Raw genomic sequence first — 124331 nt, 5'->3', positions numbered from 1 at the left:
TGTGTGTTTTGACTGTTTGCATCATTTCATTATCAATTTGAAGATACATATCCATATCTGATTATTTTATTGATCTCTGCTTTGTGTATATCCTCTTTCATTACTTTATTCCATACCTCCTTTTCTTGTTATGGTGATTCAGGTACATTTAACAACGTTTATTAATGTCTGATCCTGTTGAATAATCCAGTGATAAGAGAAACAAAGTGTATTTTGTGTCAGGAGACCTCAGGGAGAAAACAAAAATCACTTTTGAATCAATCACATTTTTCTTTTTTCTATTACTTTTTGATGAATCTTAAATGTGAAATCCCAGATCGAATACAAAACAGCAATGGAACAAAAATCTCTGTGGGGTTGGGACTCAAATGAAATTCTACCAACTGTACTTCATTTAATCTTCTCTGATTTGTTTGTGGTTTGCAAATTTCCCTTATTTACAGCAACAGCTTCACTATTGTGACAAGGGATGTGTGTGTAGTTGACTGGGTGATTAAACATTGTCGCTTTTGCTTGTCGGCACCAAAATTACTATTACAGTGAAATTAATTACTGATATTTTTGTCTGAAATGCTGGGCATATAATGTGTCCACAATGTCGTGCAGCTTTGACACAACTCCACTAGCAGGTCTGTACCTCCGGTTAACAGCTACTTCCCTGATGCTGTAGCGCTCTACTTCCCTGAATGTAAACCAGCATGGGTGAAAGAGGACATCTCAACGTGCAGCATGGTTTGTCTGTGTTCTGATGCAGAAAATTGAGTTTGAGTTGTAACCAGAACAAGTATTTAGACGCTAACCTGCAAGGAGGACCTGAGGCTGGTGTTGCTAGATCTATTCAGCTTACAAACTTTGTTAGCCTGCAGACTCTGAGGTCCCTTTAGCTGTATTTGATAAATCATGCTCAGCTCTGACTGTTTTCTGGGTGTTTTCTTAGTCAGACTTTAACATCACCAGACTTTTATGAAAATGTTTAACTGTTGTTTTGTGGAATCAGTCCTGACCTTTAAGACCTTTGTTAGCTGGTACTGTTTACTTAACAAAAGAACAAAAAACGACTACAAGACTGCACCAGACTACGTCTCAGAGATGCTTTTAGTATATAAACCAGGTAGGTCTCTCAGATCCTCCGGCTCCTCTCTTTTAGCTGTTCCAAAGAGCAGAACTAAAACATTTGGTGATGCTGCTTTTAGCCACTACGCTCCCAAACTATGGAACAGCCTGCCGGAGGATCTGAGAGGCGCTGATAGAGATATTGAGTGAAGTTGTGTGTGAGAATTGCAGGCAAGACCTCGACTGAGCTTTCTCAGCTTTACAAGTGGAGGATTTCAAAGAAGGCTGAGTCCATCCTTGGAGACCCCAGCCACTCTCTGTCAGAGACGTTCAAGGTGCTTCTTTCCGGCTGCAGATACAGCCTGCCGAAATGCAGGACAAATCTTTTGTCACTGTTCCCAGTGATGCTCAGACGTTAATACAATTTGTTTTTAAGTGTTGTGTTTTCTTCTCGTATGAATGCTTGCTGCTAGCTGTACAACAAATTGCCCATTAAGAACAATAAGGATTACCTTGAACCTTGATAAGCAGAATGTTTATTTCCACTTAAAGGTGACATATCACGCTTTTTTCATCAATATATATTGGTCTAAGAGGTCCCCAAAACATGTCTTTAAGTTTATGCTCAAAAAAACACTTTGAAATCAGATTTTGGTCTGCCTGAAAATCCCTCTTCTTCAGTCCTCCTCAGAACACTCTGTTTTCTCTCTGACCACGCCCCCTCAGGAAGTGGATGTGCCTCGGCTGTCCAGCACGTTGATCTAATGTTTACATGTTGGCTGAATATACACGGCTGCTGTTACTTCAACCCTCTGAGTCTGATCCAGAATCTGATCCTGACGGAGAGGCACCTGTAGCAGGACCTTACTGAAGGATTGGTCACAGATTTAGTGTTTCTTGTTGTTTTATTTGTCAGTATGTCGACGTGTGTCTTGGTACACAGCTACAGCTATGAACATGTAGCTATGTGGCTATGCTAACTAGCGCTAGCACTTATCCATGATAAATAAAAATCATCCACTAGATGTTCAAATCTGCAGACGTGGGGAGTAAAACCGACCTTTGTGTTTATTAAGACAGCATACCACTAGCATGCCTCCCTCCTAAGCTCCTTGTTACCACACATTTGTGCAGGGAATGAAAAACGGAGAAGTTGAGTTGTATTTTATACAGTCTATGGGCTGAACAAGCTCTGAGCTCTGACTCCGTTACAGACCGGATATTGTTGTTACGTAACAAAAACACGGAAGTCTGAAACGGCTCGTTTCACACACATTTACAGAAAGGTGTAGAAATCAAAACAGGGGCAGAATGGATTTTTTTCATTCTAGGGGGGTTTGTAGACATGCCAGGGACACATATTTCAGGTAGAGAACCATTAAAAAGTCAATTTTGCATGATATGTCACCTTTAAATGACGGATGAGGAATGTAATCTTAAGAGTACTTTGTTAACTTTGTGTGCATAATTTTCTGCTGTTGTAAACATTTTTCAAAAGCTGTTTTCCGGTGTACTTCATACATTGTGAAGAAGTATGCAGCCACAAAAGTTACTTTATGAAATGTATTATTAGACTTCATGTTATTGTTCTGTAGGTTTTTAATGGAGCATGTTGAATCAAGCAGCAGGGGTGAACACAACAGATTTCAAACAAAAGCCTTCCACCTTTCACACATCATCCCCACAGAGCTAAGCTACATTATGCCGTCACTTTTCTGCCCATGTGTGCCTGTGGCTGCACTCAGGTCTGTCTAACACATGTTCTATAATGGCCAGCCTGGCCTACCTAATGGGTGTCTTTATTCTAACTTCATTGAAAGAGCTTTGTTCCTGAGAAACTACATTTGAATGTGCACAAAGCCATAAGAACATATATCACCAGACCGTGAAAGCCATCATTGTGTAGAACGTTAAACACAAATCAAATTGGCTTTATGTTTTCTATTTTCTTTTGGCTTACCTTAAAAAATGTGAATTTTACTTCTGATGACTTACACTAATCTTGACATCTTTGTCCTGACCACACTCTTGACGTGGCTCGAGAGATGACAATGTCCGTCAGCCTGTTGGTCTAAGCCATTCTCATTGCCTGTTTGTCAAGTCAGAGACAATTTGTCACACCCATTCTGTCTCTCGCACAGTCACAAGATCCCCATTGTCGTTTGTATAAGATAAACTGGGCTTTCAGTTAAATCCAATGTAAATTAATTAGCGTCAAATTGAGATACACAGAGCCAGCACTCCATCCGTCCAGTGCACACATGAAGATTGAGAGAGTCCGTGATGGGAGGACATTTGGGTTGATTGATGGGGTCCGACAACAAAGAAGTTTCAGCCTTGAGAAGAATCACATGTGCAACTAAAAGTCGGTGTTATTTCTGTTCACAGATGTTGCATAAAAATGCAGAATCTAGGTATAGAACGGGACTTTGGTATCAGAGGTCTGGTTTCAGTTTCTGATTCCAGTTGATGTCAGAGTAGTTTTGTCTTGCAGTACTACAGCTGGTTTCAGATCCATGCATGAAAAGGAGTCTGTGTTTGTTCATGTGGAGAGCAAAATTAGGCATACCCATCAGTGATTATCTAAAAACAATTCAGCTTTATTTAATCTCCATAATCAGATATCTGCACAACATTTTAGCTTACAATCTGCTCTAACTCAATCTGTCTCTTACTCAATGACTCCATTCTTGCTTGTCAGGTTGCTAGCTGGACTTTAAAAAACAGCAACACATAGAAAAGGAAGTGTTGACCTGAAGCCCTGTAATGCTAACCACTAGGGATGTTTTAGGGCCGTAATATTCTCAGCCATTTAAATAAAGAGTAAAATGATGTCAACCCAACTACTTTGGAGGTAAGAAAATATTCAGATAACAGTCAAAAATTAGCATTATTCCATTAACACGGCTAAATATGGGATCAAAGTCTGTGGGTAAACAAAGTCAAATTGGTTTGTTGAGTGTGGCTAACGTTAGCACTAGTGCCACAAGCCTTCAGTCCTCCGTGGAGGTTAGCATCCAAATGCCTGTGCTGGTGACACATTGCTCAGGTCGAGCGGTCATACGCCAGTTTAACCAAACAGCCTATGAACAACTGTATCTCCATTTTCTAGATCAAAATACTGACAAACCACACCACACTACGAGATCCCATCTGTCATCTGTGCTTGTTTACATCAGAGTAGTAGAGCGTTAAAGCATTATGACAACACCACGAAACCAGAGCTACTGCCCCAGCTAGAGGCAGCTTAAGGCTGATTTATACTTCTGCGTCTCCCCTACGCAGCAGGGGCTGACGCGGACATGAGCCCCACATACTTGTGCGTCGGTGTGTCCGTGTCGCGCAGCAATTCTCCGCCGAAACGCCTGAGGGCAGTGCGGTCTCTCTGATAGCCGGCCACCTGCTTCCGGTCCCGCTACGATCTCTGTTTACTTTTCCACAGAGTTTCAGAGCGTGTTATGTTAATCTACAGCTGATACATGTTGCTGTTTATCATACAGACATGATTACATGAAGAATAGAGAGGAGGAGATGAAATACACGGCCGATGTGCGGCCGATGTCCGGGATCCCGGAAATGTTGTAAATGCGGGAAAGACAAAGCCGCCGAGCGGACCAATCACAGAGCTTCCGGTCCGCGTCAGCTCTACGGGGAGTTACATTCTGGAGGAGGTGCACGTCAGCTACGTGCGTAGGCCTCTGCGTAGGTATGGGAGCTACGCGGCCCCCGGCGTAGGGTACGCCGTTGATTCAACGCAGAAGTATAAATCAGCCTTTAGACACAGCATATGATGGGCATTTCAAAGCTACACTAGAAGCCCCAAAGAGTTTTCAGGAGGTCTTTTATTTTTGACAATAGCTGGTTCTGAGAATGCATTCTTTAAACCATGATATTGGGGCGCCGTTGGTCTAGAGATCTAAGCACGTGCCCCATGTACAGAGGCTATAGTCTTTGTCGCAGAGGTTGCAGGTTCGATTTCAGCCTCAACCATTTACTGCATGTCCTTCCCAACTCTCTTCTCCCTGTCCTGCCTCTCTTCAGCTGTCCTGTCTATTAAAGGCAAAAATGCCCCCCAAAAAATAGAACTTTAAAATGAACCATGATGTTGTTGAGCCCAACATAATGAGCTGAAAGACACCAAACATGTTTCATAAAGCTAAAAGGTTATTTCTCTTTTTGATTTTATTCTTATTAAAGACCTCTCTGAACACATTAAAAACAAAAACATAAGATGTGAAAAATGTAATATAAAAACAAAAATATTTAGCAGCACAGCTTTAAAAACTGACTTTTCTGAAAGATTTTGCATATCAAAAACTGTATTTTTATCTCATAAGCCATTACATTTTTTTTAATGTTGAACAACAATGTTTATAAAACCAATTCTGACATGTATCACATATTTTAATGCATGCAAGAAGCCCTTCATTTCACATTATAAAATATGTAAGGTTCATAATGTCTTTATCTTGGGCTTGTGCAGCTATTTGAAAGAAAATATTTAACAGTTTTGCAGTCAGCCAGTTTTCTTTACAATTCATTCATTTCACATGACCTGCTGAGTTTTTTTTTTGTCAGAGCAGTGGGTGTGTCTTCAGTCTAAATGAGCTGTATTATGTTAATCCATTTACATACAGTACAATATGGCTATATCTCTTAATCTACCAATGCTCCATTTCTTTTATTTACATTGACCTTGGACGCCTTGCCATTCTTAACTGTGTAAACTTAAGCCAATACATCAGGCGCTCACTACACCCTATAGCCTAACAATTCATATTTACTCATTCAGTCATCTTATTTTGGAAAAAAAAAAGAAGCCAGGTCAGAGCTGCTTGATGGACTTGTTTTTGTACGTAGTCCAGCCCTGATTACTACGTGTATGTTTTTGCTGTATCATAAGCTGCTGGAGGGATATGTGTTGTACCTGGGTTGTGTATAAAAAGAGAAAGGGAATACTGACAACTCACGTCCACCTGCTGAGGACCAAGGAGCGGGTAAGTCTCTCAGCTGACAGTTTCATTTTGAAATCCTCCTTTTGAAGAATATTTTGTAGATATGAATGCATTTATTAGATGTGAAAACTATCTAGCACCTAAGAGGGGAAACAGCACCCTCTTCATAATGGTAGTTTTTCATTTGCTGCTTTGTTTTCTTGCATATTTCCCTCTGTTTTTAGTCTACTCAGCTGTCATTTAAGACAACAAAAACACTCTTTTGAATAAAGTCTGTGAAAACATCCTTTAAATTTGTCTAAATTATTCCTTTTCAGTAACATTTCTTAGTTCAACTCCTCTCTGAAAACATCCCTCTCTCCTCAGGACAATGTTTGCATTCTTGATTTGCATCTTGGCGCTGCATCAGGCGCAGTCTGCCTGTGTTCTGGTGAGTGATAGTTCTGAATAACTTTGAGTATTATAGGACGTATTCATACAAAATTCAATGCATTACACATGTTTATCATATGTTGGGAAGTATGGAAGTTTACCTTAGTTGAATACAGTATTTAAAGATCTAACACAGAGCTGCAATATAATTTGATTTTATTCAACTTTGTACATATTAGACAGCTTGTAACCAAATCTAGTATTATGCATTATAAGGTTAACTATGCAAAATCAATGATGAGTAGGTTTAACTTGATCCACCGCTAGTCTGATCTAAGACCGTGCAATTTATGAAAAGATAATAAGATGCACCTCTACTATCAATACAATTATTTAAGTACTGAGAATGACTGTTCATATACTGCATGCTGTTGATATAATCGCACTGGACATTGGTTCACTGAAGTACAACTAAATTTAAATTATGCACTATAATTCATGTTTAAGGGAGGAACATTTTATAGCATTGGTTTATTACAGAATTACTCTACTTTAATTGGTCATTTAGTTATTTTGTTTTTTTTTTTGGGGGGGGGGGGGGGGGGTCTTTTTGCCCTTATTTAATAGGACAGCTGAAGAAAGACAGGACATGTGGGGAGTAGAGAGCGGGGTAAGACATGCAGGAAATGGTCGCGGCCGGGAGTTGAACCGGCGACCTCTGCAACGAGGACTGTAGCCTCTGTATGTGGGGCGCTTAGACCCAGGTCATTTAGTACAAATCATTTTTATTCAACTTTCTGACTTTGAGGGTTTTATATTTAATTTTACTTTCAATGGTCATTGTTTATGACAAACTTTTTGCAACAATCCTTGCTAAAGTACCACAGGTGTTATAAAAATAAACACATTTAATTTATTATCATTATAATGCAAGCAATACTTCAAACTAACCAGCAATTTTTGCAGCATGAACAATTTCTAATGATTTAAAAGTATGACTAATTATCTTGTGTTACAAATTTTAGTTATGCTTTGTATCCTTTTTTCACCGCTAATGCTTGAAGTTGACTTTGGATAAGAACATGTTTAAGCTAGTGGTTGTGTTTCTATGATAGCCCAGGTGATTAAAAATAAGGAATGATAGGACTGTTTTCATTCCCATGTGATACTGACGAACGCTTCTCTTTCCAAACATTCTCCTCTGCATTCTTTGGTGTGTCCACAGCAAGGTAAGCTCTAATTTTAGCTCCTCTGGTTTGTTTGACTTTTCAGAACTACTGGGAATTTATGGTCCAGCATCAAGTTTTAGACCACACCGATAAGTCTCTCAATAAGCTGATGGGATTTGACTCAATCCTTTGGTGTTTGTTATTTTTCTAAATTGAGCCATCTCAGAGTAATTAAACCAGGATGTGTTTGTGAGTCATACTGATGTTATTAAGCTGCCAGAGTAAATATCACTCTTTATTATGTCTTTAATCTTTTGTTGACTCAGTGGTTTTATGTGTGCATGCATGTGTGTGTTTCTGTGTGTGTATTTGTGTGTGTGTGTGTGTGTGTGTGTGTGTGTGTGTGTGTGTGTGTGTGTGTGTGTGTGTGTGTGTGTGTGTGTGTGTGTGTAGACATTTGCACGGACAGCAAAGCAGTTCAGGATGAGATCGTTGAAATGCATAACGGCTACAGGAAAACTGTCCAGCCCCCTGCCGCAGACATGCTGAAGATGGTCAGTCCCATTTTACACCAGCACAATAATACACTCATTTAAACATATTTAAAATATACAATAATCCTTCTCCACCAAGTCTGTTCTATGAAATGTCATTATATTCTACACACTGTACCTTTAAATATTCAGCTATAACATCATCATTATGCTTGTGCAAATGTTTCACCTTAGGGTATATCTGTGATTTTCAGACATAGTTTTTGACTTGAAAGTGGCTTATTGCTGATGTTCTGATGGTTGCTAATACCTTTTTTAACTTAAAATATAGCCTGATGTCTCTGTGGTGTTCTCTGTCCCTTGTGTCAGAATCAGAAATACTTTATTTATCACGGGGAGGGAAATTCAGTCAGTTATATTATTTTATTCTTATCTATATCTTATTTTATTCCCTCTTTTTATTAATATTTTGACTTTTTCATGTAAGAGCATTCTGTAACAACTGAATTTCCCCCCGGGTAAAGTATTTCTGATTCTGATCCTGATTCTGATTCTGATTACAGAGCAAACAGCATGTAAGAAAGTCAAAATATTAATAGAAGAAGGAATAAAATAAGATATTAATAAAATAAAATAAAATAAATAAAAATTAAATTAAATTAAATTAAATTAAATTAAATTAAATTAAATTAAATTAAATTAAATTAAATAGAATAAAATAAAATAAAATAAAATAAAATAAAATAAAATAAAACAAAACAAAATTAAATTAAATTAAATTAAATCAAATTAAATGATTTCTGGCTGCTTATCAATCAGAGAGCGCTGTCATGTCAATTTTTTTTTAGATTACAATACCTGGAACAAAGCAGTGCGGCACAATAACAAGAGTTGAATATCCCACCATTAGTATGACATCACATGAAGATGACCGCCGTGAGATTATGGTCTGTTATTCTAAAGAAGTGATCTATCAATAGTTAAATCCGGTCAAAACTTAAATGTGTAAAACATGTATATTTTTAAATGCTATTGGAAATGTCAAAATAGTTTTACACTGTCACTTCTGTCAGTCCACGCTGGATATAATCCTGTATGCTCAATGTGTTCACATGTTCGAACGTTAGGTAAAGTCCCTTCTTTCCCTGAAATCAACATCCTCTTACGTCTTCAGTGTGGGAGGCCGAATCCAGCCATCCACACAAACACAATGTACGCTCTTAAAAAGTCCCATTCCACAAAGCATAAGGGTGATTTATTTCCTTTTCGAAAGGAGCTGCATACCTGATGGTGTGAGGTTTCTGTTTGAAAGCAAAAAGAAAATTGTCCTGTTTATATTGGAATTCCTTTTTGGCTTTCTGCCTCGAAGTGGAAGGCCACTTCAATCACAGCCTCCACATACTGTAAAGGCTGGAGTGGAACGTGTTATTATGGAGGACTCTATCAGAGATACTTTCTTATAAAACCACAATCTAGTGTTCAAAACCAGTTTCTGCCTGCATTGTGGGTGTCTGAAATGAAACTCTTGACTTCTTGAGGAATTTCTCTCTGCTTTCTTTCTTCCATTACAGAGCTACAGTGAGAAGCTGGCTGCCAGCTCTCAGGCCTGGGTTGACGAATGTAATGTGGCTCATGGACCACCCAGCACTCGCATGCTTGATGGTATTTTCTACCTTGTTTTCTCCTCCTTTAACTGAGAGTATAACATTCCCTTTAACCTCTTACTCCACATTCACCGGGAACTTCAATAATCCCTCAGAGATGAATCAAGCGTTACGGTTCACTGTGAACTGACTGACCTTATGACTGATGGTCACACTGAGCACCATCTTATCTCCAGTCATTCTTTTATTAACAAATTACACAGATTTGATATGTTATCATTTTAAAGATTATCATCAGCCTCTTAATGAACCCTGTTTTATCTAAATAAGTTCATCTAGAGGGACGTGGAGTTCAGGCTGTGTATTTGCAGACATCCATTAATCAGAGCTGTCATGTGTTTCCCCTCCATGGAGCAGGATATGAATTAGGGGAGAATCTCTTCTACTCAAACTCACCAGTCTCCTGGACCGAGGTTATCCTGGCCTGGCACAACGAGGCGCCACTTTACCAGTATCCTGAAAGCGCCAAAGTCTCTACTGGTCACTACGTACAGGTAACACTTAGCTGATGCCCTGGTAACATTGAGGTGTCTGCAGACATAGTTGTGTTTTCTTTAAATAAAAGTTGCAGGGGCGTGGGTGGCCTAGCGGTCTAAGCACCCCACATACAGAGGCTACAGTCCTCGTTGCAGGGGTCGCCAGTTTGATTCCTGGCTGGTCGACCATTTCCTGCTCTCTACTCCCCACATGTCCTGTCTCTTTTCAGCTTTCCTATCCCAAAAAAAAAAGAAAAAAAAAAAAAAAGTTGCAATGGAGGGAACGTAATTAGTCACACATCATATAGCAGTAATGACAGCAGGTGTTGGCTCCTTGACTATGTGAATGAGGCCTCGAGCTCAGCACACACACAGAGTACTGGAACCAAGCAGCAACCTCCAACCGCGAGGATTGAAGCCAATGCAGAAGTGTTAAAAACTGCAGTTCATCGAGGGTCCACTTGAGGCTGGCACCGGAAGTACCGGAAACCACATACACACCAATTCAAAAAAGACGATCTTTACAGCTGGAATAAACATGTTTACAGCCAAAAAGAGTGTAGTCTGGGTAGTTCATTTTTCGATCGGCACACACTGAGAACACTGTAGCTGTTGGCTAGGAGGTTCATAGCCCGCCTCTTTACATCACACTCGTTCGACAGACTTTAGTTTGAGTTCAACACTTCCAATATGGCACCCACCGCCGGCGATTGGCTTCAAAACAGCGCTTCAGAAACAGATGGGTGACGTCACGGATACTATGTCCTTTATTTATAAAATCTATGACTGGAACACAAGACATGAGACATTAGGCAAGAGACCAGTGGCAGTTCTGGAGAGGGGCCAGCAGGGGCCAGTGCCCCTGTAAAACTGAACCAGGACCCCCCTGTGCCCCCCCCTCCACACCAAAATAATATTATACAATAATAAAAGCTTGGGTATCGCGCCGATGTTACAGGCGGAACACATGCGTGTGGCACTTGGTTCCAGTCCCTTAGAGTGCTAAGGGACTCATGTTGAGTTTAAACAGCCAAACAGCTGCTGTCAGTCTGCATGTTGATGTAGTACACAGTAGTTTATATGTCTAGTATAAAGGGATGCACTGATGTTTTGCCAGTTTGTTCTTAGCCGGTCCTTGCCCTTCTCAGTCTCTTTTGTCAGGGTTGAATGTGTCCCTCTGACAACACCCTTGGCCCCAGCCTGGCCCCCCCAGTAAAATTAGTCTAGAACCGCCACTGCAAGAGACTACTAAATAAGACAGGAAGTAACAACCAGGATACTAAAGAAGAAAGAAAGGTACTTCATTGATTCAATTTTTTCACTCATGCTATTTTTGGACATGCTACACATACAGTTTTTTTTTGGTATATACATACAAATGCACACACATGCAGTGAACATGCTTAGGGAGAGATGTCAGAGTGAGGATACTGCCGTCAACCAGTGCACCCAGAGCAGTTGGGGGTTCTGTGCCTTGCTCAAGGGCACCTCAGCAGTGCCCAGGCAAGTGAACCAGCACCTCTCCAGCCACCAGTCCACTTGCCAAACTTCGTACATGCTGGGACTCGAGCCGGCGACCCTTCGGTTCCCAAGCCAAGTCCCTATGGACTGAGCTACTGCCGCCCCCAAGAAAAAAAAAAACAAACCTTACAAAAAAAAACTCATGACATATAACTCTTCTACACAATTACTATTGTGTCACTACTAGCATGTTTTAAAAAATATATACTTCTGGTATTTATCAGAAATACAAGAGAAGAATCTGAGTAATATTCTCACTTTCACTATATGTGTTTTAAGAACTGTTTAGAATGAGATCTGAAATCATGACAGTGTTTTGCATGACTATGTTTTCCTGTCACAAATGACAGAGTCACTCAAACACTTACCTTTTGTTCTTATTATCAGATTGTGTGGAACAGCTCCTACAAAGTCGGCTGTGGAGTTGCATTGTGCCCCAACAACATCTACTTCTACGCCTGCCAGTACAACAGAGCGTAAGTGATCCCCATAATGTACACACATAGGATTGTATGTTTGGGAGAGCATAACATTTGTTTCAAATGTAAACTGTCAAAGTGTGTATGTTCATAACACAGATAAGCTCTGAGCTGAATCCATTATCTTAAAAAAGGGTAAACTTTGTGATTTGTTTAACAGAGGAAACTTCCAGAATTGGCCGCCTTATAAGCCTGGATCCCCGTGTGACCTCTGTCCAAATGACTGTGAGGACAACCTCTGCAGTAAGTCACAGACTTTATTTCAACTACTCACTGTGGTTTCTTCTTAATCTATATAAATATAATTCTTTGTCTGTTTTTGTTTCAGCCAACCCGTGTCCTTACATTGATTATTTCCTCAACTGCCCAAGCATGAAAGCAAAGATTGGCTGCGGCCATAAACAGATGAAAGTCTCGTGTCCTGCTTCCTGCACATGCTTTGACAAAATCATCCCCATATATTAAATTCAAGCCCTTCAAATACTCTATCCAATATGTGTATAACACAAATCTTTTCTCTTAAAGTTTAATTCTAAAATATTAATAATCTCTAATCTACACCCAGCGGGAATCATCAGGGTTTGGAGATGTATTCCCTGTGTTGCAGGACCATGGAGGATATCATTCAGGGACACGTCTCCCTCTGAGCATTAGGAATTGCAGAGATGTTAGCAGAAATAAGAAATGCTATTTTAGTGCTTCCATGCATAAGATGATACAAATTGAAAATGTTGATCTTACACAATATCATACAATAAAGATTACATCAGAAAGAAAAGTGTGCAGACTGTACTTTCGTTATGGCTGATAATACAAGTTAAATATATATTTTTTTCCACATAACATGAACTCTACAGTGTTCAGTGACCACTATGGTTTTCATCACATAAAAAACCCCACAAATAATAATAAAGTTAGTCTTCTATTACAAATAAAAGAACAAACATTGAACATAAGGAGGGACCAGAGATATGTTATTACTTAATTTCCACTGTCAGCTACATATTCTGCATTACAGCATACATTTATATTTGTATGTCATTATATTTCTGTTTGCATAAAAATGTATGAAAGAAACAAAATACTGTAGTGTTCCGCTTATGGATGCTACGAGACAAAACTGGTCCGGTTTGCATGGGCCTTATTGTCAACTCAACACAGGCTACTGTGGGCCGTAGCCAACGCCAAACAACAACTCTGGTAACTTGCCTCTCTTCTATTCGTCACCTTTTCTCTGTCTCTCTCAACTCTCTCATACACACACACCTCCCGCCTCTCTTCTCACTCACCCAATCACAAGCATGCTATCCTGTACAGATCACTGTCATAGGTATCAGGAATGATTGACAGGCTTACAGCCTCTAACATAACACTGGTCTCACTTTAACACATTCACTGACATTAGCAAAAACTCAGTAACTCACATAACTTTAGTCTTTTACTTGAACATTCTGTAACTAAACATCATGGTAGCAAACACCAGAAACCCAAATCTGTTAGAATACAACTGGGTTTAGCTGGCTAGCTGACCAGATTCTGATACAAAGATATTTGGGTCATATATAAGAGGTTTTATTTGTAATAATTTTTAACATTTGAACAAAAAGCTGACACATTTACCCAGGTTGGTTGGAAACAAATTAGGACGCAGCTCATGTTAAATTCTCCATGCTCACCATGTCAGCTTTGCAAATTAATAACAAGTCTATAATGTGCTCACAGCTTATAGCGCTTCCATTGAGTGGCTGATAAAAGAAACTCATGCAAATGGCAGCAATATATCTAGTGAGAGTTAGGTGATGACTACAACAGGTGCTGTAGTATGTCGCTTATCGACTACTGCAGCAGGTAACAGTCGCTTCTGAATAATGCTGAAGTTGCTCATCAAATGTCAACAGACAGCTTATCAACTGATTTTGGGTGTTTCAATGCCTTTATGTTATCTATAAGTGACTGCACAGCCAAGACCTTTTTTTTCTGGAGCCCTGAGTGCACACCTCCATACCTCACCTCACCCAAAACATTAGATTCAAAGACATACTTTAAGAAACCTTCAGCATCATTTACTTGACGTCCGCTTACATTTGGAAAACTGTGATTTTGTACGCCTCAGATTGAATTAAATTTACTAACAACAAAATGACAATTTTGTTATATGTTGAATGACACAGGTGTCCATGCAGTATTGGTATCTTAAGAAACTTTTACCTGTCAAGCCTTAAATGTAATATCGGTACTCATAATTGTCACCTGACTTCTACATTTGTGTTTCAAACCTGAGGGGCTGGAGTTCTCACAAAAGATTTAACTCTAAACTGATTGGTTGCAAAAAAAATGATAAGGCAGGAACCAGAAAGAGCATTACAAAAAATGTTACTGCTCTTCTAAGTATTCTGATTCTTGTTTTAAATAAGAAAAGATCAGCCTCTCATGCTCCTGGAGAGCCTGCAAGGAATCTGGGACAGGCAATGAGGGGTCAAAAGCAGGTAATGCTTGTTGTATGGAGTTTGAAACTATACCACTTGATAATAAAATGTGGTTCATAGTATAAGTTTAACTGTATTTTTAGAGGAGATCATTAAAAGGATTCCAGGAAAATCTTCCCAGCAAATGAACCAATCACTCAATAACCTCTGCAGACCAGCAGATGGCTCTATTACACAACTCAGTGGACCTGCTTCTGTACCTCACAGTTTAGTTCAAGGCTGTGGTCTGAACTAGTGGCCTATGAATAAACTGCATTTAATCACGTAGAACAGTGTCACGCCTCATTACTCTCTCTCCTCTTTCTTTCTGTGGAGTTAAGCTATAGTATAAGGCCATATGAAGCACATAGCCTATCATGTACAGTATATGTGCTCTACATTTTATGTCTGATGTTACAAAGTTCTTTCTTCACTCCATGAACTGAAGCTTTGTGATGATTTTGTTTGGTCACGTAGGTAACCGTGGTTTTATTTTCAGGAACTGCGTGCAACATCAGAAGAGGCTGTTATTTACTGACTGCTATTACTTCATTGTTAAGGCCTGTTTGTTGTCACGGTTCACTGTCCTCATAAAAAGGAGGACCTCACACATAATGTGACTTTTAAAAAAAAGTCATGTGAGTCATTTTGGACGACTATGGCTGTCCTCAAGAGATACTCCAAATAGCTGACACCAGCATGAACAGGGTTAACAATACAGAGAAGAGAAGGAACCATTCCATTGCACAATTAGATAAAATAAGAAGCAAAATTATGTTTTAATGCATCCTTGGTCTGTTTTAAACCACCATCATCACTCTGTTTTAGATTGGTAGAGGTAAAAGTAAAAAATAGTAGACAGGAATAAACATCTTCTGGAACTCTCCCTTCACACAGCTGCAGCTCTGACTCACTTCACTCATTCAAAAACCACCTCAAGACCTTCCTGTTCAAAAAAAGCATACAACACATAACCTCTACTCCCTCCTCATATCTGTCTTGTTTTGTTTTATTTACTTTCTATTATATTTTATAGCACTTTATTTAGAGTATCTTTGAGTACCCAGAAAAGCGCTATATAAGTCCTATCAAATGTTGTTATTATTATTAAAGAAGATATGTTAAGTGGAGCCAGAGAGAGGAAATAAATGTGTGTTTGTGCGCATGTAGGCTACTTTATGCTATATGTTGTTAGTTTGTTTGTATTTAGACTTCTAGAATTCTAAAATGAAAGCCTCTACTTGATGACTTTTATGTTTTGTAAATGTAAGATACTTTCTTCTTGTCTTTTGTATTGTTTTTCTGTATTTTCTTGTCGACTGTTGTGTTGTTGTGTTTGCATGATGTCCCCTGCAGGGGTGTCAAGAGGTCTGAGCCAGCTTCGGGCTGCGACTCAACACAGAAAAGACTCAATGTGTGAGACTTAATCCTTGGGAAGATGTTCTGAGATGAATCAAATAATTAAAGGGTTAATTTCAGTTAAGATAAGATCAGTTGTGATTCTGTGTCCGGCGAAACAGTAAGACTCTGCAAGTTATGGACTTCAGAGCAGTGAAAGGGGGCTGATTATTTAGAATAATCCCTCCTAATTTAAACAAATAATAAGACCCAACACTGTTTACTTTGTATGTTAAGTTACATAAGTATACAGAGAGAGAGAGAGTAGATCAAACATAACTGGCTGCATATCAAATTTTAATGTTTGAAGTGTTTGCTGTATGTTTTTGTGGATTGTTACTGTTCTGGTTTTTGTTTTAACTCTGTAACGCACTTTGAATTGCTGTTTGTATGAATGATGCTTTATAAATAAACTTGCCTTGCCTTGTTTTGTGTTTCCTAACTTTGGTGCTTTATGCATTTTTTCATTGCTTTGTAACATTTATGTTGTGAGCTTTCAGCATGCTCTACTGCAACAAAATACACTTTTTTTTTTACTATTTTTATTATTTGAATCATTATTATCCAAACCATTGTTTTAACATGAATTTATTTATCTTATTTATTTCTTGTGTTCATCTGATCTTGTTAACTCTACCTTACTTTTAAATTTTCTTTCCACTCTTACTTATTTTATTAATTTCACTGTGTTGATTCTCTTTTATTTTTTAATCATGCCTTTTATAATTTTACCATTGCTGTTGTTTTCTGACTGTGGGGTCCCTGAGCAGCTCCTTCAGCAGCAGACTGAGACTCCCACCCTGCAGGACGGAGCGCAACCGCAGGTCCTTCATCCCATCTGCAATCAGACTGTTTAACACCAGCACTGCTGTGTCCCGTTAATCATCTGTTCTCATCTTTCATTCCACTACATGGAAGTTACTATGTGACTTGGCACATTCACAAATAACTACTGTATCCATCTGAATCGCACTGTTCTTCATACTGTGTATGTTTGTTTTTAAATAACATGGTGCAATTTTTAGCGTGCAATAACTTACCTTATCAATTTATCAGATAGAAGTGTGCATAGTGTGTATACATCTGTAATAGTTGCCATATTTTCTTTTCTTTTTACTTTATTTTCTTTTATTTTCTTTTATTATATTTGACCATTGTCATTGCTATTATTATTGTTATTATGTTTTTTAACTATGTTAGTACATTGTTGTATTCCCCTGTCCCGTGTTGTAAGCTGCTGTAACAACAGAATTTCCCCCAACAGAGGACAAATAAAGTATATCTTATCTCTCTTACTCTGTGAAGCACTTTGGGCTACATGTTTTGATGTATGAAAGGTGCTTTATAAATAAAGTTGAGTTGAGAATGAAAACACAAGTAGACTGTAAAAATACAGAGTGACCAAAACAGGACAATTTGCAATTCCTTTTAACAATTAAACCACAGTACACTAACTGTATCATGAACTTTGGTGCAGATATACAGGTGATTTTGGATGTTTTGCAAAATAAAATGATTATAAACACTCTTTTCGGTGAAAACAAGCCTAAACAGGTTTGATTGACACCCCAGCCTGTACTGCCAGCTGCGCGTTCACGAGACACAAACGACTTTTGTTCTATGGATAACTTCATTTTTTCATTGCTTTGTAACATTTGTGTTGTGAGCTTTCAGCATGCTCTCCTGCAACAAAATACACATTTTTTTTTCTATTTTTATTATTTGAATCATTATTATCTAAACCATTGTTTTAACATGTATTTATTTATCTTATTTATTTATTGTGTTTTTCTGATCTTGTTAACTCTACCTTACTTTTAACTTTTCTTTCCACTCTTACTTATTTGTGTTCATTCTCTTTTATTTTTTAAGTATTTCTTTTTAATCATGCCTTTTATAATTTTACCATTGCTGTTGTTTTCTGACTGTCTGTTACTCTGTGAAGCACTTTGGGCTACATGTTTTAATGTATGAAAGGTGCTATATAAATAAAGTTGAGTTGAGAATGAAAACACAAGTAGACTGTAAAAAGACAGAGTGACCAAAACAGGACCATTTGCAATTAAACCACAGTACACTAACTGTATAATGAACTTTGATGCAGATAAACAGGTGATTTTGTGCCTTTTATTTTGGTGAAAACAAGCCTAAACAGGTTTGATTGACACCCCAGCCTGTACTGCCAGCTGCGCGTTCACGAGACATAAACAACTTTTGTTCTATGGAAACGACTTCAGAGAGAGTGCAGTTAAATCAAGACGCACTTCTGAGCGTCACACCTAACGGCAAATCTCAGTTTAAGACTTAAAAAACTCAAACGGAAGAAACACTTTTACTGTCGACTTATTTTGAAGGCGGAGGGATTTTTACTTCTTTTGTTTGCACACCCGGCGAAAAGCAGGAGGAGATCCCCTGAATGGACTTTGTTTGAGTGGGCTGAGGAAACCAACTCCAGTCAGTCAGCTAGCTTACGAGTGAGTGGAGGCTAACGTTAGCTAACCACCTACCCTAGCTGTGTGCACGGCTCAGCAGCAGCAGCAGCAGACACCAGGAGAGGATAGACTGACTGCTCAGCTGCAGCCACAACTTCTCATGGAGAGACAAGGCAGCAGCTTTAAAGGCAAGTACTTGAAGCTACAGTGTATTTTTTTAAGGTTACCATGATTTTCCAGAGATTGATCAGAGAACTCAACATGCTTTTTTTGTTATTTAACTTAACGTGCTCGACAGGCTGGGTGTCACTACTGTAACATGCAGAATAATCTCAGGGGTTTACACAATTAATGCACTCAAATGTTAAAGTTAGTGATAATGCAACACAGCTTGTAGATATACAGGGAAGCGTTTTTCTCATGCTGCATTAGCCTTAACTGATTCTAAGTTAACATCCGCTGCAACGTGAAGCACTCCACGCCTCAGATTCATGCCTTCTTTGTATGCCTGTGCAACCTTTATTACATGCTACTATTAAAGCACATGCAGTTATTAATGTCTTAATACACATTTATGCTAAATCGATGTGGTTTCTCTTCACAGAGCACAATGCACGGAGCGAGCCCCTGTGTCTGTAGGAACCTGACAGATATGTGCACCGAGAGATGATATGGCAGAATTGCGTGTTACAACAAGGCGATAGGCCAGGCAGGAAATTGGAGTAAAGCTGAAACATAAAGGCTTTGCTACCCCAGCAGCTTGCCAGCTTGTGTGAGTGTGTGTGTGACTGTGACTGTGTGTGTGTGGTTGAAGTGCCTATGGCGGAGTTTGGGGAGAACGGCAGCCTGCCTCCATTGAATCTCGGGGATCCGGCCGTGCCCAGCGACGGAGCAGCAGGGAAGACGCATTGCGAAGTGTCGGTGTTGAATGGAGACTGTGGGATATCAGAGAATAACATGGTCGGATCGGGATCCCTGGTGTCACCTGGACAAGTCGGGGGGGAAACCGGCAACACTTCTGGAGGATCGGATGGGAAATCTGAAATACCACGCAGGAGCAGCATTATCAAGGTAAATACTGAAGTCTCTGTAGAGCAATTCGTTGTGCCTGAGCTAGCCTGCACATCCACACTTGCACATAGAGGGTTGGAAGTTAAATGCAAAAAGCCCTCTTAGTGTATTAATCTAATTTATAACAGCTTTTTATTAACCTCACAAAAGCATAACATGGTCAGGGTTCCCCATGTCCTGGAAAAACTGGGAAACCTGGAAAACAGTTGACCAGTTTTCCAGTACTGGAAAACACCTGGAAATTGGGAGAGCAAGTAAAATGTCCTGGAAAATCACAGATTGTCCTGGAAAATTATTCCAACAAAACACATCCCCATTCAACATTTGTGGCCATTTTTGTCTTTCAGATCTATTTAGGTCAATTTATGCACTGATCCTCTGATTATTATTATTATTATTATTTATTTATTTATTTATTTCAGTAAGGCAGCTTCCTGAGTCCTTTGCTGACTCTTTTGTTTTTGTCTTAGCTAATTTTATATTTTTTGAGAAAAGAGAAAGTTGAGATGAGAGTTGCCCATCATTGTTGCTTGGTTGCACTAATAAAGTGAAGTGCTGTACATCTGTGGTTGCATTATTCTATAATCAATTTGCCATAAATTTTAAGCATGTAAGAGATGATTTCATCCATAGCCATAGACTGCATGTCTTCAATGTAGACTTCCACTGAGAGGAACATATTAGACTATTTAGAAACTGAATTAGGAACTAAATTTAGACTGTCATACCAGCTTGATCATCACTGAAAATGTCCTTGAAATGTCCTGGAAAATGATATCTGGAAAAGAGTGGGAACCCTGATGGTTTCACATTTAAAAAAAATGATGGTTTTCATAAGAAAGGCCTGAGATGGGATCACATAAAGCACTGAATTTAAGTGAAGAAGATCATCTTTGATCCTGTATGGCAGTAAGCATATAGCTGTATGTGTTTGCCTGTGATAAGGTGATCTACATTGTTCTTTGAAAGGGGGATGGAGTGTCACAGATGCAGAACAGTACAGGGCTACATCCACAGAACAGCTCATGTTAAAAAGTTACCATTTGCACAACTCTACAAACAGAAACCCATGGTTGTAAGCTCTCAAGTCACTGTGGATGCTAGAAATGTATTCAAATGGTTTGAAAAATTACAAAATCAAGGTTGCACATGCATGAAAGTGGAGTGGAGAATGATTTGTTTGTGAGCAGACTGGACAATAAGTCAAATTATATTACATTTGGGTAGGAGGAGATGAAGTTGAGTCTGTTCAGTACATCTGCACATAATGTAGAATAATAGTGAAAGTGATTTCTTGTCAGAGAAGAGAGTGAAGCAGTGGGGAACATTTTGTTTGCTGACCTCCCATGTGCACAGATTATTTACAAACTCAAAGGTAGGATTGTTGTACGTACTGTTAGCCATTTAGTTAGGGTGTTAGAAGTTAAATGCAAAAAGCCCTTTTATTGCATTAATATAATTTATAGCTTTGTATTAACCTTCAAAAGCATAACATGGTTTCACATTTAAAAAATGATGGTTTTCATAAGAAAGGCCTGGGATGGAATCACATGAAGCACTGAATTTAAGTGCAGAAGAGAATCTTTGATCCTGAATGCCAGTAAGCATATAGCTGTATGTGTTTGCCTGTAAGAAGGTGATCTACATTGTTCTTAGAAAGGGGGATGGAGTGTTACAGATGCAGAAAAGTAGAGGGCTATAGCACCGAACAGTTCATGTCAAAAAGTTACCATATGCACAACTCTACAAAATAGGTACAAACAGAAACACATGGTTGTAAGCTCTCTAGTCACTGTGGACGCTAAAAATTTAAAAGGTTTGAAAAATTACAAAATCAAGGTTGCACATGCATGAAAGTGGAGTGGAGAATGCTTTGTTTGTGAGCAGACTGGACAATAAGTCAAATTATATTACATTTGGGTAGGAGGAGATGAAGATGAGTCTGTTCAGTACATCTGCACATAATGTAGAATAATAGTGAAAGTGATTTCTTGTCAGAGAAGAGAGTGAATTGTTGTGCGGACTTTGAGCCATATAGTTTTAGAATATTCACATAAGACTAAAGAGATGGAGGTTGATGATGGTGGCTCTAACTCATTAAAAAAAATACACTATATAGAAGTGTAATTTAATGTAAATCAGCCAATTTTAAATACATGTTATAGTTAAAAAGTTAAAATAAGATTGAAATGTACTCTTATAATTAGAGTAAAATTCAGAATATAAGTTTCACAGGTATAATAGAAGACCTAGTCTGTATTTGGGGGGCTCCTAGAGGGAAATAGATTTGAACTGTCTTCCAATAGACTTCCATTGAGTTTAGCAACATGAAGTTTCTGTGCAGATGTGTAACTCTTCCTAGTACCTTCTTCTTGCACTTTCAAATACATAAAAGCAAACAAAATGTGAACAAACTAAAAGGAAGACCTATCATCAGGCTTGCACAGTAGTCTGTTGTCAGAGGGAATTGTCAAATATTTGCTCTTCATTTTGGGCGCCTATTCAGCTCAGTTGGTAGTCCTGGTGTAGGCTAAAGTCCTTATCTCAGTGGTCATGTGGATGATTCACGGTCCTGGCATTAATTGGAACATGTCGTTCCCCTTTCTATTTACCTAACCCACATTCCCCGTCTCTGTCAAACTATTCTATCAAAATAAAAGCACTGGCTTCAATTCTCATGGCCTAGAGGTTGCAGCTTGGTCTGCACCAGGCAACTAGGGTAAAGAAGTTGGGATGTTTATGATTGGGCAAACATGAGTTGACAACGGTTGTGGTTTGGTTATAACCATACTATGAGTCTTTTTGGCCACAGGGCGTCATGGATGCACCAACGTAATATTTGGTGACAATAAAGTAACTTTCTGTGGCCAAAGGCGACCAGGCTGAGGTTAGAGTCAACTCAGAAGTTTATGAACTTAGTAAAACATCACAATCTTTATCTCTGTGCTGGAAAAGAAGACGGTTATCAGAAAGTCTCTGGAAAAGGAACTTATGCCAAAAATGGCTACAGATGGTGATCTGCACACTTCAGGGGAATACTTATCAATCATCAATCTTTAATTGTATAGCGCCAAATCACAACAAACGCTATCTCAAGACGCTTTTACAAACATTGCAACAGAGAGCCAAGACCAAGAGAGGATACGACTCAGTCTGATCACATTTTAATCCACCATGAGCATTGCACCTCGCAGTATTTAGCTAGTTACAGCGGCGAGGACAAACTTCCTTTAACAGGCAGAAACCTTGAGCAGAACCAGACTCATGTTAGACAGCCATCTGCTTCGACCAAGTTGGGGTTGGAAAGAGGAATAGAGGAGAGAGAGAGAGAGAGAGAGAGAGAGAGAGAGAGAGAGAGAGAGAGAGAGAGAGAGAGAGAGAGAGAGAGAGAGAGAGAGAGATGTCCGCCCGTATCAGCAGGAGGCCGTCTAAGGCAACTCAGAGGAACCTACGAGACAAGGGAGCTCAGGGACTCTAGAAAGGTCTATGGTTAGTAACTTTCAATGGGACAGGGAGAGTTAAAGTGAGTGATGGGGGTGAGATAGAATCCCAGTGTGTCAGTGCGCCAGTTGCCCTTGCAGTCCAGGCCTATAGCAGCATAACTAAGAGTTGGTCAAAGCCTGAGCCAGCTAATGAGAAAACAAACAATGCTTTTAACAAGTCTTAACCATTCGGCATTGGAGTTTGCATTTCAGGTTTCCCATCCCTTAGAAAGGGATGTTGGGAGTATTGCTTAAGGAGCATCAAAGATGATGACACTTCCTTCCGTTGCTTCAGTCTACTGTATGTTGAAACCCTCTGAGACTGTGTCTGTAGCTCGTGTCAGCAGCTCCAGTGCAAGCCTTTCTCTCTCTGCTGTATCTGTCATGATGTCAGCCAGAAGGAACAAGATAGAACATGGTAAAAGGGAGTTACTAGACAATACTGGACAATGCATTTATTATTCTTTATGTTATCGCATTGTCCTTCTCATTAACATTATTCAACCTCTGCAGAGCCCTTTTTTGATGATGTTTACATTTGTGTTTTTAGAGGTCAGTAAATTAGTAGTCAGAGTTTCGTTCCCTCTAGGGCCAGCTAGATTTAAAATGCATGAGCTGGTGTTAGGAATGTGTTGAGTAGCACTTTTCAAATGGCAGTGTCTGATGTGTTTGAGTGCATTTGGTGGCTTAATCTTTTATTACCATGCACACAATCCACCCATTATAAGGTCTGTGATTTGATGCATGACGTGAGATGTCTTTGCTCTGGGTGCATTCTCCAGTACAGCAGCAGAAGTGGGTTCAGCTGTGCATCATTTTTGCCAGTGGGTATTACAGGCAACACATTCTTGGCACCTTGCTGGTGCTGAACTTTGATGTGCCCTCTGCTTGAGGATTGATGGGGATAATATTGACATTTCTGCCTTGTAAAGTTCCAACTAATCTCTCACTACACAAGAAAACTGTCTCACTTCTCAGGCCATTAAAGTGCAATTTATTTCAGTATCCAACTCAGGATGTCCAATCCTGTAAGCTATCAGGTCTGGGAAAAGGAGTTGAAGCTTATTCAAATAAGCAAAGTGTCAATTTTGGACTCATTTTGAAGACATTTTGGATCCAAGACAAGACATACATTTAAAGATGAGAGTAAAGCGTCTTTATGTTACATGTTCCTGTCCAGATTTATGCCACTGTCCAATTTAGCGAGCTGGACCAGAGGTTTCTACATGGTGGTCCAGTGCCTGGGTAACCATGCAGACAAGACATCATTCTGAAATGCTCAATGATCTGAATTCAATGAGGTGCCGTATCCGACTGGACAATACAAGCCGTCATGACAAGGCATTAGAAATAAGGAATAGGCACAACAAGTCAGTTTGAAATGATTCTGTGGTTTCTTCTTAGCAACAGAGCACATGGTTGCATAAACATCCGGTGAGTCACAGCAGAAATGTTGACTTCCGATAAGTTGAAGCCAAAGTTAATGTCATGCCAAATTAGTATTGGAAAAACATGGTCTGTTACCAAGGTTCGGGTTGATGCAGGAAATGGAAGTTGTTAAAAATAGAAGAAAAAAATCTGCAATACACTCAGAAATGAATGCTGTTCATACAATTAGGGCTGGGTGATAATTCGATAAATATAATTATAGAGATCTAATTTTTCTCAACACAAATATGACGAATGTTCGATAAAGAGTCGATATAAATAAACCTGTTATTACACCCCAAACACTTGAAAGGGAGGGGCGCTAATGAGCATTAAACGTTAGTTGCCACCCAACATTAGATAGAAATAGAAGACGGCATTGAACAGCCAATCATGTTGCAGGGTGAGAGGTAGGCGGGGCTTAAAGACATTTAGAGCAGAATGTAAACACAGCTGAAACAAGCAACACTGAAGATTACTCAAAACCTACCAGTTCAAAGCAGAGTCGTAAATCTAACACTGAATCGACTCTGCATTAACTATTAACTTAACACACTTCATTAAATATACTTTAGGGATGTGGGCAAAGGAAGAGCACAGAGACAACTTCTGCTTTGAACATGTTTAATGTCCACTGCGACCGTCGTGAATAACCGTGATGCATTCACTGCACTGTGGGAAACAACATCAGTCTACCCGTAAACCATAATCTTAAAGGGGAGGGCACAACTCAAAACAATACTCTACTAAACTAATACACAGTTTACAATTTGATATATCTTTGTTGTAAATTTAACTCAAAGTAAATGCAACCTGAGAAAAATAAGAATCTACAAACTAAAACGTCCCAAAAAACTAATCTTACACAAAAAACCTGCTTCCTGTTAGCACCATCACAAATGATGGATTTAAGGAACTTATCAGAAAACTAAATCCAGATACAAGTTAACAATCTGTCTGGTTTCTTTAACTTTCACTCCAACAACCATTAGACAAAAGAAGAAGACGGCATAGAACAGCCAATCATGTCGCAGGGAAAGAGGTAGGCGGGGCTTAAAGATGTTTGGAGCAGAATGTAAACACAGCTGAAACGAGCGACAGCTGCACTGAAGAAAACTCAAAACCTACCAGCTTAAAGCAGAGTCGTCAGTCTGACACTGAGTCAACTCTGCTTTAACTATTAACTTAACACACTTCATTAAATATACTTTCAGGATGTGGGCAAAGGAAGAGCACAGAGACAACTTCTGCTGTGAACATGTTTAATGTCCATCGTGAATAACCGTGATGCATTCACTGCACTGTGGGAAACAACATCACTCTGTCGGCAACCCTTAGTAATCTTAAAGGGGAGAGCACAACTCAAAACAATACTCTATTTACTGATACACAGTAAATAATTAATATATCTTAAGTTAAATGCAAATAACCTCAACCTGAGAAAAATAAGAATCTACAAACTAAAACTTCCCAAAAAACTAATCTTACACAAAAGACCTGCTTCCTGTTAGCACCATCAGAAATGATGGATTTAAGAAGCTTATCAGAAAACTAAATCCAGATACAAGTTAACAAACTGTCTGGTTTCTTCAACTTTCACTCCACCCACCATTAGACAAAAGAAGAAGACGGCATAGAACAGCCAATCATGTCGCAGGGAAAGAGTCGTCAGTCTGACACTGAGTCAACTCTGCTTTAACTATTAACTTAACACACTTCATTAAATATACTTTCAGGATGTGGATAGGAAGAGCACGGAGAAAACTTCTGCTGTGAACATGTTTAATGTCCATCGTGAATAACCGTGATGCATTCACTGCACTGTGGGAAACAACATCACTCTGTCGGCAACCCTTAGTAATCTTAAAGGGGAGAGCACAACTCAAAAAAATACTCTACTAAACTGATACACTGTAAATGATTTGATTGTAAATTTAAATCAAATGATGCAAATAACCTCAACCTGAGAAAAATAAGAATCTACAAACTAAAACATCCCAAAAAACTCATCCTACATAAACGACCTGCTTCCCACAATTAGACAAAAGAAGAAGACGGCATAGAACAGCCAATCATGTCGCAGGGAAAGAGGTAGGCGGGGCTTACAGATGTTTGGAGCAGGAGGTAAACACAGCTGAAACAAGCGACAGTGGCACTGAAGAAATCTCAAAACCTACCAGCTTAAAGAAGAGTCGTTAGTCTGACACTGTGTTAACTCAGCTTTAATTATTAATTTAAGAGCTTATCAAAAATCTAAATACAGTTACAAGCTAACAAACTGCCTGGTTTCTTCAAATTTCACTCAGAAGCAAAAATCTGCCTTTAAATTTAAAGGAAATAATGATTTGATATTTATCATGATAATTATCAATATCGACTTCTATGGATTTTTTATCGTGTTAACATCTTTTTCAATATCGCCCAGCTCTATATAGAATGTCAAACCAGAATGTAAGTCTAAATACACAAGATTTTACTGATTTCTATCTGCCATACATCAACACTAGTTGAATAATTTGGAATCTCAGTGCACATAATCATTTTAATCTATAGTTGAACCTCCTGAAAGGGAACATATTATGTCATAATCCCTTATTTTCTGGTTGTGTAAAGGCAAAACTACATTTTCTTATCTGAAGCAAATCAAGTATTCAGCAAGCCGTGACCTTGTCTGCATGCCCATATTCTCTGGAAGGTATTCATTTTTGTTTTTGACAGCTATGAAAGATCGAATATTGCACTGATATGCTGGTTGTGCAGCGTTGGACGAGTGTAAACAAGGCAGTCAGTTTCACGCTGTCAGTCAGAACCCTCAGTTCTTGTTAGACTACTTCCCTGAAGTGATGGGAGGATGTGGTCGGGGCAACACGACCGCAGTCTCAAAGTAACAGCTGTTCTACTGAGGGTCTCACATTAACCTGCTGTAAAGGTTTAGGTTTGGTGGTATGGATGCGTTTGCATGCTTGTGTAGTGAAGCAAATGGCACGTCTAAACTGTCAAGTTGAGAGCTTTCTTTTAGAAATGGAAAGAATCTGTCTTAAAACAGTAAAGCTTGCAGTTCTCAGCTGACACATAAAGCCTTTTGTAGATCTTTCAATTGGATGTTTCCTGAATTCTAAACTGAAAGAAATACTCTACTCATAATCTACACTCATCGTCCCACTCATCTTTCCAAAGATGGCTAGTTTTCAAGTACCAATATATCCATGTAAGCTGCTGTAAGCCCTCTCACTGTCTATTTGTGTGCTCAGTGTATTTCAGGCTTTTGTTTTTTATAAAGAAATCACCAAATATGCCGCCTCACAATCACCCAAAATGAAACTCAGATGTTCTTTTACTTTGGCAAAGATTTTGTGGACGTGTCCAGAATACGGGTTACATCAGGAAACAGTATTATGTTGCAAGAGAGTTAAGAACATTATTAATGGCTGTTTTCTTACTTTGGAAACCATCTTTGACCACAACCTGTGACCACATCCTCTCCTCGAAAAATAAAACAACCAAACTATAACAGCTGCTTTTGTCCCCCAACCGTAACAGGGTAAAATACAAAATAGATGCTTGGTTGTGAGCTTTTTTGCCAACCTTCCTTTCAACAGATAAAGAATGTTGAAGTAATAACCTCCATTAGGGAGCCAGCATTTCCAGACCTAGTATTTTGTGACTGTTTTTTTGTTGTTGAAATTGAGACAGGAAGAAAATACTTCAAAATGAATGGTCTCCTACAGTCTCTTTAAAGGTAAAATGTAATTTTCTTCATAGTTGTACACAAGCGGCAACCTCCGCTCTCAAAATATGAAGCCCATGCGGAAGTGTTATAAATTGCAGTTCATCGAGCGGCTGCTTGAGGCTGGCTGCAGAAACTACGGAAACCACATAGACATCAATTCAAAATAGACAATATTTACAGCAGAAATAAACATGTTTAGAGCCTGGTTCAAAAAACGGCTTGGGTCTGAAGAGCTTATTTCTCTATCGGCACCAGACTGTAATGGACAGTGTCTCTCCGCCTTTTCCAAGTGTACGGTTTTGAAGCCAAAATACCCCGTTCCAGAAAGCAGCCAGAGTCTGCGCAGTAGGGAATTTATGTTTCCAGGGTAACAAGCTCCGCCCTACAGCGTACCGTCCCTGAGGTCCTACGGAGTTTCTCTCTACGGCAGCTGTCAATCAAAGTAAACCCGGATGTAAAACCACGTTTTTTAACCTCTGATAACTAACGAAAAAGAAACTACGGATGTGAGAAACGTTCGTACGACATGTATTTATTTTTTAAAGTTTGACCGCAGCCCCATTCAAATGAATCGGGTAGACAGTTTTTGACCTATACTGCAGCCAGCCACTAGGGGGAGCAGTTTTTGTGGCGGCCTCACTTCAAGCCAAGCGAGATTACGTCCATTTTATATACAGTCTATGATCGGCACACACTGTACGGGGGTTGAATTATTTTATAACCTATCAGTTCTGAAGATATTAAGATTATGAGTTTTGCCCAAATAAGGACATGACTGACTTGATTGACAGGCGGGAACACATAGCTGTTGGCGTGGAGGCTCAAAGCCCGCCTCTTTACCTCACACTAGCTTGACAGACGTTAGGTTGAGTTCATCATTTCCAATATGGCACCTGCCGACAATTGGCACGGATACTAAATTCATTATTTATACAGTCTATGGTTGTACATCATTATAAATCTGATATGAGATTCAGAGGCGAGTACAACCTGAATGCAATCTTAAAAGTTAAACAGCTGTGTATACTCAGGTTAAATAGTGACTGTGTGTTACAAAGGCACTCCTGCATGACTTGACTAATGGCTGAGGTGTTTATAAATTCATTTAAACTCAAGTAAATGATAACCATGTTGCATGTGGGTGGCCAGTGGCAGCAGCAATAATGAGCCTGTGGCCACACTCTTTTCCCACCCTACATCTCACCTCAGATCCTTTGCAACAGAGACAATCTCTCCATGCTTTGTTAAAAATACTTATTTCACAGTTTTGGTTGGAGGAGAAAACAATATGGTATTAGTTATGGTGGAGCAGCAGGACTGTGTGTTTCTATCGTCCCAGTTAGTCAGGCTCAGTGGAAATGTGTTCTGAGTTTCACAGATCAGTGCATGTCACTTGTTCAGAAAAAAAAGAGAGCATTATTTCTTAAGTCTAATTTGAGCTACACAAGCAGCAGGAAAAACAAAGATCACAGAGCACAGTCTTCTTACCAAGTATGACTCATAAGACTCATACTTGGGTGACATATTCAGTGGGTTGCAGAGGGGAACTCCAGTACCAGGGATGATGAGAGGAGACAGGTTGAAATTCATCATCATCCCTCTGTACCTCTGTAGGTGTGTGTTGGCAGTTTTGCAGTGAAGTCTTAGAAATATCATCAACCTCTCTGCGGCACATGCCTGCTGTTCCTATTTTAACCCTTTCTTTGTGTGGAAAGAAGTCTCTCATGTCATTTATGTGATTACTAAATTTCCATTTGATAAAGATTATTTAAGTTAAGTTTCATTTTTGGCAGTTGAGGCAGCACTATGTTATCAATGTACTTCAAACACTGTAAATGGTACACATATATGCAAGTCTTTAGAGTGCTTCATCTTGAGCAAATGTGGAAGGATGAAAGTAGAGCTGGGCGATATTGAAATAAAATATTTCATATCAGTTGATATAGATAATTATCATGATAAATATCAAATCACTATTTCATTTCAATTTATAGACAGATTTTTTTCTCCTGAATGAAAGTTGAAGAAACTGAGAAGCTTCTTGAATCCAAAATTTCTGACGGTGCTAACAGGAAGCAGGTCTTTTGTGTAAAATGAGATTTTTGTGAAGTTTTAGTTCGTAGATTCTTATTTTTCTCAGGTTGAGCTCATTTGCATAACTTGATTTAAATTTACAACAAAGATATACCAAATTTTATAATCTGTATCAGTTAAAAGAGTATTGTTTTCAGTTGTGCACTCCCCTTTAAGATGACTAAAGGCTGATTTATACTTCTGCGTTGAATCAACGGCGTACCCTATGCCAGGGGTCCACGTAGCTCCCGAACCTACGCCGTGGCCTACGCACGTAGCTGACGTGCACCTCCTCCAAAATGTAACTCCCCGTAGAGCCGACGCGGACCGCAAGCCCTGTGATTGGTCCGCTCGGCGGCTTTGTCTTTCCCGCATTTACAACACTTCCGGGATCCCGGACATCGGCCGCACATCGTCCGTGTATTTCATCTCCTCCTCTCTATTCTTCATGTAATCATGTCTGTATGATAAACAGCAACATGTATCAGCTGTAGATTAACATAACACGCTCTGAAACTCTGTGGAAAAGGAAACAGAGATCGTAGCGGGACCGGAAGCAGGCGGCCGGCTATCAGAGAGACCGCACTGCCCTCAGGCGTTTCGGCGGAGAATTGCTGCGCGACACGGACACACCGACGCACAAGTATGTGGGGCTCATGTCCGCGTCAGCCCCTGCTGCGTAGGGGAGACGCAGAAGAATAAATCAGCCTTAAGGGTTACAGGCAGAGTGATGTTGTTTCCCACAGTACAGTGAATGCATCACGTTAATTCAGTGTTCAGTTGTCCTACGGTTAAATTAAATGTGTTAGAAATGCACAGCAGAAGTTGTCTCTGTGCTCTTCCTTTACCTACATCCTGAAAGTTGACTTAATTAAGTGTATTAAAAAGTTAATAGTTAACGCAGAGTCAACTTAGTATCTGACTAACGACTCTGCTTTGAGATGGTAGGTTTTGAGTTTTCTTCAGTGTCGCTGTCGCTACTTTCAGCTGTGTTTACATTCAGCTCCGAACGTCTTTAAGCCCCGCCTGCCTCTCACCCTGCGACATGATTGCCTGTTTAATGCAGTCTTCTTCTGTCTAATGTTGGGTGGGTACCGTTTAAGGCTCATTAGCGTCCCCTTTCCTGTGGTTGTGGGGGTGTTACAGTTACAATTACATTGAGAAAAATTACATCATGATAAGTAGCGTTATCGAATTATCGCCCAGCCCTAGATGAAATACATAAAATAATGCTTTCAATATGCCTACTGTATATCTAGTACTTTGTAATATTAATGATGCAGCTTTCACTATGATTTGAAATAGCTCCAAAACGCTGACGCTAATAACTGTAGTAAAGACTACAGCACATTGGTCCATGCGAGCACCTCTCTTTAAATGGGTAAATGCAGTAAATTGCCTGTCCTACTTTGTACGACTTCCTGGAGGACTGGAGCAAGGTAAATGAATCAGGGGAGTTCAGTGTGAAACTGAATCTCTCCTGAACTGTGAAAAAGGCCTTGAGCAGGAGACCTAACGTTAACTCATTCACATAGAGCATCTATGTTTGAGTAAAGTCCTCTGAGTGATAGCGTTCAGCGTTGCCTTAATTCATTAATTCTGTCACTTAAGTAACTGCTTCTTCAGCGGACTCCTCTGCTATGATTCAGGCCATATCTGCACGCCACAGATTTTATGTTTAACTCAAACTCATCTCTTCTGTCCCCTGAGAGGGATTTCCTGGATGTCTGAGCAGTGCAGCTTGCATGTTTGAGTGTAATCCAGTTACCCAAACCAATGCCCCGGGCAGTTATAGGGGTAATTTATTACAGAGCTTTCAACAGCCATTCTTGACGTAGGGTCCTTTTACTGTCTCTTATTCACTCGTTGTGCCTTCATGTGTTTTAAGTATTCATTCATCTGCTCGGATGACGCTGATTGACACAAGTGCTGTTTGCCTCACCCTGTTATTTCAAGGGTAACTCAAATGACTTGACAGTAGTTCTGCCACATTAGTGGGAGTGGTGGTTCTAAACCTGAATGATCACTTGAATTCATATTTCCATACAATAAGCAATAAAGAAAAGAAATGAGGAACATATTTTAACATTGTGTTCAATATCTGCAATAACGATCCTTAGCCGTTATCACATATAGGACTACTCAGAGTGAAGGCTGAGAGTCTGTGAAGTGTTTTATTAAAATCACAGCTCTCATAGGAAATGAACTCAAATCTCTTTTGATATCGGATCAAGGAAGCTGTTTGCTTTTGGCCCTGAGTGCTGATCTTCACATTTTGTCATTTGACTTAAATATCAAGTGCTAATGAACACCATTTAGGCTTTAAGTATGTCAATACTTAAAGCAACAATGCTGTGAAGACTGCTGATCAGAAAACTGTGATCTGGAAGTTTTCTCAACCAAATAATTCAACAGTCTATCCAAAAATAACTGCTGGATTAATCAGTAATGAAAATCATTTTGGTTGCAGCCCTAGAAAGTTGAGCTAATTTCACCAGTCCTTAATCACTGCAGTTTGCCTTCTGTGGGTAGACTTTAAAAGCTCTACGACTCTTAGCACTAAAATGGTAACTGGCATGAATACAGTCTGATTTAACTGTAAGCTAAGAAGCATTAAGAACCCTCAGGTTATCAGGAACAAGTAGAGCTGGGCGATATTGAAAAATATGTAATCACTATAAAATATTTCATATCAGTCGATATCAAATCATTATTTCACTTCAAATTTAAAGGCAGATTTTTGCTCCTGAGTGAAAGTTGAAGAAACCAGACAGTTTGTTAGCTTGTATCTGGATTTAGTTTTCTGATAAGCCCTTAAAATAATAGTTAATGCTGAGTTAACACAGTGTCAGACGAACGACTCTGCTTTGAGCTGGTAGGTTTTAAGTTTTCTTCAAAACCTGTCGCTCGTTTCAGCTGTGTTTACATTCCCCTCCAAAGGTCTTTAAGCCCTGCCTTCATCTGACCCTGCGACATGATTGGCTGTTCAATGCCGTCTTCTTCTTTTGTCTAATGTTGGGTGGCAACTGGCGTTTAAGGCTCATTAGCGCCTCCTCCATTTCCAGTGTTTGGGGGTGTAATTACAGGTTTATTTATATCACATTTTTATCAAACAGTTGTCATATTTATATAGAGGAAAATATATCACGATAATTATCGTTATGGAATTATCGCCCAGCCCTAGGAACGAGTTTACTTGGGGTTCTTGGGACCAATACAGAGCAAGAGGGACAATCAGTTTTTATGTTCCCCACCTTTGGGACCAGACTGAATCCTTCTAAAACTCTCAGCTCATTTAAAGCATTGCTCAAAACACTTTTACTACCTCTTCTATCAAATAAGATACACAACTTCTTCTGAAATCTAACATCTTTATTTTTCTTTTGTAAAATAATAACACTTTTTTTTATCGTTGCTGCCAACTGTAGAGTTCCACACTTCTGAGAGCTTACATTTGAACAGCCTCTATGAGTAACAGTTTCCTGAACACACTAAATATTGGAGTATTTGTCAGGACTGTCCATGTAATTGTCAACCATGAGAAAGTATGAGTGTTTACATCATGTCTAACAGTGTTTACTTTAGTCTTCACTCGTTATTTGATCCTGAAACTTGTTGACTTTAAAACTTGAAACCTCCGTTTGATTGAATCACAAACGGGACCGCCAAGATGTAGTTTACACATCTCTGTCATTTTGTGGGAATTTGATCCTGAGAGTGGGCCATACAATAATGACTGACATGTTGACACATTTTATTAGATTGTAAGTGTTTACATACTCTTGTTATTGCTGTGTTTACGTCCCAGAGGGAACAGCCTGATGATTGAAATCCAATTGACCAGTTAGTTCTTATTCCAAGTGCCTCAACATTGTCTTGCATTGCTGTTCAACATTAAAAAGGCTCCAAGGATGAATCTGCTCAGCTGTTTTGCAATAATAACGATGCTGGCAGTGGAAAGTCTTATGAAATTGGCAGCTGATATCTTCATTGTACTCACAGAGCAGGCAGTTCGTTTGAAGCCTGCCAGGGCTCTGAAACTGTCTCATCATGGAGGCCTTATCAGATGCTGAGCTGAGCTGATGCCGCTCGCTCTCTCCTCAGTTAGTCTGAACTGTGACATGACAGTTTTGCTTGATCCTTTTCTGATTGAGGTCTGATCAGAATGTGAATAACATCATTTTTTAGCTTTTGCAGTGTTGACCTGATTGAACAATTCAGCGGTGCTTCCAAACTTCTACCCTGCACTGCTCACAAATACATGGATTAACAGTTCTCAATGATGTTTGTGTAGACTTGAGCTGATGGGGATCTGGATCTGGACTGTGTTAGTGTTCTCTCATGGTTAAACAAGCAGCAACCTCCGGTCTAAAAATATGAGTCCAATGTGGAAGTGCTAAAAACTGCAGTTCATGGAGGATCTGCTTGAGGCTGGCTCAGGAAATACCAGAAACCACATACACACCAATTCAAAAAAGCAGATCTTTACAGTAGAAATAAACATGTTTACAGCCTGGTACTAAACATGAGTGTAGTCTAGATAGCTCATTTCTCGATCGGCACACACTGTACGGGGGATGAATTTTTCATAATGAGGTAATTTCAAAGATATAAGGATTACGAGTCTTCCAATGAGAGGCACAGCTGACTTGATTGACAGGCAGGAACACTGTAGCTGTTGGCTAGGAGGCTCAAAGCCCGCCGACGATTGGCTTCAAAACAGCGCTTCAGAAACAGATGGGTGACGTCACGGATACTACATCCATTATTTAAACTGTCTATGGGTTAAACTGGGTACAATGTCAGTTATCTATCAATGGATCTAAAATGAAGGAAGAGGTGTTATCAGGCTGAACAGTTCATCTTACATGTTTATGTGCTTCCTTATTTTACTTTTAGAGAAGTGAGAAAGTTATGCTTCTGATATGAAGCAAATGTACTGTGTCTTACTCCAGTATCAACTACACTCATTTTTATGTATATAGCACCTTTCAAACATTCAAGCATGCAGCCCAAAGTGCTTCACAAAGGAACAGAAACAGAAAACAACAGCAAGAGATACAATGATACAAAGCTAAAGGAAGATAGAGGAATGTGGTATGAAATACTTTAGAAATAACAATGAAATAAAATCAATCAATTAAATAAAATAGAATAAATACAAGAACAATAAGATAAAATAATTAAAAAATGATGCAAAAACAATTGCCATAAAAGTAATAATGCAGTCAAGTGCCAAAAGGAAATCACTCCAAGTTAAAAGCCAGATTAAAAAGGTAAGTCTTCAGTTTACTTTTAAAAACACACATCTGTAACATTCAGTTACACTTCTGCTAACTTTGCCAGAGTTGATAACAGAGTTTTCTTTGCATGGCATAAAGATAATTTGGTATCTAATAGGCCAAAGTAATTTTTATAGCACCTTTAAAAACAACAAAAAGCAAAAATACCCATAAGAACAAAGCCTGGAAGAAGGTGCAACATATCTGTTTTTTGTTCTATTTTGAAAGAGTAAATGTACCCCACAAACACACAACAGTTTCACACTCAGTGTTTTTTTAAAGGTTGAGGATTGTTTGTGGAACTTATTAAATTCAATAGAGGAATTAGAAAAGGCCTGAAATACCAAAAGGTCAGCTGCAAAACTAAACTGTGATGTTTTTCAACTTTCTCTAATCAACAACAAAGGGTCAGATATAACAATCTGGCAGACTTTTTGTTATCCAGTTTTTAGAGAATACGTATTATGAAATAATAATAATACTACTTAGCCTTCTGCATTTGAGCTGCAGGCAGGAGAATCTTGTCATGGTGCAGCTAAATGGCAACTAAAGAAAGAGAAAAAAAATGCACCATTATAACCTTTTGTTGCCTTATCCAGAGGAAAGGAAAGAACAGGTCTGATTGTGCCAAATGGGAATGAAGTGTGATAACACATACGCCTCCCCTGTGTTTATCTCTAATATCACACCGACTCTGCATTCACTGCACTGGACAGTGGCCAAACACCCCAAGATGGTTATGTGGAAGATTATCTGATATATAGGTGTTCTGATTGCAGGCAGAGATGTTTCTCCTCCTAAAGGCCCAGTACACTATGCGGTCTGTGTGTGTGGTATACAACAGTTTAAACACATTTTTTTTAAGGTGGTGTTTTTTGTTTTTCTGCAGATATTACTCAGATTACACTTTGGGGAATGACGTTCTCACTGGGAAATAAGAAACAGTGCTGGTAATGATTACAAACTTGACTGTGCGTGACTTGTTGTGAAACATTCCTCTCAAGGTCCCATTGAATGTTTTATTCACACCAGCATTACACGCGTTATAAAAACAGGAGTGATGGGTTACATGATCATGGTGGAGTCTGGCTTGCGTGACAAACAAACGATCGGTACACAGTTAGAAGAAAAAATCAATCACTTTACTTTTGATTGCTGATATCTGTGTGGAAGAGATTGTGAATGGTTTAAAGAGATATATTTATCAGCATGTCCATCCATCCATCTTCCTCCGCTTATCCGGGTCCAGGTCGCGGGGGCAGCAGCCTCAGCAGGGAAGCCCAGACACTCCTCTCCCCGGCCACTTCCACCAGCTTTTCTGGGAGGATACCGAGGCGCTCCCAGGCCAGCTGAGAGACATAGTCCCGCCAGCGTGTCCTGGGCCTTCCCCGTGGCCTCCTCCCAGTCGGGCATGCCCGAAACACCTCCCCAGGGAGACGCCCGGTAGGCATCCTAACCAGATGCCCGAACCACCTCATCTGGCTCCTCTCGATCCGGAGGAGCAGCGGCTCTACTTTGAGCCTCTCCCGGATGTCCGAGCTCTGACCCTATCTCTAAGGCTGAGCCCAGACACCCTGCGGAGAAAGCTCATTTCGGCCGCTTGTATTCGCGATCTCGTTCTTTCGGTCACTACCCACAGCTCGTGACCATAGGTGAGGGTCGGAACGTAGATTGACCGGTAAATTGAGAGCTTTGCCTTCTGGCTCAGCTCTCTCTTCACCACGACAGACCGGTACAGCGCCTGCATCACTGCAGACGCCGCCCCGATCCGTCTGTCAATCTCCCGCTCCCTTTTCCCCTCACTCGTGAACTAGACCCCGAGATACTTAAACTCCTCCGCCTGGGGCAAAGACTCCCCTCCGACCCGGAGAGGGGAAGCCACCCTTTTCTGACTGAGCACCATGGCCTCAGACTTGGAGGTGCTGATCCCCATCCCCGCTGCATCATCTGCAAAGAGCAGAGACGGAATCCCAAGGCCACCGAACCGGAAACCCTCCTCCACTTGGCTGCGCCTAGAAATTCTGTCCATAAAAGTTATCAGCATGTAAGATAAGATAAGATAAGATAAGATATTACTTTATTGATCCCCCGGGGGGGAAATTCAGTTGTTGTGAACCAGACATCCTTTTCTCCTTATTAGAACTACGGTATATATTGTTATGTCTTTTTTTTCTTCACTATCAAAAATTAAGATAAGTTAAAAACAAGTTAAGAAATTTGTTAAGCCAGTACACAACCCATTAATTTCTCTGTGTGTTGACCTGCCTGTGCTCACATTCACTGTAAAGTTTGCTTTCTGTGTCAGATGATATTAAGAAAGCTCATGTAGACTCAGCTGCATGCTCTGCAACTTAATACAGCATCAGCACTGAGTAAAGGTACTTATTAGCATTAGTTAATTAACAAATGAATTTGTTATTGTAACTGTGGTTTAATGGCTCAATCGATGTTTGAGAGCATTAGAGACTCCCTCCCATCACCCGGAGCCAAAACACTGCACTAAGAAGTGATGATGTAAACTCTGGAACAGTTCCATAGAGAACATTTTGGAGGAAAATGGTGGTGAGCAATTATCCGAGGGCACCTCAGGCGATTTTTCTAGTTATTGGTTCATGTTCCTTTTTTTTGTTTAATTTTAAAGAAAAAACACTGTGGAAATTGTAACTTTATTCAATACTTGAAAGAAAGCTTTTATGGTTTCAGCGAATCATTTCGGTCTAATAAAATGAACCAGATGTGGTGTGATATTTTGTAGTCTTTCTAAACTGCATGCTCATTTTGCTGCATGCTCATGACACTTCTGCACAAGCGCCGGTGTTATGCAATGGATTGTTAGGTACTTAAAAGTCATGCAATCCAGTTGACTTATGAAGAAGATGGTTCTAAACCAAGCGGCAACCGCTCTCAAAACATAAAGCCCATGCAGAAGTGTTATAAACTGCAGTTCAATGAGCATCCACTTGAGGCTGGCTGCTGAAAAACCGGAAACCACATACACACCCATTAAAAAAAGATGATCTTTGCAGCAATAATAAACATGTTCACAGTCTCATTTAAAAAAATGCTTAGGTCTGAATAGCTAATTTCTCTATCGTCACACACTGTACGGGTTATTTTTTATAACGTGACAGTTCAGAAGATATTAAGATTACAAGTTTTGCCCAAATAAGGACATGGCTGACATGACTGACAGGCGGGAACACCGTAGCTATTGGCTAGGAGGCTCAAAGCCTGCCTCTTTACCTCACACTAGCTCAACAGCAGTTAGGTTGCGTTCAGTATCAATATGGCAACCGCCAACGATTGGCTTCAAAACAGTCCTCAGGAACAGGTGGCCGACGTCACGGACACTGCATCCATTAATTATACAGTCTATGTTTTAAACACATGCAATCTGTATAAATAATAAAAATGAAGAAAAGAAAAATCAGGAAAATAGTTGAAAGAAACTCTCAGGTCCAAATTAGGACAGCTTGATCTTGACTGAGCTCACCTGAAACTAGTTTCTGATACATTTAGTCAAAACCCAGGAATAGACGTTTAACTCACACTTCTCTCTCTTGAGGAAAGGGGAGACCTTTGAAAGTTTACTCCCTGGGTAGTTAACTTCTTCACACTTCATTTGACCGATGACTCATATCATATGGTAAAGAGCAGACACAGCTGGGCTTTTACCAGAATGAACTCTGGTGGGATTTCACATCAGTGCAGCTGGAGAACCAGACGTCTGTATTTACTAAATTACATCTATGAAGCTCTGTCCTAAAAAAAAAAAATTTTGCTTTTGATATTGAATACGTTTAATGTATATTACATGGTGATCACAGGCTTCTTATTCATGAGATCCCATTCTTTGTTTTGTCTTGATTTCAAGTGCAGTCACATACACGCCTTTATGATCCATCTTGTAACTTTAAAGTGCATTATTAATAAAATATATTATGATTATGTTTCTCTGTGACATAAACCTAGAAGGGTCATGTGATCGTACAGTTACAGTTGTCCAAACAAATAGGCTGTGAAGGTACATGAACTGGACTCCTTCAAGATAACATAACCAGGTGGAAGGGATATTCGGGTAATAACTACATCATGTTGTGTTTTGCAACAACTTTGTGTGGTTAACTTTCTATTTTAATGGAACAACATGCTCTTCAAAACTTCCTGTAACACATTTATTACCTCTACCTTACGATCAGCAGGAGGGTTTCTTTACGATTCAGTTGTTCTGTGTTTTATTTTTTCTATCAAAGCTCTTCCTGTAGTAGTTACATGATGTCCAAACAACAGATTTGTTTTTGACTCTGCGTCCTCTGCCTGTTGGATTATCTCAGGTGATGCCAACACAGCATTATTTGTTGATGCAACCTGGGAGAAGATAAGGAGCGCTTAGTGTGATCCAACAATCGTCCCTGTAATTACCATGCAGCAGAGGCAGTTATCATGAAAAATTAAATTGCTAGGGATGCAAGACATTATAGGCATAATGTAGTATCTGCTGATAAAGGTTAAAAAGTTAACTACCGGTCAGGGCAGATATAAAATGTTCCACCAGTAATATGACTGATATATGGTGATCTGTTGGCCTAGCGGTCTAAGCATGCGCCCCATGTACAGAGGCTGTAGCCCTCATCGCAGAGGTTGCAGCTTTGATTCCAGCCTTGACCGTTCACTGCATGTCCTCCCCCTGTCTTCTCCTCACATTTCCTGTTTCTCTTCAGCTGCCCTGTCCATTTAAAGACGAAGTCCTGAGGAAATGCTACATTTAAAATTCATGATAGTTTTCCGTGGCTAAGAACACTAGCTTTAAAGGACAAAAATGAGGGCGGCAGTAGCTCAGTCCATAGGGATGGCTTGGGAAACGAAGGGTCGCCGGATGGAGTCCCAGTATGGACGAAGTCTGGCAAGTGGACTGGTGGCTGGAGAGGTGCTGGTTCACTTGCCTGGGCACTGCTGATGTGCCCCTGAGCAAGGCACAGGACCCCCAAATGCTCTGGGTGCGCTGGTTGACGGCAGTATCCTCACTCTGACATCTCTCCCTAAGCATGTTCACTGCATGTGTGTGCATGATGGTATGTATATACCAAAAAACTGTATGTGTAGCATGTCCAAAATAGCACGAGTGACAAAATTGAATTTCCCCCCTGGGGATCAATTAAGTACCTTTCTAATAATATAAAATGGTTTTAAGAAGATGATGGCATCACATCAGAGAAAGCGGGATGGAAAAGGATAAATTAGATCATTAAAATAACAAATGAAAAAGAAGTAAAAACTAAGTATCAAATAAAATGTAAACAATTAATTTGTTGCATAAAAAATCAAAATAATAGTAAATAAAAATAAAGAGAGTAAATGGCAAATTGGTAACTGACAGGTTAGAAAACAATATCATGAAAACTTCATCATGATGTAATGAAGGTTTTTGAAGGGATTACTGTAAAAGACCATCTTAAATATTTTCATTATTTAGCCTTGTGTTGAACTTAAAACCCTAGGTAGTTTAAAAGCTACCTGAGCAGTAGGAAGCAATGTGTCAGGGTTGATGGCTTAGCTTCTGACTATATGAATGTAACAAATGGTGTCCCGCAAGGGTCCATATTGGGTCCTATCTTATTCATCATCTATATCAATAATTTATGTAAAAATGTAATTGATGCAAAGTTTCATTTTTATGCGGATGACACCGTTTTGTACTCTTCAGCGTCGTCCTTATCAAGTGCAATTAGCAAACTGCAAGCTGCATTCAACACAGTACAAATGAATCTTTGTAAACTAAGGCTGGTTTTAAATGCCGACAAGACTAAGGTGATGTATTTCTCCAAGTCCAAGAGGACGGTGAAAAATGACTAAGATTTTCACCTCCACAAATGAGGAAATCGAATGTGTCCCAACATTTAAATACTTGGGTTTTCTCTTAGATGAAAATCTTTCTTTTAATCATCATATTGAGAGTCTTACTAAAAAACTGAGGGTGAAGTTGGGTTTCTTTTATAGAAACAGACGCTGTTTTTCCTTTGCTGCGTGTAAAAAGCTCATTCTAGCAACCTTTGTATCTGTAATTGACTATGGTGATGTTCTTTATATGCATGCTTCCTCAGCCTCTCTGAAAATGTTGGACTCATGCTGCATTGCGGTTTGTTTCTGGTTTAGGTTTCCGCACACATCACTGTATCTTGTATGAGAAGGTGGGCTTGTCTTCCTCATACAACAGAAGAATGGAGCATTGGTATGTCTTTCTTTATAAAGCCATACTCCAGGAGCTGCCGTCTTATTTATGCTCCTTATTGACTCCTAAAGTTGTCAGTGGCTGTCATCTTCGGTCCCATGGACAATTTCTTTTTGTCATTTCTCGGACTCGCTCTGTCTTTGGTAAAAGTGCTTTTATTGTCTTTGCTCCCTCTTCTTGGTCTGAGCTTCAGGGTCGCCTGAAACTGGACTGTTTAATTCGATTGGAGGATTTCAAAACTAGGATAAAGGATGATCTGATCAGCTTGTGCACATGTTTTAAAGCTTAACACTGCTAATTTATAAATCAATGTAATAGTTACTTGCCACTGTATGTTTTGTCCTGTTCTATTTGTGAAACTTTTTATGCTGCTGTCTTGGCCAGGGCTCCCTTGAAAAAGAGACTTTGTATCTCAATGGGACTATTCCTGGTAAAATAAAGGTTAAATAAAAATAAAATTAAAAAAAAACCTAAAAAGAAGTAGGTATTCCATGTTTGGAACTGTTGGAGCTTCTTAAGTAACTCTGCTTTTGCCTTCATGTACCTTGTGCTGGTGGGGACCTTAGTAATAGTCCTGCATGTGACCTTTGGGATCAGGACAAAATTAAATTGTTCCAGAGGATATGAGAAGTCAGATAGTTTCCTGGTCAAAAATATGAGCAGGATGTCCTAATTGAATCAGGGATTTTAGAGATTTCGATTTTCATATGAATTATGCCTTCATACTAGATGTGCTCATAGAAATCAGGAGTGCTGGTACAATCAGCGTGATGAATTCAAGACGAACAAAAGAGCTAATTCTTCACTAGACTGGTGGTTATTGTACATTTGTAATCGAAGGAAATGAAGCACGTTGAAAAGATGTGTGCGAACTAATGCAAATGTTGGTCCAGAGCTGAACTCTAATTTATGCTGCAGTGGGATTCAGGTGAAGCAGTGTGTTTAGGCAGAACAGCGCAGCAGAGAGTAATGGGTCCCCTGTCGTGTCCTCAGTTGTACACACAGTTCATAACTGCTCACTGAGCCAGACAAAAAAAGCCGGACTCTGTGCATTAGGGGATTCAGATTCCTGTGGGATCCGAGAGCAGTTTGAATATACAGTCTCATTCACATCTCATTGTCTTGTCCTTCGTTCGCCTCCGCCCGACTCTCTCTCTGTCTCTTTCACACACACTGAAAAACCAAACATATTGAAACTGTACGTAAAGGCAAAAAAAAACTAATTTCCCCTGTCGTAGAGCCTGATGGGATTAGGTTTGTTATTATTTCTTTACTGTGAAATACGATGAAAACATCCAATATCCTGTTTATGTTCTGGAGTCTTTTTTTTTTTTCTTCAGGGGGAGGGGGGCTCCTCTGAGTATACCAGACAAAATGAAGCTCAGTGAGGGACAATAAGCACCTCATCAACATGTTCTGATATTTTAAAAGAGGGATGTGATGTTATTCTTGGTTGTTTGGGTTTGATACCAAATGTTGGTTTAATATGAGGAAACTGGTTAAAGTTGTTGGTCAATGCTGGTGACTCATCGAGTTCTGACTGGTTCTCAAGAAGTGAACTTTTCATCTCAGTGTTTCATGACAAACACTCTGCCCTGAATAAATTAGTAGTGCTTGGCGATACCACACTTTAATGATTCGATATGAAACCGATTACTGTTTTGGCAATTTATTCGATACCTGATACCGATATACTTTCAGATAATGCAACACTTGAAAAACAACTCCCATGACAGATACTGTTCATTTAAAAACTTTCATATGCAAATCCTTTGGTGGCCTTTTTAAACAATGAAATACATTTAGAAAAACACAAATAATATATAATTAACATCCTCTATTTAAATTCTCTGAGTGGAAATCTTAAAACAGCCTCTTCACCATGACTACTGTTAAAATGACACTGATCATGATGTCTCTGAATTTGGGGACAGTCACACACCTGGATATACTTTCCCTTTGTAAAATAAACCATCTCTCAGAGTCCTCTGTGCAGTATATGGTGTCGGGGGTGCAGGTCATGAAGCCTTCTCTACTTCCTCTTTCTGTCTTTTTCCCGCTTTGAGATAGTTTAGTTTAGTTTAGATTAGTTTATTATTCATCGTGTCGTGCACCATGAAGGTGCCCAGCCCATATGGACTTACAAGACACTGCAAAAAGAAAACAAAATAGGAGCAACAACATAAGAAGAAAAAGAAGAAAGAAGAGCAGTTACAATACTTCACATGTCCAACAATGACCTAAAGTATTTCAAAAGCACAGAGGTACACTTCAGACATTTGACCGTGACAACAACTAAATCAGACATAGAGTGTGCTCCTGCACTGCTGAACACCATTTAACACAAACTGAGCAAACTGAAACACTTTGTGAGTAAACAGGAACTGAAGTCTATCTTCATCAGACATGGAAAACAAATCAGGACAGATAAACTTTGCAATGCACTGTTTCTAAGTGTTCAAAAAGGTGGCTTGTGTTGCTGCAGTGTTGTACATTTTGACAGCAAAAACTACACCTTGCCATAGTTTTATTTACACTTGAAAAATATGCCCACACCATACTCAGCCATGTCAGACGCACGCAGCCACAGACTGAACTGTTGCTAGCAGGCTAAAAACAGCTAACTGGAGTCACCACATTTCTGGTCACATGACATGGATGGACTAGTTCAATTTCAGGTTGCTGGGGGGTGTCGGTACAAAACTTTGTAGTAAGTTACCCTGAAAGAATCAGAAGTGACACATGCGCTTTTATTTCACATTTATTAAGTAGTATTGATATTTTATTAGAGTAATCAATACTCCAATGAGTAGTGTGTGAGTATCGACGTATCGATACCACAGAATCAATACGCCCACCACTATAAGTTAGACTCTCAGTCAAACGTATTGATCACCCATGACTGAAAGCTAGGGTTGGTAGTCTCGGAAAACCAGCATGAATTTGAATGTAGCTTTTCCTCATGACTCCGTCTAACCCCTCCCCTCCTCCCTCGGAGCTCCTCCAAAACGACGCCCCGCCCCCACTCACATGCACGAGCGCCGCTGATACTCGACCATATGATCGTGACTGATTCAAAACCGGTCCTCACCAAAACATTCTCATAGTGAAAGTTAAAAACACAAACAAACATGGCTGCTGTTAGTACTCACAACTATCATGCTAGCATTATCCAGTTGTACCGGTGACACGATATCAGGAGAAAAGTTATAACACATATATAATACTGTAACAGCTCTACTGTTTGTTAAACGTGTTCAGTGTAGATGTTCTTAATTCCTACAGTGTTGACGGTCAGTGAAGGCATCAGGAGAGGTGTAGAGTGTGCGAGTGGGAGAGAGGAGAGGAGAAGTTTTTCATTCATTCAAACATTGATTGTTGTTTTGTTGGTTGGCGTGATCACGGCCGACAGTGACCGGTTATTAAAGATCAACGTGTTCACGAATCGGCTCGTCATCACTACAGCGTCCGGATGGACGCTACAATAAATATATATTTTCTGTAGGACTTACTGAACGTCATTAGTTATTCTGCTTGTTGGTGAGAGCTTTTTAGACTCTGATCCGGACTACAGTCCTGAGCAAAGCACCTCATCAGGTCAGAGGGGACAGGCCCGAGGACGAGCGAGAGGGGCAGTCAATAGAGTCAGGGGAAGTAGAGGCAGGAGACGGGGACTCGGAGGAGTGCACGCCGGGGAAATGTACGCGCAGGAGGAGGGCAGAACGGCTGGACGGGATTTGATTGGTTTAAAATTTGGGGAGCCAAAAAACGGTGATTGGTTAGTGTTTTCCCAGGTTTACTCCGGCTGTAGATAGCAGCTTTTTTTCACTCTTTTTTAGGAACACATCATGTAATGATTGCCATCAGGACATAAAGATCATTTTAACCAGTATGACAAAAAGTGGATCTAAATCTGATTAAGAACCCCAGCTTTAATGATCGACAGGAAGAAATAAGAAACAAATCCTTATATATTCTCACAGCTAAAATATGATGTTTTCAGTCTTTGTTAGGGAGGTCTTCATTCAGACTGTGCTGTGGATATAATTTGGACATTACAGGTGTTCCCTCTTTAAAGCCTGTTTCAGTTGCATGCTTTAGCTGAGCTAAACAAAAAAGGAAACACTCGATCATCATTCACTCTGAGGACAGGGTTTATTGTTGAACCTCAAGAAACAGAGATTAATAACGACGATACGTAATATTTATGTTTGGAAGAATGATATCTGATTGAACTATGAATAGACAATCTGATGATGGGCTTTCTCAGCACCATTTAAGGACTATTAAAACTCTTATAGCAGCGGGGAACAACCTGGGTCACCTGACTTCCATCAAAGGCAGAAAAGGGAACGTTGCATAAGAAGGGCTCTCCTCAGGAAATAATAACAATGTTAAGACAGAGACGGGTGTGAGCTCTATTGTTTTCTAGTTTTGCTTGAGGAAGCAGAAGGAAATCCTGCAGAATGCCTGGCACGGCGTCGCAGGCTATAAAGCAGGAAACATACTAAGATGTGTCTGTAACTCAAGGTTAACATGAAGTCAACATTCTTGCTCAGATCATAAGGATTATCTGCAGTCATGCATTGAGGTTTTAAGCTCCTCTTTTATATAATAAGTCTCTATAAGCAGCCTGGGTAAAGAACATGATTAGTATGCTAACATTTCACTTGACATGGTCCATATATGGAAAGGTGTAGGACTCTACAAGCCAGGGACAATGTGCTGCACACAGATGGGTTTACAATAATAAATTATGTTAAAAAAAAATCCTTACATAATATTATTTTGCCTTCTGTTTTTTCAAAATAGCCTGCTTCCACGTTGCCGTGAGTCTGTTTATTATTCCACTTGATTGTATTTGAGTAGTTGTCCTTGTTGAGGACATTGTTTAAGCCTCCTTGGCTTCCGTCCTCTGTATATTTCATGGTAGATGACATACAATAATAAAACTAAATGGATGTCTTAATTGGGTAAACAAATAAACAGCCTAACTTAGATTGTGTTCACTGCAGCAGGCTGTTCTGTGAGTCAGTATTCATTTCCTGCTACATCTCATCCAATTGCAAACAAGCATGTATACATAATGTAGCTCATTTCATCTCTGTGTGTCTCTAGCTGAAAATGCAGAGACATGCAGTGGTGGACAGTAAATTTACTTGATTACTGTACTTAAGTACATTTTTTGAGTATCTGTACCTATTATTTGGGGGAACCTATTACTGTTACTTCACTTCATTTAGAAGACAGTTGTACTTTTGACTCTACTACATTTCTATCAATGCTCTAGTTACTACTTTTGCTTTGAAGTCACCTTGTGAATTTCCTTCTCTTTTCTGAAATCCTATCCCTAAGACAGTAAAAGTGTTTGTGTAGATCTGTTTGTCTCAGTGGTTTAGTCTTACCTGTATATCGTGCTTCTCTAATGTTGAAAGTGGAGCAAACACAGAGCAGATTTCACTCAGATCAGGTAGTTCATTTAGATGTGGTAACGATGGCTATAATTCTCCACCTGAGAACCCATGGTCATGATGATACTTATGGTTTTGGGGCAGCTGTGGCTCAGTGGGTAGAGTCGGTCATCTATCAATCGGAAGGTTGGCGGTTCTATCCCAACTCCTGCAGTCACATGCCGAAGTGTCCTTGAGCAAGACACTGAACACCGAATGGCTCCCTCTGATGTTCAGAGGTGTGTGAATGTGTACGAATGAGATTAGCTAACACTGATGGTCCCTTACATTAGTAGTCTCTACCATCAGTGAGTGAATGGGTATGAATGGGTGAATGTGACAAGTAGTGAAAAAGCGCTTTGAGTGGTCAGAAAGACTAGAAAAAGCGCTATTTAATTAAAGCTGCTTGTATCGATTCTGGCGCCCCCCTTGTGGACAAAATGAAACCTCTTATCTCTTGTCCTGTAAATGCAAAAGTAGTTTTTTCAACAAAAGCCTCATCCTGTTGTGTTCAACAGTCAACATTATCAGGCAATGTGATTATTTTCCATGAAAACAGTCAAAGAAAGGCTGTTTCTGAAGCAAGATGTCCATCATCTGGTCTAGCACCTACCCCCCCAGGGCAGTTTCAGGCATTAAAAATTACAACAGAGGAGGTGTCAGTGTTGCTGCTGATGGACTTGTTTGCTATTGAAGGTCATAAAGAGGCATCAGTATCATTTTCAGTCTGTTTCTCAGCCAGTTCAAAACTCCTCACAGGGCCTTTAAGTACAAGTTCATTTACCAAATGTTTCCCCTGTTTTCCACTCTGCCCAAAAATTCACTGTCCAACCTGAGAAAGTGTGTTGAGCTACATGAACGTTGTTTCATTCCAGATGAACATTTCAAGCTAAGTTAGTTCCTGTTTTTATTCCATGGTATAGTTTTTAGAGATTTCAAGTAATGGTTTCTAGATAAACATAATGTAACCGAATGTAGTCCTATGTAGTCTTGACTGCACTCATGTATTGTGAAAATACAACGTTTTGAGATTTTTTAAGAAGTACATTGAATACTTAAGTATTTTTAAAACCAAGTACCCCAGTACTTTAACTCAAGTAATAATTTGAGGAACTTTCACTTGTATTGGAGTAATATTTGACCTGGAGTATCTATACTTTGACTTAAGGTAATGAAGCTGTGTACTTTGTCCACCACTGGAGACATGGTAGTGTGTTGAAACCATAAGAAAACAGTATCTGGACATGCTGTGGACAAAAGGGAGAATTTATGAAGAAACTGCTCCAAAAAGTTTCCTAAAAAGGTGATACTGTGAAAACTGAAGCACTCACTGGTCCACATCGTCCAATTAGTTATTGTCAGCTGAATGTGCCAAGTGTAAGGAGGAAGATTTAAAAGTAAGAGGAGGATATATAGACGGTCCTATGCATTTATAAAGGTTTGATCCGGACCCTTTTAAGTCTTTTACGCCATTCCTTATATTGCACTAATGTGTTACTTTGCCTGTCTTTCCTTGACTCAGTGATTTTTATGAGGACTGGTTTGATATGTGGGGTATGCACATCTGTCTGACTAGGTAAGAAGCTCTGAAGATGTTGAGAGGTTTATTAAAGCCCAAAGGAAAATTAGGATCAAGGGTTTTGACTGGAATGCAGCCTAAGGAATTTCTAACTTGGCAACATCACATACTTCACAAAATGGTTCATTTTTCTGTGCAGAGTGGTACTATTCAGCTGCCACGTGATGACCAACAAGGTATTGGATTTTATGGTGTTAAATTGGTGAAATGAGTCTGTATTTAATCCAAAACATGGACTGATGCCCTTCTGCTGGAGGAACTTGCTGCAGCAGAGAAGCAGGGTTCATTGAAAATGTCAGGAATGTGGCTGCTGTGGAGGTCTGGATTTGTGTGGGCGATATTCTCCTGGGGGAGATTTCCTCTTGTATCTCCTGATATACAGTGACAGGTACCTCAAGTTACCCAAGAGAGATGCAGTTGTGATTCTGCTGAGCAAATATTTTGAGGCAACAAAGCAGAACCAGTAAGGAAGGGCAGGGCCGACATGCAAACATGAGAGCAGACAGGATGCTGTCGTCTGTTGAGAAGATGTTGAGCTAAATTTGGTCTTGATGTTGGAAACTGTAGTGTATCTTTTGAACTATTGTTTTTATGAAGGCAAAATGAGATCACCTAGATTCTGTTGTGTTTGTACAAAATGTCATTTTGCAGATAATTGTTGTGGTTAGAATTTAACTGAACAAATGATGGCTCTAAATGTGATTCAAATTTGGCTCCACACAGACCGGTCAGTAAACATATGTATCAGCATTTCTTTCTGACATTAATCTAAACAAACACGTTTCCTTTTACACCCTCTTCTCAAACAGCACATTTGCAGGACGTCAGTTGTAGGGGGGCAGGGTTAGGTCTTTTCTCAGACCAAAATGTATGCAGTGGAGGAAAAGGTTTAAGTTTGTTCTACTTGAATAAAAGGCATACCTTAAAAACCACTCTATAACATAGAGTCCTGTGGTGAAGATCCCTCATTTATTTAGATGCCTTCATGTGCTGCAGGTAGTTAAGTCTTTCAGCACCATTACATGTACTGATCAACTTTTTTTTTGTAGAATACATGAAGTGGGGTCATCCCTATGTTCCCACAGCCCAATGGTCCCACAGTCTTATGTTCCCACACTTCTAGGACATTTTCAAAATTAAGTCTTGTGTTCCTACATTTCCCTTCAATTTAAGCCCTATCCTCTCACAAGATTTGTTGGAGGCACTATAGTAAATGAATCAATGAATGAGTAATTTTATTTCGATCAGCAGCAGCAGAAATCGTCACAATCACAATCATTACAAGAAAAAATAAAATAGGCTGATTGAAAAGGGTTGCGGCTGAGGCAGAGCTTACCAGATTTAGCAAAAAGCTACATTCCATCTGTAGTCCATTGCTATAGATAAATGGGTTGGGTGTAATTGGCTACCAAATTGGGAGAAAGGAGGATACAATCAGATACAAACTTATGATAAATGAAATGTGGGAACATAGGGCCTAATTTAAAAAAAAAAGTCTTAGAAATGTGGGAACATTGGCACGCTCCCCATGAAGTGATATCTACCCCTAAAATACACTTTGTTGTATAGCAAAAAAAGGTTTGTACTAAGTTGCACAAGTTGAGTTAAGTAATGCACATTCTTGATTTTCAATATTGTTGTGGCTATTTGACTTTGTCAACTTTACAAAAAACAAAACTCAAATCAAAACCAGCCAAGGGGCACGGGGAGAGTGGATCGTACACTGGGTCCAAAGATTGCCAATGTCCCTCTTCCCCGGTGTCCGCCCCTCCTACCTTACCTACCCATCTATATACACATCACCCAGTGCAAAACTGTCAACCTAGAAAAGTGAGTAACAGGGTGCTGGTGGCCTAGCGGTCTAAGCGCCCCACGTATAGTGTCCTCATCGCAGAGGTGGCCAGTTCAACATCCGGCCGGTCGATCATTTGCTGCATGTCTTCCCCTACTCTCTACTCCCCACGTTTCCTGTCTCTCTTCAGCGGTCCTGTCAATAAAGGCAAAAAAGCCCAAAAATACTGTATACCTTTAAAAAAAAAAAAAAAGTGAGCAACGAAATATATTAATAGCACCTAAAGCATCAAATGTAATCCTATAATTACCTTAAATGAAATAACATTAAATTGATTAAAGTAGAAATATTCAAATAAATGAAACAATGTAAATAGCTCCAACAAATGTAATTACCTGTACGTCAACATATGAAAGATTTTCCTTTTTTTTTAGCCAAGCAGGTTTTATATTGTTTCTGCTTGTTTCAGAAAACATTAATAATGAAATGCACTTCATAAAAAACCCTTTACAGTTTAATTTTATTTTTCAAACCCAATGACAGAAATCAAAGCATCCTTTCATCTTCAAACTGCTACTTTGTGAGAAGAGAAAAAACATGCCTTGATTCTGCTAAACAGATATTTAATATGACTACACTACAATAAAGAAATGACTCACAAGGCTTCAAAGCATCTATTGTTTGAAGTGTTTTGCCTCATAAATCTCATGTCTCTATTTACCATTTACTTTCTGTGACAGGAGTTTTAATAAAGCATGTCTCTCTGTTTCTGCAGGATGGCTCAAGACAACGTAAAGAAAGGAAGAAGACGGTATCGTTTAGCAGCATGCCCACTGAGAAGAAAATTAGCAGTGCAAGTGACTGCATCAGTGCCATGGTGGATGGCTCTGAGCTGAAGAAAGTGCGATCCAATTCACGGGTCTACCACCGCTACTTCCTCCTTGATGCCGACATGCAGTCTTTGAGATGGGAGCCCTCAAAGAAGGAATCGGATAAGGCCAAAATTGATGTAAAATCCATCAAGGAGGTCCGCACAGGGAAGAACACAGACACCTTTAGAACTAACGGGTCTTATGATCAGATATCAGAGGACTGTGCTTTTTCAGTCATCTTCGGGGAGAATTATGAGTCACTGGACTTGGTGGCAAACACTGGAGACGTAGCAAACATCTGGGTAACAGGGCTAAGGTACCTGATCTCCTACGGGAAACATACTTTGAATATGATCGAGAGTAGTCAGAACAACATGCGCTCGTCCTGGCTCGGTGAACTTTTTGACGAGGCTGACGGTAACAACAGCAAACAAATAACGATATGTGCTGCCGTGCAGCTAGTCAAAAAGTTGAACCCAGGACTCAAAAATGTGAAAATAGAACTGAAGTTTAAGGAACTTCACAAAGCTAAGGACAAAGCAGGCTCTGATGTGACAAGGGAAGAGTTCGTCGAGGTTTATCATGATCTTTGCACCAGACCAGAAATCTATTTTCTCTTTGTTCAGTTCTCCAGTAACAAAGAATTTCTGGATACCAAGGACTTGATGATATTTCTGGAGGCAGAGCAGGGCATGGCACAAGTCAGTGAAGACACCAGCTTAGAGGTCATTCAGAAATACGAACCATCTAAAGAGGGCCAGCTCAAGGGTTGGCTGTCTCTTGATGGATTCACCAACTATCTAATGTCTCCAGAGTGCCACATATTTGACCCTGAACACAAGACAGTATGTCAAGACATGGACCAGCCCTTGACCCACTATTACATTAATTCATCTCACAACACTTACCTGATAGAAGACCAGTTCAGAGGTCCCTCTGATGTGACAGGGTATATCCGTGCTCTTAAGATGGGCTGCCGCAGTGTAGAGCTGGATGTGTGGGACGGGCCTGATAACGAACCCGTTATTTACACCGGTCACACAATGACGTCACAGATAGTTTTTCGCAGTGTCATTGACGTCATTAACAAGTATGCCTTTGTGGCATCTGAGTTCCCCCTTATACTGTGCTTAGAAAACCACTGCTCCCTGAAGCAGCAGAAAGTCATGTTCCAGCACCTGAAGAAGATCCTCGGAGACAAGATCCATCTAGATCCTCCAAAACCAGAGGAGAATTATCTCCCCTCACCGCTTGAGCTGAAGGGAAAGATCCTGCTGAAGGGCAAGAAGCTGAGCACGAACTGCACTGCTTCAGAAGGTGAAGTGACAGATGAGGACGAGGGGGCAGAGATGTCTCAAAGGATGAGCATTGAGTCTGCAGAACAACAAACCATCACGCCCAAAAAATTCCAGCTGTCAAAGGACCTCTCTGATCTGGTGACCTTATGTAAGTCTGTCGAGTTTAAAGACTTCACAATATCTTTCCAGAACCAGAAGCAATGGGAACTCTGCTCCTTTAACGAGGTCTTTGCAAGTCGCTGCGCCACTGACTTCCCGGGTGACTTTGTAAACTACAACAAGAAATTCCTAGCGAGAGTTTACCCCAGCCCCATGAGGATCGACTCCAGCAACATGAATCCACAAGACTTCTGGAAGTGCGGTTGCCAGATTGTGGCAATGAACTACCAGACACCCGGTCTGATGATGGATTTAAACATCGGCTGGTTCCGCCAGAACGGGAACTGTGGTTTCGTGCTGCGTCCAGCGATCATGAGGGAGCAGGTTTCATATTTTAGTGCCAACACTAAAGATTCAGTGCCTGGTGTTTCTCCACAGCTCTTACACATAAAGATCATCAGTGGACAAAACTTTCCAAAACCCAAAGGCTCAGGTGCCAAAGGAGATGTAGTGGACCCTTACGTGTACGTGGAAATCCACGGCATCCCCGCTGACTGTGCTGAACAAAGGACTAAAACAGTCAACCAGAACGGGGACAACCCCTTGTTTGATGAGAGCTTTGAGTTTCAGATAAACCTTCCTGAGCTTGCCATGGTACGCTTTGTGGTGCTTGACGATGACTACATCGGCGATGAATTCATTGGCCAGTATACGATCCCCTTCGAGTGTCTCCAACCAGGTTTTCGCCACGTACCTCTACAATCTCTGACGGGGGAGATTCTGCCACATACGCTGTTGTTTGTTCATGTGGCAATAACCAATCGAAGAGGAGGCGGGAAGCCACACAAAAGGGGACTGTCTGTCCGAAAGGGCAAGAAGAGTCGAGAGTATGCCAGCATGAGAGTGTTATTGATCAAGGCTGTGGATGATGTCTTCAAAACAGCCTTGCTGCCACTGAGAGAGGCAACAGACCTCAGAGAGAACATGCAGGTAAGACATTTCAACTCCTCTACTCACTCCTTCAACTCTGAAATGTGAACAACTGAGCCTACAACTCTGAATATATGTGGAAACTATGAGTTTTCTTGCTGTCTTCTAGCATGGGAATGTTTTTTATGGAAGGGTAGACTTCAGGAAAATTTAACCCCAAGTAAAGAAGTCAAGTTTACAGATAGATTTACAATAAAGAACCTTGAACCTCTAAAGGAAGCAGCTCCCGCTCTGGAAGTGTAACACAAAACCACCCAGCTTGACTTCATAAGATTTAATTAATCTATGCATGTTGTGCACAAGTCAAACAAATGCAGGGAGGTGATTTGAAAATGATGATGCTCTGATTTTGATTGTAGATCCATTAAAAAAGTGCAGCCATATGCATGAGGATAATACATTTCAGTAAACATGTTTATGTGTTTAGCCTCTGCTCTTGCTAGTTCAATGTTTTTCTGCTCCAAATTTAGTGCCATACTGAACCTCTTAGCCTGTTTCTGAATTTGAGTTATTTCAGGCACCACGGAGATCACACTAATGTGTAATTACTCTGTTTCATGTGGTTGACTTTATGTCTCATTCGTGGTGTTTAATCCCTTTGAGGTCTCCAGAGAAACATTTGAGAAATGCTGCTGAAGTGTCACAACACTGTGTGGTTGGTCTCATGTTGTGTGTCCTCAGGCATTGTATTGGGATTTATTTTGGTAGCCCTGTTTATATTTCACTCATTGTGTGATAACAAGCCACTGGCCGGCCTTGAGACTGTAACACGTCTTGGCCGTCCTGTCACAGTTTGTCCCTCCGGTTGTTTATGTGGGGCTTAAATTTGGCCTTTCACAGGAAGGCTAGGGTTTGTGTGTGCGTGTGTCCATCTGTCTGTCTGTGTGTTCCATTTCCATTTAACACTGGTGACAGTTCAAGAGGAGCGAATGTTTCTGGGTAGTGACAAAATGATAGTTCTCACTGATACTAAAGGCATTCTTCGACCGGAGGAACTTTACCCCTGAACTACGAGCATTTCGACCGGTGGACCCAGGGTCTAAATTTAGTTCAGGGGTTGTTAATCTCCCCGCTAAAAAGCCCCTGCTAGGGGGGGGGTTAGTACTTGTCAAAGGTCCTGGGGCTTTCAGGGAGCAGGGTCTGCAATGCTAAACGTGTCTGATTGGTAGATTACCTGCAGTGTTTTTATTCCACGCACCATCCAAAATAACATCACACACATCTGTGATTCACTTGATTTCTCTCTCAGCTCAGCGCAAATGCGTCTCTCCCGGTGTTACAGTTTTAAAAGTGACCCTGTAAACTGGAGACCTTCAGCTGAACGTGTCAGTGTTTGTGGAGTTTACACAGCTGTTGAAACACAGAGGGACTTCCTGGGAATGCAAACTAGTTTAGTTTCTATTAAGATTTCAAAATATCCTCATCAGATATTTAATGATCGTCTAAAGACGTTTATGAGGGATGCATCCGGCTGAAAGTCAGCAGTAAACAGGGTCGCTGTTTAAACCAAAACACCGGTCGATCTCTGCCATGACTTTTTGAGTTCAAAAGGATTTTAAAGCCGTGTTGAAACGTCTCTGCTACTCGCGCTTATCTCCTCTCACATGTTGATTCAGTGAATCCATCTGTGATGAAATATAGCACCATCTAAAACAGCACCAGCTGAGTCTCTTCATGCTAACAGGCTAACTGTTGTGTTGCTCATAATGATACCTGCCTGTCCGTCTGCTTCTATGGTGTCATCTGTGATGAATGGCATTCGTCTTTGTTTTACTGCCCTTTAATGGTCTGGTGGTGTAGTCACTGGCCTGATTTGCACAATCTACCCTGGGACTTCAGCCCACAGTCGAAACATAGACAACAAAGGGGGCACAGGAACCTTTTAGTTCCGGGGAAAGTAGTTCTGGGCGCTAAAAGACCCCAGAACTCTTGGTCAAAATGCACCTTAAGTGAACCTAGAGCTATTCCCTCTTGCAGGGTGCCACTCTCAGGGGTTGTAGTTATATATTTAATGTTGACCAAAGCTTCCTTTGAGTAACATCATATTAAGTTCCTTATCCATTACAGGAAACCTATACAGTACACCAGCATGCAGACCTGCTGTAATTTATTTCCTCTCTTTGCAGAATGCCATCGTGTCCTTTAAAGAGCTGTGCGGCCTTTCAGCGATGGCTAACCTGAAGCAGTGCATCCTGGCCCTTTCTCCTCGACTGACTGGACCTGACAACATCCCCCTTGTGGTTTTTAACCTCGCTGACCAGTACCCTAACATGGAGCCCCAGGGCTTGCTCCCAGAGGTCCTCAAGAAAGTGGTCACCACCTACGAAATGGTGAGTAGTTTTAGGGAGGAGATTTTCATTTGATGTGTACATCGATGAAACCTGCGTCAATCAGATGGATTACTGTAATTAAAAGCACTGAAGTAAGAGACACATCACTGATCTGAGTGAGAGAAGCCTAAGGGAATTTGGAATGATAATCTACTTATGTTGTTGATTGAAATGTGCTTTTCTTTCTTGTCCATCCTAATGGCTCATGGTCTGAGAAAAAACTCTATTTGTTAACATATGAACAGTGGATCAAGGCAGATCTGGTCAGTTCCATCTCTGCATCAATATATGTATCCATCCGCCAAAGACAAAAAGCTAGACCTAACCATGCGAACTGGCTCAAACTCCAATCAAATCAATACCTCTGGCTTTACCGGACTTAATGGGGGCACAGGGATGGTTAGGTAACGTGGCTGGAGCTTTGTTAAGTAATAAATCAATGCTCACATGTTATGCAACATGCTGTTGAGGCTATTCCCTGACAAAACCATTATCCTTTACACATCCTGTTCTCTTAAATCGATTCTCATCACAATATGAGCGAGTTGACTTTCCATCATTCACTCGGGAAGGGAGCCAATGTCCCCTTTAAAACTCAAATGGTGGAAGTGGAGCAACAAGTAAAGTCTTTTTTGTGCTCCGTGAGATTTATTTCTTCTCATCTGTTATATAATTCAGTGTTTCGCATCAGCGGCGGAGCGCAGCAGTTTTATTCTGTCTTACATTTACAGTGCATGTTAAGAGAGAATGCACTGTAAGGTGAAAACCTACTGGTGAGGGCACATAGGGTCAAGGTCGCAATGTTTTGTTGTACTACACACAAAGAAGAGAGGCGTGCACAGCTTCAAGGAGAGTAGAAATGCCACGTGTAATTTAATTGTTACAGAAACAACGCACTGAGAAAACCACTGCTCAGTGTTATTTGCACATAACTGCTACTTTTCTGCTACATTCTGTCCCATGGGGTTTGCAGAAGAACATCTGAAGAGTGATGATGCTGAAAAGACTCGGGCGCAGACCGATTAAGGTGACCCCCCTGGTCCATTCAGACTCGGGAGTGGAGGGCTATGTAATTGGTTCTGATGGAAAGAGCATCAGGGAGATGTGGTTAAAGAAGAACAGAGGAAATTGACGGGTGTTCGGGGAGTGAAATCGAATAAATTAAGAGGCGAGGGCTTAAGTGGTAAGAAGCTGCAGGCCTTGATCATCAGCAGATTGCCAGAGGAGACAGGGAGCAGAAAGGTGCACAGCTGAAGGAAAAGCTGACAAGTAGCGAGGCACAAACGAAAGGAGGGGGAAAGCAAACTTTAAAGAGCTGTAAATAATGTATAGAACGATAAAATTAGAATTCAGGCACTGTGTCAAAATCCACCACCAGGGAGCAGGCAGGGTTTGGCTCTCTAATTGGCCGAAAAAGAATCTAGGTCTCAATCCCTGCCCATTCATGTGCGGAAAAAAAAGGCGGAGAGACTCAGCATGGTGCCAGCCTGTGTTCGTAGATAATGTGGTCTGATTTCTGTTTTTGTTCATAACAGATGAACTGAAGGACAAGACTGTAAATAGAGATAAGACAGGAACGCACAATCTGTGAAACGCTGACCTAAAGACAGAAAAACAAACATATGCTGGTCATTGTTTCGGCTGATGATTATAAAATAGTTCAAATTATTAGAAGCATATATAAAACTGTTTTTTAAATCAATGAATCTGTTGCATATCTTTATAACCTCACAAAGATCTCTTTTTTAAAATGCATTCTTTTGTGCATTAACAGCTTAGTAGTACCCTCAAACCAAGCCTTCCTTAAACTAAGTACATCCCTTCGTTAAATACCAGTAATTATTATAATAAAATGTAACATACATCTTACAATCTGTAGGCTCCGGTATAAGAAAGGGCCAAGACCTCCCACTGACCTCACAATGTGCCTTTGGACACATCTAAGATGCTGCGTCTGCCACCAAGACAGTAATTTCTTCTCCCATCAGGGAAGTAATCACAGCGTGTGCGACAGCTGCAGCTGCAGAGTGACACAGGCAGCCACGACCACTTAGTCATGACTGCTTGTAACACGGTGATTCACTACATAGGCTGTGTGAAACTGTATCTGTCCTCATGAACAATACACAATATCAGCGCATGGACTCTGTGTGATCATGTCAGAGGGACACACATTGCTAACCGTCACTGAAAATGATTGTTAGTAGGAAGAGTTTTGATGATGCAGTCTTTAGTTTAAACTGTTGGGGGTTATGAAAACTCACAAATACATGTTGCATAAACACGTGTATTAGAAGGAAACAGCTCAGTAGCAAGTATATTAGGAACAATATTCAATATCAAGGCCTACTCTTAAAGCTGCTGTTGGTAGGAATGGTGGGATTTGAGAAAAGGCCATAATACCAATCGGTATCTGTAAGTGGAGTAATTTGAGATTATGGTGAAATCTCTGTTTTCCAATGCCTTTGTATCAAGCAATGTTATTATTGATTGACTATATCTGATGGACATATCTTTCTATATATTCTTGGACTGTACACCTTCTTGTTTGCTCCGTGAATTTCCCCGTTGCGGGATGAATAAAGGAGTACCTTATCTTATCTTATTCCCCTTGTTCTTGTTATCATGGACCAATCAGAGCTACTCCCCAACCCTCTGTCTTGATTGGTCGAGTGGCGGCCCCATTACGTTGCCTTGATTGGCTGGGAAGCCACTACTTCCTCATTAGGGCTGTCAAAATTGCTCCAAAATGACGTTCGAATATTCGCTCTAAAAAAAACCCATAGGTTTGAACCATTCGAATATCTATATTTGCGCATTATGTCAATAACAGGTGGACAAACTAATACAAGGAGACATGACTACTTGTATATGTATTTTTATTTAAGATATAACACTTTTAAGACCGGAGACCTCTCGCTCGCCCCCCTCCCCTCTCTGTGCGCAATGCGCTGAGTGAGTGCTGAACAAGACTTGTGCGAGCAATTAAAGGTCCCGACTCTTGTTCCTAATATAGGCAGGCTTCATTCAGTGATTCAAGCAAATATTATTAACATTAATTGAAGTTAAAAACGAAATAGTAGTCCACTTACATTCTTGGCGTTTGTATAAAAAAAAGAGGAAAAACTGCATTTTATCCCAGTGTCACTGATTGTCGGGCTCTGTTAGTCCACTGTCAATGTCGGGTCTTAGGGCTGACAGGTTATTTGCCAAAAACACGAGACAGTCCACATGTGAAGAGGCCCGATCTCTTTTTATTCACTGTATTCCCAACGGAGGAAAAGACGCGTTCAGAGCGCACTGAGGATCCGGGGACGGAAAGATTTCTCTCTGCCGTCTGCTTCACGCTGTGCATGTGTGACTCCTGTGACCAGTCCCTGACACGTCCTGCAGTGCGCCCACTCGCAAAGCAGCCGCCGATGTGTTTTTTTCCCACAGTCGAATATTCATTTTCACAATCGAATCTCCTTTTTTTTTAAAATATTCGAATATATATTCGAATTTAGAATATTTGTTGACAGCCCTATTCCTCATAGAACGTGCACAGCGATCTATTGCGGGCGGGGTTATGGGAGCAGAGAGGGGAGGGGTAGTGTTGACATTCGAAATCTCTCTCAGAACTGATGTTTGTATCACGACTACCAACAGCAGCTTTAAGGGATGATTTTAATATTTTTCTTTTTCCTGTAAACAGATCTCATTTAAAGACCAAAACCAAACATAGGAGGTCAGAAAAGGTTACAAAGCATCACAATAACACAACCAAATTCCTCCAGATCCGTGTCCGGTCCGTCTCCGATCTGTCATGGCACTGGATCTGAAAGGTTTCTATTCTAGTCAATGTGTTAACTTCCACTGGATCCGCTCCGTTGCGCTCTTGCTGCATCTCTGATCCAGCAGATCGGAGCTCTCCGGATCAGATACACAAGACTTCTATTTTTGCTGGATGCCGGAGCATGACGCATCAATCGGCACAGAGCAGATCGATGTGGGACAGGAAGTCCAGCACCAAAACAAAATGTTAATTTTCAGAATAAAACAGATCGTATTTCACTTAAGTACAACAACCAACTGTCCTAATGAGCAAAGCGAGGCCTGGAGTCAACAGGTCAGAGGTTTTCAGAGGCCAATAAAGACAATAAGGATAAAGAGAGGAGTCGGATAGTCGTTGATTCAGTAATTACCGTGGGACAACCATGCACATGACTGCGTTCCAAAACCACAACTGATGAGTGTTGACTGACAAGAGAGCATGGAGCCGGATCGCAGCTGATCGGAATTACTGACCAGACACGGATCTGGTGAGAAGGCATGTGTAACAAAGGCTGTGACACTCCTGATGGTTTGTTCTAATGATGCAAGTCTTTAAAACTGAGTCACAAATACAAACAGCAGCTTCAGATGTGAAATCTGCTCCCAGGTATCTCAAAGAAGCGTTGTGCTGTACGTTAACTACAGGAATAGATAGCTCATCTGTCAGGGATTTAAGCACATCTGTTACTGTAGTGAGTATTTCATATCCTCAGTGTTCACAGTGGTGACAATACATATCAGATAATTTATGAGGTTTGAATAGTATTCGGGCAACAATGGAGCTCTGCTGGGAGCGAGCCTGAACTAGTTTATGCTTTGAATACACCGACAACAGCTCCTTTAACAATTCCCACTACACTGCTGAAAAGAGGAACCTTCACAACCCGGCTGTCTTTTTTTTTCTATTGAACCAAACACTGTGGTAAATGAATACCCCAGTGTGTGATTTAAGAAAGCACGGTGGTGTTCCCTAAGCAGAAGAGGTGTGACATGTAACATGAAAGCCTCAGCTCTCAGTGTGATGTGAGGAATAGTAAACCAAGGTTCTTTAGATTGTATTGTTTGACATACACCTATGTATTTCCTGATATATATGACCGTTGAATAAACGTATATCTAACTCTGAGAATTAATCACATTACACTTTATAATGAAGCTTCATTGTGAGGCAGGCTAATCACAAGTAGGTCATTATTCTGTTTCTATTCAGGGCCAAAAAACGTTCATATTTTTACCATCAAAATTTCAAAGGACGAGTCTTTTTTATAGTAATTATTATTATTTTGAAGTACTGTGATATATTAAGAGTCACAGCAAAAGTTTTAGGTCATGTGATCAGCTCTGGCAACCCCAACATTTTGGACTTAGCCTCCTGTAGAAGTGAAGAGAAAGACAGAGCCGCTCAGTTTAGATGAAGCCAAACTACATCCTGTCCACCGTGTCTCCATTGGCTGTGTGCGTAATCTCAGCCGAGCACTCTATCAAACAGACACACACCTGCAGCTCTTTATACAACCATGACACGGACAGAAAGCAGAGGAGAAAGACTTGAGACAGTGATGTAACCTGGTCGCAATTTTTTTTTATTTTTTTTTTATTGAGTGCTGGATTTATTTCATGAGAAGTCACAGGATGTCCTCTCTCTTCCACTAGGGCTTAATTTGAAATTCCTCTACGCAGGAATAACGCAGGTTTTGCGTCAGACACTCGTCCTTTTGTTTAGTTTGAGTCTGATTCTGAGCTCTGGGACTACTTCATCTCCTCAATCCACCGACACGATGTGTTGCTGAGGGTCAGCTGAGGCCATCCTCCTTTAGTTTCTCTTTCCAGTAGCTGCTGTTGTTTTTAAAACCGCAGACATAACACGCAACTTTCTTCCACTTCTAGGAGCTGTGTAAAAAGGTCAAATGCTTGTAATTAGGATCAAGAATATAATCAGAATCAGAAATACTTTATTTATCCCAGGGAGGGATATTCGGTCATTACAGTTGCTCTATACACAATAAGTTATACAAATAAGTACATGGTTGAAGTCCCTGGAGATCAGGAAGAGGGCACTCTGGTGGTCTGTCTGGAGTCTGGCTATGGCAGCGTTGAGAACGTTGGACGCCGTAGTCGGGTTGGCAGAGGGGGATGTAAACAGCTACCAGTATGACATGTGAGATCTCCCTGTGCAGATAATATGGTTGGAGGTCCACAGCGCTCTCGGTGCTATCCCGGTCCATTGGACAGTCAGGAAGCCGTCAATGGAGACGTTGTGGTCAGGAATATCTTGATGCAGCCACGTTTCCGAAAAGCACAACATGCTACATTCCTGAAACTCGTTTGACTCCTGGCTAGTCCTGTTAGCTCGTCCAAATTATTAGCCAGAGATCTCACGTTGCCTATGATGAGAGAGGAGAGACACGGCTTCTATCTCCTCTCCATAAACCTCCGTCTTCTTATACCAGCTCTCCTCCTTCGTAGCTCTATGCCTCCTCTGCCTCTATGCGTCCTAAATCTCTAGAGGTCTGCAGGAATATCCAGCGGTTCGACCGATGAGCCGGCCGGCTTCAGCTCAACCAGCTGAGCATGGGTAAAAACTAATACAAAGCTGGGTTGCTGGGCAAAAGTAATGCAAGTAAAAGTTAAATTTGGCGATTTTATGGTGAAAAACAGTCCACAACTCTCACCAATGGAAGGTCAAAAGAGGTCACAACTTCAACAAACTGCCAGAGAAAAATCAGAAGAAGAATGAACAAAGAGGAGCGACTGTAACAGGCTGCATGCTTAAAGATTAATCATATTAATATTTTTTACTTTTTTTTACTTGAAGAAAATTTACCAGACTTTAATTCTAACTAAACTAAACTCTTCACTTCAGTTTGAGGTATGATGGTGTTGAAATATAAAACTTTGTTTTTCACAGTCCCCTCCCCTCCCCCCCACACACACACACACTGTCCCTGACACCTCCCTCCCCCTCTATTCTCTTCTGCTGCTGGCAGGCCACAGAGATTGTTCTCAGGGGCATGATGTTGGTCTCTGCTCATTTTTTTTCCAGAGTGTCTTTGTTACATGGTGCCTGAATGATTTGTTGTTTTTCTTTCCTTCCTTGCCGTCTTGGCAGCCGATCAGGATAGTCTGGCTCACCTTAAGGTGCACTCACAGGGTGTAAAAGTGAATGTAAAAGTCACTTTCAACAAGGCAGCATACGCACAACCCATCCAGTACTAATTAGGGATGTAAGGAAACACTCAACCCACGATTCGATTAAAATCCAGATTTTTGGTTCATGATATGATTCACTCACGATTTCTAACATTTTTCAAGAAAACTGGATTAAACTTAAAATTGAAATAACTATTATTTTATTTAAATTCTCAGATATGGACAGTTGTAATATAAATTTTTTCTCTTATATTTCTTTGTAAACAAAGTAATCCTTTTTCATTTTTAAGGTGTGTTGTAACCATAGACTGTATAAAATATGGACATAGTATCCGTGACGTCACCCATCTGTTTCTGAAGAGCTGTTTTGAGGCCAATCGGCGGCAGCAGCCATATTGATGCTGTGGAGCCAGTGTGACGTAAAGAGGCGGAGTTTGAGCCTCCTAGCCAACAGCTACGGTGTTCCTGCAGTCAGCTGTGCCTCTCATTGGAAGACTCGTAATCTCAATATCTTTGAAAATGCTGCATTAGAAATAAATTCACACCCCGTACAGTGTGAGCCGATCGAGAAATGAGCTATACCATTCATGTGTATGTGACTTCCGGTACTTCCTGAGCCAGCCTCAAGTGGATTCTCGATGAACTGCAGCTTTTAGCACTTCTGAATTGGACTCATATTTTTAGACCGCAGGTTGCCCCTTGGTTGTAACTCAAATAAAACCACTGCACACTTTTTTTCAGCACCTTGCAAAAAAACTAAAAATTACCGTGCAAAATTACCTTGTTGGAAAATTTCAGAACAATCATAAAGAAATGGAAAGTGAACGACTCCCAAATGAAATTATCAAATATTAAAACAAATAAGGATAATCTCTTTAAATAAACTAAAGTGCAGTCTATGCTCCTGGTTTGGAAATTTACATGTTTTTCTTCAGGAGTATCAGAGAAAGCCAAAATGCTGCCATACCTCAGACTTGAAACACAAAGGTGCATCCTGACCTGCTCGGTCTTCACCTGCTGCCTCCATGTCTGTTACGCTCCACACAGCAAGTGACGAGAGAGCAGCGCAGAAGCTTCATGATGTTGAACAACCGGAGTGAAATGCAGATAGCGCCTTCTACTGATTAAAAATAATATCGCAATACAAATTTTGTTCAATCGATTTTAATCCACCCTTATTTGTATCCATTTTTTACCCTCTTGTGATACATCCCTACATCCCGAGTACTAATTGAAATCAAAAGCAACATTTGGCTGTATACAGTTTATCATCCCCTTCAGATGGAACAATTAAGCTGTTACCAAGATTATAGGAGAGAGGGATCCAGATGGTCTGTCAGGCACCCCGTTCTCTCCGTGCTTATTTACCTCTTTTTGTGACAGCCTACATATGCATCATTAACCTCCTGAAAACTCCTCTGTGCAAGCTCCCCTGCATAAGGAAAGCATTTTTTGTAAAGATTTAATATGTAAATGAATCCCTTTGAGTCTGCTTTAAAGGCCACCATGAGAGTTGTAACAGTCTGCAGGTCAGCAGAGTTTGTGCACTCAATTAAGGCTGAGCATAACACCACAGGAGCTAAATTTAGACTCCTTCACAGCTGCATTTTCACAGATAACAAGGTAGCAGCCTGTTTCAAATGACTCACATGTTTAGTTCTGACTCTGATAATAATTATGTGACCTTGATGATCTGCCTTTTCTTTCTGAGGGATGCTTTTAAACCCCAGTACCAGCACTGATGGTTGTATTTTCCTCCTTAAGACTGCTAACTTTTAATAAACACCATAATCACTTGTGTCTCCTCGTCTCTAATTTTGGCTTTAAAAAAGGCAATTCAGGGACCACACCCACCAACGCGCCTGTAATAACAGCTTGCGCCTAAGCCTGGCCGCCAGACGGAGACTGCTCCCTGCTTTATTGTGGGATGCCAGTTTTGCTGATGTGGGCAAGAAAGATGAACAGCATGTTTTTCTCCTTTCAGGTGATTCAGACCAGCAAGACTCTGCTGGAGAGCTCTGAGGGGGTGTACGACAGGATTCTACAAACACAAAAAACAGGTAAGAGAGAGTCAAATTGAGAATGAGAAAGACTGTTTCCTGCCTCCATTGGACTTCCTGAATGCTACTTTGTTTTTTCACACCACACAACACATGAGTGCTAAAGATGAAATGGCAATAAAACCTCAGCGGTTCAGACAGTGGTTAGAAATTCTCAACAGTCACTGCCACAGTGCTTTTTGACAATCCAAAGATTTGAGTCGGACAGCGTCATCACTAACATGTGACCCTCAAACAACAGGTCTCCTGAAAAAACCTTTTACTGAACAGATCACAAAGAGTAGAAAAGCTCTGCATCACCTACATTAAACGTGACAGCTTGGGAGCAAATGGGGCCGAGGAACAAAGAGAAAATGGTTGTGCATTGTTGTGAATGGAGGTGACTGATGACGGTAGTGGAGAGAGGGGCTCAGGGTTCTGAACAAGCACAGATAGCTTTGACTTTGGAGTCTGAGCGGGAGGAGTGAGTTTTAGAATCAGAATCAGAAATACTTTATTTATCCCAGGGGGGGAAATTCAGTCATCACAGTTGCTCTATACTAGGGGTGTCAAACATACGACTTTGCAAAGTGAAAAGTTGCAGAGAAGACATTAACTGCAATTTTTTAATAAAAATAACTGCTAATTCAAATTTGTTCTGTGGAGGCAGTTCACCTGAACGGCGCTCCAGGACTTTTTTTCTCAAGTGAGGAAAAATAATATTTGCAGTTTGCATAATCTGGTTGAATTTCATAGGCTTTTTAGAGCATTTCAAGAGCCAATCAACACTAAAGTTTATGTATATGTAGAAGCGAAGCGGTGTATCCACCATTTTCCAAAGGAGCCTCATATTGTGCGCATGTTTACCATGAATGTAGGTGCGTCATAGGTGCGCTCCTTCACTACTAGCACCAGTACTACACCCCTTCATACAACACTGTCCAGCAAGCAAACTATTCATGCTGGAGCTGAGGGGTCCATAGTGGTCAACTTTACCTTCTTCATTATCATAATCTATCTGTTCTTTTGCTGTAAACATTACACTGTGTGTCAGGTGATTGGGAAACCTGTGTGCTTGGTGTGTTCGCAGCAAGTTTCAGTGCTTAAAGAATATCATATTTAGCTCCACTATGAGACTCATCATGGCAAAAAATACAACATCTGTTTTTATAGAAAGATAGTTCATTAAATGTGAACATTTTTTAGAAGGTACTTGTACTTTTTTGCACTAAAACCAATGGAAAAATGTAGAGTTGTTGTTATTTATAGGTTGTTATGTTGTGATTTTACTGGTCTGGCCCACTTGAGATCAACTCGGGCTGTATGTGGCCCCTGAACTGAAATTAGTTTGACACCCCTGCTCTATACACAATAAGTTAAAGAAATACAATAATAAGCTATGTATAAAATAAATGCATGGTTGAAGTCCTCGGAGATCAGGAAGAGGGCACTCTGGTGGTCTGTCTGGAGTCTGGCTATGGCAGCGTTGAGAACGTTGGACGCCATAGTCGGGTTGGAAGAGGGGGGATGGAAACAGCTACCAGTATGACATGTGAGATCTCCTTAATCTCCAGAGTTCTGCAGGACTACCTAGCGGTTCGGCCGGTTTGGCCCCCTTTAGGGTTCATTGGGTTTTATTATTCCTGCTAAAAGTTAAACAGCAGGCCAACAAGTTACTGTAGTATGTTGTTGTTGGTAATGTTGTCTGGAGATTGTCTGAGTCAGTTAAAACAAAGTTAGATGACAGTGTTTGGATGATTTGTGTTTTTGAGATGATTGCGACGCTACAAAGTACATAAATAAAAAGCAGACACGTCTAACCACAGAGGTAAACTGTATATCAACAGTTAGAGCTGAAAATAACCCAAATAAACAAGCCGGCTGCTTCCACAAAGCACTTCCTCTTCAAACTGTATGATTATCTCGGCTTGTTGACTACCCAGAAGTGACGGTTGTTGTGAGCGCATCATGTCGTCTTTGTCTAAACTAGTTAGACCTTTGCGTGTGAATTAAATGATCATGCAGTCCGTGATTATAAGCCTGTGGTAACAGAACAACCATATAAGCGAGGGGCCAAGTTACTCCATTTAGCTTTTCTGGGAAGAACATTTTGATTGGCAGCTCATCAGTGAAGATGGATTTAAGAATATGTACACAGACCGTCTTAAAAGGGAGAACATCGGTACAGGAAGCTGTCAGTGAGCTGATCTGTGCACCTGTGACTTTATCCTTTATCAAGTCTTTTTAAATGTATTCTGGTAAAACATGTTAATAATAAGATAACTTTCAATAATGCTCTTGGCTATGCAGCATTTTCAGGCAAGTATTCAATCTAAATAGTCCAGTCTATCGCACTGTCGGCCTGATAGCAGTGCCCTGTGTGAGAGGAGGAGAGGGAAGACGAACCATCAGAACCATAGCTCAGCTTTATGGATGCCCTGAAGGAAGACTTATAAAATATTCAATTTCTATTGTCTTGGCTCGTCAGAGAAGAGGACCGTCTCTCTGTAAGAATGCAGATCAAGAGCTCTGTGCGGATTCTTTCCCTCGGTTCGTGACCTTTCAGCCTTTAACAATGTCATACCTTTGGCTTTTAGGTTAAGATCTCTATCAGAGAGATCTCCTGAAGCTACTGCTCACATTTGTTCAGGGAGGAGTTTTTTCATTCGGATTTTGTTGCAGGATATAAAACTTGTGTTTAATTGTTTAATGATGAGAACAACGGGGGACAAAATATAGTTACCACAATATATCATCGTCCTGACCTGATTGATAAAGTGATCAAAGCTTGATATTTTAATTGGAAAAAATGTAGCGCTCCAAACAGATTATCCCACCAACTTGACCCATCGCATCACTACTTTGTGACTCCTTGTGTTGGCGCTAATGACATGAATATAGGCAATTTGAATGGCAGTTAATTGATCGAAGGAAAAGTCGACTGGTGTTAAATAGCAGAAGAAGACAGCGGGATGTCAGATAGCGTTGAAAAGAAGTTAAGAGATGCACTAGCCCTGTTAAAACCAGAAAAGAGAAAGAAAAAGCTCTTTTTGCATTACATTGAGAGAAGAGGAAAGATGGAGGATGCACTGAAAGCTCCATACTTCCACTCATCAATGGGTGGACTCCACGGCCTGCAGAGTGCTACGTGATCATTACAGCCAATGTTGTAGATAAGGAGTGAGAAATGCATTCCTAAGTGCTACAAACTAGCATGGTGTGCTAGACAGCGTCACGCATATGAAAGAAGTTTTACTGAAGGCTTTGGAGGAATGGAAGCTGACTAAAAAAGACCCAGCTGTCGTTACTGACGTCAGGGTTAATATAACTGTATCTGAACAAGTACAGTCACATGTTTACATAAAAACAAAGTTATGTTTCAAAGTTAAAGCGTTAAATGTGATCAGGTTCACATACACAAGCTGGTTATGTTTGTACCATTACTGAAATGTGTACTTTTAAATGTGCTGTTTTAAGAAATGTGTACATTTTATTTTATTTTTTCAGTTTTACTGTAAATCTGATTAACAGACTAAAAACATGAACATAGTTTCATCTTAGTGAAACCAAACCACATTGCAGTAAAAAAATACATTAATCCTGCACTTTACTTTTTCAGGGGTGATTTGTATTATACAGTAAAATGATGTATCGTATGATTGTTTTGCAATTAAGCTATTTTTTCAGTCGTTGTATCCCGATATCTCTAACCTGGGCCAAGTATTAGTAAAGTATCACAAAGTATCGTCAAGTATTGTGAAGTACCATAAAGTATCGTCAAGTATGGTCAAGCATCACAAAGCATTGTAAAGTATCATAAAGTATCATCAAGTATCGTAAAGTATCATAAAGTATCATCAAGTATCGTAAAGTATTGTTAAGTATTGTGAAGTATCGTAAAGTAACACAAAGTATCATCAAGTTCAGGTTCAGGTTACTTTATTTGTACCCGTGGGTAAACTTGTTTTGCAGCCAGGGAGATGTTAGGTCGATACAAAATTACAAGATAGACTTCAGACAGAACAATCTACTTAATGTGCAAAACATACAAAAATATCCTAAAAACTAATGCAACACTAAAAATGGTAAAATGAATAGACATGATAAAATGATAAAATGATAAAAGTGCTAAAGGCTCCATTTAAAAAGCATATCAGAACACTGTCAACCAATAAAAACGATAGAATCACATGAATAAATAAGACAATCTGGGCTCAAGTCATAAGATTGGAGGCTGACTGTGTGGGAAAATAAAAGCTATTGCTTGTTCAGCTCAGTAATAGCAGCAGGAGCAAAGCTTTTCTTGTGATGCTGTGTCCGGCACCTTGGGACTAAAAACTGTCGTCCAGAGTGAAGAAGCTGGAAATCACTGTGCAGAGGGTGTGAGGCATTATTTAAAATAGAGGTGGCTATCCGCTGTAACTGATTAGTGTACAGGGAAACTGTGGATTCCTGTGGCTCATCAATCAACTTGCTTGACCATTTAACAATCTGGTTTAAAGAGTTCCTTTCCTTTAGAGTGATTTGGCCAAACCACGAGACTAAGGAGAAGGACACAACAGATTCGATAAAAGCATGGTAGAACATGGTCATGATTGTTCGATCAATGTGAAAGAAAGCTAGTTTTCTCAAGCAATGCAGACGCTGGTGAGCCTTTTTGCACACTGCTGCACAGTTTGCCTCAAAGTTCAGTTTCATGTCAATGACGGTCCCAAGGTATTTATAAGTTTGCACAGACTCAATAGGCTGACCCTTGATTTGAGTCACTTCACTCATGTGATTACTCCTTCTGAAATCAATAACCATGTCTTTGGTTTTAGAAACATTGAGCTGAAGGTAAGACTCCTCACACCACTCAACAAACTGATCAACGACTGGACCGTGGCTGGTTTCATTTTCATAGAGCAGACTAACAATGACAGAATCATCTGCATGCTTTATAATGGATCTGTTTTCATGTCTGCTCTGACACATATTAGTGTAAAGGATAAACAGTAGAGGTGACAGCACGCACCCTTGTGGAGAACCTGTAGAGGAGCATCTCCGATCAGACAGAGTGTCATTTACTCTAACTCTCTGAGTCCTGTTGGTAAGGAAGTCAAGAATCAAGCCCATAATATTGTTACTTAGCTCAAACTGCTACAACAGCCTTCTGATCAGAAGGTGGGGCTGGATTGTGTTAAAAGTATCGTAAAGTATCACAAAGTATCGTAAAGTATTGTAAAGTATCACAAAGTATCGTAAAGTATCGTAAAGTATCGTAAAGTAACGCAAAGTAACGTAAAGTAACGTAAAGTAACGTAAAGTAACGTAAAATATTGTGAAGTATCGTAAACTATCGTAAAGTATTGTGAGTCACTTGGTGATTCCGGCCCCTAATGACAACTACTTGATGTCGTACACATTATTTTTACTACTCTGAGTAAAACAAAACAAAACAAAGAACCTTTAAACAAAAAGATAACTTAATCTCTTGTAAATATTTCCGAAGTTTTACCAACAGAGCATCTGGTCCCTTCAAGCCCAATTTCACATCACTCTTAGTCTGTTGTCTCAACCAGCTGCTGTTTTGCCGTCAGTGTTCAGACTCTGAGTTTAAAATTATTCATAAAATAAACAGTCTGCAAACATTCAGCCTCATCGCATCAATTTTACACACTATTTGATCCATAAAGCAAATGAACAACTGAGCATTGTCATCTTTGTGTAGCTCCACCTGTGTTCTATGGGACTTCAATTAATTAATACTTTCAAATAATTCAGTGTATTTCAGCCTGAAGGAGCGTTCGTCTCTACCTCATTCATTACTCATGCAAAACCAAGCAGGATTTCATTATCAGTGAAGTTCTGTTTGAGGTCAGATGATGCTCCATTTCATGTGCTGCGAGTTTGGAAACACAACAGGATGTGATGTAACCACCCTTTGTTCGGTACAGTGAGGGCAAGTCATTATTGAAAAACCCTCGTCTGCATGAATCATTCTTTTATATGAAACAATACTCGTATGATTAACACGGAGAACTCAGCCACACAAGCTCTTCGGTCTCAAAGCGCAGTTATATATGATCACGTACATCCAGCTGAAGGAAACTCCAAAGCAGACAATGCAAACTAGGACACACCAGATGGCATACTGATGAAGTTGAACATTGATTCATTGATTCATTTTCCATCCTGCACTGGCATATTTGAACCCCGGCGCTGTGTGTGTGTATAACTGTACACGTGCATTTGCCAATGTGCTTGTTTGTAACTGTGTGCATGAGATGTGGTTTTCCTGCACTTGTCTGTTGCACAGAAACTGGGTCAGTACAAACCCAATTCCCCCTTTACAGCAAGCGGAACGTTCCAGCAGCAACAGCTATTAAAGTTGTGAATAATCCATCACATCAGCTCCGACAGACAGGGCCCACTTTCCCCCCTCAGAATTCAGCGCCGGCGCTTACACAGGCAGTGTCAGAGAACACAGTCAGGTGTTAGCGGCTCTAACATGGATGTCACTTCCCTCAACCTCCACCTACTTAGGCTCAAATTAGCATGCAGGGCGGTCGGATGGCTGAACCTGCTGCAGACTAACAAGATCATTACAGAAGATGTTCCTAAATGCCAAGTGACAAATTATTGCAGCCGAGTGGATCTGCTGTGACATTATGCAGCACTCAGAGCAGAGAGTCAGTGTTTGTTACACAAGTTGAAATACCTTTTTAATGTGGATTCCTCAAGATTATTCAGCATGTGTGTCTGAGCAACAAACACATGCATTGTGTTTCATGATTAATTGGTAACTGGATATAATATGTAAGGGACAATGTATGGTTAGCAGGTTGTTATGGGAATAAGAATCCTGACAGGGTGAGAAAAGACATCCAAGCTCTGCATCAGGGTCTTGTCTCACCCTGTTGGGATTCTTTTTCTGTATGTTAAAAGGCAGCAGGATAGGAAGGCTTTTCTTTTCAAATTCAAAGCACATTACTTATCCAATTACAAGAAAGAATCAGCGGAGATAAGAAACAGCTTTATCCACAGGGGATGACAAAAGTGACACACAATGCGTGCCCTCAGTTCCTTTAACTTGAATGCGAACACGCCTGCCTCACTATGACTGCACACTTTGCACATGAGCAGATTCTATCCGAAGATAAAGCAAGACAGCTGAATAATAATGACAAAGATATTTCAGTACAGTTCATGCCGAGGCCAAGGTTTCCAGTACAGACGGCGATGCCTCTTACTCCTTTCCTCTGCAACCCCTCGTGGACTCTCTTCCTCCGTTGAAAAGGGAGGCAGTGCAGGTTCATTTGTTTGGGAGAGTGGTTTTGACGGTTGTCGTATTGGATTCTATTAAATCTAGCTTACTCCTGCTAGTTTCTCCAAAGTTGCTGAACCCTATTTATTTTTTGGCTCAACTTCCTTCCTTTAATCCTGTTTGGTGAAAGTGTTTGCAGCACATCTTCTCTGAAAAGGTCTTTTACTTGAGTGTAAAAAATCATCTCTCAAGTGATTTCTAGTGAAAAAATGAATCATACATCAATTATTTATTGGGTTTAACTGAAATACTTATTTTTTAGCTTTTAAAATGAGAGCATTTATTGCCTGTTAAACCGTCAAAAGAAGTAATCTGAGTTTATCTTAGGCTGTGAGAATGTGTTTTTAATGTTTCTGGGCCTGTCGAGGCAGAATATGAATTGTTTGTTAACGTGGTACATGTGTCAGTATTAAAAGTTGTCAAGGTTATTGGAGGTTATTTCTATTTAAGGTAGGAACTAGGGATGGGCAATGATTTTCGAACATGCAAATATTTTTTGTAGAAAGTTTCTTCTAATATTTTCTGATTAAATTTTTTTTTTTTTATGATATTTTTATTTTATTTCTTACAGTGAAAGTAAATCATTTTTGCTCAGTTATTATTATTATAATTGTTTTTTAAATTGTATGCAAATAAAGGAAATAAAGACACAAAAAATAATATAAATTATAATATAATTGAAATTCACAGTTTGAAAATAAATAAGTCAAAAATCTAATAATAATAACAATAATAAGAATATTCAATAAAGAGGATAAGAGCGAAAAAAAAATGTGTAGTCTAACTTCACAGTGAAAATGAAAGAAAGCAAACAATTTTCTCATTTTAAAAGTACAATTTTTCATCGTTTTGACTGGTGTGTGGTTGTAATAAAATATTCCTGCCAGACGGTGGCTATAGAGCGTCTTAAAGCTGTTTACTAAACGCATTAAGTAACAGGAGAAGAAGAATTCTAACTGCATTAAATAGCAAAAGAAGAAGAAAACATTAGCGACAGTCACTGCAATTTTCTCTGTTTCTTAATCTCACATTACTACACATGTATTTCCAGAGACCGAGCATGGCTGTAACATGTAAACACACGTCATGCTGCGTCACAGAAACACCGACATAAAGGTCGAGACAGACCCTGCTGTTAGTGCTTGCTACTAGCAGCAACTCTACCTGTTGCTGGTTAACGTGACTGCCACACAAACGGGACATTAATGGGACAGGTGGGTGTATGTGTGAGGGGGGGTTTGAATAGATGCCAATGATTATTGAATAGTGTTTGGGCTTGAAATGGCCATCCCTAGTACGTTATTGGCGGTCATTTCTACTTAAAGGGATATTTCAGTTTTTTTGAAGTGGGGTCGTATGAGTTACAGTAAACTATTGTAACAGTAATCCTCTTGTGTCCACAGTAAACGGCATGTCATCGCTGCTGTCAGAATCATTCATTTTTGCAGTTTGTAGTTTTTGTTCCTAAAAGTGTCTGCTGAAAATGCTACCTGCTTGTTGATCCAAACAGCTGATCGGCGTGTATCCGTGCTCATGCAGCGGAAGAACACCGGTCTGCGAGGTGCGTCCGAAAATAGTGCCAAAACAAAAAGGGGGTTTCTGACGGCAAACTGAATAGCTCCAATTTTTTCTACTGGTTCATTTGCACCGTGATGAGTGCCTGGACCATATTTTCTTAACTTTGGCGAAATTACGTGAAATAGGCGGCCCCGTCCGTAGCGAACTGTAGCCTAGCTTGTCGGCTGGTCCTCTGTGAATTTTCTCATTTAAGGGGAAGAGCTCACTGGCACGCATTGTGGCTACCAGGAGCACTAGTGTACTGTAACTCATATGACCCAACTTCAAAAAAACTGAAATATCCCTTTAAGGCAGGAACCTGTGTTGTGTGGTCGGGTGTTCCGCCCGGAAAGGTAAAACAGTTTATGAGCTCTGAAGCAGCATGGTGGAGTTATGTGTGTCTGTTCATTATTGAAGTGTTCTGTATTGAACACTTTTGGAGCTCATTTAATGGAAAATAAACAGGCCGAGAGTTCAACATGCAAATATGACTTAAACTTTTCATTCATCGAGGACGCTAATTTGCAGCTCATCAAATAGGTAATCTAGGTGCAGCGCCTCAGTGGCTGAAAGCTTTGGCTTGGCCTCTACAGGGTCTTTGAAAAAGATTCTTAAGAAACAGCCTGAGTTGTAATTTTGCCAGCAGGATATGGGAAAACAATTGGGTACACCAAACTGTTGTTCACTTCAGTAGAAAAATAAAATGTGTTTATTACCTTTAACCTACTGTGTCTGTTATCCGCTGTTCCATGTGTTTTAAACTGTTTCAAAATGCTCACCTTGAATCCAACATTAATCCAAAAAGCAGTTCTTTGTGCTCATCTGGCACCAATACATCTGAGTAAGATGATACAAGTAGAATGTACAATGTATGTAAGCACTGATTGTTAATACACTATCAGTCAAAAGTTTGGAAACACCCTTCATTTTATTTCAAACACTTTGAGATGTGTGCATTAATGTGTGCTATAACCGTGAAATGTTGGTTTAATATGCAGCTCCAGTCCTCATCATTACTAATCAATAATTGGTCCCAGCTTTTCTCAAGGATTCTCCATTCTTCTGACACAGTGCTCAACTGGTGACCCTTCATGGTACAGCAGTTGCAGCAGCCTCATCGTATGAACAATCAATACAATGAATATTTCAGGTCATGGTCCTCTGACCCTCCACACTGTAGATTATCAGCCATAATGTTACAGTTGCCGTTTTGCAGCATTACCTCAGACATCCGTGTGAAGTGCCTCGCTGAGAATGAGCTTTCCCCTCGTCTTGCCTATACCAGACTCCATGAAATGTTGCTAGGCAACCTCCAGTGTGAGCGAGGGATGGAAGGAGCTGTGCACTTCCTTCAGCACAGTCATGGTTCACGTGCAGCACAGCAGCAGCAGCAGCTCTGTAGTTACGGCACGGAGACCTGGGAATGAAGAGAGGAGAGCGTGACATGTTGTTCATAACATGGGAAGAAGGGGAGGGAAAGTGTGTGTGCGTGTGTGCATGCATGTGTGCGTGTGCGTGTGTGTGTCAGGAGCCCAGGTGTGATGTCACTCTGAGAGATGTCAGTAAATTCTGGAGGTTATTTTCACGCCTGAGATCTGGTGGCAGACGTGTTTTCTCAGCTGAGAGGCTCTTGAGCAGCCCAGCCCCGCACCTATTACGGCGATTTCACATGAAGGGGGGATACTCCAGTGTGCTCACCATGTTTCCATGGCAACAGCACCAACAGGGGCCCCGGCCGGCTCAAACTGATACTAGAGCCCCGAGCGGAAACGTGTGCGTCCTCTGCAGGAGTTTCCAGTGCACAAGTGTTAAACACTTGTGGGCTGTGTGCGTATAGAAGGAACTCTGCTTCAGCTCTCTCTGGTTTCTGTCGCTCCCAGGCTGAGGCTGCCTGTTGCTGCAGCGTCGGGGCCGTACTGTACAGTCAGCTCGACATTAAACATGTCCTGACTCAGATTCAGTCATGCAAAAGGAAGGGAAGAAAAAAGAAAGAGGGAGGAAGAGAGGAGGTGGGAAAGCTCCTCAGGAGACAAATCCCTCCTCTGTTCGATGCCTTGATGCTAATCCACAGTGAAAGAACGTCATGTCTGTCTGCCTACACTGCATCTCTGCTCTGCCTTTCTCTCCCTGTTTCCGGGGCTCGTCCTTTTCCCTCTCATCCTGCCTCACGGCTTCCTTCAGCTCTGCTCCTTGTTTTCTTCTCTCTCTTGAGTTATCTTGCCTTTTCGCTTCTCTCCTTTTTTTTTTTCCTTTTCACAATTCACCAACTGTTGCCCGGTTCCCGTCCCTCCACGTCCCGCCAGCGACTTGAGACGAGCCACTGTGCTACTCTCTCTCCACTTAATAACATTTCACTGCAACATATTGATTTCAGAGTCACGGAGGACACACACAGGCTCCACAAAGTGCTCCTCGTTAAAAAGGAAAAACACCAGCAATGAGAGCAGATCCTTGAAACTGTTTTAAAGACCACAGAGTTACAAGACGCATCCTTCTTTGTAAAGGGGCAGGACACGGGCAGAATAGAAATCAATTTGTTGCATTTATTTGACCACGATGAGGCGTTTCATTGAAGCCGTGAAATGCAAAAAAGGTACTAAAATTACTGCTTATAAAATTACAATTTATTTATTAATTTATTTAAAGGGACAGTGCATATTAATGAACATTTCAGCGTTGCATCAATGTATGCCACAGTTAGCCATAAGGCTAATTTTCATCCGTAGTCCCCGGCAGGCCAAAACCAAGCGTCAACCTCCGGTCTAAAAAATATGGGTCCAATGCAGAAGTGCTGAAAACTGCAGTTCATCAAGGATCCACTTGAGGCTGGCTACGGAAGTACTGGAAACCACATACACACCAATTCAAAAAATCTGATCTTTACAGCAGAAATAAACATGTTTACAGCCTGGTACAAAAGACAAGTGTAGTCTGGATAGCTAATTTCTCGATCAGCACACACTGAACGGGGTGTGAATTTATTTCTAATGCAGCATTTTCAAAGATATTGAGATTACGAGTCTTCCAATGAGAGGCACAGCTGACTTGATTGACAGGCAGGAACACTGTAGCTGTTGGCTAGGAGGCTCAAAGCCCGCCTCTTTACGTCATGATCGCTCGGCAGCAGCAATATGGCTACCGCCGACAATTGGCCTCAAAACAGCGCTTCAGAAACAGATGGGTGACGTCACGGATACTACGTCCATATTTTATACAGTCTATAGTCTATAACAGAGTTCATAACAAGCAATCAAGATAAATAACAGGTGGAAACAGCAACAATACATCACAAGAGCATATATAAGTTATACAAAAGTGCAATTCTGGTGGCAGAATTGTTTGATCCAATCCCAAAGTTGACCTCTTAAAGCTAAAGCCAGCATACTTTGGTAGGGTGCCAGGCCGCACTGATCCCCACACCTTTGCAACTTTATTCCACTGATTGTGTTGAGACAGTGACATGTTTTTATTGATATCCTCAAAGTCAAAGTCTTCTTTATTGTCAAAAACTGCAGAATGCATCAGACATACAGAGGATTTGATATTGCGTTTCTCTCTCAGACCCTAGCAACGACAACAACAGATAAACATAGGAAATACACACAAGACTAAGAAAATGGATAAAAAATACCTAGCTAGAACAAAGATAAGCTTTAGTTCAAACAAGTGAGCTAATAAATATAATAAAATATGGTTTAAAACAGTGCAAAAAATTTACTGTAGTGCAATTTAATCAGCTTATTCGTCTGGTAAAGTGAGTGTGTGCGTGTTTAGCCCTGAGGATGACAGACATTTTCGGGTGAGGCGGGAAGAGTAAATGTCATGGAGGGAGGGGAGAGAGGCACCGACAATCTTCTCAGCTGTTCTCATGTAGCCGCTCTGTTTTTTAAGGAGATTTTGATGGACAGATTGCGTACCTGTTTTTCCTTGCTCACTCAGTTACAGCCCTGACTGGAAGCTCAGAGCCTTGGGGCTGTGTGAATGTTTGCTCTGCAAGAACAGCAGCTTTGTGTAAGAACAGAAATCAAGGACTCAGCGGGGAAGGCTCGCAGGTAGCAGCCAGAAAATTAGCCCTGAAATTGGCAAGCAGAAAACATAACTCTCCTCGGCATCCTCCCCGTGAACACTGCCTGACCTGGACCATCAGAGGCCAGTGTGACCACAGAGAGTACAGTGTGGAGGTGATTTACAGCCGCTGCTACCAGGACTCTGACTCCAGGGACATAGAGAACTGCAGGGTTATGACACGGTCAGCCCCTGGGCCTAAACCTGGCATTAAATCCACCTCTGCTTTAAAAAACCTCCACCTCAGTGTATGTCGGAGTCAACATGTTGACAGCGTGGTTGTCATTGTGATAGATTGCTCCCTGCTGTTAACAGATCCTCTATCTTCTGTCTGAAGAGGAACTGAAGAACTGTTAGAAACACATGCTGGAGTGGGACGTCAGAAAATCACACATAGTGTCTTTTCCTTTTTCCAAACCTGTCATGCAGCACATCCTCGGCAGCAGCTATCTGTTGGTGCCACTTATTATCACACTAAAGACATCCAGTAAGAAGAGTCCTCCTCCGCAGTCAGAGAACCTCTGCACAGCTACAAACTCCACCGCTCTGCTGCAGGAGCAGGCTGTGAAATGTTGACAGTACATGTTAGGGTCTCTGCTCTAATGCGCTTTCTCACTGTAACAACAGGCTTAGCACCAAGTCACAGACAGCTGCAAGAGAAAGTATGTTAACCCTTTGGAATTACCTGGATTTTTGCATAAATTGGTCACAAAATGTGCTCAGATCTTCATCTAAGTCCCAACACTAGACAAACACAGTCGACTTAAACTAATACCACAATTTTTTTGTATATGTTTTCATGTTTTTATTGACCACGCCATGTAAACATTCACAGTGCAGGGTGGAAAAAGTATGTGAACCCTCGGGTTTAATAACTGGTTGACCCTTCTTTGGCAGCTAAAACCTCAACCAAACGTTTTCTGTAGATGCAGATCAGACCTGCACAATGGTCAGGAGGAATTTTGGACCATTACTCTTTACAAATTTACGATGCATTTACACTGAGTAAATGCATCGAACAAATCAATGACTGTACGTGCCAGAATTTTCTTCAGTTAAACAAAGAAAAAGCTGAAATGATTGTTTTTGGAGCCAAGGAGGAAAGGTTAAAGGTTACTGCTCAGCTCCAATTTGCACAGATGAAATGTTCAAACCAAGCCAGAAACCTTGGTGTAGTCTTAGACTCAGACCTTAATTTCAGCAGCCACATTAAGACAATTACAAAGTTAGCCTCCTATCACCTTAAGAGTATATCAAGGATTAAAGGACTTATGTCTCAACAGGATGCAGAGAAACTCGGCCATGCATTTATCTTTAGCACTAGACTAGACTACTGTAACGGGGTCTTTACAGGACTCCCTAAAAAGTCCATCAGACGGCTGCAGCTCATACAGAATGCTGCTGCTCGAGTCCTAACAAGGACCAAGAAAGTAGACCACATCACTCCAGTTCTTAGATCTCTACACTGGCTTCCTGTCTGTCAGAGAATAGACTTTAAAATCCTGCTGATGGTTTATAAAGCACTGAATGGTTTAGGCCCAAAATACATTGCTGATCTGTTGCTACTGTATGAACCATCTGGACCTCACTCCAGAAGATGTATTTTCATCTGTTGAAGCCATGCTGGTGTTGGTTGACTTCTGTGCCTTGGGTCATCGTCCTGTTGCATCATCCATCTTCTGTTGAGCATAAATTGATGGTTCAATGGCCTTAACTTCTCCTGCAAAATGGCTTAATAAACCTGGGAATTCATTTCTCCGTCGTTGATAGCAATCTGTCGAGGCCCTGAGGCAGCAAAGCAGCCCCAAACCATGATGCCCACTGCACCATACTTCACAGTTGGGATGGGGTTTTTAATGTTGGTGTGCTGTGCCTTTATTTCTCCACACAACTTTTGGGATCAACTGTCCTCATAATATTTTGCCAGTAATGCTGTGGAACATCCAGGTGCTCTTTTGCAAACTTCAAACGTGCAGTAATCATTTTTTGGGACAGCAGTGGCTTCCTCTGTGGTGTCCTCCCATGAACTCCATTCTTGCTCAGTGTTTAACGTATCGTAGATTCATCAACAGAGATGTTAGCATGTGCCAGAGATTTGTGTAAGTCTTTATCTAACACTCTAGGATTCATCTTCACCTCATTGAGCATTCTGCGCTGTGCTCTTGCATTCATCTTTACAGGACGGCCACTCCTAGTGAGAGTAGTAACAGTGCTGAACTGTCTCCATTTATAGACAATTTGTCTTACTGTGGATTATGAACATCCAGGCTTTTAGAAATACTTTTGTAACCCTTTCCAGCTTTATGCAAGCAAACAATTCTTAATTGTAGGTCTTCTGAGAGCTCTATTGTGCGAGGCATGGTTCACATCTGGCAATGCTTCTTGTGAAGAAGAACTACTCAAAACTTGTATGTGTTTTTTATATAGTGCAGGGCAGCTTTAACCAACATCACCAATCTCTTATTATTGATTGGACATCAGGTATGCAGACTTCAGACTCAAATAAGCTCTTACCGAAGTCCTTCGCCTAGGGGTTCACATACTTTTCCCACCCTGCACTGTGATTGTTAACATGGTGTGGTCAATAAAAACATATATATTTTTGTTTGTGGTATTAGTTTAAGTAGATGGTTTGTCTATTGTTGTGGCTTAGATGAAGATCAGAGAACATTTCATGACCAATGTATGCAGAAATCCAGTTAATTCCAAAGGGTTCACATACTTTTTATTGCAACTGTATCCCAGACTGCTCCAGTCACCTCACAGCTACTCCTCTGTCATACAGAACAACATAAACTTCAACCACTAGCACTGACTCCACTTCTCCTCTTTCTTTCCCTCAGCGATGGAGTTCCACGAGAACCTCCATGACTTGGCGGTGAAGGAGGGTCTGAAGGGGAGGAAGCTACACAAGGCGGTGGAGAGCTTCACGTGGAACATCACCATCCTGAAGGTGAGAGTTTCAGTCAGATGAACCACTCTGCAGGTCAAACATGTTTTACACTGTGTTCTGTTTGAGTAGCGTGCACTTTCCACACAGCATGCTGTAATCTGAAATGTGTTACTTCTCATACTGTATGTCCATAACACGCACCGATGATCAGGAGGGGTCAGAGGTCAGGGGAAGAGCCCTCAAGCTATTTTCCTTATGGAAATTTCCATCAGCTGCTGTATGAACTGGCGCTACCCTAGTTCCATGACAGCTCCTGTTAGGGCCGGTCAGCAGGCTGGTTACCCGAGCATGGGGGTCATGAGTCCTCATGCCTGATTTACTGAGGCCTTAAGAGACATGTACTGTCTCTCTTTCTTTTACTTTTATATGAAATGTTATGTAAGATCTATCATGTATCAAACAGCCCGATGATGGAGGAGGTTTTGTTTGTGGATTTCCATCATCCAGCTGATTAATCAGAGAGGGAAATAAGTGCTGTGCTGCCTTCAGTCAGCTGTAAGTAAGTTTAGCTGTATCTAAATTGCCTTGTGACATTAGTGCAGCTGTGTTTATGTCATTACTGTCAGATCTTGTTTATGTGAATCTCACCAGGTAGCAAGCATGCTGCATTACACTGATGGACATGAGTAAGGGATGATGTAAAGTGAGCAGGTTGTTATGGCGGACTGGAACTCTTGACAGGGTGAGCAGGACCACAACAGCTGAGGCCATGCTCACCTTATCAAGAGTTCCAGTCTGCTGTCACAACCTGCTCACTGTGGATGGGCATTTCAAGCCAAAATACTGTTCAATAATCATTGGCATCTATTCGACGATTATTCAAATAATCACCCCCCCACACAAACACACACACGCACACACGCACACACGCACACACGCACACACACACACACACACACACACACACACACACACACACACACACACACACACACACACACACACGTCCCATGAACAGCCTGTTTGTGTGGCAGTCACGTCAACCAGCAGCAGGACGAGGTGCTGCTTATAGCGGGCACTTACAGTGTCTATCTCGACCTTTATGTCCGGGTTTCTGTGACGCAGCTTTGTGTGTATGTTTACATTTTACAGCCATGCTCAGTCTCTGGAAATACCATAGACTGTATAAATAATGGACATCACCCATCTGTTCCTGAGTGCTGTTTTGAAGCCAATCATTTTGCAGGAGCCACATTGGAAATACTGAACTCGTACAAAAGAGTGGGATGTAAAGAGGCGGGGTTTGAGCCTCCTAGCCAACAGCTATGTGTTTCCGCCTGTCAGTCATGTCCTTATTAGGGCAAAAACTCATAATCTTAATATCTTCTGAGGCGTCGCATTAGAAGTAAGTTCACCCCCCGTACAGTGTGTGCCGATAGAGAAATTAGCAACGTAGACCGAAGCCGTTTTTTAACCAGGCTGTAAACATGTTTATTTATGATGCAAAGATTGTCTTTTCTGAATGGGCGTGTATGTGGTTTCCTGTGCTTCCAGAGCCAGCCTCAAGCGGATTCTCGACGAACTGCAGTTTATAACACTTCCCTATGGGCTTCATATTTGGAGACAGGAGGTTGCCGCTTTGGAAATACGTGTGTAGTAGTGTGAGGTTCAGAAAGTGAGAAAATCGCCACGATTGTCACTAATGCTTTCTTCTTCTTTTGCTATTTTCTTAAAGTTATATTTTTGGGCGTTTTTGCCTTTATTGATAGGACAGCTGTAGATACACAGGAATCGTGAGGAGTAGAGTGGGGGAAGACATGACGTGACATCGCGACCCCTGCGACGAGGACTATAGCCTCTGTATGTGGGGCACTTAGACTGTTAGGCCACCAGCGCCCCATTCTTTTGCTATTTAATGCAGTTAGCAAACTGTTTTAAGACACTCTGTAGCCACTGTCTGGCAGGGATACCGTATTACAACCAGGCACCGGTAAAAACAATGAAAATTGAGTTTTAAAATGAGAAAATATTCAAAATAAGTCTTCTATTTTTACATAATGAAGGAATATTCGAAAATCAGTGCCCATCCCTACTTGTAGGACCACAACACAGAGCAGGGGTCATGCTCACCCTGTCAGGGTCACTATACATTATCTTACCTAATCAATCATTTTATACCAAATGTTGATCTGGATATTATTCATTGTTTTGAAAATGATTATACGTCTTCTCACCATCATGTTTCTCATATATTCTACATATATTGCTTTTATTAAATATCTAATATAAAGTTTCTCGTTTAATGTTTTGAATGGTGCATTTCATAGAGACGATATTATGCATAGTTGAACTGAGGGAGTCATTAGTGCACCAAGTCTGAGCCACTCTGCACCTCATGTATTTATCTCACCTTTTATTTCCACCTCCACTGCGAACACAGAGGGTAATTATCGTGGAATAACCTGCTGAATATTTATTTGTATTTGCACGTGTTCATTAAGACGGCCTCATGAGAAGCACAGCTATAATATATTTACTCTGTCCCCAGGCCGTTGAGCGGGGCGTGTGCGTGTGATTCATTGTGTGTCAGTGTTTAATCTGAGGCTGTTGGTATATGGATCTTATCGTTGGCAGGCTTACAATGTAAACAGTTCTGAGTTTTTGATGATCATTAGAAGGGCATCAAGTCATCGACTTAAACCTCTTTTAAGATCCAAGAATGGCTACAATCCAACGAAGCTTTGAACCCGGTACAAGACTTTTTCTTCTCTGTTGGGACGCCGCAGTGACGGCTTCATATCTTTCAGACGTGCGTGTGTTTGTGTGTGCATGTTTACAATTTCATCCACACAGAACGGACCTTTAGAGGGTGAGCGTGACTGTGTGATATCTGGCAACAGATGAATAAGAGAACAGAGAGGCCGAGTTGAAAAGGATGATCACAGATGTTTCGGTGACGGTCAATTGAACATATTTTAGCCTCCAGCCATTTTTATCGGCTTTTGTCAAAGTCAGGACGCAGCCCTTATTAATCCCTCAGTAAATGTTCTCTCATCAGTTCTATCCTAAAAGGTGCCCAGAGATAGAACGATGCATCGGGACATAATCAAACTCGTGTATGCAGGGGGCAAAAATGTAAAACAAAAATAAGTGGAGGCAGATTCCTCTTCTTCTAATTAACTTCTTTCTTTTCATCACTTTCTCCCCGTTTCACCTGGGGGAGAAAAAAATCCCTTTTATTGACCAATCTGACACGAGAAGGATCACCTCAGCCCTCTGTAATTGGCTCGTTTAGACCGTTCTGTGCTTTATTAAGCTGACTTTATTTTCTTTGATGATAAGACAAAGAAGATTAAGGGGGTTGATTTATTGCAGCGCTTGAAACTGGGGACGGCAGCTTCAGAGGATCCAGCAATAGTAAGCAATATTTTCAAAGTAGAGAAGGGAGAAGATGCTACGACCAAGCCCCCACACAGGAACACTCACTAACAGCACAGAACAGATACAGGGGAAGGCTGTAGCTAGAAGAGCAATGCACACTGCTTCTTTTCAGATATGTATTGACTTATTTTAATCCTGGATAGGAGGGAGAACCCTTCTGATCAGATTCAGATATGGTCATCAAAGAGAAACAAGGATAAAACAGAAAAATTCAAAGTTATAGATGGAAAAACAGCCAGAATTAATAATGGCATAGATAAAATCATCTATAAACAATAATGCAATCACTTATTGAAAGTGTACTTGAACGCTGTATCATTGTAAAAGCACCTGCGTGTCAATGGCAAGGCAAAGTGGTTAAACCAGGCAGTATAATTACAGGCTGCAGACACACTCAGCTGTCCCATCATCATGGAATGACTGTCCAACGCAGAGCTGGTAAATTTTAGATGACCACAGTCATCAATTCAACCACTACTGTCAGGTTCTGCCTTCAGAACTTAAGTACAGAGTCTCAGTGTGAAGAGAAGTGCTTCTAAAAGATCATTTATCCAACAGTAAGGCTCCTTAAAGTCAGCCTGCTACCTTCTACTGCAATTTAGATTTACTGTGTTACACTAATAATCTGGTGCCTCCTGTAATGGAGCCATACTGAGTCTGATTTTAGGTACGTTAAACATACTTTATTAATCCCCACCCATGGGGGAAATTCAAATTTTCAATATTACAATGTTACAATGTCATTTAGCAGACGTTTTTATCCAAAGCCACGTACATACGAGAACAAGAAGAACACAAGCAAAGATCTAGACAAGAGGAAACAAGATCAGTTAGAGTAACAAAGTGCTTCAAGTCAATTTGGGTGCAGGTACTGCCAAGCAGTGTAAAGGCAATGCACAAAAGTAAGTAAGGAATTTTTTTTTTTTTTTTTTTCAAAATAAGGAACATCTACAATGAAGCAACCAAACAATTTAAGACCTTCCATTATCATCATCAACAATTAACATCACCACAATAATGACCAAAGTACCAAGTGCTGGGTCACTCAAGAGCTGAACACAGATTCCCAGAGTAGAGCAGGACAGTGCGAGTCAACTGTAGCTGGAAGACATGATCTGCCACTGGGGACAACAGTGGAGAACAGTCTAGCTAAGTGCATAGTGCTTCCTAAAGAGCTGGGTCTTTAGCTGTCTTTTGAAAGTAGAGAGGGACTCTGCAGATCGAATGGAGTCCGACGATTCATTCCACCATTTAGGGACAACAGAAGAGAAGAGTCGAGCTAGTGATTTTGATTTTGAGGCCTTGTGTGCTGGAAGCACTAGGCGCTTTTCAGAGGCTGAGCGTAGCCTAACAAGAGCTAGCACTTGTGTTCTTTTTTTTTGATCATGCTACATACACACCTAGTTTGTTATACATACAATCATGCTATGGACATGCTTAGGAGAGATGTCAGAGTGTGGAGGCTGCCATCAACCAGCGCCACCTGAGCAGTTGGGGGTCCAGTGCCTTGCTCAAGGGCATATCGGCAGTGCCCAGGCAAATGGACCAGCCACCAGTCCACTTAAAACTTTGTCCACTCTGGGACTTGAACCGGTGACCTTCCTATTCCCTAGCCAAGTCCCTATGGACTGAGCTACTGCCGCCCCAAATGAGGGATATGTTTCCATTGGTTTAAAATGTGCCATTTTTTTCATATTGTGTTATCTTGTATTTTTAAATGCATGTATTTTTTGCAATTGCAAGACAAAGACAAATGTCGGCTTTTTGAATGCAAAAAGTAGACCATGTAGTTATTTTCTTTTCTCTTCTGTTTAAACAGAAACAATTCATCAGTAAGATCAGAACTAAAAACTCAAGACTTGTTTGTCTCAACATGGTCAGCTAAAAATCCAACAGCCCCGTCATTCAGCCTGGACTGATTGTGTTTGGTGGCCGCCCACATTACAGAAAGTCTGGTCCAGAGATAAGGCAGGAGTTCCTTTTATGTTGCTTTATATAAATAAATAATTCAAAGTTGTTATCTGTCCTCCTTGATAGAGCAGGCAGGCCAGCTTTAATTGCTAACTCTATCAAAGTGATACCTCAGCTCTTCTTTTGAGAAGTAGCTTGGCAGTTTTAGCTTGCTGAACACTTAGCTCTTTGGTGATGAGTGCCATGTAAGCCTGAAGCCATTTCACAGGAGTTTGATTGGCTGAAAACAGAACAAAGTGGAATGATAGAGAGTTTCTACAAACTCACACCGACATGGTTGTTTCTTCAAATTTGCTCAATTACATGGTAGAGTTGGCCACGTCTGCAGGTCATCTCTACCACCACTATCAGGTGAACTGTCCCTTTAAGGTGACATTTATGTGTCATGTTGGACCTCTTAGTTGGTCTGAGTAGATGCAGTAATTGTGCCATCATGAAATGCTCTCAGGCGATGGACTCAAGATGTTAAACTGACATCAGAAAGTGGCTCAACCAAGTTCTTATAGCCCTTTTCTGTGTCTCACTGTCACTGCGCTAACTCTCTGATCTGTCCCTGTCCCCTCAGGGTCAGGCAGACCTCCTCAAGCACACCAGGAGTGAAGTCCAGGAGAACCTCAAGCAGATCCACTACGCCGCTCTCACCTGTAACCTGAGTAAAGGCGGATCGACAGGCGGCTCCTGCGGCTCCGAGTCTAAAGGCAGACGCAGCCTCGATGCCATTCCCGAGAAGGCCACCGCTGAGGACGAGCTCACGGATGAGGAAAATTGAAGATCCACAATCCTGCTCTCAAACAAACCCCCAAAAGCTCTCTGTGTCTCTAACCCTGGCACCGCCATCGCTCCACCGTGTCGCCGTGTGTTCACACATTCCATCATGTTACATTCCTGTACCCCCGAGCACAGCTGCAGCCTCTCAGTCGTCTGCCTCGCGAGCATCAATAAAAATGCAACCAACACTCCAGGACAGGAATTCTCCCAGAGTTCACATCGCAGAGAGTTCAGAGAAGTCTGGAGAATCACTGTTTTTATTATTATTATTATGATTATTATTATTTCTGAGTCTTAAGTAGCGACACTGAAAGTTTTCCTTTCTTTTCAAACATTTCCTTCACATCTGAAGCTGCCTTGGAATCGCGGTGTGAGCACATTGCTCCCATTCTTAACACCCAGCTAAAAATATATATGTGTAAATAAATAAATAAGGGTATCTGATGAATGGTTGATTACTATCTGAGTCTTTATCCACACTCCTAAAACATTTGTGTCTCTCACTCCCTTAAGTCCTCCACTCACCCCCTTTCCTCTTCCTGGGTGAGCAGGGAGAGCGGAGAGAACAGCCACATGACCGTCTGAGACATTGACCTTCTGTTCAGAGACGTTCACTTCTCCTCAGCAGACCTGGGATTCACACGAGGAAAACAAACAGAATAGAGCCTCGGATTGTCGATGAGATTTCTTAAAGCACAATTTTTTGGAGTCATGAATGTAAGAGGACATGAGGAAGTGAGGAGGGAGCGGTGGAAGAGTAAAGAGCTGTTTACAATACTGAACTTGTCCATGTTCTCGTCTGCCAAAATAGTATCTAACTATGTGTATATATGGAGTTTCCTGTTACCTTTTTTTCTGCAGAGTGCATCATTTTATTATTGTATACTTGGAAATATAAGATTTATTTTATAAAAGATATATGAACATGTATGTGGAGGAACTCAAAGTTTTATGTGTGTGTAGATATCTGATAAGGAGGGTCATGGCGAGAGAGAGTGACCTCATACTTCTCCCGGTGGAGACAGAGGGACTAAAAATAGAATGTATACATCATGCCATTTGTGGTGCAAATTACAGCAGATTCTCCAAAATCCCAACCAGCAACTGCATGAAGAAGGAACCACAACCTGAGTATCTGTAACATGCACTCAAGAACCTATTTGGACGTTGACACATTTTCATATTCAGGCATTTTAATTTGGGATATGTTCAGCCTTTATTTTTGGGGGTGTAGTCCTCTCATTTCAGAGATCAGAACGAACTCCAAGTCGCCTACAAATGTAGAAAAATAACTTCTCAGTTCATTTAAAAGTGCCACATTTCTCTTCAGGTGTCCCCCACTGTTATTTATAACTCCTGGCTCCCCTTGTTTACTTGTATCATTTAGCTCAGCTGTTTCTCAAAGCAGAGCGACTGAATGCTTCTCACAGGAAACTTCAGAGATGCGTCTGAGTTACAGACTGTTAAAGGGAGGTCATGTACAGACAGACAACGGTTTCATTTGTACCATGCTGTTCAAGCTTTGAAACATTTAAAAGGCGTCTTGCACCGTCTCATGAGCTTCGCTATGTTGCATCTTGCAGTAAGTCACTGTTCAATGTGCTGCTCACCCACTTTTTAGTGTTTTTGGAGATGTTGTCTGAGTAACCGCTGTGCAGCAGATCTCTTACAGCGAAGAGTCGAGCGAGTCACACCACTCTGATATATAAACCCTTTGTAAGAATTTAAACTCAGGTCTGGTGGGGATGGTTGAGATGGAAATGAACTTCAGAGTAATAATAGCATTGTTGTCATTCCCTGTGACAGTATTTCATCCTGTGATTTCACTGTGCTGCATTATTGATGACCAGTAAAGAGGAAGAAGAGAGTTGCCTTTTCCAACACGCTGCTTCAGAAGTGCTTTTGCTTGCCTTTCATTTAACAGTCCATATTGGTGTCTTTGATTTTTTCATATGAACTTCTTACCAAAAGTGAACCTCAGTCGATCGGACAAGGACTTTTAAAATGATCTGTAATGTTTGCTGTTTGGCATGAGCTGCAGTTTATTGCTGTTAAAGCCCTCGTGAGGATTGTTTCACTGACTGAAATGAATCCGGATGCCTCTTCATGACCCATAAAAGCAAACCAGACCATCAGCAACATGATCAACAATTTCCATATTGTAATTTTTAATGCTTGAAACAGCTGCTGGAGGCTCAGTGTCAAACCACAGGGTCAACAGACCGCAGATGACACAGCCTGTATTCAGTTAGTGATGTTTGACTGTTACAAGAAGCAGGATGGGATGTTTAGTCTGCAAATAGTCTGCATGTTCAGAACAAGATCAGCAGAGCTATAAGATTTACATCTTTGTCCACAGGAGGGATGTCAATTTTAAGTATTTTCCATGATCGATCTTTGGAAATGTTGACGATCAATTATCGATTAATCATTAAAAAAAACGAATACGTTTTCCATGTCAAAAACAATGCCAAATGCGTCTTTTCCCTTTGATCCAATTTTCCTTCACGACACAATGTATAGAATTTGCAGTATTAAATAGCTTCGGTCCGTATTGAGGTGTACAAAATATTAAACATGCTAAATATCAACATGTGGAGCAGGCTCATGATCTCCGCGGTCAAACAGTCTTAGTGAAGGCTCAGACTTCAACAAGGGAACTGAACAGAAACATACAGTTGTGCTCATAAGTTTACATACCCTGGCAGAATTTGTGATTTTTTTGGGCCATTTTTCAGAGAATATGAATGATAAGAGAAAAACTTTTTTTTTCACTCATGGTTAGTGGTTGGGTGAAGCAAAAAATTTGATCAAACAACTGTGTTTACTCTTTTTATATCATAAAGACAACAGAAACTACCCAAGAAATCATAAATCCTGCCAGGGTATGTAAACTTATAAGCACGACTGTATTTTAGACTCACAGTGTCCAATTTTCTGTCGACTCGTTCTTATTGAGAAAAATAAGCATGAGCGTCTCCTCTGTGCACGACACCTTCAGTCAGCTGATTCACATCGAAACATGCTTTAACAGTAAAACACCTCCCTGATAGCTGAACGAAATATGAGACCACATGATATTTGTTCCACTTGATAGAAAATCCAAACAAAAAAACGTGTTAAAGTACTTTCTTAACAATTAATCAATACCCGATTAATTGTTTACATCCCTAGTTCAGTCAGACAACTCACGTTTAAATTGTTTATTGTAGCAGCAAATACATATTCATGTTTGGCGCCCAGGCTCCGGCCTCATCACTCCCTGCAGATAAGTTTACATGCAGACTTTGAGGAGTGATGAGCAAAACATACTAAACACCCCCGGAGCCTGCAGGTGGAAGCTGGGGAGGCGGCGGGGAAGATGAAAATATCAGCAATGGCATGCAGCAGCAGAGGCGTTGACAGGCAGAGGGAGAGATGGGAGATTGTTCCCCAGTTTAAATAGACCGCCAATTTGAGAGGCAGAGGGCAGGATTGGATGATGGATAAGAGAGTGGGACATGTGACGTGTATGGCATTGCAGCTCGAGTTGTCTGCCTGAACTAGCTCGCAGGCGTCGCTCCATTTAGTGATATGTTTGACTGTTAAAAGAAGCAGGATGGGATGTTTTGTCTGCAAATACTACATTAGCATGCTGAGAACAAGAGAAGCAGAGCTATAAGATTTACAACTTTGTCCACAGGGGGCGCCAAAATCAACACAAACAGAAAGTTCTTTAGAGCAGCTTTTAAAACCTGTACACCTAGCTAAAATAAACCACATCTAATACAATCTAATACAACAACTCTGCAATACATGGAAGCTCAGGAAGGTTATGATGTTCTGTGTTCATCAGAGCGGCTTTAAAGAAGATTTTTTTGATCAGGAGCTCAATGTGGAGGCTTAGTTCATGGTTCCATTGAGCTTTATCGTATTGTTCCGACGAGTGCTCAAACATTAGAGGTTATATCATAGACTCTATAAATAAAGGACGTAGTATCCGTGACGTGACCCATCTGTTTCTGAAGTGCTGTTTTGAAGCCAGTAGTCGGTGGGAGCCAAATTGGAAATGCTGAACTCAACATAACTGCTGTCGAGCTAAAGAGGTGGGCTTTGAGCCTCCTCGCCAACAGCTACAGTGTTCCTGCCTGTCAATCAAGTCAGCTGTGCCTCTCGTAATGGAAAACTCGTAATCTTAATATTTTCAAAATTGCTGCGTTCTGAAAAAATTCACCCCCGGTACAGTGTGTGCCGATTGAGAAATGAGCTATCCAGACTACACTCGTTTTTTGTACCAGGCTGTAAACATGTTTATTTCTGCTGTAAAGATCGGCTTTTTTGAATTGGTGTGTATGTGGTTTCTGGTACTTTGGGAGCCATCCTCAAGTGCACACTCGATGAACTGCAGTTTTTAACACTTAAATTAGCTTCAATTCTCGTGGCCCTAGGTTTCTGCTTGGGTTATATAAATGAGGCCAGGCTTAATATTACTAACACACCTCAGCATAACGCAATAAAAGTCAACATCATCAGCAAACAGCCAATCTAATCCCGCCGCCATCCACCATAAAGTTGAAAACCAAACAGTTTGGACAGAGATGGAACAATAAAACATTCACGAGAGAACAATTTATGAAGAGGATGTAACAATAAAGCTTTACAATTAGAAGTTTCAGAACAATAGTGCAAGTGTAGTTTGAACTGCAGCTCTTCTTTATATATGAACTCTAATTCTGCCTGGCTGCTACTTTAGTCAGCGTCCTGCTACTGTCCACAGCTGTGCACCATAACTACCTGAAATAATGTGAAGTATTTAAAAATGACATGCTGTAGTAGAAATCGCTTAACGGACCATCTCTTGGGATTTGAAGTTTGCATTATTGAACGGTTCTGTAGCCTTTTTTATAGGAGTATAAAATCCTCAGACACTCAGATCAGACCCTCTGTAAAAAGTAAGGTCGCGTTCTGTCTCTCCTTACAATATAAACAAGGACTTTTGATGCATGTGCTTGATAAATTATTTTTCCTAATATTAATAACCAGCAGAAATCTGTGATTTTCTCCTCTTCCAAACATGCAGTAACTGTTCTTCTCCTGACACGAGGTATTTGGACTGTTAAATGAAGCATTCCTTAAATGTTTGTCCACCGCTCTCTTTCTGTCCCCCCCCTCCCCTCAGTGTTCTCTTTGGTTTTAAATACTGTCCACTTCTCCTGCTGTTCACACGACGAGACATAACAAAGAGTTGTCTTTGAATTTCCTGTGCTGTGCCGATGTTAAATGGATGAAAAAGAGCAGCATTTCAACTGTAATCCCGTCTCATCTCTTTATCTGTCAAGTCCACAAAAAAGAAAAAAAAACACCTCTGAATAAAAAATGTTGGATATTTTCTTGTGTGTGTTGTGCTGTGTTGTTTCTCATCACTTCTTTAACAACAGTATATCTGTGAAATCCTGCCTCCTGCTCTCCATCCTGCCCACTGATGAGCTCTGTGCTCCCTGCAGCTGAGCAGTCGATGCTCCTCTGCCCCTCTCTTCCCCTCGGGCTGAACCACGTCGGACTGACCTTCCTGCTCTGGTCAGCGCTGCTCTATTCTCCCCTCTTTCCCTCATTTGTAGGCTGCTCTGAAAGTAATTCTCTGCCTCTGAATCACCTCATCTCCTTCCACTTCTTCATACTGAAAGAGAAGGAAGGCTCGAGGGTAAAACGTCACTCATGGGTCAAAGGATGTTTCATCCCTTTTTCATTCCTTGCCTCTGGTTTTGACTCCTTCAGGCTTGAGTATCAGATTCTTATCAAGAAATCAAAGCTGTGTCTTCTGCTGCTTTTTTTCCAAGTCTCCTTCGATTTTATCATGACAGCTGAGTACCCTTTATCGGACTTCATCAGGCATCAATACCAGTTCTCAATATGCCTCCAATGCAGGATAGATCCTCTCTCAGTAATAGTAGGAAAGGTCAGATTCACCACAGTTTTCTTTACCATCTGAATTTGTTAATTGGCCGATAGCTCTGGCACAATACAAGTGTGATGGTCTGAATATAAGTCCTGTCTTTAAAGTTTCAGTACAGTCTGCCCCTGTCGTTATTCACTCATTCATTTTCACTGTCGGACAGGAGGAGGGGGCGGTCTCAGGAGGCGGGACATGGGACTCACCTTGAAATGTTAATAACATATCCAACATGGTGCACAAAGAAGAGTGTGACACTATGATAACAGCTTTTACCTTTATATCAATAACCTGTACGCTACAGCATCCACAGTATCAACAGCTGCGTGTAAAAGAGAACCAAGAAGTTTCATTATACACAAAGGTCATCCAGGTTCCATCATATACAGTATCTCACAAAAGTGAGTACATCCCTCACATTTATTCTAAAGATGACGCACAAGAAAGCCCGCAAACAGTTTGCTAAAGACAAGCAGACTAAGGACATGGATTACTGGAACCATGTCTTGTGGTCTGATGAGACCAAGATACATGTACTTGGTTCAGATGGTGTTAAGCGTGTGTGGCGGCGCCCAGGTGAGGAGTACAAAGACAAGTGTGTCTTGCCTACAGTCAAGCATGGTGGTGGGAGTGTCATGGTATGGGGCTCACTTTTGTGAGATATTGTAACAGTCATTCACTCTGCCCTTGAGCTTGTGGGGAATTTCCTCACTTTTACCTGATATTTCATGCATGAAAATTTCACGAGAGGGCAAGAAAAAAAAAAAATAATAAAATCAAGGTCAAACATGTCGCTGTTTGCGTTCACACATGCAGCCCATCCTGAGAATGTCCACTTCAAACCAGCCTGAGACGCTGTAACACTGCAGACTGTAACGACCTGAGGGATCGTAATGATTGTATTCAGAAGTGAAATGATGTTTTGATTGTCAGGATCAGCAGGGTGTCAAAATGTCAGCGCATGTCATGTGGATGATTTGGCTTTAGACTTTCCTACAGGAGGAAGTGAAGAGGATTATAAATCCATCTTTATATAAAGTCAATAGTTTATAAAAACAAAACAGCTGTGCACTTCTGACCCTTTAGGGATAAGCTGTGATGCAATTTTTGTCATTGTATTGTTTTTCAACAATAATACAACAGAAAGTCTGAAAAAATCTAAATTTGTTCGTATAACATTTTAACATCCATCTCTAGTTTTTTTAATTAGGAGCTTTAAAGCTGTGTTTGCGGTGACACCACTTAGTAATTTAAACCAGTTAAACACTGGACTGAGTATATTTGTTTTCTATTGGAGGACAGAACTGTGGACAGTGGAACGTTGGACTTCCACCAGATCCATATCCGATCAACTGCTGTCTAGCTCCGTGCTCTCTCATCCGTCAACACCCACTGGTGTTGGTGGGTTTCGTTTACAGAACGAAGCATGGAGTAGGACCGCCGAAAAGCTGGATGGATGTTTTCCTGTGGTAATTACTGAATCAACGATTATCTGGTTCCTCTCCTCATCCATGTTGTCTTTCTGGTCCTCTGAAAACCTCTGACCTGTTGACTCCAGGCCTGGCTCCACTCATCATTCATGACGGTTTGTTGTTGTAGTTCAGTGAAATACGATCTGGTGATAACACAGAGTGTTTTATTCTGAAAGTTAACCAGATGTTTTCATTTTGTTTTGGTGCCTGACTTCCTGTCCGGCTCCATCTACTCTGATGCGTCGTGCTTCGGCATCCAGCAAAAATTTAAGTCTTGTGTATCTGATCCGGAGGGCTTCGACCTGCTGGATCAGACACAGCTGGAACACAACGGAGTGGATCCAGTGGAAGTTAACACATGGACTAGAATAGAAACCTATCAACTCCGATCCAGCAAAGGATTGAAGATGGACCGGACACGGATGTGGTTGAATTTTGCCGCAAGACATTGTTTAAACTGAAAGTGTTTTAAGGCGGGGGATCCCAAACTTTTCAAAATATAGGTGCCAAAGACTCGCGACCCCCACTGTCCCTAAAAGTGATTTAATGTGGCTTCATTTAGCTGGTCTGCAGAAAATGTACCTACCTCCATGACCATGTGGCTTCCTGTGCCATTATGAATGAACCTACTGCTACTGATGATTTTGATAATTAACTGTTCACTAACCCTAAAGAAAACTCATTTCATTTTCTATTTTCAAGGTTGTATTTCAAGGTTAGCTACTATTTTTGGTGATATTCTTTACTATTATGGGTAACATGTACTATTTCTAGATAACTTAAAAAAAAATAGCATTCTGGAAGACATCTCACGACCTCCCCATTTGTGTCTCGCGACCCCCCAGGGGGTCCCGACCATAGACTGTAAATAAAAATGGACAGCGTTGCTCCGCCTCTTCCTGTTGTACTGTTCTGAAGCCAAAAAATCCCCCTTCTGGGCGCCGCCATTGTGCAGCCAGAGCCTGTGAAGCCACTGTAATAAGCTCCGCCCTACAGCGTAACGTCACAAGACGCTGTGTGCCCTTTGAAGTTTCACTCCACGGTGGCTGTGAATCAAAGGAAACAGGAAGTAAAACCCCGTTTTTTAAACTCTAATAACTAATGAAAAAGAAACTTTTCAGAAAAAAGATGCCTTGGACACAAAACAGTCAAATACTAACTACATATAACCACAGCATACGGATATGAGAAACATTCGTACGACGTGTATTTGTTTTTTAAAGTATGACTGCTCCCCCATTCATATGAATGGGGAAGACGGATTTTTTGACCTATACTGCAGCCAGCCACCAGGGGGCAGACACACTGCTGAAAGCTTCACCACCAGCCATCGGAACCTCTCCCTTGGTCCCGACCCACGCTTTGGGAAGGTAGCAGCTCAGCTCTCAGCCCCTCTCAATGTTTTGTGTCAGCTGACGCATCAGACAGTTCTAAATGATGTTTCATTCTGCGAGAGGACCTCTCTGTATGTTTTTATCATCCCATAAATGACCTGATGTTCTGAACTTCTTCGACACTTTAAAAGTAAGTCGCCTTTTTGAATGGTAATACATCGGTTGTGACATCGCAGCTCAACCTGCCGTGTGAACTGCTGCTTTAGGGGCGACAGGAAATTAACTTCAGGAAAGACAAACTGAGTTTCAGAGCTAAAAGATTTGATCCGATCTGTGCATGGACTTTAGATCTCCCCAGATTCCTTGCTAATTTTCTATAATCACATTCTGAGTTCGGGTCAGAGTCAACGTTTTTCATGAGAGCTGAATGATGCACAGATGTCTCCTCCTTCCTCCCCTCTCTATTGCTTGTTACATAATCATTAATTCATTTGATATTATCATTTATTTATGTGTACTCATATCAGAGCTCACTATCACTGGATTGGCAAACTTGCTTGTTTGTTTGTATCAGGAGGACAGAGGAAATTGTTTAAGGATATTGGAATGCTGTTCCTCAGAGTTATGACTCTTTAGTGCAGGATATATGGATGTATAATTCATGTTTGCAGCGCGGCCACTTCAGAATGTGATTATTTATTTTCAAGGGCACATGCACCTTGTCCTGACTCTCCTGTTTTTGTTTCTTTTTTCTCCAATGCTGAAGGAGTGCATGCATCAGAATCAATCAGCTTCCTGTGTGTTGAGCGAAGCAGAGAGAGCCTGGGGAAATAATGCTTTAGATGGACCTGCCTGCAGCATGCACACACACTCTCTCACACACACTCACACACATATGCACGCAGAGGTAACATGCGAAAGCAGGCGCTGTTTTACGAACATGCCAGCTGTGTTGTTACTGTTGAGCACATAAACTTTATTTGTACAGCGATCTGCAAAGTGCCCTACACGGAGTAAATTATGTTTAGGGCCGCTCACCGCCTCGGCTCGATCACTATTTGACTTTAATCCAGACGTGGAAACAGACGAGAGATTTGTCTGTGGGTCTAAGATTAAGAGTTTGTGCATTAAAAAAATAAACTTTATATAAGCTGTGACTGACCCACTTCAGAGTAATCTCTGAACCCTTCAAAATCACCTTCTCTTTTTTCGATCAGCTGACAGCGCAGACTTTTTAAAAGATGGTAGTTAACCTTTATGATCTCATCCTCTCGTTGGGAGTCGAAGCCTCTACCTGTCATATCTCTGAGCGATAAGCCGAGCAAACACATCAACACAAGACTGTCCCTGCTGCTGCTGCTCCATTGACTCTGCAGACGGCTCTGCTATTAGCCTTTAAAGAACATGTTAAGTGAGCAGATCGGCCCTCTAATGCACTCCTTAAAAAGCTCTCTGACAAGCGTGGGCCTGCCGCAGAGTGTTGATTCAGTCAAATGGGTTTTATTGGCCATAGGAGAGCTCAAAGTGACGGTTTCTGTTTCTGCCGTTTACAGCTGTGGAAGACAAAGAACAAACAGTTTGTAATTGTATTTATGAGGCGTGTTTGAGGATCTGAACTTTGAGTATTCATCATTCTACAGACTTTTTCTTTTGTTGCATGAATCTGTACTTTAACACTTCTTATATTTCCCAAACAGGCTCGCCATTAAAGCTTTAGAACATAAAGAGCTTTTGTTTGCATCATTGCACACAGCCTTTCAAACATCAAGACGATTTTAAATGGATCGGACATTAACTCATAAAAAGATGATTCCTCAGTTTGTGCATCAGAGCAGAGAATCATAACAGACATAGTGGAACAACATGAACATTTGTAGATGAAGAAGACAAAAGAGGAAGCATTATACGTGAAAAGAGGTCTTGTGTTTAAGTGTTTACACTCCATTGAACTTTCTATAATCACGAGTGTCTCCTTCAAACCGACACAAGATCAGTTCTGCTGAAGACTGACCGGCCTGAGGGGTCTTTGTCATAATGCAGATCTACCAGCGGATCCTGACTGCATGGATTAGATAAAGGTAAATATAACATCATCAATAAAAGTCTCCTCTTTCCACCATCGAGGAGGACTCAGATCATGAAGGAGGTTTGATCATGATAACAGTATCAATATCAAAGATACCCATAGTCATTGTTCTGACCTGATCTTGAAGACATCACAGTGTAAAGTCATCATGTCACCTCATTCAGTTAGCTGACCAGCTTCTGTTCTGCCAATGTCACAAATTTCAACATTCCATAACTAGCAGAACTTGCAGCAAAGCTTGGGCTCACTTAACACGACTAGGGAAGTCCCAAAAGCGACACATTTTAGTGATTTAAACAGAAATTTGAAACACTGAGAGCCGAAGTCAGATTCAAGGCCCCCAGTGAGACAACACTCAGAAACAGCCTCAGAAACAAAACTGAGCATCACTTATTCAACACAGCTAAGCACAGGATCAGAGTCTGCATGTGATCTGTGTCTAATCAGTTTGCAGAGTGGGGCTTCAGTTAGCAGATCTAGCACCACCAGCCTTCAGTTCTTCTTGCAGGTTAGCATCCACATGCCTGTGCAGAGAACACATTGCTCCAGTCCAGTGTTTATATGCCAGTTTGACACAGTCTAAAACAAACTTTATTTTCTAGATCAAAATAGTGCCTAACAACACAGCACTATAAGATGCCAACCTGTCATCTGTGCTTGTTTACATCTGAGTAATAGAGCATTATGACAGCAGCCATGAACCAGAGCTTCAGCCCCGGCTAGTGGCGGATCGCTGCTCTACAGCTTAAAGCACATGACCAGCATTTCAGGCCTACAGTAATTAAAATATGAGTCTTTAACCAACGAGTAATTCTGGAAGCTGATTGTTGAGGGTGACTATGTTTAATTGCTTAGTGGATTAAAAGCTCATAACCTGCGCAGCTTTGTGAGGTCAGGGAGGATGCCTGTCCTGCAGCAGCAGTCAGAGTTTATATTGTTTTTTTTAGCCTGGGGACCATCAGACTGATGTGAGACAAAAATGTGCAGCACTGATTTGAGTTTGATGAACTCAGCTCTAGATACAGCATTATGTCATGAGGCCCATGAGGCCTTATTAGCAGAATCGATCAGCTCAACTATTATTGATTTTGAAAAATACAGAACTGTGTCCTCAATAGACACCGGTTTAGATCTTCATCCCTACAACAACAGAGACTCCGGCTTCAAATGTCCAAGAAATCAGTCCAACAGGAACATCTTTATATACAGTCAATGTTTTGGATTAACTTAAAGCTAGGGTTGGTAGTCACGGAAAACTAGCATGAATTTGAATGAAGCATTTCCTCAGGACTCCAGCTAACCCCTCCCCCACTCCTCCAAAACAACGCCCCAGCTCACATGCACGCTGATTCGCGACCATATGATGGTGAGTCATTCAAAACCAGTCCTCAGCACATTGTTTATGTTTTGCACAGACACAAAAACACAAACAAACATGAAATGTACGCGCAGGAGGCGGGCTGAATGGTAGGACGAGATTTGACTGGTTTCATAATTTGGCTCCAAAAGGCAGGGATTGGTTGGTGTTTTCCCAGGTTTACTCCGGCTGTAGATAGCGGCTAAGAACACATTTTGTATTGATTGCAATCGGTGCATAAAGGTCATTTTAACCAGTATAGCAAAAAGTGTATCTAAACATGACTACCAACCCCAGCTTTAATGTGCAAAGACGGCGTCCTCTCAACGCAGGGGTTCTCAAACTTTTGGAGCCAGGGACCCCTTACAGATGAGAAAATTGTCCAAGGACCCCCTCATAACTGTAACACAGATTAGGCACATTAGTGATGTGTCATGATCAAAAGCTGCGTCTCCGAGAGTCGATGCCTTATAGTGAATCAGAAGAGCCGGCTCGCATCAAGAGAGGGCCGGAACCCAGTTTTGTACTTTTGCTGCTTGGTTCTCACAGTGCTCAGCCCCAGCTCTGCTCACAGCAGAACTTTGTTTTGATTGGTCAGCATGGCGGCCATGCGGCCAATCACATGTGAGGATATAGGATACAGGTGATGGAGGGGAGGCTGTGTATCGTGGCTTCATCTGTTCCTTCTGAGAGGGTTAGGGTTAGGGTTCTTCTCAGAGACAGGGCATATACTCACTGAGAGGAGAAATCGGATCAGCCCATCCAAGCTGAGACATCTGATTTTTCTCAATGCCAACCTGAGGACATTAATAATGTTTGATCCAGTTTGTTTCTGTTTGCCTGAGTTTGGTTCTGGTTCTGTTTGCTTGACTTGGTTCTGGTTCTGTTTGCTTGAGTTTGGTTCTGGTTCTGTTTGCTTGACTTGGTTCTGGTTCTGTTTGCTTGAGTTTGGTTCTGGTTCTGTTTGCTTGAGTTCGGTTCCGGTTCTGGTCCGTGTCGGTTCTGGTTCGGTTCTGGTTCGGTTCTGGTTTGGTTCTGGTTTGGTTCTGGTTCGGTTCAGGTTCGGTTTGCTTGAGTTCGGTTCCGGTTATGGTCCGGGTCGGTTCTGGTTGGGTTCTGGTTGGGTTCTGGTTTGGTTCTGGTTTGGTTCTGGTTGGGTTTGCTTGAGTTTGGTTCTGGTTCTGTTTGCTTGAGTTTGGTTCCGGTTCTGGTCTGGGTCGGTTCTGGTTCGGTTCTGATTCGGTTCTGGTTCGGTTCTGGTTCGGTTCTGGTTCACTTTGCTTGAGTTCGGTTCCGGTTCTGGTCCGGGTCGGTTCTGGTTTGGTTCTGGTTTGGTTCTGGTTCGGTTCTGATTCGGTTCTGGTTCGGTTTGCTTGAGTTCGGTTCCGGTTATGGTCCGGGTCGGTTCTGGTTGGGTTCTGGTTGGGTTCTGGTTTGGTTCTGGTTGGGTTTGCTTGAGTTTGGTTCTGGTTCTGGTTCTGTTTGCTTGAGTTTGGTTCCGGTTCTGGTCTGGTTTGGTTCTGGTTTGGTTCTGGTTTGGTTCTGGTTCAGTTCGGTTCCGGTTCTGGTCCTGGTCGGTTCTGGTTTGGTTCTGGTTTGGTTCTGGTTTGGTTCTGGTTTGGTTCTGGTTTGGTTCTGGTTCGGTTTGGTTCGGGTTCTGTTCCGGTTTGGCTCTAGTTTGGTTCCGGTTCAGTTCTTGTTCGGTTCTGGTTCAATTCTGGTTAGGTTCTGGTTTGATTCCGGTTCAATTTGCTTGAGTTTTTGTGTCTGGTTCTGTTTGCATGAGTTTGGTTCTGGTTCTGTTGGCTTAAATTTAGTTCTGGTTCTAATTCTTACCTTAATCATGACCCTAACCCTAACCCTAATCCTAACCATAACCCTAATCCTAACCCTAATCCTAACCCTAATCCTAACCCGAATCCTAATCCTAACCCGAACCCGAACCCTAAACCCTAACCCTAACCCTAATCCTTACCCTAATCCTAACCCTAACCCTAACCCTAATCCTAACCCTAACCCTAACCCTAACCCTAACCCTAATCCTAATCCTAATCCTAAATCTAACCCTAATCCTAACCCTAACCCTAATCCCTAACCCTAACCCTAATCCTAACCCTAACCCTAACCCTAACCCTAACCCTAATCCTAACCCTAACCCTAACCCTAACCATAACCCGAACCCTAATCATAACCTTAACCCTAACCCTAATCCTAACCCTAACCCTAACCCTAACCCTAATCCTAACCCTAATCCTAACCCTAACCCTAACCCTAACCCTTATCCTAATCCTAACCCTAACCCTAACCCCAATCCTAACCCTAATCCTAACCCTAACCCTAACTCTAATCCTAACCCTAACCCTAACCCTAATCCTAACCCTTATCCTAATCCAAACCCTAACCCTAACCCCAATCCTAACCCTAACCCTAACCCTAACCCTAACCCTAACCCTAACTCTAATCCTAACCCTAATCCTAACCCGAACCCTAATCATAACCTTAACCCTAACACTAATCCTAACCCTAACCCTAACCCTAACCCTAATCCTAACCCTAACCCTAACCCTAATCCTAATCCTAACCCTAACCCTAATCCTAACCCTAATCCTAACCCTAACCCTAATCCTAACCCTAACCCTAATCCTAACCCTAACACTAACCCGAACCCTAATCATAACCTTAACCCTAACCCTAACCCTAACCCTATTCCTAACCCTAACCCTAATCCTAACCCTAACCCTAATCCTAACCCTAATCCTAACCCTAACCCTAATCCTAACCCTAACCCTAACCCTAACCATAACCCGAACCCTAATCATAACCTTAACCCTAACCCTAATCCTAACCCTAACCCTAATCCTAACCCTAACCCTAACCCTAATCCTAACCCTAATCCTAACCCTAACCCTAATCCTAACCCTAACCCTAATCCTAACCCTAACCCTAATCCTAATCCTAACCCTAACCCCAATCCTAACCCTAACTCTAATCCTAACCCTAATCCTAACCCTAACCCTAATCCTAACCCTCACCCTCACCCTAATCCTAACCCTAACCCTAACCCTAATCCTAACCCTAACCCTAACTCTAACCCTAATCCTAACCCTAACCCTAACCATAACCCGAACCCTAATCATAACCTTAACCCTAACACTAATCCTAACCCTAACCCTAACCCTAACCCTAATCCTAACCCTAACCCTAACCCTAATCCTAATCCTAACCCTAACCCTAACCCCAATCCTAACCCTAACCCTAACCCTAACCCTAACTCTAATCCTAACCCTAATCCTAACCCTAACCCTAATCCTAACCCTAACCCTAACCCTAACCCTAATCCTAACCCTAACCCTAACTCTAACCCTAATCCTAACCCTAACCCTAACCCTAACCATAACCCGAACCCTAATCATAACCTTAACCCTAACACTAATCCTAACCCTAACCCGAACCCGAACCCTAATCATAACCTTAACCCTAACCCTAATCATATCCCTAACCTTAACGGCTAAATTAAGAGCCGTTTGGGAGTCGAAAGAGCCGGCTCTTCTTTGGGAGCCGAGTTAAAAGAGCCGGCTCTCTGAAAAGAGCCGAACTTCCCATCACTAAAGCACATGCTTACTACCATTTGCACTCTTAGTTGCCCTTGGAACTATTTGTATTGTAAAACGTATCAATGTAAATACTTCAGACCTGTACCATAGTGATAAACAGATAACACTTCAATTTGAATCAAGTAAATACCACTTGTATACTTTAAAACAGAGGGTCATTTCATTCCTTGTGGACTCAACATGACAGCATTTATACTTTTCAAGTAATTGATCTTAAACGCTTTCAGAAAATGAACAGTAGCAAGACTCACATATCCCTTCGAGCCACCAAATAGTATCATAACAATGGTGTATATGCTGTTTTGTAATGACACAGCACAATTTTATTATTTATTAGAAATTTAGTCAAATTATTTCACGGACCCCCACGCTATGGTTCACGGACCCCCAGGGGTCCCAGGACCCCACTTTGAGAATAACTGCGCTACATCACCTGAAATGTAACCATTTACACGAGTGGCGGCTCCAAAGTCATAACACCCGCCTCAATGAGTCAACCTTGAGTACTCAGGATTGTAGGACAGATGAGGGCGTTATTGCTATTTTAAGTTCTTAAATTGCAGACAGTCTTGCTAACAATAGGAGAGTCTCTGCGGAGGGCTCTAACTGTAAACATGCTCTGGAATAAATCAGCCGCTGTCACAGAAAGCAGACGAGGCCTCTTCACCGCTGCACATTCCCAGAAGTAAGCAAAAGCAGCGCGAGAGACGATGAATGGATGGACGGATGAATGTTCCTGAGCGATGTCTTGGAGTTTAAATCATTGTCTTTGTGTTTACAGCAGAGTGGTGGTACTAAAATGAGCTGAGCAAGAAATGTTTGGACAGCGTGTAAAACAAAAGAGTGTGCAGCTCGCGCTCTCGCAGTGTTAAGATCATCTGAGTAGACGGCTCTGTATCCTGCTGTAGCTCCGCCGCTGTCACTTTAGCTGCTGCTGGAGCTCTCTGCAGCCAAACGGGGGGGACTTACACACCATGACAGCCTCCAGATACCTCCAACAGATGAGGTCCCAAATGGAGTTAAAGGTCAGTGAATGCATCACACTCAACCTATATCTCTCCTTCTCCATAACACCTGTTTCTTCTTCTTCCTCTTTCCTCACTCGCAGGTTATCGATCTGAGCTCATCTCGGGAGCATGGCCCCGCATTTGGCCTCGTCAGCCGGGAGAGAGATGACATTTAATCCCAGCAGAGTCCATGTGAAAGTGTGCAGTGCCGTCAGTGACCTGTGAGACAGGTCTGAGGGATAAGCCATCAAAATAATGAAAAAAGGAGAGCTGTGTCTCTCGGTGGCGACCGCTTCAGGCAGTTCTGCTGTTTATAAATGCTTTAACAGGGAAAGCTGCAAAATAAATAACCTTCAGGTAAATTGTCTCCAGCAGGTAAAGCAGCAGATTATTTTCTCAACTCATTTATTCCTGTTTCTGTCCAATATCAATGGCAAGTACGATATTCCTGTTAGTATTTCTAGAAACTGAAGGTGGATTCTTCAAAGCTCTTCTCTCTTTCCTCCATCAGTCCAAAACCCAGTCAAGCTTAAAATCATAATTTATGACATCCAACCGCTGAAATATTCAAAGCTGCAATCAGAGAAGGATTGGCTTTTTTGTCTGACAGTAACCAAAACAAAGAAATATCATAAACATGGCTGCTGATGAATTATCCTCTGAACAAATAACCAATTAAAGAAATGTTTTCTGAGTTTTACAGTGAAATACAAACCATACATCTGAAGCTAACATCGTATAAAAATCATTTTATGTAACCATTCACAGTTAAGAGATATCATAACTGTCTATCTTCTCTGATGCGTCTCTTATTCTTACATCACCCTCCCTGGCACCAGATTACCAGAGTCTGTAAAACCAACTATTAAACTTTTGTAGTTATTTTTGTCGTAGGCCTGAAATTATGGTCATATGCTGTGTTCTAATCTTTTGCATGGCCACCCACCACTAAATGGGGCTGTAGCTCCAGTTAATGGCTGCCATTACACTATGATGCTCTACTACCTGGATGTAAACAAGCACAGATGAGAGATAGCATTGCTTAGTGCAGGGCAGTCGATGTTGTGCATAAATGCACTAAAATGAATGCACTTGATGAATGCGCTCATATTTTGGTGAACTGAAAAGCTCAACTTGCAAGGTATGAAGAGCAACACGAGCGTAGTTCACTCTGCAGACAGCGAACGACCGCTCACAGTCTGGGAGGATCCGAGCGGTATTGAGACTTATACCGAGTGTTACCAAGCACTGTGTTGTACGGCAGCCGAAGTTGGATTCAAGGCACCCAGCAGGCATTCAGCATGGCTCATGCTGCTTGCAAATCAGATGTAGTTTGTGGTGCTGATGAAGCCTGCTCATTCTAACATGTGAAGGAGTTTTATGAACAAATCAGGACAGATTCAAATGGGTAATAGCTGGTATTGTTTTAGAGAGGCCCTGTGATAGGTTGGCGACCTGTCCGGGGTGTACCCTGCCTTCCGCCCGAAGCCAGCTGGGATAGGCTCAAGCCCCCCGAGTGCCCTAACGGGATAAGCCGTCAAGATAATGGATGGATGTTTTAGAGAGGTTTTGGTAAAGGGAGAATAATTCCTTGTTGTGTTTTGTTGTTCAGTGTTTCTTTACCCTCAGTCCTTTATTCATATTCTTTATCATACTCTCTAGCCTTTAGCTGAATATTCAGCCAATAAAATAGATAACAAAATAGACCGCCACACCCTGAAATGACTTCACTTAGACTTTATCATTTCAGTGTGCAATGGTCTATTTTTGTGTGTGTCTTAGTTTTTAAAGCTGCAGATTTTTCCCGTCTAACAGGGACTTTTCTTGTCTTTTAAACTTCATATCTGTCTATGATTCTACAGTAAAGCACAGTTATTCATTTAGTTAATGTCAGTGATTGAGGGCGAAGGATTGAAGCTCAGGAGGCTCTACTGAAAATGTAATTAATGAATGTGAACTGGTTCATTTTTTGGACCATGAACTTCGTTCTAATTTAAAATAATGACCTAAGATTATAAACTTCTTTATTTAATCTGTATGAACTGAAATCTGAGCGAGCTCATCTTTACTGTGAACTTGTTCAACACTGGGCACAGTGTGTCAGTATCTTCATCTAGACAATGAAGACAGAGTTGTATTCTGGCTGTATCTGGTTGGACTGGCATATAACCACTCAACCAGAGTGATGAGTAACCAGCACCGGCATGTGGACTGGCCGATGTGACATCATTTACTGGCAGACTTAGTGATCCAGTACTTGGTCATGTTAAATGAATCATGCTAAAGTTGACCAGTCAGCTGGTCAGAACAGAACACAGTCTTAAAAACACCAAACTGGGCGTTCTATTTATAAACTGATTCAACCTGCCTATATACTTTTGCTGCTTAATTTGCAAAACCGCTCTACAACCCACCTCCACCCCAACACCTCCTTTTATGATGAGTCTGATCTTAACAGTGTCAGATGTATTGTCACTGATGCTCACTCTATTCTGTACCCCGGGGTCTTTGCTGCTGCTCCCCCTGCCTTGGCTTTGTATGCACATGAAAGAGAGGAAAGGTGTGCTCGCCCTTCCACGTGGGCACATGGAAAGGCAGGGAGCTCCCAGAACAGAGCCATATCGCCAAATATAACTTACTGCACGCAACTATACTTTGGACAAAAGGCCTCATACTCAGCTGAGGTTACAGGCAGCTCAAATATTGCATTATCACATGTAAGAGAATTGATTTCAACTAATTACAATTATAATGTCTGAATAATTTTAACACACATAACCTTGATTTAAACCAAAGCCGACCTCAACAAAAGCTGACATGTTGACAATAGTTTGTCCATCCTTGAGTAACCTTTAGGTAAAGTGAGACCTCTTCTGAAGGACAATCAATAACTTCTAGAGACAACTGGATCAACAGCTTTTAATCATCCACCATGTGATCAACACTGATGACTTCAGGCTGAAAGGGATCAAACAGGAGTACCTGAGTGAAAAGGAGATAACAGTATCTGTCCACATGACACAGACCAGCAAAGTACCTGAGAACCACTCCTACTACATCTCCACTCGTCTCAGTGCTTCTCTGCTCTTGAATCTCTTCGCCTCGAGGCATCCAGGCCGGCTGTACATAAACAACACTCACTCTGAGGCAGGGCTACCTTTCTCATCCTTTCTATCTTTTCTTTGTGAATATTTCATGCTCTGCTGGTCACTAAACTGCCTGTCCCTGAGCGCCGTCTTCCCCCTTTGTGGGAAGCAAGTGGTTGCTCTTCGGCAGCACTTAGTGTCTTCACCGCAGATTGAACGCTGCCATGATTCTGACCGAGCCATGAGCCCCGCTGAGTTAAATGAGAGACTGAGGAGGCGAACACAAGCAGTGTTCAGAGGAGCGTCACTAAACGCAGACGTACGCACACAGCTCATCTGCTCTCAGAGACGGAGAGGAATGTCTGAGAGACCGGGCAGCTGGCGTGGATAACGAAGCAGCCAATAACGGCCTCCGTCAGCTGGAAGGTTGAGATGCTGTTTGGCACGCTTATCTCCAGAGATACCTAATGGAAGGAAAATTTACATCACCAACAGCCATCAGGGCACTCTGTTTTACAAGTGGCCTTGTTAAACCCAGAAGTGTTTTATGTGCTCGAGCAAAGAGAGGTTTCATGTTGTCAAAAGAGACATTGACCAGCGTCAGTCTGGCAAACCAATATTTCATGTTGTAAACGTCATAACAAGCCGAGTTTCATATCTATCCGTGAATTCTTTATGTTCTTCATTTTTCCATGATCTTTGGATAAAGTTCAAAGTTCAAACTGAAATTTTAATTGAGGACCCTCCACTGTTCATATAAAGTCTGTTTCTGCAGATCAGACTGTGAATGTGTGAGATCACATCATACAGGGCAGGTAAAGATATGTCTGTGATACTGTTCCAGATACCCTATTACAGGGGTTCCCACGACCCCTAAAATATTGGTGCCAAAGATTTGTGACCCCCACTGTCCCTTAAAGTGATTTAATGTGGCTTCATTTAACTGGTCTGCAGAAAATTAGCCTACCTATAAGAGCATGTGGCTGTGTTTCTTGTGCCTTTATGAATTAACCTACTGCTACTGATGCTTTTGATAATTAACTATTCACTAACCCTAAACTTAGGAGTCATCTGGGAAAAAGAAAGGCAGAAAACTCATTACATTTTCTATTTTCAAGGTTTTCTATCAAGTTTAGCTACTATTTTTGTCGATGTTTTTTACTATAACGGGTAAAATGTACATTTTTTAGATAACTTAAAAAAAAAACATTCTGGAAGACATCTCATGACCCCCCATTTGTGTCTGGCGACCCCCCAGGGGGTCCCGACCCACACTTTGGGAACCCCTGGCCTATTAGTTGCTGAAACCTTTGGTCTTCTACCTGGGGAAAGATAAGTCATGAAGTTCTGTAATCTCACTGATTCTCTCATTATTTTATTTGGAAGGTTGTCTCTGGTAAACTTTCTGCAGCTCTCAGATTGACACTTCAGTGCAGTTTTATTGATGCTAAGCTGCTGCCTCTTATTTCTTGAATACATCTTTGTTGTGATGAGGACATGTCACCTGACCTTTAAAGATTTGTTGAAGTAAAACTTGAAACTTTTTTTTCTACATGTTTTGTTATTTGTAATCATGTTATCCTCCTCTGACACAGTGATAATTATCCGTGCGGTGACGCCATTTTTACTCCCTCCTTAGCTTGTTGCAGCTGGGCTTGTTCTTCCTCTCTGTATGTAATAGCAGAATCACATACAACCTTCTACTGTGTCTGAATCTGAAGAGTTCATTTGCAAAAGCAGTTAACTCACTTTTGAAAAACTAAAAAACTGTTTCAAAAAACACATTTTTTCTTTTACTAGCTTTTGGTATTATCAATCAATTGAGGTTGGGTGGCTTTGACTAAGTCAAAATGACTTTACTAATCAGAGGTATCTTGAAAATGTAACTTTATTAGGAATCTATATAAAAAAGAAATATGTTTTTGAAAATTTATAAAAACGAAGTCATCTGTTTTTGCAAATGAACTCTTAACTTAATAAGTAAATAAAAGCGACTTTTATTGGTTGTGTTTACCAGAATAAATTGTGTTATTTGAATAATAAACAATAAATTTGAATAAATGATCCCCCTTATCTGTCTGATTATTCAATATATATCATGAATTCTTACAAAAATATTTTAAAAATTACAAATAACGTGAACTTCTGTGTACTTTTTCTGTCTTTCAAAATATTCAAATAACAAACATTACTTTTAATATTTTATTTGAGAAACCGTTAAAACATTTGACTTGGAGTACTAACTGTTTGTTGGAGTTTCATTTTAGTTGGTTAGCTGAAAAGGTGATATTAAGCATACTATAAACTTTGGGAAGGGAAATAGGTCCTCCATGCTAAGCTAAGCTACCTCAGTGCTTCATTGTTTATCTCCTGATGTTACTTGTGATGTTTGCTGATCTTGGACTGGTCACTCTTATAAAGGACATTTTTAATCTCAATAGGGCTTCCTGGTAACAAACACTTTAAATAAATAAAATAAAAACAAATGGTACAAAGTTAGGTAAATTTGCAAAAATGAACTATTCATTAAACAATGATCTTTGTCCCTAATGAATCCAAAGTCCACTGACAGATTATTCTCTTTGGTCTAAAGCACCTTTGAAACAATCATCGTGCTCTTATCGCTGCAGCTGCCAGAAAAGTGAGATAGTGAAGCTGGCAGAAGTCTGATGGAGGAAGTTACGCTGAACGACCTGTTGTGGAGGACAATGTGACACTGCAGCCCCGCAGTATTTCTCAGAGTGTGACACAATAACGACTTGTTCTTGCCATTGAACATTGTGGCTCAGTTTGGACTCGTGCCACAACAGCGCTGTCAGGGTTTGGCTTCCCGTTTGCCAACTCCCCAAACAAACTCTGACTATACTCTGCCACATAATGGCGCCTTCTTCTCGCACAATGCGGTCACTAAAGTACGACAAAGTGACAGTGGTTGATGTAGCGCTGCGGTCACCCAGGCCGTTCGTCTCGCCTGGCTTGCTCAGAGGCACACTGGCAGAGTCAGAGCTTCTTTCTTCTCTAAGACCACTCAGAGCTGCGTACTCGTCCGACGCCATAACTCATGCTCGCCTTGGCCGGGTGTAATGGTTAAGAGGAACATTGTACGCTGCAGCTCTAATGGCAGAGGAATGACATCTATTCTCAATCAGAGCAGATTGAGGGTGAGCTATCCGTTAAGAAGAAGGATAGCCTCGTTTCCTTTGACTTGATTAGAGTGGTCGGCCAGCCAATAAACTAAGGGACAGATATTAATGTAATTGCTGAAGCAGCTGGTTCCTGTCTTGAGTCATGATCCATTGTTTGAGAGGAAAAACCAGCGAGGGGGGGTCAGAGAGGAGGGAAACAGTGCGCGACAATAACCATTTGTTAAGAGGGCGAAAAAGAGGAAGTCTGCAAAAACAGTGTTTGCACAACAGACACAAACAGTTTGACTGCGTGGAAAGGTCATCCCAACAACTTCATAACCTTTTTGTACACCCATGAATACTGCTGTCGCCTCTTCAGTGTAATTGTTGGAGCACATCATACCTGAGAGCCCTCATAGTCAGACATTAACAATTGTCCTTGTCAAGGTCTCTCCACACGGACGACGCTCCTGATTTGATTTTCCTCCGCTCTCTTTCCCTTCGTCTGAGGCCTCTGTGCAGAAACCGTTTCTGAGAGGCATGAGGAGAAAATATATTTGAATAACTCAATAAATCTTTGTTCAAACTTCGCTTGAGAATCAGGGGATTCCGTTTTCAATGCAACTTTTAGCTGCGTAATACTTCCACCCGTCTCTATGACTCAGATAAAATGCCTTTAATCATTTCATTAAAAACATACATATATTTAATCCATCTAAACCACATCCCCATCTGAGAAGTTCCCCTTCATTCTGAGCTCTGACATGTTCATCTCTAAAGCGAACACCGTAAAATTGTCTTGTGCTGCCATCTAGTGGTGAAAAAGGAGCACTGCAACTGTAAGCAGTCACATGAGAGTCAGACGCTCCAGCACACACACACACACACTGCAGCTTGTCCACACAGCATTTCCTATTCTAAATAAAGCCATGACCTGTTTTAATGTTTAATGTGTGCTGTTTCCTGCCCAGCGAGGGGGCCAACGTCAGCACATTCCTGATGCAGCCAAAAAGTCTGCAGTGACGGTAGCCAATCAGAGAGCTCAGACAATGAAGGTGTTTTTAAATAGAGCAATAGAGGGGAAATATCAATTGGGTGGAATATGCATGAATACTCAGGGGACAAAAATGTCATTGCAAATGATCTAGCACTGATGATCCTTGTCAAGTAGTGCTTTGTTGGAGGTGTTGGAGGCAGGGCTGCAAAATAAAGATTCGGACTACATGATGACAACATTCTCAAATACCACAATCTTTCTTTCCCTCTAAAACAAACTAATTCTCCAGACGTCAGATGACTAAAAATAAGCAGCTGATGAAGTTATATCTTCAATAGGCTGATGTATCTGCAGATAATGATACAAATCTATGAATCAGTCAGGGTTTACGAACCCAAAGTGATCTCCTGCAGCTGAAAAATGTGTGTAGAATTGAGAATATTTAGCGATATCTATCTGTCAGATTCTATTTTGAAACGCTCCCTCGCTCACCCCTCCAGTCAATGAGGCGATGATGGCCTTTGATCACAAGAAGCTCCTGTGATTCATGATAATATGATCCTCCATTTGTAAAGTTTTTACTATCAAAAGCATCTATCAAAACAAATTATTCTGTGCACAACACCTTTTTGAACAGGTGCATTTCACACTGCCGCTTGCTAACTACAAATCCATGTATATTACTACGTTGTCCCTTTTGTGCTACTGTAGAAACATGGCCTCTATGGAAGGGGAATCGCCCCTTATGTAGATATAAAGGGGCTCGTTCTGTGTGAACAACTACAGGATTTTTAAACATACATAACAATTTAAACATACACTAAGTCAAAAGTTTGGAAACACCTTCTCATTCAACGTTTTTTATTTTATTTTAATTATTTGAAACACTGTAGATTAATACCAAAGACATCAAACTATGAAAGAACATATATGGAATTATTGAATTTTTAAAAAAGTGTTAAACAAAGCAGAATATGTTTAATATTTTAGATTCTGTAAAGTAGCCCCCTTTTTCCTTCATGACAGCTTTGCACACTCCTGGTATTCTCTCAGTCTGCTTCATGAAGTGGTCTCCTGGAATGGTTTCTAATTAACATGAGCCTTGTCAAGAGTTCATTTGTAGAATGACTTGCCTTCTTAATGTGTTTCAGACCATCAGTTGTGTTGTTCAGAGGTAGGGTTAGTACACAATGGATAGCCCTATTTGACTACTGTTGTAATCCAGATTATGGCAAAACCAGATTATTTCATAGTTTTGATGTCTTCAGTATTAATCTACAATGTTGAAAATATTTAAAATAAATAAAAACCATTGAATGAGAAGGTGTGTCCAAACATTTGACTGGTAGTGTACATGTGAATATTATATTCCATGTCCACCAAGTGTGCTCTACTAAATGCTGCAAATTACTCCCTCCTGCACCTTTAAGGATGATGTAAACACAAGATGTAAACAACAAATAAGATGATGCATGCTGCTTCTATGCCTGGTTTCCAGGATTTATTTCATGCATAAACATCTAATTTCGAACACAACATCAGCAAGGCTTATAGAAACTTGGACTTGAAATTTGGATTGAAACCAACACTTATAAAAACGCTTCCTGTAACAAACACAAACAACTCAACTACATAGTTACACAAGGTTTTTGTTAATGTGGGTTTCCAGTAGCTTAATATCATATCTGGTAGCATTGGCCTAGCAGTCTAAGCGGGCCTCATACACAGAGGCTATAGTCCTCTTTGCAGAGGTCACAGGTTCGACTCCCAGCCTCCACCATTTGCTGCATGTCCTCACCCACTCTCTGCTCCCCACATATCCTGTCCCTCTCCAGCTGCACTACACATTGAAAGGGAAAAAATGTCCCAAAACTCAACTGCTGATAGAAATTAAAGAGAACTCGGAGCCTCTTCAGTTTAATAAGCTGTTTGTTTGTATGTTGCTGCATATTTAAGAATATATCAGAAATAGAACTGAATCAGTGATTTAGATCAAATCTGTGCACGTATCAGTGACTTCCACTAGATGGCAGGTGGAGCTCGTCCACTCAGCACCTTCCTCTCCTCCCCCCTGAAAGCCGCTCCTGAGTTTTCCATCTAATCACGTCTCATTCTGCTGGGAGCTGCCTCCCGGAGTATCACACCTGCCCACTTCCTTTCTGCCTCCATGCCAGGGGAATGCAGTCACCCGCTCCCACAATGCACTGCAGCTCCCCTCCGAGAAGAAACACTGTAGTGGCGCTGTGAGCATATGGCACTTTCTTAAATAAATAAATATACAAATAAAGCAGAATAAGTCAGAACTGAAGGTTTACTACGAGGTGCTGTATGTAAATGCTGAGGCTGTGAAGGAGGGTGAAGTCTCCGGAGTGTCAGGTGATACTTTTAGACGTTTTTAACTTTGCCTTTGAGGATATGAGTGATGCTTGTTTTTATATGCAAACGTGTGAGGAGTGGGACCTCAAACTTTTTACTGCTATGGCAACAAAAGTGCTCTTCAACCCTCCTCTGAGAGAAGCTGTGTAGATACAACCTGCAATTAATTAAATCCTGGTGTATTCAATTTGACTCAAAGAGAAAGATCTTTGCTTTATTTCAATCTTTTTCCACAAGAGAGGGAGTTGTTGTTGTTCTTTCTGGATGTATTAGACACTTTATCTCCAGCTCTGCTGTTCATCAGTGGATTTGAAACTTTGTATTTTTAATATCGACCCATTTGAAATGTTTGTTTTACTGAAGTACCCTCTTTCCCATCCCAAAATACAGAAATATAAAGAAGAAGAGAACCATGATGCACCTTAAGGACAATTTTAATAAGGCCCCTTAGCGTCACGTAAGTGCTGGCTAACAAAACAGAACTCAGAGAATTGCCTGGGTTTAATAACGACATTAAAACCCTTCTTCTTGATATTGATGGTGTTTACTATTTATTTTATTGTTTAAAGTTATATTTTGGGGCTTTTACACCTTTATTCAGACAGAAGAGGACAGTGGATGGAGCAAGAAACCAGGAGACAGTGGGGGAATGACATGCAGGAAAGGTGACGCAGGCTGGAATTGAACCCTGGCTGCCCGCTATATGGACACACATTTTAACCATCAGGCTAAATCTGTGACTACTATTTATTATTGCTATGGATTTTTAGCTCCTTGTTTAGTGTTCTCATCTGAGGTCATGGTACGTTTTTTTTAAGTTATATTTTTGGGGCTTTTTGCCTTTTCTTATGATTGGACAGCTGAAGAGAGACAGGAGAGTGTGGGGCGTAGAGAGCGGGGAAGACATGCAGTGCAAGGTGGCGGTCGGGAGTCGAGCCAGCTATAGTCCTCTGCGACGAGGACTATAGCCTCTGTATGTGGGGCGCTTAGACCCTAGGCCACCAGCGCCCAAAGGTCATGGTACGTTTTGACAAAAAAGACCTAATGTTGGTTGGTCATTCAGTATGATTAGATAAGATAAGATAGTCCTTTATTCGTCCCTCAAAAAGGAACTTTACAGTGTTACAGCAGCAAAGTGGATAGTGCAAATTACAATGAAGAGCATACAGAAATAGTGAATATTAAATTATTAGTAATTAAAAGTTATTAAGTGTATCCTAGGAAAGATATGTAAGAACTTAGTGTGAAATTGTGTAAAAGTAAAGTTGCAGTATATTTACAGAACAAATAATACAAGGTAGAAATATGCACAGACTAGTAACATTGGTAAAAAAAAAATACACACAGAACTAAACTAACAGTATAAATTTCAACAATTATAAGCTCCATCACTTATGTGACTGGGCTTGTTTTGTCAATTTTTCAGCTTGCAGGGTTAAAAACTGCAAAATTGCATTCAGAAATATGAAAAATGAAACATGTTTTATGTTACTTAGCCTTGCAGTTTCTTCCTTAATAATGTAGTTATTATTTTCTTTTCATTAAAGTTACGCTTTAAGGCATTTTTCGCCTTTAATTGATAGGACAGCTGAAGAGAGACAGGAAATGTGGAGAGTAGAGAGTGGGGGAAGACATGCAGTAAATGGTCAAGGCTGGAATTGAACCTGCAACCTCTGCGACGAGGGCAAGAGCCTCTATATAGGGCGTGTGCTAAGACCGCTAGGCCAACGGTGCCCCATTCTACAGTTATTTTAAGTAAAAATGCATGACTGCTATAGTTTTAATGTACACTTACGAAACATCTGAAGCATGGCATAAAGTTCTTAAAGTGCCTGCACACTCACAGGTGCTCCTGTTAGAGAAACAATGCTCTATGTGAAGTCATTAGGTGCTGACATAAAATGATGCAAGGACAACTGCTGTCATTTTGTTAAATCTACAAAATCTTTGGCCTCCTTCATCCTTCCTTTCTAACACTGTAACAAAGTGAATATCTGGAAATGTTCCCCTACATTAATCCTCACTGATAATACATATTTAAAATAATGTGTACTCTCTTTGTCTTGACAATGCAGAGTTACAGTATCTTCTGTCCTTCCTCTCTTATCAAATCCTCGGCCCTTTGTTTACTGCAAAGCGCACAGAGCGGCATTGTTTGTCAGGCTGAGGGAGCCTTGATGGAATCAGAGTCCATTAACATGGAAGGCAGCGTCGAGGTGACTTTAGCTCCTAATTAAAAACAGATGTGTCCATTTAATAGTCTTAATACTTTGTGGGAGAGCGAGACAATCACCGCAGAAATATCTATTTGCCTCATTAAATCGGGAGGCTTGATCATGATGAGAAGCAGGGTAATGAATGAAGACAGACATGTTTACCAGGTTGTTTAAACAGTGTTTGCTGGGAGGAGAGAGGCTGGAATTCAGATGGACTGTTGTTTGGTGGCAGAGAGAGGAGGGACTGATGATGAGATGAATGGCACGTAAAGTCAGGTAAACACAGAGAGGTGGAGAAAGGAGAAACTGAAGCGACTCTGAACTATTATTTGCAGGTGCTTGTGGACGTTTCTGGAGTTCTTCCAAGACTGAACACTGAAGTGATTCAGGCCTGTTATACACACAAACTCTCCAGTAAACTTTAAAAGTGAAAGGTTCATCGAGATACAGAAACTTTTCTGTCACACTTCAAACTGAGGTGCAGCCATGATAAATGAAGACAAAAACAAACACAGTGACGTTAAAAACACACCGACTGTTTGTCAACGCTTCAGTTTGTTGACTTTAACTTGAAGCTCGCCGACACTGAGAGTTTACAGATATGCTAAATGCTAATAGCAGAACACTAACATGCCTGCAATAACAGTGCTGACATGCCCAGTTAATGATGCTGTTATTATCCAACGTCAATATTGGTGATGAGAGTTGAGTATGTTAGTGCGTGGACATCAATGGCAGGAAACAGTTTTTTACTACTTAAGTCCTGCACTCAGAGTCCAACTTAAGTGGCTTGATGTGTCCCGTCCGTCTACGATCCTTTGCAGTCCGGTTCTGCGCTCTCTCGTCTGTCAACAACCACCGGTTGCATTTTCAGAACCCAGCATGGAGCAGGACCGCCGGACAGCTGGAGTCATGTGACCGAGGTTTTCCCACTGTAATTACTGAATCAAGGATTCTCCTCCTCCTCTCTTTATCCATGTTGTCTTGATTGTCTTATGAAAACCTCTGACCTGTTGACTCAAGGCCTGGCTCGGCTCATCATGACGGTTTGTTAAGTTAAAAATGATCTGGTGATAACAGAGTGTTTTATTCTGAAAATTAATTGATGTTTTCATTTTGTTTTGGTGCCTGACTTCCTGTCCCGCTCCATCTGCTCTGTTGAGATTGATGCGTCGTGCTCTGGTATCTGGCAAAAAGAGAAGTCTTACGTATCGGATCCGGAGGGCTCCCACCTGCTGGATCAGAGACACAGCCGGAACACAACGGAGTGGATCCAGTGGAAGTTAACCCCATCGACTAGGATAGAAACCTCTCAGATCTGGTGCTGTGACGGATCAGAGACAGACCGGACACGGATCTGGTGGAATTGGGCCATTAGACTTGTACCCCGCCTCAAGCATTGACTGCTTTAAGACTCAGAAGATGGAGAGAAAGATTTTGAGCTATGTACCAAAGACAGTTTTGATGTTCTTATTAGATTTTTTGTGCATAAGGCCCCAAAAATGTATTCAATTTCTGAGCAAGAGCTGACACGTGTGCTCACCTGCGTGCATGTTCACGTGCCAGGATACCTAAAGAGACATCATAAATCGAGTGTTTTGCTTTTAAAGATTTTGCAGTAATTGCAAGCAGAGCAGTCCAACATGATCAATATGTAAAAGAACGATGGAGGAGAAGAAAGAGAGAACCTCAAACTTTAAGAGACCTCTGTCGAGGATCCACTCAGAACAGTTAGTGAGATGCTAAAGTTAGCTTACTCTGACTGTTAATTACATTGCTTTTAGCATGCTAACAGTCATGGTAGCTACTACAGCAGGTCTCAGGTGTTTGGTTAGTCAAATGTCTATGAAGTATTTCTGTGTTTTTAGACACAATAATAAAACTTCAGTGAGGATTTAAGGATCAGTCAGAATGTAATGTTGAAACATAAAATGTGTTTTTCTATTCATCTAAAAAGTCCCACACAGTCAGTCCAGGTTCATACAGTCAACAGTATGGAGTCAAACATCCACTTGATTTGTAATAAATAATAATAAAATAATGAGGACTTGATTCTGACTCTGTCTCTGACTCCACTGATTCTTCTCTAGTGACTCAGACTTGATCCGCACTCGAACGCTGACTCAACCTGGAGTTGGTGACTCCACTCTAACACTGATATAAACAAACAGTAAAGCTGACACTTAATGTTAATAAGGCTCAAGTCTTTTGTTATTGTAATGGAATATAAAAATGTTATATTTGGAGCTGGACTGAAGTAGATCTGTGCAGACGAAGCGAACTACTGAGCTGGAATTCAAAAGGAAACTTTTCAACTTTGTTTATTTGTACGTTTGACTCTCGATCATACCTTGATTGATGCATCTATTACTCAGCTTTATTTCCTCCCTCTCTTAAACAAAGCTCCATCATAGCTCATGCTTATTTCTAAATTTGGATTTATTAGCTGCCTTCAAATGGACCTAAAGTAGTGAAGTCAAGTGCATGAAAGGCTTGGTGTTCAAGTGGTAACTGAATGGGAACATTCACCACCAACAACTTGGACGCCAAAATAACAATCATTGTCCTCTTTGCTTTCTATGTGGAAATGCTAAAATTATTATTTTTTATTTGTGCTTAAACATCTTACATAAGGAACAAAGAAAAGACAACACAGTTTAAGGTCTGGATTAACACTGAACACTGTAAACACAACTCCATTTGAAGACACCAATAGTCAACTCACCAAGGTTGATATCTAATTAACTCACTTTAAAATATACCAGGAAACAATAATATTTATGTATGAATGTTATTGATTTCTAATCATTTCATTCTGAGTCAGGGTAGTAAGATATAGTTCATTTTTACTGTTGCTGTTTTTTCTGTTCAACTTAATTTTCAAAACTTCAACCACAATGAATAAAACTGTTCAACATGAAAGTTCCTGCAAAAAACATTCACTATTCTTAATCCTGGGATTTATTAAATTGCTGGTTGTATGCAGAATTGAGCAAAATCATTATATTGACAAAAATAAAATGTATTTTTAATTATTAACTTCTCAAAAAACAGACATCTGAAATAGTTTGTAATTTGATAATTACATCTGGACTAAGTTTTAGAGTCTGACAAAACAACTACAGGAGATACAGAAAGGCAGATATCAGATATCACACCCAGCAGGAGTTCAGAATGTGGCTCCATTAAAAACTTAAACATTATTCAGTCTTTATAATCGTTCACCACTTAATGAAAAGTCAAAGTGCTAAACGATGAACAGGCTAAAGGCAGGGAAGCCGCCCCGTCTACTGCTTCAGGATTATTGGAGTATTAGTGTGCATAATATGCACGTCAAGTTCATTTAATTCATGAAACATCAAGAATTTAGGGAGTCACACACACGCTCACACACACACAGATATAGACATGCACAAAAGCAGCAGTGTAGGCCCGGCTGTCTGCTGTGTGCTGTGACTGTGCGCGTGTGTTTATGACAGGGACAGAGATGTGTGTGGACACTTCAGCCATGCTCAGGGATCTGCTGTCACATCTGATCATCAGAGAGGTGCATTCACACCAGCCGCTGTGCAGGACGCCTCACTGAGGAGGGGGCTGAGCCTTCCACAGGCTGACAGTGGTGTTCATTTAAGGATCAGTGTCAGTGTCATCAAAACTCCGCTCTGCATGATGACAAATCCTGTATTATTTAAATGCATAAACACGGAAGAAGTTTCTGACTCATTTTCACCTTTTCTTGTTTTTAAATGAAACCGAAAACTGAGCGTGATGGACGGGAGAGGGGAGATCATTGGAGACTATTAAACTAGCCACTGATAGAAGCTGCACCCAAATCAATCAGAAGACCAATCAATTCAAAATAATTTAAAAGGCCAAAGTCTTTGCTGTAAAAGCTTAAACTTAGTATCTTAAATTAACTATTGAGCACATGATGATTAATAAAACTGTTACATCTTTATTGATTTAGAATTACACAAAAAATCATGTCCACTGCTACATTCTATTTATGTTATTTCTGTAATCTTTTAAAAGGGCCTTTTGGCTTTGGCCAGTTATGAATGATGCTTTTTTTTGAGATAGCAACTATATTTTCCCCAGATTCATTGGCATTCTTTATCTCTATTCTAAAATGGCTTTAAAAATAGTAAATATACCTGGTTATGTTATTTTTTTGATGCTCAGGTTACATCTGTACATATCCTGTTATCAGCAGGTTCTCAATTAAGAAGTTAAATGTCTTTAAAATGCCACCCAAGAAAAAATATATATATATATTGATATATTATTAAATTAAAAATACCTTATTATATATGTGATAATTATATATATATATATATATATATTAACGCTACAATTTCTCAAAACAAAATAAAGATTTTATTGGGGGACGGATACATTTCCCACACTAGTCACTACTCATTGGTCCTTGGTTATCACTACATTGAAAAGCTTTAACATCACTGTTTTTAAGTTCCAAATAAAACTGACCCAAACAGGCCCATGAGGAGGAAGACATGGGACCTGGTATAAATCCACAAACTGACACTGAAGAAACATTAGTTAATGAAAATAAGGGTAAAAAAAAATGGAGAATACACAAACACTATGCAGAGTGGAAGAGGGATTTCCATTCACAAAAGGAGCCAAAGTTATTCTGTAGTCTGTGCAGGGAGGCCCAAGAAAAGATCAGAGTTGACAATCCCTACAACGTATATGTCCTTTGCCAATCACAACCTGTTTGAATGAGGAACTGCACTGCTTTTTGTTGGTTTTGGAGATGTAACCGAAGTTTTAAAGGTTGTGTTACAAGTTTTCATCTTGCGCTAAAAATACTATCAACCTCCGTCCTGTCCTGACCTGTGGACTGTTGACAGGGAGCCTCACACCACTGCATCAAGACTGATGCTTTCAAATGCTCACACTTCTTCTGGATTACATACAATACCAATAATAATAATTAAGAGGGAGTATGCCAATGTTTCTTGGGTTTATAGTTTTAGGAATATCCTATCAGCTATGCCTTTCATCACTATTATCAGTTTGTCAAATGCTGGTCTGTGTTTAATGACTGTTTCTATATAGCAGCACTGTTTGTAGTAACAAGAAAATACAAATAATTATCCAACAGAGGATGCCCAGGAGTTCAACTTTTTCTTGCAGTGTTATCAAAACAGACATCAATCTGGTTTAGTTTTTATTATCATTGTATTCAAGTTTTAAATTCTGGTACTCTAGTATTTGCCATGTTAACATATTTTTAAAGCCCACTTTGCTTTTTTTTAGACTTTTATTCCCTGTCTTCATCATGTGAGGGTTTCTCTTGTCATGTCTTAATTTCATTAGTTGAAACCCGCGTATAACACTGAGTATCGTTCATAAAGCTGTAAACTAAAGAAGTTATCAGCTCCCCTGTGAGGCCTCATGTCACTCAGTCAGTCATCCAGTGCTGAGGTTGTCTGTGAAGTTGTTAGCGTAGATAATGAGATAATTGGCGCTGGACGGATCTGCTGTGTGTGCTGGAAAATAAAAACACCCCCAGAGACCTGAACTCACCTCCAGTAGGAGGAGGATGGGGAGGATGGGGAGGATGGGGAGGTGTGTGTGTGTGTGTGTGTTGAGTGTGTGGGTGTATTCTCAGAGGAATAGTTGCTAATGTAGCAGAAGAAACAGGAGGAGAGAACACATGTGAAACAGACGCATTAGAAAAGGTCAAAGTGGAAGGTGAAGGTTTAAGAGCTAAGTAGGAAACTGAAAGGAAAATGTGATGACACCTGAAACACACAATCATGACCGTCATTAGCATGTGTTTGACCTGAAGACCTAATAACCCATGTTTTGTTTCAATATCTGATTCATTTGAGGCTCTGACCCCTTTATTTCATTAAAGGTTGCTGTGTGGAGAAGTTTCTGTAAGGATGCTCAAGTCTCATGGAGAGAACTCCAACTAATCATGGTCTCAGTTTGATTCTTAGTCTTGTGTTGTAAAATGCCCTCACATGACCCTGATTAGGATTTGGTGCTAAAAACATAAAGATTGTTTGATCATTGGATATTCTATTATTACAAGTGAAATGACCCTTAACATGTTCTGTGTATTGTTCGTCCTTTTCTCTAAATGGTAACTATTCCTTCCAGTATTTTGCAAAAAAGTTACACAAGCATTCTGATTCAAAAACATCAGTTGTACTTAAATAGATGTCTCTATCCCAGAATAGTAACAACTCCAACAGTCATAGATCCCCTTTTAGCTTTACTGGAAAGCAAGGGAGGGTAACTTACTATGAGATATATTATGATACCATAAGGAACGGTAAGGTACGAAATGATACGGTACCATATGATACGTACGATATGGTATGTTATGGTACGATACAGAATGTTCAGTACGATAAGATACAATGTGATACGCTCGATATGATATGATACAATATGATACAATACAGTAAGATACAATACAATACAGCACATACGATATGGTACAATACGATATGTTCAGTACGATAAGATACAATACGATACAATATGATAAGTTACAATACGTATGATACGATACAATACAATACAAAACAATCCGATACAGAACAATGCGATACAATAAGATATCTACAGTATGGTACGATGCACAATGCATTGATAAGATCAAAACACAGCTTTTCTGCAAGACAAACAGTCTCACTCTTAAACTTACGCCTCTGTATGACTGACCCAGTAAAATGGGATTATCATCAACAAGATAGTTTATTTCTTTACACTGTGTCCAGGTCTCACTTACCACAAAATATGCCAGGTTTATATTCAAAACTCTCCCAGAAGCAGCAATGTTTAGAGCTACGCGGGTAAAGTTTTGAAGCGAGTGTAAAGATAGTAAGCAGGAGATTTTTTTTTCTCCAGATAATTTTCCTCTGACATAATGTTTTGTACTCATGGCTGATACTGGAACTGGATGAGTAAAAAGACTTGCATAGGAGTAAATATAGCAGCAAAAGGAAATGTCATCAGCACCACCACGAGAAGCCAAAGGGAGTGGTGGTGAGTCATTTTGAAAAATGGAAATCTGTTTAGAGAGCCATTGCATTTAAAATAAATTAATGTTATTTAGTGATAATTGTATTGAAGGAGTAAAGATGAGGATATTCCATGCATACATCCATTATCTACACCACTCATCCTGCACAGGGTCATAGGGGGGCAGAGCCTATCCCAGGTGACATTGGATGAGAGGGTACACTCATGGACAGGTCTCAAGCATATCAATATACTGTCCCACCCTTATTATCTACTTTTTATCTGCAGGTGATATCACTAAACACTGGTGGTGTTTATCTCACTCTGACAGACAAATTCAGACCTATATAGAGCTGTTGCAAAATGCTTTAGCTAACCTGCTAACTGATTTACCTTCAATTAAAAATAGTTGCCCCTTTATCGATTTAAGTAAAGTGTAATATTGATGCAAATTTGTTATACTTAAATAGAAAGTAGATACTTTTTTGTTGTTTTTGTGGTACCTAATGAACCCTGACATACTGTACACTTGGTGGTCAACCTGAAACAACAATGATATCCTCTCCTCAATCATAACTCAGATTATTCTTCATTATTTTCTGGCTGTAAACAGCCCATTATCAGTTCCTTGATATCGATCCAAATCTAAATGTCAACAATCTCCAGAGCAAATCCTTATTAGTGCTCAGGGACGCAGACAGAGTTGGCTGTAAACATAGCTGCACGAGCAGGGACCCAACTGTCTTCTGAGGGGTAATTATTATTATTAGCACTCTGAGCTGCACAGCCTCCCCAGGAGATCTTCAGAACAATGAACATCCACATGGGTGCCGCGACAAACACTCATCTAAGTATCAGAGTGAGTCAGCTAGACGTTTAATACCCAGGCTAATAATGGCTGCCAAGTGGAGCTAAGTCTGAGCTAATAGCAGCGGTGAGGGACAAGCAGGTGACACCACAGGGACGCGTCTCACTCAAACTTGGCCTTCAGGAGGGCCTCGTCCTCAGGCTGTAATTAGTAGCCAGTGACAACAGGGCTCAACAGAGGAAAAGCAGCATGCCAAGCAGGTACACAGGGGTATGTACAACAATAATAATTAACACCCAAACAAACCACTCCCAGGACTGAATATTAGATTACAGACACTCTTGTTGTTTTTGAACTTGGTATATTTGTATTGTTCAGTTAAAAAAAACTAAACACAAAGTGAGAAAAAAATCTTCTTAAGTGTGATGAAAGGGTTTTAAAATAATAATCCCACAGTTTAATCTCATGCAATTAACATCAACAGAAGGCCCTTTTCTACATTCTTTGGATTGTGTTTGAGAGGTAAACAACAAGGTCGTTTTTGAGTTTGTAGGTAAAGTCTTCAAGTTTAGGACCTACTCTTCCTCTTATTGCCAAAAATGGATTCCTCAAACTTTGCTGACAAAATCTGAAATGCTTAGTTCATTATTATGTCCAAATATGCTTGTTGTGCCACTTGAAGCCTGCAGCTCTTCTCCCTCGGCCCCTCCCTGCTGGATTCAGTCACTATAAT

The 124331-nt window shown here is 40.8% G+C and overlaps 2 protein-coding genes across 2 annotated transcripts; both read left to right on the top strand.

Annotated features, from left to right (window-relative positions):
- Positions 1 to 5760: 5760 nt before the first annotated feature.
- On the top strand, positions 5761 to 12930 carry LOC117823274 (cysteine-rich venom protein). The gene is made up of 9 exons (XM_034698399.1): positions 5761 to 6050; positions 6375 to 6438; positions 7606 to 7609; positions 8003 to 8103; positions 9615 to 9705; positions 10065 to 10201; positions 12092 to 12180; positions 12344 to 12426; positions 12512 to 12930. Exons 2-9 carry the CDS (start codon positions 6379 to 6381, stop codon positions 12646 to 12648), a joined length of 702 nt encoding a protein of 233 aa, XP_034554290.1. The 5' UTR covers positions 5761 to 6050; positions 6375 to 6378; the 3' UTR covers positions 12649 to 12930.
- A 5270-nt stretch (positions 12931 to 18200) lies between these two features.
- On the top strand, positions 18201 to 89069 carry LOC117823141 (inactive phospholipase C-like protein 2). Its single transcript, XM_034698219.1, has 7 exons — positions 18201 to 18666; positions 19083 to 19549; positions 51370 to 53853; positions 55980 to 56183; positions 65131 to 65206; positions 80957 to 81066; positions 86984 to 89069. Exons 2-7 carry the CDS (start codon positions 19298 to 19300, stop codon positions 87185 to 87187), a joined length of 3330 nt encoding a protein of 1109 aa, XP_034554110.1. The 5' UTR covers positions 18201 to 18666; positions 19083 to 19297; the 3' UTR covers positions 87188 to 89069.
- Positions 89070 to 124331: the final 35262 nt, after the last annotated feature.

The sequence above is a fragment of the Notolabrus celidotus genome, chromosome 12, assembly GCF_009762535.1.
Source record: "Notolabrus celidotus isolate fNotCel1 chromosome 12, fNotCel1.pri, whole genome shotgun sequence".
In the NCBI taxonomy this organism is placed as follows: domain Eukaryota; kingdom Metazoa; phylum Chordata; class Actinopteri; order Labriformes; family Labridae; genus Notolabrus; species Notolabrus celidotus.
Note: the sequence above shows the minus strand (reverse complement) of the source record. Positions and strands in the feature narration are given on the sequence as shown.

What these genes read in the sequence shown, in the direction of transcription:
- LOC117823274 (XM_034698399.1), top strand. Translation starts at nt 6,379, where the DNA reads ATGTTTGCATTCTTGATTTGCATCTTGGCGCTGCATCAGGCGCAGTCT. An exon ending in CAGCACTCGCATGCTTGATG is followed by an intron (nt 9,706 to 10,064) that starts GTATTTTCTACC and finishes TCCATGGAGCAG; the next exon opens with GATATGAATTAGGGGAGAAT. An exon ending in CTACTGGTCACTACGTACAG is followed by an intron (nt 10,202 to 12,091) that starts GTAACACTTAGC and finishes TCTTATTATCAG; the next exon opens with ATTGTGTGGAACAGCTCCTA.
- LOC117823141 (XM_034698219.1), top strand. Translation starts at nt 19,298, where the DNA reads ATGGCGGAGTTTGGGGAGAACGGCAGCCTGCCTCCATTGAATCTCGGG. An exon ending in ACCTCAGAGAGAACATGCAG is followed by an intron (nt 53,854 to 55,979) that starts GTAAGACATTTC and finishes CTCTCTTTGCAG; the next exon opens with AATGCCATCGTGTCCTTTAA. An exon ending in TCTACAAACACAAAAAACAG is followed by an intron (nt 65,207 to 80,956) that starts GTAAGAGAGAGT and finishes TCTTTCCCTCAG; the next exon opens with CGATGGAGTTCCACGAGAAC.